The following is a 122,587-nucleotide window of genomic DNA, read 5'->3' on the forward strand; positions in this document are numbered from 1 at the left end:
TGGATCCTGCCGACTGAGGCAGTCACCTCACCTTGCCTCATGAGTGGGCTGGCCCTGGCAATACTTTTGACTGGGACCCTGGTTGATCCAAGGGGGTCTAGTGGTTTTGCTACTGCCAGTCCCAAGTTTCGCGATGCTTTCTGTGTCCAAAGTGGGAGGATTTTGTTGCATGCTTGAGAAACTTTTAAGAGTAGAAAAACTGTACAGGTACTAACTGCATGTTCCTTCTGTTCTCCCTCCTTCATTGTCCTGCGCTCATAAGCTAAACCTGCATTAAGTTACACATCAGTGATTAGGCATTAATGAGCTGCAGCGCAGTGTCTGAGCGCACCGGTGTGAATAATGTAAGAACTGTGTGTTCAGCTAAGTCACTGTGGGCGAGGTCACCAGTTCTTGGGTCACAAAGCTCACTTAACTGAATCCCACACAATGGCATGGCCTCCAGCAGTTTCATCTGCTCCTTTGTTGAGCCTCTGATATCAGCGCAGATTATTAACCTTATACGCCGCAAGTTTGTTTAGTGCCATTACTTTCCCAATTCTAACCGGAATTACGCTCAGCACATTTTAAAAACGGGAGCACTGCTAAAATCTAGAATGCTCAGGTATCTCTCACTTGCCTGTGTCCGTTTTGCAGCTGCAGCTTGATCTGGCAGCCGATGTCGTCAAACCTCCTCTTGTATCAAGATCACACAGGGAGAAACACAGTCCATGTAACCCACTTTTGCAGAGCAGTTTTTCAAAGTAACAGGCTGTGGTGGATCCCATCGATGCCGTCATTAAACACTTTAAAAAGAAACAAATAACAATTGGTGACCTGCAGTTTCTGTGGCAGATGGAAGCTCTTCATAAGCACCTGCTCCAATTTGTCTACTCCCACTCTAGCAGAGGGCTTGCCCCATTCCTAGTACTACACCCATGTGCTTTATTTCTTTTTGGCTACTGTTTCTTTTGACTATTTTATATATTTGTCTTTAACCATTTTTAGCAATAGTTTTTATGTTTTTATGCTGTGGTCTAAACCACTGAACCTAGGGCCTGCTGATCAGAAGGTCTGTGGTTTGAATCCCCACGACGGGGTGAACTCCCGTTGTTCAGTCCCTGCTCCTGCCAACCTAGCAGTTCGAAAGTACGTCAAAGTGCAGGTAGATTAATAGGTACCGCTCTGGCGGGAAGGTAAACGGTGTTTCCGTGCGCTGCTCTGGTTTCGCCAGAAGCGGCTTAGTCATGCTGGCCACATGACCTAGAAAAACTGTCTGTGGACAAACACCGGCTCCCTCAGCCAACAAAGAGAGATGAGCATCCCAACCCCAGTGTCGTTCGCGACTGGACCTATCTGTCAGGGGTCCTTTACCTTTACCTGCCCCTTAGATGTTTCCTTAACAGTCACATATAAATGCTGTTAAATAAATACACAAGGAAACCTCCTTGTGGTAATAAAAGTGCCAGAGCACTTGCAAAGCTAAGGAGGGTCTAATATGGTTTCAAATCCGATGGGGGACCACGTGTTGAGATTCCTGCATTGCAGGGGTTGGACTAGATGACCCTTGGGCACCTTCCAACTCTACGATTCTATGATAGAGATGTAGAACACATGGTTCTCATTCCTCCAGTGTATTTACTGTGCTTCAGAAATAGCACAGCTGACAGGAAGCTCCACAACATCAGTCAAGATAGCGACGCCAAGTCTCACCTTGAGTTTAAACAATACAGTGCAGCCCTTATCTGTTTAGGAGCTCAACCCCCAATCCAGGAATGGGGAAACCTGTGTGGCCCTCCAGATGTTGTTCAACTCCAACAAGCATGGTCAGTGGTCAGGGATGACGGAAGATTGAAGTCCGACAAAGAAAGCACCCAAAGTCAATGCCCATGAATTAGAATTTAGTGTGAACATCATGTCCCACACTTTATTTTGTGTGGATCCCCAGATCAGACTGAAAATGTGTGCTGTTAAGGACTCAGAAAGATGCTCTGAAATATGAGGGTCTGTTTTGAACTGTAACCCCCACAGCCTTTGAGCGGGATATCAGGAGGGGGGGACGGACCCAGACTTCTGCCCTCTTGGACTGGCCAAATACAATTTTGATGCTTGTAGCCGAAAATCCACATCTTTCCCACTAATTAAGATAGATTTTACCCCATCTGGACATTCTCTTGCTCAAGCTTTATTGAAATGAGGTGTTGTTGTGAGGCGTACATATCCCGTTCAAAACGACACAAAGACTTGGCTGCCTGAGGTGACTGGGCCACCACCACCACCTCCCCAATTCATATAGATGTCTGTGTGGAGAGAGATGCGGGAGGAAGGGAGAGGAAGAACAGCAGCGCTTGGCTCTCCTCCTGTTGGCTGCACTTTGCTCACACACCTTGGTTTATTTAATACTTAGCTTTCCAGAGTGCTTCCAAGTGCTCAGAGCACTTCACGTACCCTGGGCTAGATCCAAAGAGGCCCTAGCAAGAGTCAAGGTGCTTCTGCCTGCCTGGGGAGGGGTAACGTGACCTGCTATTTCCATTTGCAGCTCCCGCGCATCACCTCTCACAACATTCCCCTGAGTCCCCTGGGGCAGCACAGGGAGCTAGCTGTAGCATGGAGGAGGGAGCTGGGTAAAGTCCCATTCCGCAAGTGGAGTTATGTTCACTGTTTGCTGGATCAAAGCCGTCCCCTTGCTGCAATCCTTACAACAGTTTTGGAAGGAAGGTGGGCGTTATTATCAGCACATTGCACAAGGGAAGATGTGGCTAAGTGGGGCTTGCATAATTCAGGGCAAAGGTGAGGCTCAAATGGGGGGCTTCATTGATCCATAACTGAGTCACTCCCTCCCCACCGCCACACACAATTCTACACCAGCTCACTATTTAGATATTATTTGTTTAGTTGCTGCCTTTGTAGATGCCCTTCCAGGCAAAGAAGTTTACACTAACAATGTACAATTCAAGTCTTAAAAAATAAATCTAAGTTCCAATATGCCAAAAGTCTAACCAAACAGCAGAAAGCCTAAGCCAATCAAACGGAACGACAGCATAAGCCAAGTAACAAAGCTTTGAAAATCTAATTGCTGAGGGAACGGTGAAAAAGAGGGGAGAGTGTGTGTCTGCTGAATCTCCAGTGGAACAGAGCTTTAAGGAACAGAAAAAGACTAAAGCCACAATCTATGGTACCCAGAAAAAAGGACTTGGTTGGCAGATCTTAAGGCCTGCTGAGGCTCATACAAGATAAGATGCTTCCTGAAATAGGCAAGACTGGGCTTTAAAGATGAAGGCCAAAACCTTGAATTGAACGCAGGAGGAGCCTGGCAGCCAATAAAGATGTTTCAAAATAGTGGTTGTGTGTTTACAATGCCTTCAGCCCTTTAGCAGACAGGTTCTGAACCAGCTGAAGCTTCTGAACTGTCTTCAAGAGCAGTCACAGCAGAATCTCTAAGCCATGGAAGTCATCAATACAAGAATGACCATAGATGCCTCAGGGGAAGCCTTCCACAGGTTGCAGGCTACATCAGTCCCAGTATAGACAATGGTCAGGGGCAATGGAGCTGTGGTCCAACAACATCTGGAGGGCTATATCGCACTGACTGTATCAGAGCTAGAACCTAACCTAGCAACAGGAACAACTGGACTATTATCCAATGGTGATGGAAAGAACTCCAGACCACAGTGGTTACATGAGCATCTTGGAACTATGCTGAGCCCAGAAGTGCTTCCCAATTGTGAACATGATCCCTAAAGGACAAATGCAAAGCCATGAACCCTGAATAGCTCAGTTGGTTACAGCATGGTCTGATAATGCCAAGGTTGCAGGTTCAATTCCCATATTCCTGCATTGCAGGGGGTTGGACTAGATGATCCTCAAGGTCCCATCCAAATCTACAATTCTATGATTCTATGAAGAGAAGATTATTTCCGCAACCAACCTGTTTACTGAGCCTACCACCACCATCTCTGTATTGACTCTTGTCTGGGTTGAACTATTTATTCATCCTCATCTGGACCACCACTGACCAAGTACTCATTAAGGGTGGCAAAAGCCCCACCTCAACATGATGAAAAGGAGAAATAGAGCTGAGTGACATCAGCATTTTGATGCTACTGGACTCCAAATCTCTGAACAACTTCACCCAGTAGTACAATGTAGATGTTAAAAAGCCTGGGAGATTATTTCGTCTTTTTTGTGGTAAACCACTTTGAGATTTTCTCTACAGTCAAGCAATATAATATATCTCACAAAATAAATAAATAGAATCCCATGGAATCCTATGGAGGAACAAGAGTTTCTTAGACGCAACATCCAGAATACAGTGGTACCTGGAGTTAAGTACTTAATTCATTCCAGAGGTCCGTTCTTAACCTGAAACTGTTCTTAACCTGAAGCACCACTTTAGCTGGTTGGGCCTCCCGCTGCCGCCGCGTGCCTGAGCACGATTTCTGTTCTCATCCTGAAACAAAGTTCTTAACCCGAGGTAATATTTCTGGGTTAGTGGAGTCTGTAACCTGAAGCATATGTAACCTGAAGCGTATGTAATTCAAGGTACCACTGTATGTATGTCCGGAAGCAATGGAACAATCACAATACATGATCTCCAGACACTCAACAATACTCTCTTGCTAGTTCCTGAGCCCTCAACTTGCACTGGCAACTCTTGAAAGTGACCAGGTGTGATGGCCTGGGAATCCGATTCAGAGGCGGAACCGGAGGAACCCCAGCCTGCACAAGAGTCCCCGCCTCCAGGGCCGGCTGAGCTGGGGCGGGGCCTTGGATCTGAAGCACCTGCACCTGTGCCGGATCCTCAGGAGCAGGCACCAGGTGATTCCACTCTAGCTCCGGAGGTGATTAAGGACACAGTGCCTACAGGTGCGCCTCTCCCGGCCCTGCCAGAGGAAGGTGAGTCTCCCCCTGGGTCCAGTAACTCCCCAGCTTCTCCTGAACTGCAGAGGCTTAGGGCAGAGGCGGAGGGAACTAGTTTCTCCCAGGAGGAGTGCTCACCTTAAGGCCAGGAGAGGCAAGTCTCCTGGGGGCCAGGTCCGCCCCTGGCCTCAGAGAAGATAAAGGCCAGTCAGCCCGGTCCCAGGTTGTGGGAGCAACGTCGTTGAGTACCTGCTCCTGCCCGGACCCAGACCTGACCCTCCAGTGTTCCTGTCCCCGCCCGGCTTCCTGCTTCAGACCTCGCCCCGCTCCTTGTGAACTGTTTCCAGGCTAGTGACCCAGGACCGAACTTTGACTACGCCAATGGTAACCTTCCCCCGGGACCAGCACACCAGGACCCGCCCAGAAGAATTCAAGAAAAGTGCTGTGTTAATACTTTAAGAGAGCACAGAACTTCTTTGTTCCATGTGACTAACTGGACTGTTGCAGAGAAACAAGAGACATAAATAAGTCTTCCTTCAAATCTTGCTCACTTCTTTCTGACAACAGATACAGCTATCTTCCCAAGCATGTATTACTTTCAACTTTTGATTCAACTTTTGAAAGGTCGGCTTCAGCTCCTCCTGAGGCATCTAATCATAGCCTGCATTTTTAATCAAAGCTTATATTTTAAAATTCCTGTATATTAAAATGAGCTTAAAGATTTTCAAATGTTAAATGCCAGGCAGAAGACCAGCTGCCTAAGAACCTTGGCAAGATGTTTATCCTCCTGGACAAGGGGGCCCCCTGATTTATAGCAGAAAACAATTCTCAAAGTCGTAAAAAGGGAATTACAGGCTGAGAGCCAAGATTACACTGACCCTACATATTACAGAAGATAAAAAAAGCAGAGAAAAACATAATTAAGAGTGGGTAAATAGTAAAATAAAACCATGTGCCTCCCATTAAACTTGAGCCATATTTTCCTAAGGTTAAAAGGCCAAGAGCATCTGGCTGGCAGAAAGGGAGGGAGTATTTTGGGAAGTCTTTTTCTAAAGTTGTTTCTTTCTTAAACTGAGATCCTTTTAAGATTTCTTTTCCTTTTAAAAGGTTATTTATGTTATGTATTAAATATATTGGCTTAAATGTAATTATGCAAAGGAATTAGAAGCTAAGAAATGTTAAATCCTTATGCTAGATTCTTATTTCATATAGTTGGAAGAGACCACAGGGGCCATCAGCCCAGCCCCCCCTGCCAAGCAGGAAACATCATTAGAGCACACATATGGTTGTCAGGCCTTTGTTTAAAGACCTCCAAAAGAAGGAGATCTTTCAATGATGATGTGAACTCAAGATCCTTGACATCTGTTTAAGATAAAAATTTAAGATTAACCATCTGTTTTGGAGGGCAATAGGGCAAGGAGGGTAAGAGGTGAGCTGGTAATTAAGGTTCCTTGTTGAGACAAATGTAAGATATATGACTACTTATTTGTCATTTATAGGTAGAAGAATATATAGCTTTTTGTTTCCCATAAAAGGCAAAAAGGAAATGGGTGTATCTTTTGTGATTGGTTCTAGCAAACAGCCAATAGGAATTTCAATCAGACTGATTGGACAGAGGCAGCCACAGGAAGAGCAAGGGGGCTGGATTAAGGAAATATAAGTGCTGGCCATAACGGCAGGAGGCCAGGCCAGAGCTTGGTAACCATATACCACTGTGCCTCTCATTTATTTGTCTGACAAATAAATTATTATTTTAATTTCTCTATTGCTGCGTTGAATATTTCATTCCAGCTAAGCGTTAACCACAAGCAGGGTGCTACACTCCCACATTCAAACCTTTTGCAAAAAAATGGGATATATTTATGATTCCTGGTTCCTAGTTCCTTACTTGCATGAAAGGTCAAAACACAGTTCAACCAGAAAAGATTGGAAGTTTATATGTCCAGGAAGCAACTTCAGCAATGTACAGGGTTTTACCCTCTTAGCAAAATGTTCCATACACCTGAACTCTTGTTTTCACAACACAAAATGCAATACACTGCTAGCTATTCCTGCCGTAGGGAGTATTTCTGAGCTAAGGCATCAACAATCTTCTATTATCTGATTGGGTAAATTTCTACAAATAAACACCCACATTTTTGCAAGATGATACGTGGGTTAGTAACCTGTAGGTGGAGAAATGATTGAAACTTGGACAAAGGCTCAGCTGTGTCTTTATTTTTCCCCCCTCCAGCTTTTTACTTTACAGTTTGAGGGCACAACACATATTCACTACAGTACCATGAATTACACCTCCATTTAGGATTATTAGAGCAACATTGGACACTGATGAATGTAAGATACTTTCAATTTTATTCAGGTATCAGGAAATAAACTGTGCTCTGCAAGTCAGAACACACAATTTCTTTGGCTCACAATTGCTCAGTCAATGGAAGAAACTATAGGTTTCTGGGGAGTGGGGGGGGGGTGAGGTGCCTCCCTCTGCTTACACTGTGTGACAATAATCATGGAAACTTTCCTTGGGAATGACAACTAATATGTTGAGCTATCCTTATTCATCATTGCAACAGCCTTTGAAATGTCCTGAACCTCTCCCAGGACTGGGCTCAAAATTGGGGCAATTTGCAGCTCAAAATGTGCTGCTTGTATGCAAATGTTTACTCAAACGTTTTAAAGTTAAAACTGTGTGCTCATATCTCCCTTCCCTGATCCCTTTCCCTTCATCTTTAAGCAGTTCTCCCTGCTGAAAAGTTTTCTGCGTCTTTCCTTTCTTTAGGCTCAACACACTTTCCAAGTGTTGCCCACATTTTCCTGTCTGTGTCTGCTGCTCTCCATTTTGGTTTTTCCCGCTTCCACCATGGCTGCTCTCTTTCCCTTCTTGACATCCCTCTTCTTCTTTTTGTCTGCCTCTGTTCATCTTTCTCACAGCTCTCCTCTGTGCTCCTTGCTGCTGTCTCTCGCTTTCCCCTGTCTCCTTGGTTTCTTTTCAGTCACCTTCGCTGGAATGTTGGCAGCAACCTTTCTCTCCCCCAGCCCACCCCACCCTCCCATGCCTGAAAACAAAGAAACTAAATAAATTAAATATCTCAAAAAGCCTGTTGGCTGGCGAATTCTGCTTCTGAAGGCTCTGCATTCTGAAAGTCTTTCTTCTCCCTGTAGTCAGTGAATAGTTATGCTCTCTAGCCACCCCACCCCTCCAGACCTTGTGAGTGATGGATTACACTGCAGTAAAGGCTGGGAGCACTGCAGAAAGAAAAGGCTGGAGAGGGGAGGAGCAGAAGAAAAGACTGTCAGCATCAGGGTGGGAAGGAGAGGGATGAATGTGTGTGTGTGTGTGCGCGCGCGTGCATGAGCGCATGTGTGCAGACGGCGCCATTCTATCTTTGGCTGGGTAGATGGAACTAGGCATTGTGACAGGGAGCCAAAAGACAGGCTCTTGCCACTGACTGCTGTATCTAAAGCAAAGGTGCAGCGAACAGAAGCACACAGGAAGAAAAGAACAGCAGCAAGAGCACTTTTGCCAGAGAGGCACATCTCAGAACATAGGATACGGCTTGGAATGCAGAACTACTGTGTTTCCTTTGTGGTATGACCCATGCTCCACAACTGCACACTTCTTTGCACCAGCTAATGCAAAACAGCCTGTGCTGGTGATGTGAAAATGTGCAAAGAGTTGAGATGTGTGCAATAAGGATATGTGACAATATGACCTTCAGGTCAGAACTGGCAATGCTGGCTGAGTGGGGTGCAGCTTAAATGCTCCAGGAATGGTGCAGTGGGAAGGTCTAACGGTACTGGGAACACTGTGTGAGCCAGAACAAGAAGATACCATCCCTGACCGGCTAGCTCCAAGACATGCAGTGAAACTTTTGGAATTAGGTGCCTCAGAACATGTGCATCATAGCAAAGTGAAAAAGCAGGGAGCACTCTATGGTGCATTTTGGAATATTTTAAAATTTGAAAAAAATCTATTTGAAAAAAAAATAGATTGTTTGCACAAAGGACTCTCTTCAATTCTGTGTCCCATGCTTCATTTTATCTTCCCTCTCTCCCTCTATTTCTGCTCTGAATTCCATTTATTCTTCTCACCATCCCCCACAGCTTCCCCCTCATCTCGATTCCTTTTTGCCTCTTTTAAAAGCTGTCACTTCCTTTCCTTTCCTTCCATGCTTCTTCCTATTCCATCATCATTAGGAATCCTCTCTCTCTCTCCCATTGTCTCCTCCAGCCCCTCATTTGTTTCACCTATGCTGTTTCTCCATTCTCACATTTAGTGCAGGAAAACCAAGTGCATTCTAAGCAATCTTTCATTGTGATCAGTTCTGATTCAGGCAGGCAATAGTAACGAGGACTTGTAACTGACTGTGGCAGCCTTTTTTCTCATTCTCAGATAGGGTACTTCCCAAAAGGAGGAAGCAAGCAATGCGGATGGGAGGAAAGAAAGTGGAGGAGGGGAAAGGGAGTGTTTGCTGTTTGTGCAATCAGCTTTCAGGAAGAGTCCCCACCCTGCAACTGCTACCCTCACTATCTCCTCCTCCCCTGCTGCTACTGAAGCCTCCCTTGCAAGCTTGGCTTAGGTTCCCTTCCCGCCATTCCCTTCTTTCCCCATCTGCATCCTTCCTCCTAGCATCACAATGTATCAGAGGCAGCTGCCATCTACACACTGACCTACTTCTCCCTTCAAAGCATATCCTCCTCCTCCTCCTCCTCCTCTGCTTCCAGCAATTGCAGTGTCTGAAATAGAAAGAAGGTGGGGAGAGAGCAATTATCGGTTCATATCCTCAGTAAGCACAACATTCACCCTTTATGTAAGGCTACCCCACAGAGGAAATGGGTTATCAGGAGAGACCTTCCCCCACATTGCTTTTGAACATATGTGGTTATATTTACAGCCAGTACAGAACTATATGGTTAAAGGATGAAGCTGGAGAAAAAATTGAGGGAAAGGATAACTTTCCCACAATGAGACCAATCACTTCACCACTTTTACTATTTCAAAGCACAGGCACACAGGGTGTTGTAAGAACAAGGATATAAATAGAGGCTTTTAAAATTGGTTAATAAAGGCATACAGATTGCAGGGCAAATGGTGAAACATTCTTGAAAGGCACACGTTTTTCATGCCAACACAGGACACTCAAATGAAAATTCAGATCTGGCCAGCCCTGCTATTTGCTGAAGGATGTCTGGCAATCTGGCAGGAGTGAGATTTAAGAAAGGATGGAATGCAGGAAGAGTAGAGTGAATTAGCCATGGATAGACAGAGGTAGAAAGAAAAAGAACAGCACAATGGCTCTACACTTCATATAACAGACATAATTTCTGCAGACACAGTTTCACAGGTCTTTTACACAGACAGCATATACAGCACAGTTAACATTTCACGCTATAGTAGATAACAAAACTGCATTTTTAAAAAGACACTAATGCTTGGGTTGAGCCATAGCTATGCAAGGGGAGGGGCTAGCCAGGTTTTTTTGCCCTGTGACACCTCCAGAGGGGCACCACTGAGGCTCCCAACCTGTGTGGGTGTGTATGCAAATGTGCCTGGGGGTGTGTGCCAAACTGGGTCTTTGAGCTGGGTGATATAACGCTTAGTTTTGCCCCTGGCTTGGGAGCCCCATTCCAATCTCAAGATATTGGCATGTGTACATAGATGTTTAAAAATGCAGGTATACTACACACACTTGGTTTTTGCTGCAAGGAGTACCTGCAGCAGTTATGTCTGACACGTGGAGTCCAGAGCCACAAAGGAGAACAAAAGTGGGAAGGAGAACAGTCAAGACCAAGAAGAGGAAGATGGGATAATTACCAATGCATTCCTTCCACCTTGTTACTACTACACCTGAAAAATACATTTTCTTGCATTAACTAAGACGCGCACAGTTCCAAACAAAGAAGTGCAGTTTTGGCCTCAGACTGGTACAGGGTAAAAGGCTTAAGCTTTATTTTCCCATGATATTCTGCCTCCTGTTTGATATGGCACGCATAAACAGAAACAACACCAATGGCCTTCCTGCCCTTCCCTATTTTTCTCTCTTCTCTGGGTCTTCTCCTCAGGATGTGAGATGAGGTTTTACATTTCAGACTTGGTCCCATTGAGGCTTTTGGTCAGACTTCACTTCTCCTAATCCAATCAGCCCTTAAAAGCTATGGACAAACTTCAGGGGAGCACCTTCTGATATTTGTAGATGCCATTTTTGGATTGTTCCCATTTGTTCTCCATTAGTGGATACTATCTAATCTTAAATATTGATCAAATGACTTCAGAACAAAAGTGTACCTCCGTGTTTTGTTTGTGGCGACAAACCCATTTTTAATGAATGAATGAATGACTGAATGAATCTTTTGCTCTATTAGCATTCATTGGTTCTACAAACTGCTTTCCAGCCTGGATCTCACTCATCTAACAATTGTATGAAGGAAGCCATCAATAGCCCCATTTTGCAGTGAGAGTAACATACACAATCATTTCAATCGTGGCCAGGCAGTAACCACCACATAACGGAGCAGAGAACTATTAACACTGCCTTATAAAGTGATAGGTGAGGACTACATGACCCATGTGGTCCCTTCCAGTTCTATGGCTCTTCAGTTCTAGGTTTCTATGAATATGGCGGGACATGGGTGGCGCTGTGCCACAGAGCCTAGAACTTGCCGATTGGAAGGTTGGCGGTTCAAATCCCCGCGACACAGTGAGCTCCCATTGCTCGGTCCCTGCTCCTGCCAACCTAGCAGTTCAAAAGCACGTCAAAGTGCAAGTAGATAAATAGGTACTGCTCCGGTGGGAAGGTAAACGGCGTTTCCGTGCTCTGCTCTGGTTCACCAGAAGTGGCTTAGTCATGCTGGCCACATGACCCAGAAGCTGTACGCCGGCTCCCTCGGCCAATAAAATGAGATGAGCGCCGCAACCCCAGGGTCGGTCATGACTGGACCTAATGGCCAGGGGTCCCTTTACTATGAATATGGCAGGTGGTGCTTCCCTCCCATTGCTCCACCTCCATCCTCAGGCAAAGCTTTGCACACCAACTTAAAGGCGGCAGCCTCAGAAGGCATAATGGAAGGGTCAGTAAAAGAGATGGGGTTGCAACACTGCTCCAGACCTCCCAGCCTCCTTATGGAGATTCTGCGGCATGCCGGATCTTGGTGGTTCACAGGAGCGAATGTCAGAGTAGGACCTGGGAGAAAACAGGATTCAAATCCTCCCCAGCCAGCCATGAAGCTCCCTGGGTGAGCTTGGCTCAGTCACTGTCTCAGCCAGCCTAGCCTACCTCACATGGTTTTTGTGGGGATAAAATGGGGAGATGGAGAACCCTGCTTGCCACCTTGAGCTCCTTGCTAGATTATAAATGTGACAATTAAAATTCTAATTAATTAATGTGCGCCAACTTAATCTGGGAGAGCAAGCTCCGCTGAGATTTACTTAGACGTGTAGGGCTGCGGTGTTAGGAAGGGAATAAAAGTAATCGATTTTGGTCCAGCTGCACCCCTTTCTCCACTTCCCCTTGGTTCAATCCCGCAAGCAGAAGCGACGGCCGCAGCATCCTTTGGATAGGAAGGGACGGCCCCGGGGAAGGAGAAGCGTTCAGGCGCGTTCCTGTCCTTCTGAGGAGGTGGAGTCGCGGCCGCCGCCGCCCCTTTGCTGCTGCTGCTGCTTTCTGCTTCTGCTTCGGCCGGTTCTAGCCGGCTTGCACCAGAAGATGGCAAGGCGGCGCCGCAAAGCTGCAAAAGTCGCTGCCTGTGCTCCTCCAGCTGGCGCGCGAGGAAGGCAGGAAAGGGGAGGAGGCGGCGGCGCGCAAGCGGCTGCAGGCCCCGCGAACGCGCGCGCCACGTCCCCCACCCACCTCCCTGGGACGCAGAGCGCTCCCCCCCCCCCATTCTTCCCACTGATCGCCCCAGGAAAGAGGTCTTGCTGCGTTCTTGGACTCTTCGGCGGCCTGGCGCGAGGGAAGCATCTTGCCAGCCAACGCCCAGGTTTCCCAGGCTGGGCCTGGGTGCAGTCTTGGAAGAAGGCGCTCCGCTCGTCTTCCAGCCCCAGAAAGGCAGCGGACGCGCTTCTCACGCGCTTGGCTGAAATACGCATGCAGGCAGAGCCATCCACAAACACACACACACACGCGCGCGCGCGCAAATGGGGAGGGAAGCTGCAGCCTCGTAAGAGGCGAATGTGCTGCTGCAGGACATCTCCTTAGTAAGCAGGCAACAGACTCCGTGTGCCACGTGCAAAAAGCCGCTGCAAAGAACGGAGCTGCGGCGCGCTCCCCACGTCTGGTTTTCTGATCTGGCATCCGTTCAGGGCTAGTGTGCGTACTTCTCCTTGCGCCAGGTCCTCTGGAAATCGATACTCGGAGGACTAGCTCTCCAAAGGCCCTTGAATAAATGATCAGGGTCCGGCTTGCTGCTAAGGCAGGCAGAATACCAGGATCGGCGTCGGTGACACTAAAACAGTCCACTTTAGGAAGCTGAGTGCTGTACCGTTTTCTCTCTGCTGCAGTTTTTGCCTCCTTGGGATCAGCAGGAGCTGTGCAAGAGTGCTGGCACAATGGTGCGGGTCTTAGTCGCTTCAGCGGCATTGGACAGGAGAACCTCTGAGTGGGAATTATTCCATGTAGTAGTTTGCCTTAATGGTGCCTAAAGTCTGCCATCTGAGAGGGATGTTTCATGGCAGGGCTGCCCTTGCAAGGTCTGGGCGGGGTATAAATAATAAATTATTATTATTATTATTATTATAACTGATAGGCACTGGGCTGGATAATGCAGGGGTGGCTCCAAATGGGTTTGTGAATAGCAGGAATGTTACACGGTGTTTGCAGACCCAAATATGTCAGTATTTTTTCCCATCGCATCTCTGCCACAGTTGTACCTCACCTTTTCCCATTTTCTCTCTAAAGCTCATTTTATTTTATTTATAATCAAATGAAAATCTAGGCAGATTGTGTGATCATACAGTAGTCCCCCAGCAAAATTCCAGTTAATTTCCACAGATCTGCATTGCCTCCTTGCACTTTTTTAAGGTATGTTCTGATCTCAGAAACCACTGATCTATTGTACACTATAATTGTACAGCTATTAATCACACGTGGCAATACTACATGCATGCTTTTCTTTGGACAAAGGAACATAATATTAAGGGCCCAATCCTATACTTCAGCTACATGGGCTGGGGGGCTATTGAATATGGTGATTGCCTCCCTACACTGGCAGCATGTGAGATATGCCACCACCGTGTGAGAGCCACTAATATGACTGCACAGATATGCTGGGGTATGTTGCTCTGGTATAACAGTCAAAATGGAGATGAGACATGGGCGAGACGGGGAAGAAACAGGCTCTCATCAAATCCTATATGCCAGTTTGCTGCTGCAATTGTTTCTCGTGTCTCTCCTGCCTTGCTATATGTCAATACTATATTGTCCCCAACAGCTTCATTTAGATGTTAAAGCCTTGGGGAAAAGACTCTATTCTATGGCACCCTACAATATAACTGTCAGGGGACAGTGGAACAATTATCCAATGTTACCTACCCCCAGGGACGCAGGGACGCTGTGGCCCTAGTGTCCCTAGGGACGCAGGTGGCGCTGTGGGTTAAAGCCTCAGCGCCTAGGACTTGCCAATCGAAAGGTCGGCGGTTCGAATCCCTGCGGCGGGGTGCGCTCCCGCTGCTCGGTCCCAGCGCCTGCCAACCTAGCAGTTCGAAAGCACCTCCGGGTGCAAGTAGATAAATAGGGACCGCTTACCAGCGGGAAGGTAAACGGCGTTTCCGTGTGCGGCTCTGGCTCGCCAGAGCAGCGATGTCACGCTGGCCACGTGACCCGGAAGTGTCTCCGGACAGCGCTGGCCCCTGGCCTCTTAAGTGAGATGGGCGCACAACCCCAGAGTCTGTCAAGACTGGCCCGTACGGGCAGGGGTACCTTTACCCTTTACCTTTACCTTTACCTACCCCCAGGCCAGTGCAAAGGGGGGCGGGCAGCCAGGTACACTTGCCCCAGCAATCACAGAAGTAGGCCTGCCACTATAATGTTCCCTTCTAGCAATGTCACCCAAACATATCCTGGTCAGTCCCAATCACTCACACGCTCACCAACCTTCCCGCTGGAAGAATCACACCAGTGTTCATGCATCCCTTATACTCTCATACAAACTACCCTCATGCATCCACATGTACCGTCATCACACTAGCTATCATGGGGGAAAATGACTTGCTGATAAACACCTTACAATATTCTAGCTATAAGGATAACATATAATAATGAGTTCTAGCACTCATCCCTTCCCTACTTCGTCAGGAGTCACAAACAATCCTCCCTATCTCTCACTCATAGCATCTGCCACAAATTGGTAGATAATTACTGGCAATTGGACTCAATCAAATGCAGCTACTTAGACCAGCTTGGTGCCCCCCAGATGTTTTTGACTACAATTCCCATCAGCCCCAGCCAGCAGGGCTCTGCAAGCTGTGAAATAAAGGTTTGAACTTTCAAGAAAAGTGACTGCCTTTCAAATGTTGATGAAAGTCAGGGCATGTTTTTAAAGGGGGATGCCACAACTATGTTGTTATTATTTTTTTATGATTTTGAAGATCTATGCCTCTATTCAAAAAAAGCTTCCCCAAGATGGCACATAGTCATTATAAAATATATTAAAATAACATAATTGTCTTAAATTGTAAAACAGCAGTATAAAATGCTTCACACCAGGAGAAAAGACACATTATTTAAATCTGTTGATTTAAATACACCATTAATGAATACAGCAGTAGGAAATATGTCTGACAGGGAAGTTCTTGCTTGAGTTCAAAGGGAAAGGGATAGAATACATGCATCTGCAATATACATTTAGAAAGCATGCATTTGCCTAAAAGATGGATAGAGACAACTGTTCGCTTTTTTAACAGTTAAAAGAAGGCTTCAGAATCAATACACGCCATGCCTAGTGACCCTAGGATGATGTCTGTATCTGCATTCCAACATTTTTTGATAATGTGGAACAGTGATGAAATTGCTTTTCTCCACCCCCTGAAAGTCAGCCAAGAATGTCAGCTGCCTGTAGGCCCATCCATATTCTCACATGACTAAAGACATTTATTCAGACAAGAGACTTTGCATTATGCTTTTGAAATTTATTTGTCAATCCTTGAATCACAATTCAGTATGAAATAGTACTGAATGATTCAAAGAACCAATTGAGTAGTTGACACAAACACTTCTCAAGAAATCAAATGACCAGAACTTACAAGTACAAATTTCTTATATTCGAATCAAAGAGTGAGTTCAAAGTCTAAATAGTACCATCTTTGTGTAAAGCCACCATTCAAGAAACCTAGAGTTGTATCCAACTAAGTTTTACTTAGAACAGACCCTTTGAAATTAATAGACCTACCTTAGCCATGCTAATTCATTTCCGTTCATTTTACTCTGAATAAAACTTTGTGGAATACCACCCCAGGACTCAATTTGTATATTTGGGCAAATGCTTCATCACCCTCATGCCTGAGATGTAAAGAAAAAATGAAGCATATTAAATTACTAAACAAAGAAAAGGGTGGGGAGGAACATTAACATGTCAAACACAAGCAGAAGTGCCTCACAACTGCTAATGCAGGGATATGACCCTAGTCTAGAGGAAGTTGGATTCCAACTCTGCTTGCATCTTCTATGTTGTAGTTTGGAAGTACCGGTACTTTCCCCCACATGGTATACCAGATTTAATTATTCTTTAGATACAGCAGATAATTTTTTTTAATACTCTTAACGTGCTTTTGTCTTCAATTATGTTGTTGTTCGCCACCTTGGTGACTTCTTGTTTAAAAGTTGTGTATAAATTGAAAAATAACCAGACTTATCCAGGATGTCTCTGCAACTTTTGAGCTGGAATATAAATGGCTGTAACATTCCGGAAAAAAGAAGGAAAATTTTTCATATATTGAAAAAGGAACAATTGGACATTATTTGCTTACAAGAAACACATGTGACTAGGCTCCACCGGAAAGTACTAATAAATAAAAGACTTGGTCAGGAATTTATATCTTCAGACAAAGTAAAGAAGAGAGGCGTGGTGATATATGCAAAAGAGAGCCTGTCACCTAAATTCTTATTTAAAGATGAATATGGAAGAATTTTGGCAATCGAAATACAACATCAAGGAGAAAAGATTCTGATATTAGGAATTTATGCACCAAATGAAGGGAAGTCGGAATTTTTCAAGAAGTTGCATGAGACTATGCTGGAACATCTGGATTATGACAACATCATCATGATGGGAGACATGAACGGGGTCGTATCAACAAACATGGATAAGTCACAAAGCCAGAATGTTACTAAAGATGGCAGACTACCAAAGACCTTTTTTGAACTGACTGACAATATGGACTGGATTGACATTTGGAGAACGAAGAATCCCTTGGGAAAAGAAGGAACATTCTTCTCTGAAGCTCAGCTGACTTGGACAAGAATCGACCAAATATGGATAACTAGAGGTCTGGCACCGAAGGTCAGAAAGGTGGAAATCTGCCCAAAAACCTGCTCCGACCATAACGCACTGAAAATGGATATGATACTATTACCAACTGGTTCCTTTAGATGGAAGATGAATGACAATCTGTTCAGAGATCAGGAGATTACTAAGAAGGCCCAGAAAGCATTGAAGGATTACTTTGAGATAAATATGAACACTGCGGTGGAAAAAAGAATTATTTGGGATGCAAGCAAAGCTGTGATGAGGGGGTTCTTGATACAACAGAATGCGGCAAGGAAGAGGATACAAAATGACAGAAAAGATAAGATTTTGGAGAAAATAAAAGAATTGGAGAAGAAGTTAAGATCAAACCCGAAGTCTCTGCCGATCTTGAGAGAAATCAAACTCTATCAAGCACAGTATTCTAAACTGATAAATCAGGAAATAGAGTGGAAGATTAAATTAATGAAACAAAAAACTTTTGAATCGGCAAACAAATGTGGGAAACTGCTAGCTTGGCAGTTGAAGAAGAGACAAAAATTGAATACAGTTACAAATTTGGAAATTGAAGGAAGAAACATTCAGAACCCCACGGAGATTAGAAAGTGTTTCCAGAAATATTTCAAAAAATTATATACTCAAGGGCCGCAGAATGAGGACGAGATAAAACAATTTTTGGAGAAAAATGGACTTAAAAGGCTGTCACAAGAAAATAGATCTCTCCTGAACAGTAAAATAACATGTCAAGAAATTGAACAAGCCATTCAAAACATGAAACCGGGCAAATCTCCAGGGCCAGACGGGCTAACCTCCAAGTATTATAAGATATTAAAAGACCATTTGATTCAACCACTGATGGAGGTTAGCAATGAAATTATGGAGGGGAGGAGGGCGCCGGAATCGTGGAAGGAAGCTTTCATCACATTGATACCAAAATCGGAAGCTGAAAAGACGCAACTTAAGAACTACCGTCCCATCTCCCTTTTAAATGTGGATTACAAAATTTTTGCAGATGTTTTGGCAAGTAGATTTAAAAAAGTTCTAAATGAAGTAATTCATAAAGACCAGGCAGGCTTTCTCCCAGGTAGACACATGTTTGCTAATACAAGGAACATTATTGACATTTTGGAACTTTTGCAAACTGATATAAATACAAAAGCAGTGTTAATCTTTATAGATGCGGAGAAGGCCTTTGATAATATCTCTTGGAAATTTATGAAGGGAAATTTAAAAGAAATGGGAGTGGGTCGGGGTTTTGAGAATGGGATTGATGCAATATATTCAGAACAAAAGGCTAAATTGATAGTAAACAATGTGGTTACTGAAGAGTTTAAAATTGAAAAAGGAACACGACAAGGCTGCCAGATTTCCCCTTTGTTATTTATATCAATTCTGGAGGTGCTCTTGAATATGATTAGAGGGGACCGGTTGGTGGAAGGGATTCAGGTCGGAGCGAAACAATATAAACTTAAAGCTTTTGCAGATGACCTAGTTTTGACCCTGCAGGAGCCAGAATCTAGTACAAAAAGAGTATTACAACTGATCCAAGATTTTGGTCGGGTGGCAGGATTTAAACTAAATAAACAGAAAACTAAGGTGTTGGGGAAAAATCTGACAGATGTAGAGTCGGAACAGTTTCAGAGAGAAACGGAACTAACTGTGGTTAAAAAAGTAAAGTACCTAGGGGTAAACATAACAGCAAAAAATCTGAGTCTATTTAAGGATAATTACGAAAAATGTTGGTCTGAAATTAAGAGAGATTTGGATAGTTGGACAAAATTGAAGCTTTCTCTGTTAGGCCGAATTGCCGCTGTTAAGATGAATGTATTGCCAAAGATGTTGTTTTTGTTTCAAACATTGCAGATTGTGGACAAGACAGAGTGTTTCCGGAAGTGGCAGAGAGATATATCTAGATTTGTCTGGCAGGGCAAAAAGCCCAGAATTAAGTTTAAGATACTAACTGATGCGAAAGAAAGAGGGGGCTTTGCCCTGCCGGACTTAAAGTTGTATTATGAAGCCGCAGCTTTTTGCTGGCTAAAAGACTGGCTACTTCTCGAAGACACTGACGTATTGGATTTGGAAGGGTTTAACAATGCTTTTGGTTGGCATGCATATCTATGGTATGATAAGGTTAAGATCAATAAGGTCTTCAAGAACCATATTGTCAGGAAAGCAGTTTTTAATGTCTGGACAAAATACAAAGACTTACTGGAAAACAAAACTCCGAGGTGGCTTTCACCTCTGGAAGCTAAGGCCCGAAAAAGACCCAATATGGAGGCCAAATGGCCAAAATATTGGGAAATATTAGAAAAAGATGGAGACAATTGGAAATTGCAGAGTTTGGAGAAAATGAAGGATAAAGTGCGAGATTGGTTACACTACGCTCAGATTAAAGAAGTTTTTAAAAATGACAAAAAGCTAGGGTTCCAGGTGGAGAAATCGAAGTTGGAAACAGAACTGTTAGAGCCTAAGACTAAGGTATTATCAAGAATGTATAACTTGCTGCTGAAATGGAATACACAAGACGAAATGGTTAAATCGGTTATGATAAAGTGGGCTCAGGATATTGGGCATAATATTATGTTTGAGGACTGGGAAAGGTTGTGGACCACTGGGCTGAACTTCACTGCATGTAATGCTCTGAAGGAAAATGTAATGAAAATGATATACAGATGGTACATGACCCCAGTTAAACTTGCCAAAATATACCATTTGTCTGATAATAAATGTTGGAAATGTAAAGAACATGAAGGAACATTCTTTCACCTCTGGTGGACTTGCCCTAGAGTGAAGGCCTTCTGGGAAATGATATATAATGAGTTGAAAAAGGTATTTAAGTACACCTTCACTAAGAAACCAGAGGCCTTCCTTCTGGGCATTGTCGGCCAGAAGGTGTTAAAGAAGGACCGAACATTTTTTATGTATGCAACAACGGCAGCAAGGATACTCATCGCCAAGAGCTGGAAAACTCAAGATCTACCCACGCTGGAAGAGTGGCAGATGCAGCTGATGGACTATATGCAACTGGCCGAGATGACTGGCAGAATCCGAGACCTGGGAGAAGAGAGGGTTGAAGAAGACTGGAAGAAATTCAAGATTTATCTACAAAAGTATTGTAATTTGGTTGAAGGCTAAGAAGGATGCTAGATCATAAATAATTGCCTACCACTGAATTAGATTTGAAACTGACGATAAGTGAGATTGAGGGAAATATAAAATTTGTGGAGAATAGATCAAATTAATTGAACAAAATTTAAGAATATAAACAAGATGATAAATTGCTGGGAAAAATTTATAACGATGTAAGTGGGAGTGGGAGACGTGAGGGAGTCCAAAGAAGTTCTGAAAAATGTGTTATGATTCATGTTATATTGTTTATTATTTTTGCATTTTGTATTTTAAAAAAAAATCCTAATAAATATTTATAAAAAAAAAAAAAAGTTGTGTATAAATTGTTTTAATAAATGAACCATCCTGAACCTTATTTTTTCCTCAGAACCTAACTCACCTTGCTCTGGGTTGGGGAAAAAGATTTTAAGAGCGCAGCCTAAGTCCTGCTGTTGAAATGTCCATATACAGTGCACTCTTTTTTCTTTCTCATGCTTTCTCTCAGAAGGGAACCAGTAAAAAAAAATTTCCTTCTTCTGACATGGTTCATAGGTGCTTTTTTCAGGAAAAGGTGTCTGCCTCATCCCCATACATGCTCATGGCTCATTCAGCCATGGAGGGTATGCCTGCCATTATGGAGGGTCACAATAAGCCCTTTTCTTCCTTTTGAATGGCATATGGGCACTGTAGACTGCCAGCCTAAACTGAAAGTGGTAATGCCTGGAGTTGTTTCAACCAGAGTTCTGCAAATTGCATCAGATATAGACATTTTTCTTCCTGCTCCAGTTCCATAGCTGAAGGGAAGGTCCGATAGCTACAGGTGCCACCACTACTCAGGCTAGAGAAAGTTCTTCCCCTTGTTATTTTAGAAGCAGAATCCATTCTAGGGGTATGTCCAGAAGTCAGGTTACATTTTTCTGCCTCCCCTATCTTTCCAAAGGCAATCCTGGGGGCAAAGTGCTTTTCCTATTGCTGTGTTCTGTGTTGATTGCCCCTTAAGAGAGAATGGTTCTTCCATTAACCTCTAGGCCCCAGCCCTGCAAATCTAGGGAGCTGCTCTCCTTTCCATTGGTTCTTTTGCTAGGGCTTCCTCCATTGATGGTAAGGGTTCTAATAATACTTTTGAAGAAGAATAGTGCACAGGGGCAAATCAGATTCTTTTTGGTCTGGTATGTTCTGGACACCTTTCAGTTAAATGTTTCAGAAACTCTTCCAGCACCCACCAAACCAGTTGGAATGGACCTACCTTTTCCTACTCTGTTTGTCTCAGGTTCCTTGGTTCTTTTCCTGGTGTGTGAATTTGCCATCAGAAAATAAAGAATGGGCTGAACCCTTTGGGTGGGGTAAACCATCCCTTTCTTGTTCAAGAAATTATATTACCCAATGGTGTTTTAACAAGTGTTGTGTGAAGAGATGGTTTAGTGGCTCCCTTAACTCCTAAAGCTCCATTAATTTGGATGAGATAATGTGGGGCTGACACGAACCCCTTGACATGTTGAAAGAATGTATTAAAGGGATTGTGGGACCCTCCCTGTTGCCATGCTCTCCTAATATCTGCATGTTCAAATTACATCAGAAGTTCTACTTGTGTACATGAGTAGAAGTTTTGATGTAACTTTGAATGTGTGGTCACCAGAAGAATGTGAGGGTGGTGTGGAGGCATGGCTTTCCCATGTGGCCTCATGCCCTCTTCCCATCTCCTCTAAATACATTGAGGGGTTGTGTGAAGCCCCAGATTGCAGAGTATACCTTGCATAGGAGAGCTGAGGCTTTAGCCCTAGCCTTTGAGCCTCCTCGGCTTCTTCATACTTGCCAGGGCTGCCCTCATATCAGCAAATGAGATTAGCCTCACCAGCAGTCTTTTTCACAGATGCTTTCCTAGATGCTTTGCAAACAGAAACCCACTCAAACAAGAGAGAGGCTGTCTATGTGTGCCTCCTAAAAAAGGGACCAGAAACCCTCCACTTTGAAACATTCCTTTCATCCCTCTTTTCTTCCCAGAATAGATGTGACAACAACAGGCTCAAATGGCATTCTTCCAAGTCAAAAGGCAGCTCCATATATTCTTAACCCTTTGGTAACAAGCCCTCTCTTCCTCACGACTAGAGGGATGCCAGCCTTAACTCCTTCCTTTTAGTGGCAAACTTCAGGCCTTTACAGACACCTGGAGGACCATCAGTTCATTAAGGAAGATGTTACAAATGCTTCATAAATGCTCTTTCCTTGGATACTTTCATATTTTGTTGGATTGGGTCATTCTATCCCCTGTCTGCAGCATGGAAGAACACAAGTTGAAATGTGTGCAGCAGAGGGCAACCAAGATGATGAAGGGTCTGGAAACAAAGCCTGATGAGGGAATGGTTGAGGGAACTGGGTATGTTCAGCGCAGAGAAGAAAAGATTGAGAGGTGATATGATACCCATCTTCAAATATCTGAAGGGCTGTCACAGGAAAGATGGAGCAAGCTTGTTTTCTGCTGCTCCAGAGGGTAGGATCTGAGCCAATGGCTTCACATTACAAGAAAGGAGATTCTGACTAAACATTAGGAAGAACTTTCTGATGGTAAGAACTGTTTGACATTGGAACAGGCTACTTCAGAAGGTGATGGACTTTCCTTCATAGGAGGTTTTTAAACAGAGGCTGGATATCCATCTGTGGGGGATTCTTCAGTTGTGATTCCTGCATTGCAGGAGGTTGGGCTAGATGACACTTGTATCCCTGATCCAGCTCTACAATTGTATGATTCTATTGCCTCCACATTCACGTTCACCCTTGTCATTGAACTTTCTAGGATTCGCTTGAAGGAACAACCAGTTCCAGTTTGGAGCCCTTTCCTTCAGTATCTTTTCCAGCCTCTGAAGCATCTGAGAACCCTGACTGCTCATCCATTTTACATAGATTATTTTTATTAGTGTCCCTTCCTTCCGCCAAGGAATCGGAACATCCACCTTACCTCAGCTGAGGTGTCTCAGCATCCTAGTAAACAAAACCTGTCCAATAGATCCAGCATCCAGGAGTTCCCCTCAATACATGTCTGAACAGTGTTTCTCTTTCAGAAGAGAGGATTTTGACCCCTTCAGAATAAGTTACCCAGTTCATCTTCAATCCCTCATCAGACTGCTAGGCAAGATGATTTGCATCATGGTTAGTCTCTTCAAAAACCTTTCTGTTACCCTTCTACGATGAGACCCTATCTTTCTTAAATCCTTCCCTAAGCGGTTCACAAGAGCTAGCACTTCAAGCAAGTCATCAATTCCTGCACTGTTCCATCAGCCTAGAGACTAGTGCCGGATTTACATATAAGTTAAACAAGCTCTAGCTTAGGGCCCCACTCTCTTGGAGGCCCCCCCAAAATTTAAAGGATGTACATTTCCAAAATATAAGACAAAAACAAATAAAATAAAACTTACATACAGCAACAGTGTTTTGTGTTGTGTAGGTTTCTATGATGTAAGTAATGGGCCCTGCCTGCTAGCCTGCTCCCTGAAATATCACATAAAAAGGGCCCCATTACCTTCAGTAGCTTAGGGCTGCATCAAACCTAAATCTGGCTCTGCTAGAAACTGTGGTAATAACTGGTGTCAACCAGTCTAGCTGAGCCATGCAAGCTGAGCAATGTTTAAGGGACATGGTGGCAGAAGGAGACCTCTTGCAGCATAAGCCTCTTTGAACTTTGGGTGAGTCAACTTCCATTGAAAGCCTTTCCTAAATGACACAGTCCCAGAGATATCCTTGTTCACCCAGACAGCATATGTACTAAGTCTTATGTCAACAGACAAGCAGGAATGAGTTTTCCACAACTCCTCAAAGAGGTGATCTGTTCGCTTCCTTGAGCAGAAACTTATTACTTCCCCGGTAACCCATAATCTGAGGAGAGGGCTTCTGGAAGACTTTTCAGGAGGTCTGGTTCTTATTTCCAGAACAATCAAGAGAATTAGGAATCAGAAGACACATATCATCTTTATTGCCCCTCATTTCCTACAGGTTTCAGACTCTCAATCCATGATCTCTTCTGGAAATTCTGTATTGCTGCATGACATGCCTCCTCCTACAACTGCCTGGAGGTTGAAAGGCAGACTCTTGTAGCCCCGAGCTGCCATCCCAGAGTAATTTCCACTCTTTTAGTCTCATGCAAATCTCCCACCTCTGTACCAATAATACTTTGGTTTCTACCCCCTTATACATGATTTCAAAATAAACTTAACAGAATAGAAGGGCCTTTTAAAAGGCTGTGACAAGTCAGACACAGCAGCCCTTGGAGCTTCCAGGCCTTCATATAAATTTCTTGAAAAGATGGATTTCTGCTGTTTCCAGCATAACTGCAAGTTCTGGAGGACATCCCATTTCTTCTAATACCTGCAAACTTCCTATCTGATATCTCCACCTCCAGTTCGCTGTATGCCTTCTTGGAGTCTAAATATGGCTTTCAAAGTTCCTCCTTGGAGCTTTTTAAACCCCTTGAAGCTGCTTCCCTTAATTTACTCACCCTCAAAACAAACTTGCTACTGACCGTAAACCTCAGCACACTGGGTTTTTTAGATCTGGGCCTTTTCTCTAGAACTTGAACTATGTATTCCATTCAGGTCGGAGTGAAGCAATATAAACTTAAAGCTTTTGCAGATGACCTAGTTTTGACCCTGCAGGAGCCAGAATCTAGTACAAAAAGAGTATTACAACTGATCCAAGATTTTGGTCGGGTGGCGGGATTTAAACTAAATAAACAGAAAACTAAGGTGTTGGGGAAAAATCTGACAGATGTAGAGTCGGAACAGTTTCAGAGAGAAACAGAACTAACTGTGGTTAAAAAAGTAAAGTACCTAGGAGTAAACATAACAGCAAAAAATCTGAGTCTATTTAAGGATAACTATGAAAAATGTTGGTTTGAAATTAAGAGAGACTTGGATAGTTGGACAAAATTGAAGCTTTCTTTGTTAGGCCGAATTGCTGCTGTTAAGATGAATGTATTGCCAAGAATGTTGTTTTTGTTTCAAACATTGCAGATTGTGGACAAAACAGAGTGCTTCCGGAAGTGGCAGAGAGATATATCTAAATTTGTCTGGCAGGGCAAAAAGCCCAGAATTAAGTTTAAGATACTAACTGATGCGAAAGAAAGAGGGGGCTTTGCCCTGCCGGACCTAAAGTTGTACTATGAAGCCGCAGCCTTCTGCTGGCTAAAAGACTGGCTACTTCTCGAAGACACTGACGTATTGGATTTGGAAGGGTTTAACAATGCTTTTGGTTGGCATGCATATCTATGGTATGATAAGGTTAAGATCAATAAGGTCTTTAAGAACCATATTGTCAGGAAAGCAGTTTTTAATGTCTGGACAAAATACAAAGACTTACTGGAAAACAAAACTCCGAGGTGGCTTTCACCTCTGGAAGCTAAGGCCCGAAAGAGACTCAATATGGAGGCCAAATGGCCAAAATATTGGGAAATATTAGAAAAAGACGGAGACAATTGGAAATTGCAGAGTTTGGAGAAAATGAAAGATAAAGTGCGAGACTGGTTACATTACGCTCAGATTAAAGAAGTTTTCAAAAATGACAAAAAGGTAGGGTTCCAGGTGGAGAAATCGAAGTTGGAAACAGAATTGTTAGAACCAAAAACTAAGGTATTATCAAGAATGTATAACTTGCTGCTGAAATGGAATACACAAGACGAAATGGTTAAATCGGTTATGATAAAGTGGGCTCAGGATATTGGGTATAATATTATGTTTGAGGATTGGGAAAGGTTGTGGACCACTGGGCTGAACTTCACTGCATGTAATGCTTTGAAGGAAAATGTAATGAAAATGATATATAGATGGTACATGACCCCAGTTAAACTTGCCAAAATATACAATTTGTCTGACAATAAATGTTGGAAATGTAAAGAACACGAAGGAACATTCTTTCACCTCTGGTGGACCTGTCCTAGAGTGAAGGCCTTCTGGGAAATGATATATAATGAGTTGAAAAAGGTATTTAAGTATACCTTCACTAAGAAACCAGAGGCCTTCCTTCTGGGCATTGTCGGCCAGAAGGTGTTAAAGAAGGACAGAACATTTTTTATGTATGCAACAACGGCAGCAAGGATACTCATCGCTAAGAGCTGGAAAACTCAAGATCTACCCACACTGGAAGAGTGGCAGATGCAGCTGATGGACTATATGCAACTGGCCGAGATGACTGGCAGAATCCGAGACCTGGGAGAAGAGAGGGTTGAAGAAGATTGGAAGAAATTCAAGATTTATTTACAAAAGTATTGTAATTTGGTTGAATGCTAAGAAGGATGCTAGATCATAAATAATTGCCTACCATTGAATTAGATTTGAATTTGATGATAAGTGAGATTGAGGGAAATATAAAATTTTTGAAGATTAGATTAAATTAACGGAACAAGATTCAAGAATATAAATAAGATGATAAATTGCTGGAAAAAAATTTATAATGATGTAAGTGGGAGTGGGAGACGCGAGGGAGTCCAAAGAAGTTCTGACAAATGTGTTATGATCCATGCTATATTGTTTATTATTTTTGCATTTTGTATTCAAAAAATTTCAATAAATATTTATAAAAAAAAAAAAATGAACTATGTATTCCCAAAATGACAAGAATTATCCTGTGTTATTACCCTCCAAGTTAACATTAATTTGACCTATCATGGAGCAGGGAATTGATCTTGCCATTCTTTAGCTCTTATCTCCCAAAGAACAAGCACCACGTTTCAGGAAAGAACCCCCCTGGATGATATGTTCAAAACAGCCTCTTGGGTCTCTGTAGACAGGCCACTACAGGACTGAAACATATGCCACTATTTAAGGCAGTTTCCTAAAGCAGGATCCATAACAACCTGTATATCCTAGGGCTCAGAATATGTGGGGGTATTTGGATACCAAGTTCTCCCTTCCAGGGATGTACAGTGGTACCTCGGTTTTTTAACGTCTCCGTTGACGAATGTTTTGGAACTCGAACGCCGTAAACCCAGAAGTAAATGCTTCGATTTTCGAACACGCCTTGGAAGTCAAACATGCCACATGGCTTTGATGTTGTGTTTTCCTTATTGAGACTTTCGTTTTGAGTTTTTGAATGTTTTGGAACTCGAACGGTCTTCTGGAACAGATTACATTCGAAAACCAAGGTATCACTGTACTACTTTTTAAAAATACCAGTCAGAAGTGTCTTCCTGCCCATGTGGGGAGAAAGTATTATTTTTACCCTGATGAACATTTATTCTCATGGGTAGGACATCCTGCCCATCTCTGCATTTACTCCAGTTACTATGAATCTTATATTTTCCAGATTTTGTTTGATTTTTTGGAGAGTGGGAATTATCTTGCTCTCTCTGTTCCAATTAATATGATCTGTTGGTTTCATTTCTTCCCATTCTATGGTGGTAGTTCTTCTTTCTAGCTCTTTCTATTGCAGATGCTTTTTCTTTAATTTGCTGTGTAATTGAGTATATGGTGAGCATTTCTCACCTTACAGGAAGTGACTTTTTAGCCCTGTTTTCACAGTCCCGGAGGCAGGACCTAACTGAATCCGGAATGTCCTCTGCCCCAAACCTGAATTCTCATCAGGTAAGAACTGCATTCCTCCACCATCCAAGACTTATCTCTGCTGTTTAACATTGTTGTAGAAGTATTGAATTGCATATGTCAGGAGTAGGCAACCTTTTTCTGACCAGTGGGGCAGATCTTAATCTCCTCACCCATGGTGGGACAAATCTGACAGGGCAGGGCGAGAGCACCTACCTGTCAGTCACCTGATGCCATAGTGATGTCAGGTGGTGCTATATTTTGAGGCCCTTGTTGTCACAACTTCAAAGTACTGTACAATGCAGGGCAGTTTTTTAAAGGTCTTTCAAACAGACCTGTGCTGTTCTTTGAACTTTGGGTTTTTGGAGGTTCAAAGAGCAATGCTGGGAGAGAGAAGTAGCTTCCAGTGTCCATCAGCTGTTGAGTAGAAGCAGGCCTTACTCTAGCAAAGGAATGATCTGGAGCTCACTTTAAGCTACTGATAGTTCCTTTTCAAAAATGTATTTATTAAACATTTATTAAACACTGAATTTTTATAAGTACATAGTTTCCTGATAAGTTCTTTTTGAAGCCCTGCCCTTATCCACCCCACACCTGACATCATGTGTAGAGACAGGTGTGTAGGGCAGGTGGATGTAACACCCCCAAAATGGCCCAGCAAGCCACATCTTGGATGACATGGGTACATGTGGGTGAAGAAAGTTCCATATAAATATTAAAGGTTGTGAAAATTACTTACATAAAATGAGTTTAAGTGGGAAGGTGGCTTTGAAGATGTGCGAGCATGAATTCCTGGAAGTTGCTCCATAGGGTTAAGAGAACTCATGTTAGGCAATGTGCGGCAAGCTGGGGGGCAGCAGCAATATTAGGCAGCAGCCCTAAACAATAGGTGGTTTCTACACTCATCTGTAATATGGAAATAACACTGGCTTGCTTCATAAGGTTGCTGTGTGTAGTGTGTTCATTTAGAAGAGTTCATCTTGCCTGTCTCCTAGGGATTCACCGCTAGCGTAGCATAAACCATACAAGGCACTCTGGCATGCCTTAAAATACTTGGTAAGTGATTTGATGACGTTTTGTGGCACTTCAGTTAAAAAATCAAGAGAATTTATGAGGTTCAGTGTCCTGAGTCCATGTTTTTGTGCTGTAGTGGTGCAGGGAACACACAGCCCACCTATTTTTGTGATGCAAACTGTGGGCAGGGATGTGATCTGATGACAATTTAGGTAGAATCCATGTGGATAGGTGGAGTGGATTGACATTTCTGCCTCATAGTGGTGCTGTTAAGCCCTGGATCTGTAACCGGCCCCCCCCCCCATTTCATGATGCCTTTTGGGGAAGCCTATACAGGAAAAAAACATGCCAATTCATGTATGTGTGCATGATCTCGCTTTTGCACCAGGATGGCTCTGCAATTTTCACAGTTCAGCTGATGAACGTTGATGCAAAGTGCAATTTAGCAGTTTTTTCGGGGGGGGGGGGCTGCCATGTAAAAACCACGTGCTGATTCTTGGTTTTGCGCCACGGCACCGGGTGTGGCAATTTTCCTGGCTGAGGGTGTAGCTTTGCCACCTGCAGTTTGATGGTGGAGGGCGGTGAGTGTCCCACCCCATGGAAAGATGCCGACAGTATTTTTAGGAACGTGACAGATCATTTCTCTCCTTCTTTTCAGCGTTATTCCACTCCTTTTTCCCTCAGAGCCCTCGCTGTGAGGCGTTCGCACCTCAGGGCAAGCGCGGGCTTACGTTTGCGCGTTTTCCTTTCACTCCAGAGGCCTACAAAGCGGGCGAATACGACGGAAAAAAAATTATTTTTGGCGGAGGAGGGGTTGGGATGCAGAACTGGCCACGAATTCTTGGGGTGCGTGGGGTTAAATATCTCCTCAGCTTCGCCGGGAACCATTACGCCGCGTCGGAGCCAGGAGAGGAGGAACGGCGGCGGCGGCGGCGGCGGCACTTCCCCCGGCTGCTTCCAGCTCACTTCCCCTTGTCTCTCCCTCACAACACGCAGCGCCCCCACCCCAAGTTTGTAACGATCCGAGCCACCTCAGAGGGCGGCAGCCCAGTTGGAGCGCGCGCTCGGCGGCGAGGGGAGGCGGGGCGCTCGCGCTCTCTCCGCGCGCCTTTCCCGCTCCTCGAGCCTGATTGGCTGCGAGGAAGGGGAGGGGGCTTCGAGACAACGGGCGCGCGAGGGAAAAGGGGCGGCGGCGGCGGCGGAGGCGCCCCTTCCCGCTCCCCCCACCCACCCTCCCTCTCACCGCGTACAGACTCGACGCCTTCCCTCGTTCCCCTCACGCCGCGGGCGCGCGCGCTGACGGCCGCGTCTTTCGGTTCCCCCCCTCCCCGCTTTTTCTCCCGTCCGCCTCCCTTTTAACCCTTTCCCTTTCTTCTCTTTAGGTCTGCCCGCTTTTTTTCCCCCACCGCCCGCTGCTCTTTTCCCCATCCGGCTCGTCGGTCGGTCAGTCGGGAAGGCAGAGCTCGGCCGTGAGGCGGTTTCTGAGGAGGCTCGCTCTGCAGAACAGCCTCTGGGGGCGGGCGAGCGAGCGAGCGAGCGGGCGGGAGCTGGGTGGGTGGGTGGGTTGCCTGCCTGCCTGCCTGCCTTTAAAGTCGAGGGGGGAGGGAGGCATTAATTGCTCGCTTCTAAACGAGGGCAAGTGGCCCCTCCCTCCTTCCCCCCTCCCCAACTTTCACGGTTTGGGTTGTGGACTCGCGGAAAGCTCCCCCCCCCAACAACCTCAAAGCGCGCGCGAGGAGGGCGGGGCAGATTCCGTCCACCCGTCTACGCCCCCCCCCCCTTTGTTTTCAGCCGTACTTCGCAATTTCTCCCAATTATTGATCATGATCACCGGAAATAATCGGGCAGGGTACTAAGGAGGGCGGGGAGGGGAGGGGGGAAAAACACCCCCACCCCCAATCTTTGTTCTTCGGATTCGCAAAGCGGTGGTTTAGCCCTCTTCGTTTTGCTGTAACTTCTCCCCTTCCCCCCTCTCCCACCCCACCCCCCCGTTTGAGCCCCCCCCTAGTTTATTTTTATTAACCCTCTTTCCCTAATAATCCAGGGAGGGGTCGGAAGACCGACGCATCTCTTTCTCTCTCTCCCCCCGACCCCCCAACCCTAAATCCAAAGTGCTGTTCACGGGAGGAGGAACAGGAGTCGGAAAGAAGCAACCAGGTTAGTCATTCGTGTAAAAGCCGTGCTGCCGACGTGATATTGGCTTCTGACTCATTTTTCTGTGTTCAAGATGGGGAACGCACGTGCATATTTTATTTTATAATTCTTTGTCTGAACGCAGGATGCTCCGGCGTTTGTGTCGACGTGCAAAAGCTACCGTGTGGGGAGTATAGTGTATTTTTGGCTTGTGTCATCTTAAAGCCCTTTCTGTTGGACCTTTAAAAAAAACATACCTGTTTTTTAAAGAACGAACGAACGGTAGCTTGGATAGAAAATACAATATCCCTGCAGACTTGTGTGCTAACGTCCGTTTTGTAGTAATTATTCTGCTTATTCCGTATACGCAAACTCTGTGCCTGAAACAATGACCTTTGCTTTTCTTGGGGGCTTAACAGTTTTACACATTAATTTGGCTTCACTTCGTTTCTGTATGACAGTAGTTCCGTTTAAGACGTGGGTGTTGAATGCAAGTTTTTACTAAAGCCAAGGCACAGATTTTGTCTTTTTAACTGTATCAAAAATGTAAAGCTCTGTTAGGCCAGTTTCTTTCCCCCTTTGAAGTTGCCTTAGGTTACACAGGGCTTTAGTAATTTGAGAATTTAACCATGAAGTTTGTCTTCTGTTGTACACCACTGTGTTAAGCTTTAAGTGTAGTAAACTAACCTGGATCTTTTCATTCTTTTTTTCCTAGATATTGCTGGTGCCAGGTGCAGCTTTTTAAGGGGCCCAGTTCTGAGGGAGCAGAAACACAAGAGGAGTTTACTGTACTTTGAATCCTCAGAATCTAAGATTCTTTTTTATCAACCTCCATTAGAGGGAGGAGGAATATAAAATCTGTCCCCCCACATTTCTTTACTCTTCAGAGCAGTAGTTAGGCATCACTCATTGGGGTACCAGGATAATACAGTTCACATGACAGCTTCTTTCTTATGGAGGCTCTGTGACCAAACCAAGCTTGAAGAGCTAAAAGGCACTGAGAGGACTTGATTACCTCCCTGGGGTGGGGTGGGGAGAAAGAGAGAAGGTCCCAAGAAAAGCCTCTTTGCATTGAAGGAAGATTGAAGCAACAGTCTCTGGATATTGCTGCTCTTCCCACCCCCAAGCGTTGGGTAAGTTACACTACCATTATTCACTTATTCATTCACTCTGTTCTGTTTCACTCCACCTCCACTCTACTATGTGGTGAAGAGACATGCCTCAATATGGTGAGCGTGGTGGTGGTGGGGAAGCAGGGATGACTGTGTGTTAGTGTAAAACATTGAAAAGAGGGTTTGTATCTCTTGCCTTGTGCATTACAAGTTTGGGGTTTATGTGCTGTTTATGTGGAAATAGCTGGCACCTGCAAAAAGGAATGCAGACTTAATGGGTGTGCAGAGACTTGTATCTCATAAGGGGATGACTTTTAGTATAATGGTACAAAAAAATAAGGATGAGTTGTACAAGTGAGTGGAAAAAAATCACACACACACACACACACCAAATGCACGGGAGGACACACAAAATGAGTTGGAAGATTAAGCAATGTTTTATGGTTCTGCAGTTGGACAAACACAATGGCTGAAACAGTCCTTTCTCTCCAGATTGGTGTCTTTTGCAAATAAAATAGGGATGCAGAGTAGTGGTGGTATTGATGTACGGATGCTTTCAAAGAAGTGTGTAGTTTATCACCTGGCTGCAGTGGCTGTTTCTATAATGGAGAGAGGATGAACAGCCAGAATATGCAGCTGTATGCAGGCTTCCCAGGTTGTGTTAACGCTTGCTCAATTTCAAATTGTGCTTCATTTTATGCTTTTAATACCTTGTGAGCCACTTTGGAAGGCATATTCCTGAAAGGAGCCTGTAATTAATGAAAGGAAAATCAAATATTTTTTATGTTCTAAGAACCAAAATTTGCTTATACAGATGATGGAGCAGAGTTTTCAACCAATGGGGTTTACAGTATCTGAGATGTGGTTTGGAATTGTATTTGTTTCATTGGGGTGATTCAGAGGCAATACCAAACCATGATTTGGCATTATATGAACAAGCCTGGCTGGGCCCTCAGGCATGTGGGCTTTGGTTTATTCTTCTGGATAAGCATAAATAATTTGCTGGTTTGGGATGAGGTGGCAAACTATGGGTTACCTCATACTAGGAAAGAAGGTTATAAATTGCTGTGCAGAAGGCACTGGAGATGGGAGGTGGAGTTTGTGAGCCTGAGGGACCAGCCAGACTCACGCACGTAATGCCAAGCCGTGTTTTGGTGTTATGTCTAAACCAACTCTTTACATGTAAGTTTTTACCTAAGTGTACTGAAATTCTGCACTTGTCCATTCTTCCTCTGGATCTTCTCATTTTGAAGTAGTATTTTAGCTAAATTATTTTTACATTTACACAACTGGGCTGTAATTTAAATGAATATGTTGTAAGGAACTTTAATTCCATTATGTGGCAATTGACCTTTTGGGTCCTGTCCACTGTCTGGTGGTTAGTGGGGATTCAATCAGGCTGACTTCTATTCCCAGCCATATAGGAAGGGTTGCTCCTGCCTAGGGGCCAAACTACATGTCACATTTGTCATGTAGTTGGTCCTTGAGTGCAAGCCTTTTCTTTTAGAAATTGCTAGTGTTCACCCCCATCCCAGATTGAGAATTTGACATTAAGGAGCTTTAACCCTGTGCTATGGTCATGGTACAGATTAGCTCACACCATCTTCAGATCAGGGCCCCAGTAGAGGTCAATGGACTAAATTCTTCTGAACTCATGGCAGGATCCTTGTCCAGATTGCCCCCTGCCCACACTGGCAATATGTGAAGGAAAAGTCTTGTACCCAAGACTTGAAAATCAAGTCTGGTTTGGCTTTAATCATCATAGTTCCTGAAGATTTTCCTGAAGAAAGTATGTATCATGGAATAAACAATTTAGCTTTTTAAAGTAATTTAAAAAATAATTTTCTAGTTTCACCCCAAGAAACAAAATCCAGTGCCAGAGATATTAAGGGGTAGGGCCACCCAGACAAGGGCTGTTCAGTCCTGCCATTGAATTCTATGGGATGTAGTAAACAATTTTGGACATAGTTGAATCGATGCGCTGCGATCAACAGAACTTGTTCCTCCCCCCCACTCCAGTGGTATCCTTGAGTGCATCACTTTACATGGGCCATAGTTCTATGGTAGAGCTCCTACTTTATGTACTGACTGTCCTAGGTTCAATCATTTGCATCTCCACAAATGCAGGTGATCAAAAAGATCTCTGCCAAAGGCCTCAGCACTTCTTCAGCAGCAGCTCCAAACCAAGTGTGTGTAACGGCTCGAGGCCCATCCCTGCTTTCGAGGACTAGGTAGACATAGGCAGATCTTACAGTCTCTGAATGCTCACTTTTGTATATGCTCCATTATTGGACTCCATATACTCCAGTTCCGCTGCTTAGAGACTTTAATTTGTATACCTACATAAATTGTTTCTCTTGCTTCCTCTCCCTATTAAATATCAGTTCTTACTGCTCCCATCCTCTTAAATTGTGCACTGGTTGTTTCCCTACTTACTTTCAGAAAGCCTGGGAGCTGGAGATACTGCACACTATTTAGGTGGACTCTGGTGTTCATACCTTCGTCAATCTCATTACTGTTTGAACCCAAGTTTCATAGTTCCCTCCACAAAAAGGGATTGCTGGTAGCAGTGCATTTTTCATAACAAAATGGGGTGCTGGTATTCATATATTGATAAATGTGCCGTGGGCGCCAGCACAAAATGGCTGCCATATGCAGCAAAAAAAGAATACTGTTGCAAAAAAAGCCCTTCTGGTAGAGAAATCAGGGGTTATGCTTAATTCACGCTTATAGGTGACTGGCTGTCATCCATTCCCATGGACACTCAAGGATAATATTGCAGCAGAGACAAAACCTCTCTACAAACCAAGACAGTTGGGCTGAATTTCATCCACAATACCCCATTGTAGTTACACAAAGTCTCTGCAGAGACCCATTGCCCCATCACCAGAGTCTCGTGTTCTTATGACTATGCAATGTATACTATGCCCATTGTGATGGATGTTGTGCACTAGTGTTGTACAGTAGTTTATATTGACTAATTCAGGATGCATTCTAGTGATAAAACACTCTTTCTTACTTTGATAATAATTGCTTGCAGTATACAAGACAGTATTAAAACATGTTTGTTTAAGCAAGCCTATCTAGACATGTAAGAAGTTAAATGTGTTTTAATCTGTTTTTTGTTGATTCTAGTTAGGTTTGTTTTACGTTTTTCTAAAACACCTGTTTTTAACTGTCTTTTATTGATATTTTTTGTAAACCACTTTGAGGTTTCGTTACAATCAAGTGGTTTACAAATTTTACAATCAAGTTTTATTTTACAAATTTTACAATCAAGTTTTATTTTACGAATTTACAAATTTTACAATCAAGGTTTACAATCAAGTGGTTTACAAATTTTGTTAAAGAATAAAATGCAATGAGGTTAGGTAAAGGCTACTGTAGATTATTGTTTTCTTAACAGGATATTCATGCCATTTTGCTTCCGCCTCAGTGGAAAGGAAAGATACAAAATATACATGGAAACTCACAAAAATAAATAAATTACTATATTCAGTTTAAGTAGATGCTTGTGAATCCTGGAACTGGGTCTGTCTCAAGTAGCAGGCAAAGAACTAATGCTGATTTTTCTCCTCACCCATCCCCCACTATTTTTCCACAGACAATTAAGGAATAGGTCACAATCACAAATCACATGCCTTAGATCTCATACCAAGTGGTGTACATTTTATAAATTGCCTTCAGGTCTAGTGGTGAAAAACATCTGGAAACATCTTACTCATTTTTGTTGCCTGGCATAGAAAATGAATACTTGATTTTGTTTTATTTGGTAAAAAAATTACAGCTTATGGCTGCTGCATGTTAAGGTTGAGAAACAATACTATGTGATTGAAAAATTGCTGCAAGACAGCTCCATATAAAATCTGTTTGGTTGCATTCTTGCTGCAAAATCTCATACTGCAGACAGAAGAAGTTAGGTCAGAACAATAGTTCCTGTGCATAGAGGGTGGTATATAAATTCAATAAATAATAATAATAACAGTTCCTTCTGTTCTTGTCAGTTAAAAGGAAACAGGAAAATGGGTTGATGGTCCACGGAGACTAGGTTCGCCAATGTTTGCACCATTGTTGTCTTAAAGCAGACCAGTTATATGGGTATAGGCTTGAAAATGTTTCTTGTATATAAAAAGCAGATTTGCAGGTCTCTAGCTACTCTTAAGATGGCCATTTTGATGTATTTAATGCTCACCTTATAAGGACTAGACTGCAAGAGATAACTGCCTTATCCAGTGCAGTCAAAATTCCACAATAGTGCTCTTAGTGGCTTGTGACAGCAATAAGCCAGGCTTTTTAGAGACCAGGTGACCATTTGTGTTGTGATCTTTTGATAGCGAACTGCTTTTTATGTTCACATTCAGCTTTGTACTCCAATCACGAGATCACAGCCTTAAACTCTTTAATCCAGAGAATACATAACACTCACAGACCTGAACTTTCAACAACTAATGTGACTTTGAATTTGTGCAGTACCTATGAAAAGGTCTGAAAAGTGGGAGTGGAGTCACTATTTAGCTAGTTGGATTATTATTGTGGAATAACTAATAACTAATTCTTCAGTAGGTGTCAATAGTGCGACCTAGGTGTGTATTAACCTCTGAAGACAACTTTGGGTTTGGTCCCCATACGTTTCTGCTAAACACATCAGTATAGTGAGCAGCATTTTTTGCATGAAGATTATATATGGGAAGTGTTGTATGCAAATGCAAGAAGGTATCTCTCCCAACTTTTTAATGTTTAAACCAGCTTAAACTCAACCAAGCAAGAACAGACCAGCCTTAAAACCTCCTGAGTCATCTTAACTACAGTTGCAGGAAAGTGTGGCAATATCAGCGTGAGGCATGGTGTCTGCAACTATGAGTGTATTTAAACAGACCCTTAAGGTGACACAAGTTTCTAGTGAAGGACAAATCAAGAGAGACTTTGTGAGTGACTTTATTCATTTTAAGTAGCTGAGGCTTGTAGTAGGGTGGGAGGCATGGCAAAATTAACTACACTTTGCTTCTACAGTGGAACCTCGTGTTACGTACTATCCCCCTTGTGAACACTGCGGGTTACGAGCTCCGCTAACCCGGAAGTAGATGCTCCCGGTTGCGGCCTTTGCCCCGTGATGCGAGCGGAAGTCGTGCGTCGGCAGCAGCAGGAGGTGCCATTAGTGAAAGCGTGCCTCATGTTATGAGCGGTTTCGGGTTACAAACGGACCTCTGGAATGGATTAAATTCGTAACCGGAGGTACCACTGTATTATTTAGTTAGAAATGAAACCACTTTGTGTTGAAAACTCATTATATATATATCAGAGGTGGGGACTGAATCTGGCCAGTGGTCCAGGTCATTATTTCCCCTCCCCATGCGGATGAAATTTAGTAAGGGGACAGAGCCATTCACACAGCAAACACTTTACATCACGGTGATGCCGGGTAACTTCTTATTACCTGCAGGGGCCTTCAAAAGCCCATGTAAAAGTGCTGTTTTTGCCCTGCATTTTTAATAGGGCTTTGTGCCTGGACACCCTTTTTATATTGAGCTGGGCTTTCATCTGCCCCATGCCTGGTGCCTCATATGACAACCGATGTAGGGCAACTGGACATGACTTGGCTGAAATGGTGAAGCTTGGTAGATCTAATTAGGTCCCAGGGCTGGCAGTCCCCCATCATATATTTTATCATCATAATGTTTATACCAAACTTGCAAGTTAGGCTATTTTTATTATTATCCCCTTTTAGTTCCTGTTTATTGCTTTCCTGGTTTGCCCAATAGTGCAGCAAGTGTGTTAGGCATACAGTGTGATCCATGATTGGGGAAACCCCTAGCCTGTGAGCTAAATAAGGTCAAGCAGGTGTCCTAATCTGGTGTGTGGAGTTGTTTCTCCCAAACCATCCTCCCCTGGCCGTAATACCATATACAATATCAGGTGGGAGGCAGGTGAAGGTGTGGCCCTCACTTGGAAGTTCATTTCCAAGTGCCTTCTATTAGGAACACACTTCAGAGGTGTAAAAAAATCCCGTGCATGTCAGCGGAGCACATGCAAGCCTGCTTTGCCTCTTTTTGTGAGGCATTTTGTCTTTATGATGTTTGGGGGATACTTCTGGGTTTCAACGTACAGTGGTACCTCGGGTTAAATACTTAATTCGTTCCAGAGGTCTGTTCTTAACCTGAAACTGTTCTTAACCTGAAGCACCACTTTAGCTAATGGGGCCTCCTGCTGCCGCTGCACCACCGGAGCATGATTTCTGTTCTCATCCTGAAGCAAAGTTCTTAACCCGAGGTACTATTCCTGGGTTAGCAGAGACTGTAACCTGAAGCGTATGTAACCTGAAGCGTATATAACCCGAGGTACCACTGTACGTGCACATTATTCAGACATGCCTAAATTAGTCATTAGCTATAATCTGACATTATTATCCACCTGTCAAACTTGGCCTGCAGGGTTTGGGCAGATAAAGATCTTGGCACACCAGAGAGAAAAGGCTTCCCACTGCCGGAGTAGTTCATTGTTGCCCCAGAAGATGGTTTGATGAGCTTTGGGGAGGTACTGGCACTGCACTGTTCAGTGGCTTGAATGAAGCAGTGGAGGAACAGGTGGGCAGACAAATAAGGAATAGAAACTCTGCCGTTATGAGCTGTTCTCAGCACACACTCACAAGAGATTTAGGATTTTTTGCTGGAGTCCGTGTGTGTGTTCATTATGAATATGTGTTCCTACCTGTAACTTCATGCCCAGCAAGAGGTTCGCACATCAGATGAATAAAGAAAGACTGGTTTATTGCATGAAATAAAAGGAGCATACATGAAATAAAAAAAGCCTCTGGCTGATGAACATCTTACACCCTTTTAAAATGTGTTTATGGGATGGGGGTTATTGGGTTTTTTGTTATTTTTTTATCAGGTATTTTGTGTTTTTATATTTTTATGTTGAGAACATCCTCGAGATCTACGAATAAAGGATGGCATACAAATTTAATAGTTATAATTATAATAATGGATGCTGCTTCGGGCAGCAAGGCGACATATAAGTGAGTAGCAAATCATACAGTACATACCCACCTTGATCTTAAAGAGTAAAAATAATCCCTAACCACACAAAAGCCTGAAGAATAGGCACAGCAATTTGCCACAAACTCACATTAAAAGTAGAGAGGAAAAGGGGAAGGTATCCCTAAGAGGAACCCAACTCAGGAATGAGAGATCTGTACCTTTTGCATGAGAGTTGAGCTCTCCCCATTGATTTACTGTACCAGCAAGGCTACAGCATCTCTCTCACTTGTTTCTTGGTCCATGGTCAGGTGATGCATGAAGCTGGTCCTTGAGAGTAAAGTCACAGTCCCATTAGAGCCTGTGAGCTACCCAGCAATTGCAAATCTGGAATTTTAAGTACAATTTTCTACCAATGCACCCTTATGGAGAGGGGAGGGGTCTTTCTGGATGAGTATTCCTTTGTACCATTGTTTACTTACTACAAGTTCCTGTCTGTCTATCATTTTGTTTACCTTACCCATTTTGAAATCTAAAGGTCATGATTCTCCTGCAAAACAACTGGTTATCTTGCATGTTTCCTCAACCATTTTTTCCTGTTTGCTTTTTATTAGTTTTCTTACTTGATGAACAAACACACACAGTAAAATAGTAAAATGACAAAAACAACCAAAATGGAATACACACACACACACACACACAACCATAAATCCATAAGTTCTTACATACGGATTTATGTCACCATATTCTTTAATCCCAATTCCTTTTGTTCTCTAATAGACTTTCGTCTGCCTCAACCCTGGTCTATTTTGTCTATTTGTTAAACTGCTCCTTTTATCCTTCCTTCATTTCCACAGTTTTCCACGTACCATACTTGTAATCCATGTTGTGATTTGTGAAAATTAAAGCAAATCCAGGTTTTGACTTGGGGGACACTGGTTTTTTTTAGATAATCTCTGTAAATTTCCCATTCCTTTGGGAATTTTTGATTAGGCTGTCTCCTAATCGCAACCGTCATTTTTGCTAGTTTGAGATAATCAAATAATTTATCCTTCCATTCCTTTTTTGTTGGTATGATTTCACTTTTCCAATTTCTAGCTATTAATATTCTTTCTGCCGTTGTTGCATATAAGAATATTCTCTTTTTTTCATTTGGGATATCTGAATCTAAAATGCCCCAAAGGAAAGCTTCTGATTTCTTTATAAAGGTTTGCCTAAACATTTTTTTTAGCTCCTCATATATAATATCCCAGAAGTTCTTAATTTTTTTGCAACCCCATCACATGTGAAACAGTGTCCCTTCTGCCTGTTTACACCTCCAGCAAGTATTAGATTTTGCATGCATGCGCAAACGGCGAAACCCGGAAGCAACCCTTTCCAGTACTTCCGGGTCTCCGCAAAACGTAACCTGAAAGAACATAACATGAGGTATGACTGTACCTTTGGTGGTGAGATGGAATTAATGAACTGATTTTTACATTAAGAATTAGGAGATCAGGATATGTACTCATGCCTTCCAGGTCATGTTTAAGATAAAGGTAGCTTATAATGGGGCTCTCTCTTTATATCCACAGAAAAAGTTCAGATTCACACCCATTGTTACACTTGCTGCTCCCCTATGCTACAGGAAACACGCGAGTGCACTATTACATGCTGGCATGTATGCAGCAAACACTCTTCGTGTGTGTGTGTGTGTGTGTGTGCGTGCGCGCGCGCGCACACACACACACACACACACACACACACACAGTAGCAGTAACTATGCATGAATGCATGCAGCAGGAGCACATATGTTATCCTCTTGTACACATGGGATGTTGCTCCCATTTGGCCTAATTTCATACAGGTGGAGGAGCCTGGAAAGGGCAAGGGGGAAGCAAAAATGGAAGGAGGAGCAGGAAGCCCTCTGGCAAGAAGAATCAGTCACTTTCTCTAGCATATTGTTAGGCAGGTAGGAAGGAAGAATGTGGGGTAAGCAGGGAGAAAGTGAGCTAACCTTGCCCCAATGTTGGCTCTGGCTTCTCCCACCATCAACATGCGACCCTTGATAGAGCAGGAACAGGGAACTTTTTTTTCTAACTATTGACATTCAGTACTATAGTCTGCCCAAGTCATTGCTGGGTCATTTTCTCTTGGAGAAACAGGTTTCACTTGGTCTCAGTCTGACATTCAGACATGTTGCATAATTTGCCCTTAGATCAGTTGACAGTGATTAAAATGAGCATCGAAACTTGTAACTTTAGGAATCCACAGTGGATTTGCAAACCAGTGAAAGCGACAGGCCTGCATTATATTTGATTTAAAAAAATACAACACATAATTTAAACATTCCAAATGAGGAATTGGTTGGCAGGGAGAGGAAATGTATGATCCTTGGACCTCAGTACAGAAACTCAGCCATTTTCTTTAGAACTTTCTTTGCCAAATTATACCTCTCATCAAGTTGAGTCTTCGTGTCAGATTTCATACCAATATGACAAACTGTATTTGATTTTTAAGATTTTTATTATAAAACCTAAGAGTGTTGAAAAGCCAGTACATCTTAAACTATAGGGCAACTTTCGCAGTTCTGTAATAAAACCCACTTTCAGGTTTCTGACTTTTGTCACACTCCAGCATGACCAAGAAAGGGTGCCTGTGGTGGGGCTGTACTGATAGGGGTACTGCTCATTCTTGTTGCCCCACTTTCTGTGTTGAAATGAAAATGTCTGACTGCCAGTCAGGTGTCCTTTCATTATATGGGCCCTTTCACCACCCTACCCCCACCTTAGTATTAGATCCTTGAGATATTTCATACTAGGTTTGGCATGTATGGTTTATGGAAATGATTAAATTCTCCTTAGGAACAGGGATCCTCCCTCTTCTCTTCTCCCTCCCTCTATGGTATGTGAGATTATCAGTGAAGGCATTTTTAGTAGTGTTACTATTCTTCCTGATGTTGCCATATTTTGCTGTAGAACTAAGTAAATATGTGTTGCTTGCCAATCTTAAAGCAACCAAACAGCCTAAGTAGGCCCTGGATCCTAAAAGGATACTGTCAAACATTATTTATATATGAAAAATAAGTGATTGATGAAACAGTTGTATCAAAGACAGTTTAGTTAAATGTTTCAGCTTTCATCTTCCTCAGTAACACAGTTGGGATTTCAAATAGATGCTGTAAGCCAAGGTGACAGTTTTAAGAACACTCAGGATGTAATCATTCTGAGCAGTGTGGCATGTGCAAAATTGAAGTCTAGATTGAAATGGATTGAGATTAAATTGATCACATGCATTACTCGTTGTATACAAATAAATAGTAGTAAATGAGAAAGATAGAAACCTTTTTGTGTGCTAAATTTCTTTCTTTAATTTTCTAGACATTCCTTTCAAAGGAGACCTGACGTCTGTGGGACTAGTTCAAGATGTGTAGTTCAGTTGCTCCCAGGCTCTGGTTTTTAACGGATCGTCGTATTAGGGAAGACTACCCTCAACAACAAATCCTGAGAGCACTCAAGGCCAAATGTTGTGAAGAGGACCTGGACTTCCGAGCTTTGGTGATGGATGAAGTGGTCCTGACCATTGAACAAGGAAACCTTGGTAAGAATAAAGGTTGTATGGAAAGGTGACAGTTGGGAGGACATGGTGTATCAAGCAAGTATGCCTCTGATTGCCACCTGCTGATAATTACAATTGTGAAGAGTGAGATGGCACTCAGGTCCTGTTTTCAGACCTCGTGGGGATCTGGTTGGCCACTGTGAGAACAAGATACAGTGGTACCTCGGGTTAAGTACTTAATTCGTTCCAGAGGTCCGTTCTTAACCTGAAACTGTTTTTAACCTGAAGCACCACGTTAGCTAATGGGGCCTCCTGCTGCTGCTGCGCCGCCAGAGTACGATTTCTGCTCTCATCCTGAAGCAAATTTCTTAACCCTATGTAATATTTATGGGTTAGTGGAGTCTGTAACCTGAAGCGTATGTAACCTGAAGTGTATGTAACCCGAGGTACCACTGTACTAGACTAGATGGGCCATTGGCCTGATCTTTCAGGCACTAATGCCTTTGCCTGTGAGTTGTTAAATTATAAATGCCAAAAAACAAAACTGAGAAAAGTTTGTTTCATTTCAAATTGTGTTGTCGTATTTTTCTGCCTGAGTGCTGTTTCAAGGCTGAGCGTCAACTCTTTAAAAATTAGTGGCTTAAGCACAGCCTCCTTTGCCAGTGCTTTGGGGGTTTAAGAGAGATTATTTGCCCCAATCTGCCATGTGTACAGTCAGGTTGTCAAGTGCTCTAGAGGCCCTCTGAGTACTGAGTGTTGGGTGGAAGCAGTCACGGAGATTAAAGCTTCACTCACTGCAAAGGCTTTGCATGTACTCCCTGATATTGCTACACATTAATTTTAAAATTGAGGCTGAGACATAGACTTCCATGGGACTCTACACCAGGGTGGATTGTGTCCCTTTTTCCACTGCTGCACCTGCAGAATTCTTAGTAGCAGATAAAAATTTGCTGGAACTAGATCATGCCACCATTGCCTACAGAGACTTTCACAGTACAAATAACTTAGGTTTCCAATTCTGTTCTGACTCCTGTGATTCTTATGGCAACATTTCCAAAGTCCATGGGCATGGCTCTACTCCAGCCCAATTGTTTTATGAGAAAGGATGAGGACTTTACTATGCAGACCTTCAGCTTGGATATGAACTTCAACTCTGACTTCTTTATACGTAACACAGCAGGGTTGGGCAGCCACAGGGGCCTCCCTGTCACTCCCACAGCATCATTATTTGTCTCACCTCTCCTCTACTACAGTTAGGCTTGCAAAAATCCTTCTGTTTGAGAAAATATGAGGTTTGGGGTTGTGGTTTTTTGCAAGCCTAATTGCCATAGGGCTAATCAGGAAGGGGGATTGCAGTTGATGAGGGAAGTGTTAAACTCCCTGCAAACCCTCTCCTCACTGAAAATGCCTTCCTTGCTGCAATTTGGGTTGGAAGAAGTAAGCTTAATTGTTTGTGGGTAGGTAGGTATGTAATTCAAACACAGTTTGTGCTTCACATGATGATGTCCTCCTTGCTGCACTTTGGAGATTTGGTGTCTTGTTTCTGTTACCCTGAGCTCTTGGAAGGGACATCAGGATCATCCCTGTACCCTTTTTCCTTCACCATGTTCCTGAAGAAATCAGGAAGATCATTCTCCCCAGAGGTGCCTAGGGCACCAACTGCTGTGAGCAACTTTGTCATCCACTGTTCCACACAGCTTTAAAATGGGAGTAGGCATCTACAAAATAATAAAATAGAAATATTGGAAAGAAGCTTCTATTACAGAACCACTTAGATACAAGCAGAGCTTATTTGCTAAAAATGGTTTTGTGGATGAAATGGCATAATTAGGGAGTGGCTTTGTAAAGATGGTGCCATTGTAGGACAATTGTAAATAAGAGGCGTTCATTTGATTCCTGCATTACAGGGGTTTGGACTAGATGACCCTTGGGTCCCTTCCAACTCTACGATTCTTTGTACAAAGTAAACAGGCCTTTGCTATGTGAACCTAGAGCTGAGCAGCTGCCCCTTTACAGCCGTTGAAGTTGCATGGCAAATTGTCACCACCTGGGGGTATTTCAAGTCAGTCACTGCAGTGAAGAATGTGCTTGTGGCAAGGTTGCTTAGACAGGGGAGGATAAAGGACAGCTGAAGAGGAAGAAGAATCTTGTGTGACAGGCTTGCCAGATTACAAAATGGATGCATGGCTAATGAATTGAACCTGGAGCTCTGGAATGAAGTGGAGAAGACAGTTGGGAGATGGTCTTGCATAATTGTATTCTCCATATAATCTCTACTGCCTAATCGGTTTTACTATCTTTTAAATGTATGTTGAAATTTAGAAAATATTAAATACACATGTATTTGTGGCTGTAGTGGCCAGGGATTGTTCCTGTGCTTGTCTCTTCTACAGGGAGATTTGATGTTTGTGCATGGAACTGCATTCAAAACTCCCATTGTTCTAGGCACATTTTGCAACAGGGAATTTGATTAGTGAGAGCAGTTTCTGAGCTTTGGGCACAGTGCTGCACCTAAAATTTCAGATTAAAACTGCCTCCCCACTTCCAGCTACTCTCTGAAGATTGGAGAAGGGACCGTCTTAAGAATATTAGTGGGGTGGGCAGGAGAAGGGCTAAACCATATGAAAAGTGATATAATATTTTAGCTGCAGTTCATTCATTTTCAGCTTTGTATTTTTATTATTAAAAAGTGCGCCTAGACATTTTGTTGTTGTACCCATAACCTAGGTTTAATGTGCCATTTAGCTCCTAGCTTTCATATCTCTGTTTCTAACACTGGCATGGAATGGTCACAGCTGTGGTGTGGCAGGAGGGCAGGCATTACAATTGATGCACCTTGGAGTAATTCAAGTCTGCTATGCAAGCAAAACAGGACAATTTCAGTTTTACTGTTAATATAGCAAAGAGTTTACCACCTCAAATCTTCTTATCGATGGAAGATCCAACATGGCGGCGAAGGTAGTTTCCGAGTAATTTCGCTTACCCCTATCAGAGTTTTTAAGTGGTTTTAAGCGGTTTTTATCCTCCCTTGTTTTTATCCGTGAGTTTTAATGATCTGCTGGCTGTGCTGGCTGTCTTTTAGTATCTTTTAGTATCCCGCTGCTTGTGTTATCTTTGTTTTCTTTTTATCTGGGTTGCTCTGACGCCCGGACTTGCCGCCACGGCTGCCGCCGCCTCCCTAACTGGGAGAGATAAGTGAAAGGTTCTCCTGGGCATAAATCCTCTGCCCTGTCGACCAGCTCTTTCCTTTAGCTTTTAGTTTATTGCATACTACGAAGTGAATTTTGCCCGACTGCTGGAACCGAGCTGTCTCGAAAATCCTAGGAACAAGGAAGAGGGGAAGGAAGAGGCTTGAACTAACTGCCTTACTGTGAGTAATTTTATGGCACCACTCTCCTGGAAGTGGTAGTATTCTTGTGAGGAAGACTAAAGGATTTAAGGAGCTCCCCAGCACAGTGCCCACGACGGTTCTCCTGCAAAATTGACTTATGGGTCATGGAAAACGTCCAAGAGACTCTGACGAGGCATTATCCTCTCCGAGGCCTAAGCAATTAAGAAAGGGTTCACCTAAAGGAGGGAGAGGCCCCGAGGAATGTACCTACTCAATAGCAACTCAAAATCGTTTCGATCCTCTAACTGCCCTTGAAACAACATCAGAAGATGAGGCCCCTGAGATGTTACAAATTGGAAACGCTAATGGTAACACAAATGGGGGTGGTCCCTATCCGAAGGAGGAGTTGGCAGCCGAATCGGACTGCACAGGATGCGAGCAACTCCATCTAATAATCAGAACTCTAAACTGTATATTTAAGAGAATTGACGGCCTATCCTCTCAGCTGCATAACCTTCAGCAAAAACTGGGTGACTAGCCGGCACAGATAGCCCAAGATGGGGCAGTAGATGTTCCATTGCGCCGGCAGAAAGCTCCACCAAACACTGATTGTATGAAGAACCGCAAATACAATCTCAACCCCGCACTGAATCACCAATCCCTGATTCTACATCCAAGGAAGATCTCCCTAACCTTCCGGGAAAGGGACCTAAGTTGGACAACGCTACATGGGTCTAAAGAGCACCTCAGATGGCTTCTAAAACTCGAGACATCACAAATAGATCTTTGTGCTGTGCTTCCCCTAGTCCGCCAGAACAGATATCAGAGAATAATGCTGGCTTTCCACTCTGCAAAAATCCCCTCTCTTATTATTCAGCAAAAAGTGTTTTTGAATAGTCTTGGCATTTTTCCAACGAGAGTTTTCATGGACTCCATAATTAGACCCCTCCTATCGGAGAGATCAATCAAGGAGACGGTACAACCTTCCCATCCTGAACCACAAAAGAGGGCTGAGCTGTACACCTCATGTCGGGGCCAGTCCCATAGTACCCCCACTCCTACAACTAAACACCATGATTGTGCCAGTAACTCTTTGACACCCCAGGAGGAAAGAGAGCTTATCGCCTCCTTTGGAGACTTACCAGCGATGGAACAACAAGAAATTATAAATAGGCTGGACTCACTTAAACTTCAGCTCGTAAGTATCGCCTGCAACGGAGTTACTATGAATAATACCCACTCTAACTTAGCGGTGCCATGCCCCATGGAGGTGGAAACAACAATCCCCCAATATCCAGCATATAAGGTGCCATCGGCATTGGATGGGAAGGTCTCACTGCTGGAGGCAGACTCTTCTCCCCTTCACACTGGTAACTCATCCCTGCTTTTAATAGACTTATCTGTTCCCTCTGAGATTAACCGATCAAAGAATGAATCTCAGGATAACACTCCCCTGGATAAATCGTCGCCCCTGCACCCCTCCATGCCGGACTTGGAATCAACATACATCGAAGACCATCCACGACCTGAGACAGTAGTGGCCACTCCAAGTCAGGCTTCTCCACCAAAAATCCAAAAACTACGTGAGGAAGACACTATAGTGTCGAGAGTCAACACAGAGTGGACTGAAGACCCAGCAGGACATATAAATCAAGTGATCACAAGTGTTTCGGTTAGATCCCCAAAGAGGACGGCTCCAGCGGACTTGGCAGGAGCCTCTTCAGAGCCTAGTTGGGCCCGACAGCTAAAATCGTCAAATATTATCTCTACCCACCAGGATGCTAACTCTTGTCTGCCCCCCCAAAATTCTGGCCCTTGCGACTTGATCGTGCCACAATCGGCTCGCACCAGGGCAAAAGACCCACCACAACCGGCGCGCACCAGAGCAAAAGACTCACCACACCAGGACGTCAACCCTCAGCAAAGGAAAATAACGGACTTCTTTAAGGGAGCGTCCTTGCTGCATAAGAGCTTCCCACAAGAATTTAAATGACGGTTAGCTGGACAACCCAAAAAAACACCAATATCGATCCTCTGTTGGAACATCGCTGGCTGGCGTAGGAAAAAAATGTGACCCAGAATTCCAGTCGTATATCAATTCGTTTCATATCATTCTATTGCAAGAAACTTGGGAGGAGGGTGAAATTGTTATAAACGGATTCGACCTTCTATCTCTTCCAGCTTGCCCCTCCCAGAAAGGAGGATGGCCGAAAGGTGGTCTAGTAATTGGTATCTCACTGAAGCTGCATTTCAAATTTTCATTAGTTTTGACTGCTCCCCCCTATGCTTTATCCGGGTTGATGTCGGGGGGGGGGGGGAAGTATCACTGCTAATCTCCAATGTCTACCTCCCGCCAGGGGGTTCGTCCCTTGAACTGCATGATAGATGGGAAATATTAGAAGATCATTTAGTATCATGCCGTGTTAAATATTCCAATAGCCAATCCTTAATTGGGGGTGACTTTAACGCACGCATAGCAGCAAATTGGGTCGATTTAACTAAAGCTAAATGGTGGTCTGCTCCATGCCTCGACAATTATGATTTGAGACATGCCATGAGGAGAACCTCAAAAGACTCTAAAGTAAACGAGGCGGGAGTACTTATTTACCAAATGGCTATTCGCTTAAACCTAGTACCCCTGAATGGTTGCTGCCCTCCCGATATACCGGGGGAGTATACCCACCTAGGCATAAAATCAAACAGTGTACTAGATTACCTTTTAGCCTCGAGTGATCTGATGCCGAAAGCTCTATCTTTTAAGATTGACAATATTCAGTTCAGTGACCACCTTCCACTTGCTGCTATGTTTGACCTAGACTGGCACGGGGACGAGTACAGTCATCCAACTCAATTAGACACTAACACAGAAAACCCGGTAGAGGGCATTAATACGGCATTACGAGTGAAGGGTATAAAGTGGTCTGTAACGCAGGCTCAAAAATATTCTCAATTTTTTCAGCAGGAGATCATACAAACCTATTCAGCCCTTGACATAACCTCATATGAACTCGATCAAACTATTAATCTATTTGCCAATCTGTTGAATGACCTCACGTCATTCTTTACTGTCCCAACCCACCAGGTAAATCGGGCCCACTCCAAGACAGGTGCACTGTGGTTTAACCGTAATTGCAAACAAGCCAAACAACATCTTTGTGCTATTTATAATGATTACAAATCCTCAGGGGCGACTATGCTTCCCAAGGAGTACTATCAGGCAAAATCAGCTTACAAATATGTGCAAAAAAAGGCCAAACAGGAATGGCAACTGAACCGCTGGCATGCACTTATAGCTGCCTCAAATACCCGTAACTCCCGAAAATTCTGGCTGTTGGTTAACAGAAAATCTAAAAGTTACCCACTAACCGTTATTCCTGCCCCAGTTTGGGAATCATTTCTAAGGAACTATTTTGCCTTACCAGACCTTAATATTAATACAATCGATGGATTCTATGAGCAGCTCCCTCTTTGGCCACCCACTGACCCGGAAGAAATCCACGGACTCATTTCCAATCTCAAAGTTGGTAAAGCCCCCGGTCCCGACCTAGTCCCGGCAGAAGCGATAAAACTTCATTCACACTGGTGGGCGAAAATCTTGGCCGTTACTTTTGATGCCGTAAACAACAGTGGGAAGGTTCCAAGAATTTGGAAGGATGCGATTATTATTCCAATTCATAAAAAGGGCTCGACAGATGACCCGGGAAACTACAGGAATATCAGTTTATTGTCAATAACTGGGAAAATATATGCACGGTTCTTGTTAACTAAGCTTACTAAGTGGGCCGAAGAGAACAACCTGATTGGGCCTGAACAGGCTGGTTTTAGACCGAATCAGTCAGCGGTTGATCATGTCTTAGTTTTATACCACCTTGCCCGGAAATATTCTGCCCCAAATAGAGGCCAACTTTGTGCGGCCTTTATTGATTTAAAGGCCGCTTTTGACAGCATCCCCAGGGGATTACTTTGGGGAAAACTAGCACGATGGGGAATAGACAAAAGACTTTTGTGGCTAATAACTAAATTGCATGACGGATCAGCCGCAAGGGTGAGAATCACTCCGGCCGGCGACCTCTCAAATTCAGTAACCATCAATAGAGGTGTCCGTCAAGGATGTATCCTTGCTCCGACCCTTTTTAATCTATTTATAAGTGATATGAGGGCGCCTCTGATAGATTCTCAAGAAACGATCCATGCCCCCCGCCTTGCCCAATATCGTTGCCCCCTTCTACTCTACGCAGACGACGCAGTGATCCTATCTTTCTCAAGAGTAGGCCTTAGGAGGGCACTGAAAATTTTTGATGCTTACTGCAAATCAAATTTTCTTACAATTAATCATGCCAAGTCCAAAGTTCTAATTTTCACCAAGAGTCGAAAAACCTATAATTGGAGAATAGACAGAAAAGCCATTGACCAAGTCTTTAAATTTCAATACTTGGGAGTCCTTCTCCAACACAACATGGGCTGGAAGGTCCATCTGGCATATGTATTAAATAGAGCTAAAGCCCTTTCCTTTGCGCTACTGCGTTTTTTCTTTTCAGATGGGGCTTTCCATATTCCATCAGTGTTAAAAGTTTTCAAGGCAAAGGTGATTGCAACAATAGCATATGCAATCCCAATATGGGGGTTCTTTGTTAATCTAACCCAATTGGAGGTAATCCAAAACCAGCTGCTAAGAAGGTTGCTAAAATTACCCAGGTGTGTAAGCAATACTGCTATACGTCTCGAACTAAATGTTACAGCTCTAGAAACCACATTATGGAAATGCATCCTCTGTTACTGCTTGGCATTATGGCATAAACTTCCAAATCTCCACTTGATACAGTGTCTCTGGAGAGACGACTTCCCTAGCCCTTGGGCAAAAATAATACATGGGAAACTTGTGTCCTTAGGACTATCTCCATCTGAACTACTAAAATTGGATTTAATTTCTGCCAAGAGAATTATAACTCACAAATTAGAGGAGATGGATTTACAATTTAATATTGCGACAGGTGGTGGCACCTGTTCGCCAATAAACCTTGGCTTAACACCACCAACGAAGCTTCCATCTTATTTAACTACCTTATCTGTGGTGATGCACAGGTATGCCTTTATAAAGGCTAGATTCAATGTTTTCCCATCAAATGTGTTGGGTAACAGACTCTCCAACGGACAGATCTCACTCCTCTGTGACTGTAAAAGTGGATCTATAGAATCGTTATATCATATAATCTTCTGTTGTCCTATACATTCGGCTTCACGGTCCAAGTTTCTGGCCCCATATTTATCGAGAATAGCTGACAGACCTCAGGAAGCCCAAATAATATACTTATTAAACGACGAAGACTCAAGTAGATCCCTTGCAGTCGCTAGATACCTGATTAATGTCTTATTTCATAAGAGGAGAAATGGATCACTGTATGACTCTGACAGCTTAGCCAAACTTAAGAACCATCAATAAGTGCCAGAACTAAGACGCATATCCCCCAAAATCTGAGGGATTTGAATTGCGGTTGACATAGAGGGAGCTTATTGTGTATAGTTTACTTAATTGAAGTAAAATTGGTTTTATAGGGGTGTTTTAACTTGGAACTGTTTAAATTGTATTGTTTATGGATAAATTTTGATGTATTGTTTTTAGATATGGGCCAATGGCCGTAATAAACCAATCAATCAAATCTTCTTGCAGCAGTATAGTATAGATGGTCCTACATGTTGTTATCTGGCCAACTTGTACAATCTCATACTAATTTTTTTGTCAGTAAAATACAGTAAAAGTAATCTGCCAAAGGTTTGTTTGAGAGAACAAGTTTGTATGTCTGACTCAAGTGAGTTTTATGAATGAGTAGAGAGTTGAATTTACATTTCCCTGGTCTAAGTCAAAACAGTCTATCTGTCAAACCAAACGTGACACTCTCAAGGCAGAGGCCAGAGCTTAGTGATTGAGTTTCCTGGTTCAGTCCCTGGCATCTTGCATTAAATTATCTCAGGAAGCAGAGCTATATGTTCAAATTTCTAGAGGTACTATTTGCATGTGAAAGCACTAAATTACAACAATGGAAACAGGTTTCCTACTCTAGCAACTCTGATTGTGTTCCTGCTCCATGCAGAAAACTCATTTTCAAAAATATCTTGATTTCACATCCACCCAGAAAGTCTAAGTTATTTTATGCAAGACAGCTGAATTCTATAATTTGCCAACTACTTTTGCTCTCAACCCTTGCATATATCTGCTTATATGAACTAGCTGAAGTGTCTTGATTGGGTGGGCCTATGGGGTGATAAATAATCTATATTTCATCAAGCTTGTCTGTAGCGCCATAACCTTCTTGAGCACCTTGCTCAAGAAGTGGGTATTTGCAGCTGCACAATATCTTCTGGATCCAGGGGAGGGCCTCTTAAGGTGGGGACACACACCGCAATCTCTTTCATGGTGACAGTTACGATTATCAGACCCTCTCCCTCAAAGATGCATTTTGATCTATTTCAATCCAGCTTTATTCCCGCTTTTGGCGCCAATATAGCTTTGGTTACTCCAATTGATGACTTGTATCAAGGGAGAGATGAGGGAGGTGCAACCCTATTAATCCTGCTCTTTCTCTCAGCAGCTTTTGATAATATTGACTATGGTCTTTTTCTGGAGTGACTCTGCAGGTTGTGGGTTGGGGCCTTGATAACACAGTGGTTTTGCTTCTGCCTTCTTGGTTATTTTCATAGAGTAGCAGTGGGTAATATTTGATTGACCCCATTGCTGGGTCCTTTGAAACATTGTAAGGCTCTATCCTGCCTCCCATGCTGTTTAACAACTATATGAAGTTGTTGGGGGCAGCTATTGGGGTTTTACAGGCCAGTGCCATCAGCATTCTGATAACACTAAGTTCTACCTCTCTATACCATCCAATCCATATGAAATTTGGTGTTGGTGTTGAACCAGTGCCTGGAGGCAATAATTTTATTGAATTTACCTTTTTTTAAAAAAGTAGTAGTGTTACTATTATTTACCATCTTGATTGTTTATGTGATTCTTTGATATTGTTTTGTTTTGATATAAATCACTTTGAGGTCATGATTTGACAAAAAGCTGTATGTAAGAATGCTAAATATTTATTTATTTAGCAGCTACCTACCTACCTCAGAGCACATCACCTCCAGTATTTCTGCAGCTATCATAAAATTATTTTATTATTTATCTTTGGGTGCAGTTCCTTTTAAATATTGTTAATGGGAATAATTTTGGGGATCCAAACACAGACTTTGAAGCTGAAATTAATAGTTTTTAATATTTGATTCCAAACAAATCTAGTTATAGGGGTAGGTAACCTGTGGCTCTCTAAATGTTGTTGGTATCCAGCACCCAGAATCCTTGATGCTGACTGAGGCTAATAGGAGTTGGCATCCACCATCTGGAGAGACAAAAGCTAGCAACTCCTCTGTTTCAGTATAAACACAGGACCACCAATAATGGTCAAAACACTTTTGTTTCCACACTTCCAGCAATAAATCGAGTTTTATTGATTGTTTAAATATTAATCTGTAAATTGCTTTGAGGTTTGTTTGTTTTACAATCAAGCAGTATATAAATTTTATGAAATAAATAAATTGTTGTATTTATTTTCATTGTGATAACATCTTAAATCAGTTTTCCTCTAGTGTAGAATCTATTCTATATTTATTAATTTCCCCCATAAATAATTCCATTATCCCCTGGAAATTTCTCTTGTGCCTTTTGTTGTCCACTTTTTCAAATATGCTGGGCAACTTGTTTTTTTACATACAACAGCAAGTGATATTTGAAAAGTGCTTTCTGTGGATTATGACAAAGATGCATTTAAAACATATTGACTCTTAGTTTTCGTATTACGTTACTTCTAATAAAGTCTGATTCATAAATACTTTTAATTGTGATCTTATTTCTCCCATTTTCTGTTGAAAGGATTTTATTTGTTCTTTTATCCAGTCTTTATATAAATAATAAAGGTGATTGTACTGGACAAAATACTTTCCTGTACAGGCAATGGCCGATTTAGGTGTGTCCAAATTTCTCGCAATCATGTGCACATGGCGTCAAACCTCGAAGTAACCCCTAAACATTATAAAGATTTCACAAAAAGGGGCAGGAGGCAGAGGGGGCTTACAAAGTTAAGGGAGCGATCCTGAGCACAAGAAACTAGTATAAATTACCTCAGCTTCTATTAAGCCAACATATAGTATGTCAGATCCAGAGTCCGTTCAGGATTCTTAGGTGGAGAGAAATGCTATCTAAGCTGGGCCCATTCTGGTGAAATGGGGAAAAAAACTACAGGAGAGCCAGCTTAGCCAGCATCAATCACCATGGGAACTGTGGCCTTCTGTTGATGCACAGAGAGTGTTTTTGGGCCCCATAATCAGATGCAAAGGAATTGTAAGGCTGCTCACATATAGCCCATGGGTAGCATCTTGGCAATCCCAAGCACAGGAATGCAAACAAACGAGATAAAGTGCACATGGTGTTCCCAGTAGTGCCTAGTGCAGAAGCCAGTCAACACATGACGTGTATTCAGTTACACCAATTTCCCAGCTACAGGTACCAACCAAGCAACACAACATGACCAGGGAAGGACCAGGTCACAGAGATCACCGTCACACCCTGCTCCTCATGGCACGCACACCTGGCAAACATCCACGCAGGCTATTGTAGGCCCCCACCCACCCAAAAACATTTATACGCAGGGAGATGTGACTGGGCAGTTACCAAAAGTACCCCAGAGCCAAAAGTACCCACAGCCAAAGGCACAGCAGAAGCCACAATAGGCCAGGAAGCACATGTGTACCTTGCAACAGGCTTGCAGGCAGGCGGGGGCTGGTGATAGGATCTTCCCTGAGGATAGGCAGCAGGTGCCGCCACCGCCTCCTCTTTGCCACAGCAAATGCTGTCTTCCCCCATCCCACTCAGGCAGCCACTGTAGCCGGCCTCTATACACACACACACACACTGTGCATCTGATCAGAAATGTGAGGGGCAATTCCTGAGTCCCCACAACAGCCATGTCCTGGCAGATACAGAAGACACTGACAGAAGATCTCCAGCTTACCACAGGTGGCAGCAACACCCCTATTCATAAGCTTTGAACACCATGTTCAGACTTCACCATTGCCTGTAACTGCATTGCCACCTCCCAGAGTGTGCATCACAGTTGAGGCCGTGGCAGCATCCTACCAAAGATCTCCAGCTTTGCAACACTCGTCTCTTGCCTGAGCCCACAGCACTGCCACTGTCGGAAGATGAGCCATCTGCCTGCCATAGCCCTGAAACCGAGCTCTTTACAAGAAGACTGGGAAGTAGGCAATGTTACACTGATCTCTAAAAAGGGATCGGACTTTCAAGGAAGGGACACGGGACTGAACGTCTTTTGTTGATAGGTTGCTGATGGAGATAATTGTATGGTGATTGATGGAAGCCAGGCATAAATCTTGGTTATTGAATTTGCTCTAGAGATAAGAATGAACAGGGGATTAACCTCTGATGCTATGAAAAAGCTGTTTTCTACGTATGGAGATGATGAAGAAGGAGAGTTTGGATTTGATATCCCGCCTTTCACTCCCTTTAAGGAGTCTCAAAGCGGCTAACATTCTCCTTTCCCTTCCTCCCCCACAACAAACACTCTGTGAGGTGAGTGGGGCTGAGAGACTACAAAGAAGTGTGACTGACCCAAGGTCACCCAGCAGCTGCATGTGGAGGAGCGGGGAAGCGAACCCCGTTCACCAGATTACGAGTCCACTGCTCTTAACCACTACACCACACCGGAGAAGTCGGCTCCTGGGAACCCCGATGGGGGTGAACAACATCAACATCTTGCCCAAAAGCCATGTTAAGAGCCTGGATGGGAACGGGATCCACAAAAGTATCCCTTTCTCTAATTATCTCTTCCTGCTGGGACTTGGGGTCAATTACCCCAGAGCTATGGAACTTTATTCCAACACATGATCGTGGCAGCAAGACTTTGATATGTGCAAAGATGGAAAGACTCATATTCACGAACAGTGGAAGGATGGTTGTTAACATTACTGGACTTAGCCAAGATGGCGAAACTGACACGTTTAATCAGAGAAAAAAGACTTCTAACACATTGGATTGAAAACCTCTTACAGATTTTTTGCACGATAAAATGAATTAATGGAATTTGGGCTTGAAGACTGAAGATAATGTTGGTTTATAGAAAGTGGTTTTGTTAGGTATAATACTGGAATGGATGAGTTGAATAATGTTTACAAATAGTTGATAGACTAATCAGAAGTTATTTATTTTTCTTTCCTTCTCCCGTTGTTTCTTCTCTTTTTCTTTTATCTCTCCCTCCCCCTTTTGTGTTTTGTGTTTTTATATAACTTTCTAAAATCAATTAGAAAAAATAATTTTGTGGGATCTCTTTGTTTCTGAATCTGAAACTAACTTATATTTGGCCTGCTTCAGTTACTAAAATGTATTTTCAGGACACAAAAGCCAAAAAGAATGGATTACAGCTAATGAGGAATTTTGCCATAGAACTCAATAGGGCATTGATTCAATTCAGTGCTGATTCCCAAGTTGGCCTTAGCCTGAGAGGTCTCATGTTTTTAATCATGGTGTTAAAATGACCACTTTGAAACAATACAAAGCCATGTAGCCCTTAGTGCACCCTCAGATTTTTATTTTTAGCACAGCAACATATTGCTGTAAACTCCAGTTTCTTGTGGCCTTGACCTTCCCTGCACAGCACTGGCTGTCAAGTGCTTTTAAACTATTCTTTAAGATTATTGCTGCTCTTTCATTCTGGAGGGCTTAAAAGTATTTCCAGAGTATTAGAAATACATATTTGTTAAAGAGTTAATGTGTGTCTAGAAGACTGATAGAGGGAAACTTCTCTTCCTCTTTTTTATAGCTCAAGAACTCAGGGCTATTTAATGAAGCTGATAGCGGGAGAATCAAGACAGACAAAAGGAAGTAATACTTCACTCGATGCATGTTAATTTAACATGCAACCCTGAAGAGAGACTGAAAATGCCCCATATTAGCTATTCAGTTGGGTTTCTACTCTCCTGCCTTTTTTAAAAAAAACCTCTCCTGTCACAGGTCAGACGCTAGATTCTGTGAGGCTCTGAAAGTAAGCAAATCTTTTGAATTGCAGGAAGTAAGAGGTCTATTCTCAACTGCTAAGCTGGATTCTTCTTTTGCCCCACCAAACTTTATCAAATCTGAGGTCAATTTGTAGGATTGTCTATCTATTTACCTACCAGGACTTCACCATAAGCAGCAACCTCCATCAGCACTGAGTTGGACAGGCTTCTTGGCAAGGCAGCTACAGTGATGGCTCATCACTCCAAAAGGGAGAATGTAATGCTAACGGCCAATAGCAAGATGAAGGTCTACCAGGCTTGTGTGTTGAGCACACTGCTTTCTGGTAGTGAGACGTGGGCAACTTACGCCCACCAGGAGCAACACCTCAGCGCTTTCCACATGAACTGCATCAGGAAGATTTTGGGTGTCACCTGGCAAGACAGACTCAAACAAAGATATGCTCTCCCAAGCCCACATTTCCATCATGTCTGCACTCCTGTCTCAGTAACATCAGGCAGCTAATTGCTTGGAGTTAATTGCATTGGCTGTACGTATAATTGCTTTTACAGAATTAAGGCCTAGCGTTTTACTCTCTACCTTTCTGGATGGCTGCTGTAAGAAATTACCTTTGGAACAGCATTTCTGTGTCTTTGTAAAATGGTTATAGATGACATTGTTCACCACATTACTCAATGTCCTCGGTAGAAAGATCCTTGTGAAAAATATCCGTCTTAGTTTAGCTGCTGGGATTTTTTTGTTACCTCAAGTAAGTTTGTGTGCTTTTTGCTGTGGGAAAATAAAAATTAAGTTACCATGTGTGTTTCTTTATTTGAGTTGGCTGCCAGGAAATTAAGAAACACATTTGTGACTCAACTCTGAATATCTTTTTTTTCTTTGTTATGGCTTAGAGCTAAACAAATAAAATTGTTTCTACAAACTGCAAACCAGCGTGTCTGGGAAACAGCTAGATAGAATTTGGAGGCACTAAATCTGAAAATTCTTATGTGGACAAAAGGTGTGGAAACACACAATCAATGACCTGCATATGTAGTAATGCCATAGTGTGGATGCAGCCTACAAAAGAAACAAAATTGATTAAAACGTTAAAAATATTTTAAAAATTCTAAATGTAAAAAATCAACAGCAGAGGAATTTTGTGCATATTGTCAATTTTAATCAAGTCTCTGTGTGGCTCGAAATGTAGCTTCTATCCTGTACCTCTGCTTATAGCAATGGTAGTCTGGTGATTGACAGCTGCTTCTAATAGACAAACTGAAATAAACGTTCATTTTTTCCAAAATGGCAGATTCTGTTTTTCATCTGGGGGAGTTGTCTTGTATTTTTAGAAATAGAAGCTAATCACTAGTGTATCTCAGAAGAGGTGACTCAATTTTACTGCTACTTCGACTATATTTCTGAAACTAACAAAAGGCAGTAACCTAAGTCGATTCATTTAAACGGATTAACCCTGACTAACTTCAGATTTATGCTGCAAATGTGACATTATGCTAAATTATCAGTGTTAACAGTTACATTTCTGAAATTCTGTGGAAGATGTAAGTGGCTTTTCCATTTCCTTTCAATGCAATATTGTGCAAATTTGCACAACCTTGATTGCGTAAAATAACTTGATATTGATGAGATGGCCAAACCAATGTTCAGACTGTTTACAGCAAAAACTAACAAGCACTTTGTCTGAATGCTGCTTAAACAAAGGGATCATTTTTTTCTGTGACTCTTTAGAGATGTAGTAGTGGTAGCTACTCCCCCCAATGCTTTTGAGGGTTTTTTCTGGGAGTTCATTTCACTGCAGTACATGCAGAGTTGAGAATGGTCTTGGAAATATTGCGGGTATTACTTGAGATTTAGGAGAGGATGCATGGCAGACTAGACACCCTTGATAACACCAGTCATCTTTCTTTCAAATTGGAACAATCCTCTAGCACGTGTAAGAGATCATGATAGGCTCCTTCATTGGAATCTAGTTTGTAAATACCCTGTTTTGGTTAGTGACAGTGCTTGAGAATTTGATCTGAAATTATGTGCATCTCTCTTTGTAACCACACTTCTTTACAAGCACAAGTCAGCTGCAATGCGGCAGTGCTCGCTTGCAGCTAATGAAGTGTGCTGCAGCAGTGTCTTGTCGTCTACTGCTCTTTCTATAAAATTATGAGGTCAGGATTGGGGAAGGGGAAGGGACAGCACAGCACAGCACATGAACTTGCTTAGTTTACTGCCTTCCGTAAATGTGGAGGTTGAAAAATGTCCAGTGGGGGCAGGGCAGGCAGCATCCTAAGCCGTGTACAGCTAAGGTTGCTAAGGCATTTTATACTCCAAGAGAACAGGAGAAACCAGAAGAAATTATTCCAGGTTGCTGGGGTGGGGGGGGAGAGAGCAATCATTGTGCATATAGCACCCCCTCTTGAGTACAAGCACGGCACTAAATTAAGGGAGCTTCCCAAATTTGTCCTGCCTGAGAGCAGGTAACAGGCTTAATTGGAGTGCCTAGTACAGTTTATAAAAAAATATACTGTACATTAAAAAACATTTTGTGTTTAGTTTTCTATTGCCTTTTCCTTAGCTCCAGGGAGCTTTGGGGGGGGGGAATCCCCCACAAGAAAAAGGAGAATGCCTTGCATGGCACCATTGTTATTTTTCCATTCCCCTATGACTGGAGGAAGCACTTGGAGGAGGTATAAGTTAAATTGCCAAGACTGATTTCTTCCTCTTTTCTCTCTCCCTCATTTCCTAGGAACAACCACAGGCTCCTCCCCATTGGGGAAGGTGTATTCCTGAGACAGGGACGCAGGTGGCGCTGTGGGTTAAAGCCTCAGCGCCTAGGACTTGCCGATCGAAAGGTCGGCGGTTCGAATCCCTGCGGCGGGGTGCGCTCCCGCTGCTCGGTCCCAGCTCCTGCCAACCTAGCAGTTCGAAAGCACCTCCGGGTGCAAGTAGATAAATAGGGACCGCTTACCAGCGGGAAGGTAAACGGCGTTTCCGTGTGCGGCTCTGGCTCGCCAGAGCAGCAATGTCACGCTGGCCACGTGACCCGGAAGTGTCTCCAGACAGCGCTGGCCCCTGGCCTCTTAAGTGAGATGGGCGCACAACCCCAGAGTCTGTCAAGACTGGCCCATACGGGCAGGGGTACCTTTACCTTTACCTATTCCTGAGACAGAAATCAAACATCAAATCAGCCTCGCTTTTCTCCCCACACTTCCACTAGGGCTTTGGAACACATAGTTCAAAATGGCAGATGTTCTTCTCTGTTGAGGGCAGAGAAGGAGAAGGCAGCTGGGATGGCTTTGTTTCCCTGTCACTTCATAACTTCACAGAACCTGTGGGTGCTGCCTTGTTGATGGGGCCCAGGGACTCTGTAGTGGCAATCACGCATGTGCAGTTCAATAGCTAACCTTTTGTTGGACTCAAAAAGTCAGGGATGAAGGGAGTTGTAGTTCCACAACTTTGGCAGGCCCACAGGTTAGCCATTCCTGGTCTAGGGGCTGAGGCATGTGTGTTAGCCCCAATGTTGTTGACCCACTTCTTTCTGAAATGATTCATATAATGTAAAGTTTGTGTCCCCTCTCTTTTTTTAATGGATTGTTCTTTACAGGGGATTTAAAGTCAAAATGGCCTCCCAGGCTAGCAATATTGTTTTCTTTCTCCCCTGCTGTCTTTAAAAAAAAATATTTTAAAAATCTGCCCCTTTTGTAAAGGAATCTGATCCAAAATAAGGCACAAACCAATTCTCAGTCATGCATGGAGTTATGTTGCGTTGCAGGTTGGTTTTGCTGCAAGACACTTAATATGACTGCCTCTCTGGAAACTCAAAAATAAAGACATCTGCTTACTGGCAGAAGATCATGGGGAAAGTGTTCCACCATTGTAAAAGTAGGGTGTGGTTTCTTGGCTGAAAAAAGCAGACTGAAAAGATGATAAACTTTTAAGTTAACAATTTGGAGTATTCTGGAGCATTAGTGATGGATCAGTAGTGTGTATCTGTGGCTAATTCCATCATTCTTGTCAAATGGATTATTAAAATGCTTTTGTTACCTAGAGCTGGCATTCTTTTATTTACTTTTTGTGGGAAGGGGAGGATTGGCCCTTGGTTTTCTTATCAGATTCTCATTCATTCCTTCATTTATTATTGCTGCAGGTCTTCGAGTCAACGGGGAACTCATCACTGCTTACCCACAGGTAGTGGTGGTGCGTGTGCCAACACCATGGGTCCAAAGTGACAGTGACATTACAGTTCTTCGCCATCTGGAGAAGATGGGCTGCCGGCTCATGAATCGTCCCCAAGCCATACTTAATTGTGTCAATAAGTTCTGGACTTTCCAGGAGCTAGCTGGCCATGGTGTGCCTCTTCCAGACACCTTTTCCTATGGTAAGCCACTTAGATTAAAATAATGCTATTGTCCATAGTGACCATAGTGACCTGGAGCAAGTGAGATCCTTACTAAAACTCTGAATGGTTTGGGGAAATTTGAATGAATCAAAAAAAGAATCAAAACTCTACAACTTGACTAGTGACAAATTGCCAAGTACAAATAAGAATAGAGTTGGGCCTCCTGTCCTTAAACAGGCATTAGTGTGTCCACTTCTGAAGAAGCTCCCTCTGGGCCTTGTGGTCTATAATAAGTACTGCCTGGTCATAAATACTCCATTCTTGGGTAAGGTGGTTGAGTGATAGCAGAACAGTTGCAGGAGCTCTGGAGGATTATCTGGATCTGTTTCAATCTGGATTCTGGCAGTTTTAGAACTGAATTGGTTGAACTGGTTCGAGAATGGAACCGGGAGAGTGTGACCCTGTATCTAGTTCTCTATGTGAGCGACTTGTGATACCGTTGACAATGGAATCCTTCTTGACCAACCATGGGGACACTGTTTTACTGTGGTTCTGCTCCTACCTGCAGGGATGTGTCCCGGGGGATAACATTGGGAGATGGGGTTTTGGCCCTGTGATCCTTGCACTGGAGGGCACTGTCTTGTCTCTAGTATTCTATATTGGAAGGCATTTTGGGGCAAAGTTTCATCAGTACACTGATGACATGCAGCTCTGTTTCTCCATAACACCTGAGTCAGGAGAGACTGCAATATCTCAGCCTCTGCCTGGGTGCAGTGGTGGATGGGGTGAAGACCAGTAAATGCATTTGAACACTGGGATTTTTAAATTTCAGCAGGTATTTTAAGTAAGTTTTTTATTTAATGGTTAATTTGAATTGATATCTAAGTGGTATGTAAACAAAATGAATGAATGAGGAATAGGCATGTTGGTTATTTTATTAATGCACTGCTGATAGGTACCGTTCCCCCACCACTTTTTTATCTTTTGTTGCTTTTACTTATGGAAGCTTAGCAACAGTATGTTCTTATAATGGTGACCATCCTAGAAACATTTTCTGCCTGGTAAATATGTAGCTAAACAAACTCCTATGCATTACATGATATTTTGTGGTCCTTGTTGAGGCATAGGGCTATTAATGGGGGTTAACAACACAAGTTACCTCAATGTTCATTCTGCTTTTTCACAGCCCCTCAGCAGGCCAGCTGCTGCTTTTCTAGGTCTGGGTAGTTAGGAGTTTAATGTTCAGGATGATAGATGTGTCCATCAGACTGTATTTAAGAATTCAGTCTGTGGAGGGCTAGAAATATGTTTTTCTTAGTGTGTATGCAAGGACCTGGACTCAGGCTTCTCTCTTCCCCTCAAGTGCCAGATGGTTAAAATGTAGGGCTGCCAAGAGAAGCAAGATGTCCTACAGCGCACGTATTCCTCTGAACAAGGAAAATGCAGAGCTGATTCTGGCTTGTTCTGCTAGCTTCTAATCAGGTTTTTAGTGCCTGTGCCTCTAAGCCTTGTTTTCCCATTTACTACCCTGCTGACACCTAATTTTCCTCCTTTGATTCCATAACTCTTCTGTTACAGGGAGAAGGACGCATTAATTGAAGGATGGGAGGCAGTTTGTCTTTTTTTAAAAAAAAATAATATTCAAATTTTGAAAATTACAAAAAGGAACAATAAAAAAGAAAAATAACAAAGACATAAAAAATACATACAATTAAAAACAACAACAAATCAGACCTTTACATAGCTTTCTTTCCTTTACTTATTTCCTTGACCACCTCACACCTCCCTTTTTTGTATTCTAATTCAATTAGATGTTTCAGCAAATCCTTTCCAGCTTTGTTTTTATCCTAATAATTTATCTTAATATACTGTAATTCTCGTCTTTCACCAATTAATAAATCAAGTTTAACCTAATCCTTTATATCATTTCTGCTAAAACCACATTACTTCATTCCAACAACCTTCTAACATTCCTTAATTTTGTAATGTTTCTGTAAATAAACTTTGAATTTCTTCCAATCTTCCTCCACCGACTCTTCTCCCTGGTCTCGGATTCTGCCAGTCATTTCCGCCAATTCCATATAGTCCATCACTTTCATCTGCCATTCTTCACGGGTGGGTAGATCTTGTGTCTTCGGGAGGCAGTTTGTCTTATATGAACCTCTGGCATAGGCCTCTTTGGTTATGTGTCAGGTGCTTCTCTGGCCTGTGAATGGCAAATGTAGCAGGGGTTTCTTGAGAACAGCTTCCTCACAGCCAGGGTGGGGAACTTCAGGCCCGGGATGAGTGTCAAATGTGGCTCTCCAAGCTTCTTTTTCTAGACGTCGGGACTATCTAGGGCTAGGCCCCTCATCATCCATACTGTGTGCCATCCTTGCATACTTTTGCCTCCCTGGAATGCGTTCCTGAACTGTGACAGGTCTTGCCTTGGTGAAGGACGGGTGGGGGGGGGGAACTGTGCAGGTAAACTTTTGACTTTCCTGTAGCATGAATCTAATCCACAGTACAAATCACTTTTGTTTGGCTCACTTTTTTGGCTCTGGCCTTGCTCACTACTTGGCGTGCAGCCCTTGGAAGTTTGCCCATGGGGAAATGTGGTCCCCAAGACTGAAAAAGGTTTCCCACACCCGTACTAAGCATTCAGTTTCTGGCCTGGAAAGGAGCTTGGCGCTTCAGAATACTCGTCTCTGGTTGCTTGATGAAAGAGGGAAATGAAGGGAGATAGTAGAACAAGGCTTGAAATGTTTGGTCTTCTTAGAAGGTTAGAGTTCATAAGATGGTAGCGATCTGTAGCATATTTTCAGCTGAAGAAAGAACAGGCTGTGATTTAATCCAGTAACTCAGGGCTGTTACTCACTGGATATTTTATGCGCAAGTACCTGAGTAAAGAATGCCTGGACTTTGCACCGTGTGTGATCATCACTTTTTACGGCAAGATGCATAGAATTGGTGGCGGCAAAAAATGTGTGCACAGGGAGAATTTCCAGGCTGGGGCCTACCACAGGAAGGGGTCTTTGTCATGGCCACCAGCTAAATAGACTTCACTGGCAGGTGCAGAAGCAGAGTCTCAGAGGCATCTCTTAATATCCAGGCAGGTTCATATGGATGTAGGCAGTCCTTTGAACAACTCTGCCCCAAATGACTTAGGACTCTTAAGGTCAGAACTAGCACTTTCAGTTGGACTGGGAGGTGTACCAATAACCAGTGTAACTGGTACAGAATTGAAGTTATGTGCTCCAGTCGCCTTGCTCCCACCAGAAACCAAGCAGCAACATTCCACACCATTTGGGATTTCCAGACCGATTTAAAGGTAGCCATATTTAAGGCACCACGTCTGAGGAGGCCGTATCCCTGATTACCACATGCCTAATTTCAAAGGGCAGGCAATCAGAAGAAGGGCCTCGGATGAAGAATGAAGGGTTGAAGCCAGTTTGTGTGGGAGAAGACCTTCCTTCAAGAAGCAAAGCCCCATGTAGGGTTTTGTAAAGAATGAGCAACACTTGAATTGTGTTCGGAAATGGAGTGGCAGCCAGTGCAGCTCTTGTAAGCTCTGATGAGATCTATAGCCAGTCCTAGTTAGTAACACAGCAGCTGTGTTGTGAGTTTACTTAAGTTTCTGGGAAATCACCAAAGGCAGCCCACATTGTATTGGTGCAGTCAAGCAGTTATTAGGGCATGGATCACTGTGGCCAAGCTGTATTTGTTGAGGAGCAGTTGCAGCTTGCATATCAGCCCTAGTTGGTACAAGACACTGCATGCTGTGGATATCATTTGCACTTCTAATGAAATCTGAATTGATCAGTGCCCTCAGGAAGCAAATTGATAATTGAAATTCTTTCAATAAAATATAAATACTAAAAATACAAAAAATAAGCAAATTGGATCTTTTGGGAGAAATTCATTCCCATGCAGAGCAGCTTGGACACTCCCTCACATGAGGCCTGTGATTGTTTCTACAGTACTATAATTGTAAACTTTTTAAAATTGAGGAAAGAAAAGGCATCAATGTTAAAATATGATGATGATCTGATATTAGAAAGTCACATTTTAACCAACATGTAAATTAATAGGAAATTCTATTCAGCATATGGCCAGAATAGATAACCTCTGTAAATTCTGATGTGAAAATGAACAATCTGGGTTCCAGGGTTGTCTTCTTAAATAATTGTGTTGGCGTTTGGAATATGCCTTTGCTAGAAATTGGCTGAACGCTTCACTGGCAACATGTACATATTTTTTCCTGTCCAGGTGGTCATGAAAATTTTGCCAAAATGATTGATGAAGCAGAAGTGTTGGAGTTCCCCATGGTTGTGAAGAACACACGTGGTCATAGAGGTGAGTGAGAATCTGTGCATAATTGCTATGGAGTGCTGAATGAGGATTGTGCTTTGTCTAAAGCTTCCTGGCTATTTCAGAAACTCTTTAAATATCCTAAACTCAGCCTTGACAAGAAGATGCAGATTTTTACAGTGATGTAGTAGTATCAACCCTTGCCTGAATAACAAACTGATGTACAGGCAATGACCAATTTAAGCATGTCCGAATGATGCGCGATCGGGCATAGCACCAAACCCAGAAGTAGCCCTAAACGTCAAAAAGACATTGTGGAAATGGGCAGAACAGGCAAATGAGGTTTGCCTAGACCTTCTAACTAAGGTGGTATACCTCTCTCAACATGTGGATAAGTAGAACACCAAGTGTTTTATTTAGCTACAAAATCACATAAGTGTATTTCTGCATGTTGAATCATTTTAATAAGAGGAACAAAAATCCTTACCTTTTCTCAGCTAGCGTAAAGTATAATTTATTGATAATTTTGGTGTTAGCATTTGAATTTAGAATTTAAACTCTGTTTAAGTGATTGATTTATATTAAGCTTATCGAACAACATTTGCAACAAAGCTTTTCTAGTTTCTGATTTTATTTATTTAGAGCATTTATAAACTGCTTAATATTTTTTAAAACTCTGCAATGTAATAAACAAACTGTATCATTGCAATAAAAATGCAACCTGAAGCCATTAAAACAAAGATTCAGGGTATCCCTTGAGGATAGCCTGGAGGTTAAGGTGGTCAATGACCCGTAGTCATGATGGCTGTATTTTACCTCTGTATCAGAGGCCTTATGCCTCTGAACACCAGTTGCTTCGGAAACACAAGTGGAGACTGTGTTGTTTCACTCATGTTGTGCTTGTGGCCTTCCTGTCAGCTTCTGGCTGGCCACTGTGAAAAGAGGATGCTGGTTTGATTCAGCAGGGTACTCAGATTATTTTCTAAAAATAAAATTACTGCATTTTGAGCAAGTATTTTAAGAAAATACTAAGACTAGAGCTATTGACTAGTAAGCAAAGATACAGTAGTTTACAAGGTGGAGGGGCGACCCCCTTCCCCCCCACCTCTCCCCCTCTTTCTTCCTAATGTAACCCTGATGTCTCAGCAAATGAAACTGACCTATGGAAAATGTAACTTGAAAAAAAGAGACATTGCGCATACCTGTGTAAACCAAGAAAACTTTAATAAAAAATACAAGGGGGAGGGGTGGCGGCGAACATTCTGCAGGACTAATAATAGTAATTGTGTTACTATCATATATGCAGGATCACCATACGGTCTGTTTCTAACAGTGGCCTGCTAAGTTGCATGTAATGTTAGCATGGTTTAATTAGGGTGCAATGTGCTCTTTGAAGCTAACCCTGAAGAACGCATAGCCTCCCAATAAGAAAGGTTTTGTGCATCTCTGAGAGAATGAGCTTTTTGCCAGTGAGGGGGAATGGAAACACTAGAGCAAGCAACATTTTCACAGGAAACCAACCCATGAACTTAGCAGTGATTTAGGAAATAATGGTTGAAGTCCTGTTTTTTGGTGGTGGCAGGGATGTGGAATTAAGGCTAAACCCTTGTTTTGGATATCTAGACAGTAACAATCGTGGAAGCAGCAAAAAGGGGTAGCTGGGTAGACAGGGCTAATATTTATGCTTTGTGGGGCAACTCTCTGACCACACAGTCAAAAGGAGCAGACAGAAGCAAGATATAATTACTTAAATCCTGTTCCCAGGCCTGCAGAACCAGCCATGTGCAATGGACTGAGGTGATTGCAGATGAAATTCTGGTGTGGAACACCACAGGCAAATGTTTGCTACACATAAATGCATGTGCACATGCACACCCACACATATCCCAGACAATTGTTCCAGAAAAAGCTTCAATGTATGTGAAATAAACACAGTGACAACTTAAAACAGCAGTAATTGGTGAGAAGTCGGTCTGGGCGATATCTGGCTTTCAACATTGTGATATATCATCAGCTGAACATTGTGATACACTGATAATATCATGATGTCTGAAATAAGGATGGAGCTGTGCAGAGGCACTGGCTGGCTTCACAGTTTTCCCCACATCGTGATTTTTGCATAGCAAACACACATCATGGTCCGCAATATATTGCCATGTCAAAAATTATGAAACTGATATGATATGGACTTTAAACCAGTTTTGGATGGTATATCAATTTAACGCCCAGCCCTAGTGAGGACACAGTGATCTAAGCATGGCTGAGTAAATCCACATCTGCAATGGGGCGTACCCAGATGAGTAGAAACAAACTTCTGTATTCCAGTCCAGCTATTTCATTCTGGGTTTTCCCTTTGAAATTCCTCTGTTGGACAATGCTTATGTTTTGTGTTTCTGTTATGTGGCCTCTTGCAGGAGAATAGCTGTTTGGGGCTTTGGGGGTTGTCTGAAAGAAAGAATTTGCCTGTAAGCAAAAGTCCAAGGCCTGTGGACACAGGATTGCATAAATACAGGGATGAAATATTTCCCTAAAGTAAACATTTTAAGCAAAAGTGATTTGCTTGCCTTATCAGTTGCTAAAAGGAATGACTTATCTTCATTTCACCAGGCTCTTGTGTGTTTCATGGCAAGTAGATAGTTTGAATAGGTCAGTTAAGGAAGAGGAAGGGCTGGAGATCAAGAATTGCACGGTGCAGTTATGGCTGTTTCAGAAGCAATGTATTGTGAAGCCTCACTGTACTGAGTGGTCCTAAGGGCTTAAGAAACTGACCGCTTGTGGGCAAGGCAGGAGCACAGATTTCTGTGAAGTGGGGCGTCACAGCTCCAGTTTCCTTTCCTGCCTTGTCGAGAGCAGTCAGCCTTTTGTTTGCTCCGCATCACCACTGCATCTGGGGCCTTAAGACTAGTTTAGGGGGCACTGCCACTTGAGGCAGCTTTCTGTATCAGTTTAGTTTTAGGCCTGGCTCAGGGTTCATTTTTCTAGGGATAATTTTTTTTATAGATTTTTTGTTGCATTCAGCTTACTGGTATAAACAACAAAAGAATATTTCCCATCTTAAATGATACTAAGAATTCTAATACTTCCCATGGATTTGCATTTGGCAAATAAATAATTTTTTATATTTTTCACTGTTGCACTAATTAGTAGCTACCAATTAATTGGGAGTGGTTCATTTTGGGTTCATCAGCTAATCATACACAGCACCTTGGAATCGGCTGTCATCTTTGGACTGTGATTGGTGCAGCCCTCTGTTTTATGTGTCTAGAGAACCCAAAACCTGTTGCAAAACGCTCTTGCAACCTAGTACTACTAGAATAGCACGGAATGGTACAGGCCAAGATTGAAGGATACTGGCAGACCTATACTGAGGGAGTTGAGAACTGGAATAAACGTTGGAAATTGTGAGTTTGCTTTAAGGTAATGTTTTGTTTTTCAAATTTCGCTATTTTTATAGCACTAAATGTGCAAAGCGCTTAACCAATTTTAATTTTATTCATACATGCACCAGTGCTGCCAGGATACTTTTTTGCAGCACTGAGATTAAGGATTATGTTTTTTATACCCTTTAAAAATATGCAGAAAATTCACTGATCTCCTCCCCCTTTCACCTTCTATACTGTTTTTATGCAGGTAAAGCTGTGTTTCTGGCAAGAGACAAGCACCATTTGGCAGACTTGAGCCATCTAATTCGTCATGAGGCCCCTTATCTATTCCAAAAATATGTCCAAGAATCCCATGGCAAAGATGTTCGTGTCATCGTAGTGGGAGGTCGTGTGGTGGGCACTATGCTGCGTTGCTCAACAGACGGTAGAATGCAGAGCAATTGCTCGCTTGGTAAGACTCGAAGTGTGCTTATTCTTGGGTGGAATTAGGGCCGGCAAAGGAGAGTTTAAAATCTAATTTAAGTGGCAGCCATTTCATGTGCAATTACAAATAATTAAGCTGTTACATTAAACATTAGATTTTGAAATTGGAGACTTGACCAACTTTTTCAAAAGACAAGATAATGGTATTTAGAATATTACGTAGTAGGCTTCCTTCAGTTTATATGTTTTATCTGGTCACAAATATAAAAGAATAGTGATGTGGTACGTGCCAACTTACTGCCAATGAACTGTGTGACTGGAAATAGGCTGTATTATCACTTATTTTATCTTGAAATGTTGTCTCCTTGGACCACTTTTATCTTTTCTGTGGCTGTTATATCCATGGTTACATATCTTGGGCTTTGATTATCCCACCAAGTTTTTAAATGCCTACTTTTATTTCATTCACTCCTTTTGCTTTACCTCTCATGGAGTGAGATCTTGAACCAAATGTGAGGGCACTATCATCTGCCTGTAAAGCTATATTAATCGTGAACCACTTTCAGAAGCAGTGTGGTTAAAAGCTGGTATTCAAATACTGTTAAGCAATTCTTTTTTAAAAAAATAGAATCTGTTTATCTCGCTCATCATCCCCTGCTGGATTGAAAAGTTTTTCTGTCACCTGTTTTCATAGAATTGTGGATTTGGAAGGGACACCAAGGGTCATCTAGTCCAAACACTTCCAATGCAGGAATATCAACTGAAACATCCATGACAGATGCCCATCCATTTATGCACTAGCTGTTGTGTTTTCTGTCATTCAGGTGGACTCCATCTTTTTGATACAGACTTCCCTAAATGTTCCCCCAAGACTTCAGTCTTATTCGTTATGGAGCCCCCGCATCTCTACCTGTTTGGTCCATGGGTTTTTTTTTTAAGATGTAGCCCCCAAATAGGTAGACCTTCAGTAGCCCCACCCCAAGATTTACCCTTCTCTCTTTTGCCAGGTGGCATAGGAATGATGTGCTCGCTGAGTGAACAAGGCAAGCAGCTGGCAATCCAGGTTTCCAACATCTTGGGGATGGATGTATGTGGCATCGACCTCCTCATGAAGGATGATGGCTCGTTCTACGTCTGCGAGGCCAATGCAAATGTAGGTTTCATTGCCTTTGACAAGGCTTGTAATCTAGATGTAGCTGGTATCATAGCGGACTATGCCGCTTCCCTTCTTCCCCCCGGTCGCTTGACACGACGCATGTCCTTGCTCTCTGTGGTATCCACGGCTAGCGAGACTAGCGAGCCAGAGCTGGGCCCTCCAGCTAGCGCCACTGTCGACAATATGAGCGCCAGCTCCAGCTCTGTCGACAGCGACCCTGAAACCACAGAGAGAGAGTTGCTCACCAAGCTCCCGGGGGGTATATTCAACATGAACCAGCTAATAGCCAATGAGATTAAGCTCCTGGTGGAGTGATGCCACATGTAAATAAATATGACCAACTTTCTTGTACATTTTTTTTAAAAAAACAACAACTACTTGTAGTGCTGTATATCGGAAGCAGCTTATGGAGGTGAAGGGAGGTTTTAGTCTGGGGATCAAGATCAAAACGCATGTTCTGTGAATGCTGCTTTTTTGCTACTTATTGATTTTGCAGAACATACGTTTAGTTGATATTTTTGACAGCCAATTTCCCTTTGGTCATGCCCAGTTAAGAACCTGCATTTGTGTGGGGGAGGGGGTTGGAACCTTTGCAACATTAGGGATGCCACTGTGATTTTTAAACTCATTGCAGAGCATGTGGGTTCATTGGGAAGTGATTCAGCTTGATTTGTGCTTTTGGAACTTAGAAGTTTTAATTCTCCAAAAGCATTTGTAAGCTATTGTCTGTAACCATCCCCTCACCTCATTAGCGCTCAGTCCTATTGGTTATTTTATACCCCTTGCTTTTTGTCCCATTAGGAGTTTATAGGTTAGGGCAGCCAATTTCTGTTTCATCCAAAGGTTCTAAATATCGGCATTTCCCATCTAACATCTGTAGGATCTGTGAGAATTTGCATCCCTGACAAACAGTCTGTAATGGCCTCAGAAGTCTGGCCCTTAAAGCAATTAAACAGGGTGCAGCATTTATTAGTTCAGCATGAGCTTTTGAACCAAACCTGTGACTTCTGCCATTTCAGTATTAACAGATGGGTTTATGTCCATACATTTATATTTAAAACAAACCACTTTCTTTCGGAGAAAGATTTTAGTATGTGTGGATTTTTAAGAAATTATTTTAATTCCTGGGGTGGGGGGAGAAGGTGTGTCTAAATTTCAGTCTTGTTCATTGATGGCAGAAGTGGCATGTTTTCTTTTGCGCAAAAGGCAAAGATAAACAGCACTGTTAACTTTTGGTGTACAAAATAATGTTTAATCCGATGTGAAAAAGAATAACACTAGTTGAAAACAAATGTGCATTGACTTGTATTTGTTAGTGTTTTAGTCCTTTTTGCAAGATATATGCTATGTTAATGTTTCGTTTTTAATACATGCTCGTCCAACACTTCCTTCTCCATGCCTGCATCTTTAACAGTGGCCAAACTTGAAAATACCCATACTGTTTAACATCACCACTATTTAACAAACAAAAACTAGACACCTTTTTTTTTAATCTGTTACCCTGAAAAATGTGGGAGGGGGTGTGGAGGAGGGTTGAAGTGGTTGCAAATTTCACAACCACCTTGGAGTAAACTTAACGTGTTACTACTATTGGTAACGTTTCTCTGTAGAACACATTAAAATCTAAAGTGACTTCCTTAAGAATAAATCTTGAAGAGAATTAAGCAGGTTTTGGGCAACAACATAGGACACTTTGCTAGTAAGGCCCAGCCAGAATGGGAATATGATTTAAGGCCACACTTCTGTGGATCTCAGGCCCCTATGTATGTGTCTGTATTTTGCTTTGTTTTGTCATTGGTTTTTTGTCTGTCCAGTTCGTCACTCTTTTTTCCAGAATGCCTGATGATCTCCTCTCCCAACCCCTACCCAATCCTGATACTTCTGGCTGTGCATTTTCTTATTAAATTTGATAAAAGAACCAAAACAGCAGCTTTGGGTCTGTTTTAATGGCCTCACCTTCCTCCTCCTCACCCATTTCTCACTCATTTATTTTCTTTGGGGTGTGTACAACATGGAAACAATATATACAGAATCCTATTACTTTTTATAAAAAACACCACATAGTAAATGTTTGCAACAGGAAGATGGTTTGTGGAAAGTTTTTGGAGGGTGGGCAGCTTATGTGTACAGTGCTGCTTTTATCTGGATGCCTCAAAGGAGCCTGGCCCCTCTGCCTTCTGAGGCTCTGAGCTTCATTCCTCTGGCCCATCCTCTCCACTTGGCTGTCTAACCTTCACTCGGATCTTAAATACACACCAGTTGAGGATTACTACGCAGAGAGGCGTCAGGCGGCAATAAACAGAAAAGTGTTAACCTGCTTTCATGGAGGTTTGGTCATGCCTTGTTTGTACATTTTTTTTGTTTTTTAAAATATGTACTCTTCTTTTTTGTAGAATTAAATATTATTTAAATCAAGTGGAAGGTTGACTGTTGACATTAGCTGATGAAGCAAATTGAGTGCCCAGGTTGGAACAAAAGATACAAAGGTTTTCATTTAAAAAACCCCAAACACCCAGCAACTCAGGCAAAGCCCAATCTTTGACAATTTTTTTCCTGGTTGGTGGTTCTTCAACCCTTTGCCAGCTACACGTGTCTTCTAAAATACAGGTTTCTCTGACAACCCAGTTGGGTAATCTTTTTCCTTATATGTGCTTTGAAACACTGAGCATATTTCAGGAATTTGAGCAAAGAATTATCCTTCTGTTATCTGATAGAACTTTACAAATCTCTGAATCACTCACTGAAAAGAAACAAAGTGAATCCAGGAAGGAACTGGTAACTCTTTGACAGTTCTGATAAGGGCTGCATTTAGTCTACGTTGCTTGAGCAAAACTGGTAGTGAGAAGTCTGATTTTCACACTCACGTGTCTTTGTTCCCCACCCCAAATTCCTAGACCCAGTTTACATCAGTATAAACACAGTGCAATGAAGCACACATTTCTTTCTAAAAAAGAACAACATACACACACAAACGAAACATGAAGAGTTTTTCAAGCTTTGATTTGTCTACTTGTCATGAGATGGTCATGGATGTATTGTGAGATGGAGGAAATTGTGGCTAATCTGTGGGAGAAGAAAAGTTGCACTAAAATCTCACAGGAAATTGTACTTAAAAAAAACAAGGGTTGTAGATTCATCCCCTACCCTGCCTATCGTAGCTCCACCAGGGAAATGTCATGGTAGAAGGTTTTTAAAACAACATACCTATCAGGTAAAGAAAATAAATCATGCTCTTACTAATCAGAGTGAAACTTCCACACAAGCTAATGCTACATGTCACACTTTTCTGAAGAATATTTACTTAAATACAGTAAGAGCACCAGCGTTGCTGATCATAGTTTGAAACTTTATGTTGAAATGAGCTCTTGGTAAGACAGAAGTCATAGTATCAGCATAGCCAATGACATAACACAAATGGAAGCAAAGTTGCTGGGATGTGTGGTGGTGGGTGGAGCTTGATGAATTCCATATGTTTTATTTGTATTTTTAATACGTTTGTACTTCTGTATAGCAATTTCTGCAGATAAAATGGTTACCTTCATACATTTTTGTATTGTGTAGAAATGCAGATTGTGTTTATAGCTTTGTATGTTTTCAGATCTTTAATGTCTTAATGTTTTGATAAATTTTATAAACCCTCCTCTCATTCTGGAACACTGTGATAGATCATCAGTAATAAATGATGGAAGGACAGCACACTCATGGACTACTTTTGTTCTTGTTGGGTTGCACTCACCTTTCAAACTGTGTGATCATGCTTCACTGACTTTGCCGGCAATGCCTCATGTGGATTATCTCCTAAGAAAAATGTTCTGGACCTGCGATGCTTATAAAAATTAAAAAGAACTCTACGAGAGGTGCTGCACCGGACTCTTACCAGAATCAACAAGTGGAATAAATCATTTAAACTTCTAAGAAGTCTCCCAGTTTAGAAAAGCAAAGCCCAAGTAGGTTAAATGTGTAAGGGCTTAAACATTGTAAGACGTATCAACATGTACAATTCTTTCTCATGGCTCACTCTTTTTGAGAAGGTTTATGAGCTATTTGGCTGGTGTGAGACTCACGACCCACTCCTGTTCTCTCTATGGAATTGTAGGTGCTCAGACAGGTAACCTCTGCTGCTACTGTCTCTTTTTATTTTTAATTTTTCTCTGTTCTAGGAATTCCTAAAATGCAAATTATTGTAGGATTAATAATGAAATGTTACCTTTTTCCTTTAGTTTTCTTTTACTTTTATTTTGAGTCTCCTGACCTTGGAGGGTGATTTTTGGGATGATCTGATGGTGGCTTGGACCATTGTTGGAAGTTTCCATACCCCCCTCTCATGTACCAGTTTTCAGTTGAATGTCTTTTATTTGATTAATGCACTGTCCATGTTTTAGGGTGGGAATTTGTAGTTCTTGGGGAACACTGTTCTGCTATGTAAACTTTTATATACATAGAATTCATTTTGCTGATGTTTCTAACAGTTCACACTTTCTTACTGTTCTTTGCAAAACTTTTCAGGAGCCAAAAAAGTCAAACAATCCAGAGAAAAACTTCCCTTCTCCCCTTTCTGATGGCAAGAGAAAGAGCTTGTGAAAAATCCTTGAGAATGTTCCTCCCTAAACTTTTCCCCCCTGTGGTAAAACAGTAAACGCAGCAGTTTGGTGGCATCCAGTACCGACCTGTTGGCAGGTAACTTTCAGCTCTTTTGATCATCCCATGTTTGCTAACATTGCTTTCCTTTCTTCTAACACCCTAGTTTTAATATTATTACTGTCCAGAAAGAATGAGGCTTAGGAAGCATGTTGAGTTCTTCTTGTTTTTGTTTTTTGCTTTTTTGCTAGAGCCATGTTTTAATAAACCTTTTCAGGATCCATGTGTTCAAGTAGGATCATGGCAAGGATGAGTTTAAACAACATGCACTGCTTCAGAAAGGAGTGGTGGGATGGTGTGTAATTCCATAAATTCTGCCATCTCCACCCTCCCATGTTCCTGTCTTGCTCTTCTCACTCCCTTCCCCCTCCCCCCATATACACTCTTGGCTTAAGTTTTTACAGGGCTTTGGTGCTTTCCAGGGGCACAATCAGCACAAAACTAATCGGCATCAATTAATAACAGGTATGAAAAACTAGCTGTACAAAGTTATATATAAAATTAATTTCTTATAGCAGGGCTGGGGGGGAGGAGGGTGGTTATCATCCTTTGTTAAGGCCATTTGAGGGTGACGTTTTCAGACATTTTTAGTATGTCCTGTTGAGGATGGTACTCATGTCAGTAATACTTGGTGATTCAAATGATCTCTTGATAACTTTGAAAACTATTTATTAACAGCCCGAAACTTGTATAGTGCTGCAACTGCAACGATATAGCCTATATTGAAGGTACTTTCTAATGAGGAAGAATATAATACTTCAGATAAACACTCTTAAAATCATTTTTTTAGTGTACAAGTTGGAAATAAGTCATTTTTCAGTGTTGCTGTATTTTAACATTTTGTGTGCACACCGCCTAAAGCAAAACATTTCTTTGCCAGTTTAACCCCATAACACGTTTTGAAATTTGTAGCTTGGGACATCTTTTAAGCAGCACTAGTGCAGGATTTGCCTTTTTATGTTTTAAGATTTCACAGTTGTTGCATATTGTTTTTACTGCTTCTCCTTTTCGCTTGGCATGGAAGGGTTACTCCTGAATATATTTTTGTCCTTTGATGGCTGAAAGAAATGGTTGTACCTTTTAGAGCTAGCTGAAGAGGGCACAATAATTTTGCAAACATTTTGACATATGCACCCTCTCTTGTGATTTTTGTTTTCTATGCAAACTGAGACAAAAAGTGCATGCGTGTGTACACACACACACACACACACACGCATGCATGCTGGTGAGGGGGCTGCTTTTGCAGTGTATTCCCTCCCCCTGTCGATTTGCAAACACCTGGCTAATTTAAAGGAGGTGGTTGAAAGCCTCTTTCGACTTGCAAACAGACTAAGGAAAAGTTCATGCTGCAGATTGCTTCCTTTAAATTGGCTGCGCCCTTGTGAACTGATATATTAAAGGAGGTAATCAGTTGTAGTCCCTTTGCTGAAAATAAAAGTATTCCCAATGGATTAGGAACACCTCAGGAAGCATTGTCCCTGCTCTGCCAGTATCATTCCTGGGAAGAGAGAGATCCAAGGGGGCAGGGAGAAGGATGAGAGTGGTGTTGAAGCAGTAGGAGTCTGTGGGAAGAGTGTTTGTGAACAGTGCCCAACAAAGGTTAAAACAAAGTGCTACTTTTTTCCCTTTGGGAGCCCAGGAAGGTGTTAACGTCTTCAGTAAAAGTTGTTTGGTTTTGTGATGTTCTATGTGGCTCAGGTCGTGTGTTTCAGATCTGTAGCTACTAATATGCTATAAGAAAGAATTAAATAGCCTTCTAGGTTCTACAGTACCTGGAAATTAGTTGAGCTCAACCCAACCGACAAAGCTACTGCACATCCCTTCCTACTGAAATATATGGAAGTCACATGGTAGCAGCGCCAGGTGGTATTTGCCTATCCTATTTTAATCTGTCCTTTATCCAGATAGTTCCATCTGTAGGGAGGCCTTCCAGAGCCTGTTACTGAGTATCGTCTGTCCAGAACTCTTTTTGAAGGGTGTGGGTGGATATGGGGGAAAGCTTGAAATAAGCTTTGGTGCCTTAAAAGGATCCCCATTGTATGATTTTTCTGCAAGCTGAACAAGAACTTCTTCTATATACCCTTGTGCTGCAACAGAGTAATAAAACTGGTAGGTGGCAGCAGAAGAAGGAACTTATTCAGATGGCACCCGTGAACTGAGAATGCTGCCATGTGTGGAGAGATGGATTCCAAAACATTAGCTGGTGTAACGTGCAAAGATGAGAGGCAGCTTCCCTGACTTGTCAATCTGCATGGTGAGTCTGACTCTTGGTCAATTCTTATCCACAATAATGGATCTTTACACTCCACATTTCTCCTTAATCTGGAATACTGACTAAAAGCCATTATGGAGGGCTGACAGACCTGTGTGTGCTTGTCTGGATTTCATGTTACACAGTACTTTAAGAGATTGTTGCTGACTAGTTTATCACAACCTTCCCCTAGGGCATCCATTTGCTCATGTTAAAAATATGCATCACTTTCTTCCAAAAAGTACTGCTAGATTGTATTTTTATCACTTCCATTTCAAAGGCATTTTCCATGTAGTATTTATACTTCTCATGTATTTCAAGGTGAAGGAAATGACTCTGTACAAATTTTGTTAAACAGAAATGGAATGTGAAATTTGACATTTGATCTCACTGTGGCCCAGATTTTCAGTTCCAAGGAATGTTCTGCATTAAAGAGCCATTGGCTCATACTTCATGTAGGCAATGCTGTGTGGAATGAGCAGTTAGAAATAGAACTCATTGGGGAAAATTGTCAGCAGCTGAGTGGAATGAGAAGCAAATATTTATGATCTCAAAACATATTACAGTAAGATTTCTTCAACTTTCATATTTTCCCTACAGACTTTTTCCAAAACTGCCCCTTGAAACTTCATATATTGGAAATCATTTGTAGCTGTACAAACAATTGCCATAAGAAATCTTTTACAACTATTTGCTTGCGATCATTACTGTGCCCATTAGATCACAGTTAACCTGGGAGTTAATGTGCCACAGATTTTAAACACAAGATAAACATTAATAATAAACCTATGAGACATTTCCACCAAATGTTCATGGTTTGCCATCTGAACAGCTTTGTGTAAGATAAGAAGAGTTAATGTGCAAGTGAATGACTGCTGTGATTGCAGGAATCACTAGAATCCATGCAGTACTGTTTGTGGGTAATAGGATTCTGTGGAAACAATTCATTGGTGCTGCCACATATGTGAACTTGTTCTTTGTTTGGTTAGACCAAGGTGCCCCTTGCTTCTCAATGATTTTTTGAGTGTCTGAAATATGACACTTCTGAGAAGCACAACATGAGTTTTGGGCTGCCTGTCTTATTTTTTTGGGGGGGGGGGGATTGCATGGAAACTGGATATGCTTACAAGACAGAACTTCAGTTAGAAAAAGCAAGGCAACCCTGAATGATATAATAATGCAACAAGTTACCTTTTCCCACCTACAGAGCACATAGTAGGGGTGGCTTAGAGGATCAGGTATCTTAAGCACCCTTTTTGCATTTGAAGGGACTTCCAAGAGATATGTATGTGACAGACTGACTTAGAGAAACAGTGGGGTGGATCAAGGCCTTTATTCACAGTGAAATGTGCAAAAGTCATGTTGGAGGTGCAGAGCGTGGGGAGGGGGAAATGCTGGAGCAGGAGGAAGCAGTGGAGCAGGTGGCAGCTGGACAACATTTGCTGATCTGTCTCAGGCAGTAAAACATCTTGAACAGGCCCTGGCTCCCCCCACCCCAATAATATTTACTTGAACTTGCTGAGTGATGGCCAAGAATTTGGGTTGAAGTGACCTTAGTATGTGGGTGTCATCCAACTCCCTCTAATCCAGATGTGGCAACCTCATTTCCAGTAATGGACTGGATGAGGGGTTATAAATTGAAGCTCAACCTGGATAAGCTGGAGGTGTGATTAGTGGGTGGGTAGGGGGCATTCAGTTTGTGCAAGATGGGATAGCACTCCCTCTTGAACTGGTTCACAGCTTGAGTGCAGGAAGCTCCTGCAGCCAATCAGAAGCCGCGCCTTGGTTTTCGAACAGTTTCAGGAGTCGAACAGACTCCCAGAACGGATTAAGTTCAAGAACCAAGGTACCACTGTATTGCAGAGTAGCAGGACTAGGAAAGAGTGATGTGGTCCTGGTTTTCTCCCAGTGCACCAACAACTGTAGTTTAAAGTGATGTGTGAACTGGACCATTGATTGTATGCCTCCTTAAGCTCATTTCTTATAAAAACTTGCTAAAACCAATGTAAATAATAAAATTAAATGCAGTAAAAGTAGTCATGCACTAGTCACCTGTGTCTAAGGAGTAATTCGATAACCTAGCATCCTTCCACCCAGGTCCTCTCTTTTTAATGTAGCTAAGGTGGCGCTGTGGGTTAAAGCCTTAGCGCCTAGGGCTTGCCGATCGAAAGGTCGGCGTTTCGAATCCCTGCGGCGGGGTGCGCTTCCGCTGCTCGGTCCCAGCGCCTGCCAACCTAGCAGTTCGAAAGCACCTCCGGGTGCAAGTAGATAAATAGGGACTGCTTACCAGCGGGAAGGTAAACGGCGTTTCCGTGTGCGGCTCTGGCTCGCCAGAGCAGCGATGTCACGCTGGCCACGTGACCCGGAAGTGTCTCCGGACAGCGCTGGCCCCTGGCCTCTTGAGTGAGATGGGCGCACAACCCCAGAGTCTGTCAAGACTGGCCCGTATGGGCAGGGGTACCTTTACCTTTACCTTTTAAAGAATGCTGATTTCAGTGCATACTGCAGACATGCCAGTAGTCTTTCCACCACACCTGCTTTTCCCAGCTGGCATACCTGATGAGTGTGTTCATGTCACTGGAGGGCCAGAGGAAGCAGCTGGGAGGAAAGCTTTGTAAGTGAAAAGGAGAGGAGCATTAGGAACCAGCACTGCCATCTTCCTCTGCTGCTGTGCCACTATTTAACAGAGACCCAAAGTGTCCACCCGTCCGCCCCCCGCCTGATATGTAGGTCTACATAAGTACTGCAGACCAATCTCTCAGTTGAGTACTTGTAATAAAATGTGATTTGTGCTTAAAAGGGGGAGTAGAAAAAAGCCAGAGACACTGCACTCTCATGCATTTTTTAAAAATATTTGAAATCATTGCTACAGAGTTAGAGATAAACAGCCAGATCCTTCACAGATTGAGTTAATATGCAGAATTCTTCCTCTCCCACCCCCATCTCCCTCTAGTTTCCAGAGCCCCTTTTATGTCCTGCCTGATTCAGCTTTCCTTCAGTGCCTTCATTTCTCCAACCCATGCTTCCCTTTGCTCTTCTTTTTCATGGTCCTGTACATAAGGGCTGTTGCTGTTGTTCACATCTGTCTGTCTTGATAGACAACAGAGTACACCTCTAGGGGGTGCAGCCAAACCGCTGCATTAGCAGTACTAAAGTGACCTCCCTGGGAAGCAAGCCTGGGCAGTGTGTATGGAGGTCCTGGGTTGCCCAGATGACAAGACCCCCATCTTGGCCTTGCTTGGCTGCAGGATTTGCAGGAAGGAGGCGTATCAAGCACCATCCAACCATCTTAGACACTCCATTCCAGATTTGTGTAGGGTTTGCTCCTTAGCTTGCTCTTCTCCTGAATATATCTCATGAGCCAACAGAGGTTTAGGATCAGAGTTTGCCTTTTCCTAGATTAGCTACCTTCCCAGGTTGACTAGTCCCATCTGTCCCTCACTTCCCTCTACAGCACGTGCGGAAACCGCCTTCTTGACCGATGGACCCACTCTTGGTCAATCCAGTGGAGCCTGTATTCGCATTCAGGGGAAGTACCTAACTCACCGAGGGTTTGAGACCCATCAGCTACTCTCACCTGGTTTAGTCAGCCAGTCGATGCTGTTCCTGGGATGTGGCCGCTGTCGCTCTGACAGCTTCTAGGAGCCACAGGTGAGAGCTGACTGCAGGGTGGGGACGAATGGTGGACGAACTACCCCAGAAGGAGCATGGCGTATCCCCCACCAGAGGCACTACTTCTCCACCAGCACCCTATACACGCCGCATAAAGGCTAGTAATGGTTTAAAGCCACACGAAGCTCATGGAAGCTCCAGGCACACTGCCTTCAGTTCTGTCATGGAAAAAAGATGTAATTTGAAATAACTTATGCAGCTTTTTTACACTGCCCTCCTTCGTGCCTCTAGGGCTCCCAAGACCTCAGCTACTTTCTTTACCAGGCACTCCTGTGTCTTCTCAAGATTCCTCCCTCTTGCTCCCTACAGCCTCATCAGTCCTTGGGCTCTGCGTGAAGCTATTCTTCCATCCAAATAGAAACTTTGAACAAAAGGTGACGTGACCATCTATGAGTCAAACTAGATGTGACAAGACAACCGTGTACGTGTGTGTTGTTCATATGCAGAACAGGGGGTTAGGCTGGATCTATTTTTGCATGAAAAGCAGTGTCAGTAAAGAGAATGAAACCCCTCTTGCCTTAGCTTGCTACATTCCAGTATTTCTAAAAATTCGCCGCTTCTCCTGCCCAGTCAAGCCCTATTAGCAAAGGAAGCTGAACTCTAGAGAAACTCTTGCTGCAGTGGAATGCAATAAGAGAAGGGAGGAGCTTAGTTTCACTCAAGTGCATTTTAAAAGAACACGTTCAAATTGCTTACTTTGTGCAACCTGCAGAGTTTATTCCACTTGTGTCCTAACAGTCTTGAGTTCTTGGGCTACTGGATTTTTAGTTTTGACTAAAGCAGACTTTCAATCATATGGTTAGTCTGCAGGTACTGGCAAATACTGCAAATTCATTTGATAAAGGAGCAAAGAGAATTGCTACGAAAGTGTTTTCCCCTTCCTTTCACATGAAGATTTCACACAGACTCACCTGTCCCTCAGAAAAGTGGGTAGCAGGAGCCCCACCAGCCTCTGACCCAGTGTTTGGAGGAATAAGCAAGATTACAGTTTGCTCTAGAAGGCCTTGGAGGCAAAACTGCTTCTCCACAAATTCCAGAACTGTTTTTGTTCCAAATGACATTTCCAGAGGCAAGCTTTGTAACTGCAGGAGAATAGAGTACTGTTGAGCTTGTGAAACTACTTATGCACTCCCCCCCCCCTTTCTATGCAATATTTTCACAGGACTCTGATGCTGGGTCAGCAGCCCCAGAGACTGCCACTATCTCGCCAGAGGACAGGTAATGCATGGCAGGGGGGTAATGGTAGCAACATGCTTGTTTGACCTGAGCTCATATTTTCTACTATACCTCTTTCTTCCCCAATAATGAAGAACCATCTTCAAGGCTAGTCAGTATCCTTGATGAGTCTCTGGTGGCTACCAACGACGAAGCCAACTACTCTGATGGTGGTTTTTGTGCTACTTGTCTCTCCATTCCCCCTCCCCAGCATTCCAGTTCCCTGGTTGGTTTTATATTACGGTGACCATTTCTCTCTTATTTCTGTAGGGTATATGAAGCATCAAGAGACCTTCCTTCCTTCTTTTTATGGGTTTTGTTCGTTGCCCTTTGTTTCTCCAGTTGTGAAGGGAATGGTGCAGGGTGGCATAAAGTCCAGAGACTGAAACAAAATGGCATCAGTGGGAATAACGTGTTCATCATATAATAGAAGATGCTCAATAAACTGCAATTAAAGAAAATTATGTGTATGTGGTTCTTCTGTAACTAATTGTGGTCATATCAGTTGGCTCCTCGGGCAAGTTGACCTCTAGGTTACTTTGATCAAACCTGCATCCCAGTGTTAGTACTATACATGTGTACGGATTCTGAATACATGCCAACAGTGCACAGCTGCCTTCTATGGAATCTAAGGGGATCTGCAAAGCTTCATGTCCTAATGGGAGTTTGTTAGATTATTAGAGTTTAGAGCATGGGGGTGGGGTTGAGCTTGGGTTTTTACTTCTCTCATTAACAGCACAGTTCATCCTGATTATTTAGAAATGATCAAGCCTTGGCATTGGAAGTTTTCCGCATGTCAAGAAACAAATAGTTTGTGCCTCATTCCACCTAGTCTTGCATACCAGTCAAGACATACAGAATCTGGTTTGGGGAGAGGATTGAAGGAGGAATCTGTATCACTTTAGCAAGTCATGTTTCTGTAGGCAGTCTTGCCTCGCAAAGCAGTATCCCTAGATCATTGCAATTACGCATTTATTTTTGGCTAAAGGCTTAAGGCCTTCAAAATTTTTGTTTCTGATGGAAAGTTGCCATAGCAACTATGACCATAAAATCATTCTGTACAAATATCCCACACGTTGACGGAATATAGGCTATCATGAATATCCATGACAGAGATATAGCCATGACCATTTTAAGTATTTCACTAGCTTGAGTATTTCAAATTTAGTAATACCTTTAGCAGTTTTGGCCAAATAATGAACTCTAAATATATCTGTTCAGATCCTTTTATCATGGACAAACACTAAATTGCCATCCTAGAAGAGTGGACAGCTAGTATGGTAGTGGACAACTGAAAGCCCCAAATTGCATCTCAAGAACAACTTCAGTAAAGCAATTAATATAAAATGCACAGAGTCCCCATGTTCTTGTTTCCCCTTACCAAGAGTATTGTACCCATCCTTGAGAGTGGTGGCACCTGAAATAAGCTACATGTGAAAGTCATGATAGCCTAGGGACAGCAACCCAACTTGAAAGTATTGTTTAGTGGCAACCAATGAATAGCTGAGTACCAGCAACTAAGATCTTGCAAAGGGAAGCGGTTCATCACAAAGTGGGTTGGGGTAAAATCTCACATAAGCCTGCCAATACATTTTAGGGAACAGTTCCTTTCGTCACTATGGCACTCTGGTGGAAAATGCTGTTTGTTAAAATTTCCTTTCTGAGCTATTAATAAAGCCAAGAGTTTTCTCAGTATGCTAAGAACATACAGAGAGCCTGCTGAAACAGACCAATGGCCCATCTACTCCAGCATTCAGTTTTTACCAGATACCTGTGGGAAGCTATCAAGCAGGCCTGTGTCTTGTCACATGAAACATACAATTTTGAGATTGTATGTTTGTTCGTTTGCCGTATAAAGGTTTATGGAGGCTGAAACCCTTCTAATTGTTAGTGCAATAGTGAGAATTGCTTTGGTGAAACTTAAAAAAGGATTTGTTACCTGCATTTCTGATGAAAACCCGAGCAAACATGGGATTCTGCCGCTGCATTTTATTCCTATCTTTGTATGTGGCCTTGCCCATTCTCAAATGCTAACAGGAAGAATGTTACAAAAATGTTTCTTGTATGCATGTCATTCCACCTAGTCCTGTAATCTAGAGTTTGTGGTATTGGAAAGCATATCTCTGACAGAAGAAAAGCCAAAATTAGACATTTAAAACACCATTGCCATGACCCGAGGAAGATTGGTGCTTCTGGAAGACGATAAGAGGTTGACCTCCTTCCTGTCTTTGATGCCCTGTTTTTTACTCAGTAGTTCAAATGCACAAAATCCCAGATACCACTCCTGCATCCTGCCAGAATAGTTCCCTGCATTTTGTTCTCTGCCTCCTTTTACTGTTTAGTTACTTTAAAAAAAAACAAAACACTTTACAACACAACATAGGACAAAACTATACACAGTATCTGGAATAACCTTTAAAAAACAAAAGCTGCATATTTCATTATAAAGTGTTCATTTTACAAAAATGAATAAAAGGAGATAAGTTTACAGTAAATTTGCTCCATAGTTGTATTTTTCATTTTTCTCACATGGTGAGTTTAAGTTCAAAATCCACCATTTGGTTTATCCATTAGCTGAAGGAGGGTGTAACTTGTATTCTCAGATATTATGCACAGAGAATCCTGTCTATTGTGACTATGAGGGGTGCTAATTCTTTGGTTTTGGTAATTTAGTTCATTCATGCAGTTCAAGTGTGTGTGTGTGTGTGTGTGTGTGTGTGTGTGTGTGTACAGTGTATCTAATGGAGCTGAATATCCTAGGATTGCTCTTTAAAATAATTTTTCCAATACCTTATGTGCCATAAAGCATTCCTGCCATTTTTGTTAAATTCTTTTTTTCATACTTACTCTTTATTGAAAATTTTCAGTGAGAAAGGGAAAGGGAAAATAAAAATAAAAAGAATACTTGAAATTGTGATACGGTACGGAGTATAGATATATAAGCAATACAGTTATTCCAACTACTGGGGGGGAAATGCTAGCAAGACATAATTTTTATAAATGCGTTTTTCTTAAATTCTTGTCCTTTTTAAAATTTCCAACACATTGGAAGTTAGGTGGGGATGAGTGAACCATATGAAATGGAGGCGTATTGATATATGTCATGTGGGAGAGTGTTTTTTTTTCTGTTGTAATTATTTTATATATATGGCTTGCCTGGATAAGTACTAGATAGAAGCACTCTACAACAGCCATATAACCCTGATAATACCATCTGTTCAGAAGTTCATTATTTATAGGGAAGGTTGAGATGTGGTAATGATGAAGTAAACAGATGGCTATATCAGAGGAAACAGTAGCACTTTCCCTCTTGTGATTGTGTCAAATTGTGTAAACCCACAATACATTGTAACATGCAAAAAGCTTCACTCCTGTGACATCAACATGTTTTACGTTTATTTAGCTCTATTGGTTGAAGGGGTCTTGGCAGTCAATGCACCTGTGTTACATCCAGGAGATTCCAGATCCAGATCCCATGTAGGGCTTGAAAATGCTCCTGCCTGACAACATTCAGACCATGACACAGTTAGCTAAAACCAGTATTAAGGGTAAAGGTAAAGGTACCCCTGCCCGTATGGGCCAGTCTTGACAGACTCTAGGGTTGTGCGCTCATCTCACTCTAGAGGCCGGGAGGCAGCGCAGTCCGCAGACTCTTCCGGGTCACGTGGCCAGTGTGACAAGCTGCATCTGCCGAGCCAGCACAGCACACGGAATGCCATTTACCTTCCTGCTGGTAAGCGGTCCCTATCTACTTGCACCTGGGGGTGCTTTCGAACTGCTAGGTTGGCAGGCGCTGGGACCGAACGACGGGAGCGCACCCCGCCGCGGGGATTCGAACCGCCGACCATGCGATCGGCAAGTCCTAGGCGCTGAGGTTTTACCCACAGCGCCACCAGGGTATGTATATACAAAGTAATGCCCAGAACAGATCATCCTTCAGCTAGCTGGCTCTCCTCCTCCAAACCCTTTCCCTGCATTTCCATTTTCCCTCCCATCTCATTCTTCTCATTCTTTGTCCTCCATTTTTCATCTTTCCAATTGCCAGTCTCACCACACACTCCAGCTGCTTCTCTGACTCCCAACTGTGGGATAACCAGCATCAGGCAACCAATATGCTTAATTGGTTAATACCATAAAGTAGGCTATCCTGCCAGGCTTAACCTAGGTCACTTCCCCTCACCTTGGGAGGAAATAGGTAAACAAGCTGATTGTCACAAACACACCCATCTATCTGATGAACTCGGTGTGTGGAAAACTGGTTGATCCAGCTTAGCTGCATGGCTCGCACAAGTCACTTTTGTGTTCTTATACCATTTAGGAATTTTCACTACATTCTAACTAAGCCACGTTTTACTGGTTGTGCAGTTATCTGAAGTCCACGAACCTGACCTTTGAAGAGTTTTTAAGTAAAGCGATTTTTATGCTGGGGGGAGAGGGAAACCTGAGAAAGTAAGTTTGTAAAAGACATTAAGGAACTCTTTTTCAAGAGCATATTTTAAAGGTCTAACCACCTATATTCCCATCCTGTACTTTGTTCCTTATTTTGTGATTTTAAATAACTGCTGGAGTTCTCATGCCAAAGGGTACTTGCCCCAAACCTGGCATCCAGGAATTCTTTCTATATAGTGTTCTGAATTAGGGAAGTTAAACTGGATGCAAGACCCCACTAATCACTGGAACCAGCAAGTGTTAAAATCTAAATCAAGCCAAGCTATCTTCCTGATGAGGTGATAGCCTAGCTGATGAACCATTAAGCAAGATTAAGGGATAGTGTGGGAGATGGCAAATACCACCCCTCAATTCAGGGCGGGGGAGAGCCAGGGTTGAGTGTTTGGGGGCAGGGATGTGACCTGGAAGGAAACAGCAAGTTGGAGAGAAAGAGAACAATTTTTGATGTTTGTTTGAATCCAAGGCTGTGGCTATGGGAGGACCAATACCCTTTGGGGTGTTAGCTGTGAACCCCTCAATCATAGTCTCTGGTTGTATATATTTGTGAATAAACCATATATCATAAAGATACCACAGTCTCCACTATTCCTCATTCCAAAGGAAATATGAACCCTAGGTAAGCACCTGGAATCTTGCACCCCTCAGAGTTTGGGTGGTGTGCATCAGTAAGTTCTGCACCAGCTCCAAACAACACTCCATCGCTTTCCTCTGCTCTCTGACATACCTCGGCTTATATCCTCTTATGCTTCCAGGACACTCTTTGGGGATTCCTCCTCACAGAGGATGGGATGGTCCTGAACAGATTGTACTGTGTATGCCCCTAAATCTTGTCAATCCTTTTCTTTTGGAGGGAATTTTGAAATCCCTCCATGTGATGTGTCATAAAACAACTGAAAGGGGCGTCTCACACACACAAACTCACACAGAAGTGATACTCCACACTGTCGCTGTGGAGAACAGGCTGGTGTTTGTGTCTGCCTATAAGATATGAAAAGAGCTATTTTGGCAGAATTGGAGCAAACCGGATGCTCCAGGGAAGCCCTACCTGGAGATGATGAGGATAGAACTTCTGCGTGGAAGGCAGGTGCTTTGCAACAAAGCCGTGGCCCTTAATCCACCTTTCCCATTGGCCACACCCACTTTTCTATGATTGGCTGCACAGAGAGCACAAAGAAGAACTCTTAATATCTTTCAAAATTCTTATCATTGCTGTTACAACGGCAACTTGTTATAATACGGTGATTTCCTTTCCTTTGTATTACACATTTTTGCAATGCTAACCCCTTGAAACTGACCAAACTGCGGGAGGCAGTGGAAGACAGGAGTGCCTGGCGTGCTCTGGTCCATGGGGTCATGAAGAGTCGGACACGACTAAACGACTAAACAACAAAACCACTTGAAGTGTTATGAAGGTGGCCTATAGATTCGTAGGATAAATTAAGCGAAAATAAATTGAACACATTTATATGGGTCTTGGATGGTTTTATTTCAGTTTTGACTAGTTTTCAAGATAATTAAATGACTGGTTGTGGTATGGGTGCATCATCTTGTAACATTTATGGGAATGAGATCCAGCTGATTTTCTTTCCAAATGGAAGGGTGTAACAACTTTGATTCACCTTTGCAGTCACACACAGTTCCAGGTTCAGGTGTCTTACTCATACATCTGCGCAAGAATCTGTGGAATAAAAGAGAGAAGCTCTCAGAGCAGAATGTGGAATTGGGACCAAGAATGCAAGTAAACACCAACCAGGGGCAATCAGGATCTACTTCATACCACTTATTTCCCCAACATAAACTACCTTGATCATCATTGCTAGAAAATTGTGATCCGTTTTGTTTAAAGAAAAAAGAAATTGCATCACTATTTATCTCAAATCTGGAAATAATAAGGCGTAAGAGAACCTCATATTACCAGATCTCTGAAGACAGATGATCTTGTCGACAGACAGATTTATTGACGCTGCAATCTCCTTGCATATTTCTATCACTTCCGTTGATGCTTCCTCTTCCCTGACTTCAGACCCCCAAAAAGTTGTCACATTGAGAAATAAGAGGGAGAAAAAAGAGATAGAACATACTTATTTTGGATCCCAGGCAACAAACGCATTTTGGAACTGAAGCACATAGTTAAAGGATGAAATCTGCCACAAAAGGGATGTGGATGGCTTCAAAAGGAAGTTTTTAATGGCTGATGTTTTATTGTGATTTTAATATTTGGTTGGGAGTCATGCAGAGTGACTGGGACAACCCAGTCAGATGGGCGGCATATAAATAATAAAATTATTAGATTATTATTATTTTCAAAAGGGGATAGGGGAATAGAACAGACACTATAAACAAAACATGCTGTGTGGCTTCCCAACATTGCAATGCAGATGCAGTGTATAATATCACATCAGTATACTTTGAAATATCTGCTGTGCTGGCTGAATAGCCTTTCAAAATATTCTGGACTCGTTTTGGCTTAGAAAGTCTTCAGAGGCATATGGTGGGAGAAGAGCTTCTTGTGTGTGCCTTCAGAGAGCCAATTTGTATAACACATTATGCTGCTGCAGATTCAGAGTGCTCTAAAGCCCTTCTGCAATGCAACGATGCCCAGGCCCCAAAGACTCAGTTTTCACTTTGCTCCTGCTCTCCTGTCTGTATCTGTACCTGCCATTCTCTAGCTGTATCCCGCTAGAGAAGACTTTATAAGACAAAGCACATCTGGCATGTATGACAACTACCACCCCCAGTTCCAAACATTCCCTTTTCAGGAAAGGTGCTCACGAGAACATTGGTCCTGTGGCTTCAGGCATACTAAGAGGAAACGAGTTATCTAGGCCCATTTCCGGTTGATTTTTGACCTGGGATTGGCACTGAAATGACTTCTCAGCACAATGGATGACTTATATTAGAGAAGAAGGAAAGAGGAGAGTGGGCCTGCTCCTGCTTCTTCGTGGTGCAGTGATTTTGGATACCATTGACTGGTACAGTGGCCTAGCGTGGGTTGCCAGCACCTGGGGCCTCGCAGACAGGAGGGAGGGAGGGAAACGGATGGAGTATGCATGCTAACGGTATCCATGTCATTTGCAGAGATAAGAGTCCTTGCATTGTCTGGAGAGGCCACATCCTGGTTTGCATGGAGAAGCTGTTGACAGTGGAGCCCAGCAACAGGAGCATGCTGCTGTATTGAAGCAGCAGAAAGTGTTGAAATTTTGTTTCTCCCAACAATTTTGCACCTGGGGCAACTGCCCCTGTCCCGCCTCCATGCTACACCAGTGCCATCATATTCTCCTGGACCAGCTCTGTGGTTGGGAAGGTAAACGTTACTTATTTTGAAAGAGGAGCTTTGGTGGAGATGATTTGGACTGGAAATGAAGAAACCTCATCTCTGCTTCAAATTGCACAACAGAGAGTGGAGGAAGGCTTTCAGAGGATCTAACACTCTTGTATATTTGCAGCTAAGGGAGCTGGGCATGTTTAGCCTGGAGAAGAGGAGGTTAAGGGGTGATATGATAGCCATGTTCAAATATATAAAAGGATGTCACATAGAGGAGGGAGAAAGGTTGTTTTCTGCTGCTCCACAGAAGTGGACACGGAGCAATGGTTCCGAACTACAAGAAAGAAGATTCCACCTAAACATTAGGAAGAACTTCCTGACAGTAAGAGCTGTTCGACATTGGAATTTGCTGCCAAGGAGTGTGGTGGAGTCTCCTCCCTTAGCTGTTCCTCATAAGGCATCGTTTCCAGGCCTTTGACCATTTTGGTCGCCCTCCTCTGGACACGTTCCAGTTTGTCAGTGTCCTTCTTGAACTGTGGTGCCCAGAACTGGACACAGTACTCCAGGTGTGGTCTGACCAGAGCAGAATACAGTGGCACTATTACTTCCCTTGACCTAGATGCCGCGTCACACTGTTGGCTCATGTCAAGTTTGTGGTCAACCAAGACTCCTAGATCCTTTTCACATGTACTGCTCTCAAGCCAGGTGTCACCCATCTTGTATTTGTGCCTCTCATTTTTTGTGTGGATCATCATTACATGCTGAAGGCTGAGGAGAACCTGATGTCAGTTTGCCTCCCTTCTTGTCGTCTGAATTGATCAAAAATACTTTCAGAGGTTTAGGAATGGGAAGTCCTTCACTGTGCAGAACTGGTTATGCTACTGTCCACCTCTTTTGCCCTGTGATGCCTGTGAGGCTTTGCTTTATAGTAATGAGCACATCATCTTACGTCAGAGATCATAAAGCCAAGATGTCATGACTCAACTGCAGGCCACCGGTCCTGGGCTTGGTGCGTATGATGCAATATGACACCGTATGGTGCAATCCGGAGTATGAAATGCAACGTTGCCAAATGAAATCATATACATAATGTGGACTGGGTCTTTTATACATGACCATCTTTGTATCTCCTCAACAGGAGCCGGTCAACAAATTTTATTATCATTATTGGGTTCAGCGCCTTGAAATTAGGAAAAGGGAGAGGCTGTTTTCATTTCAGAGGCATTTTGTGAATTGTGAAATTAAGGAAGTTCCATTACTTTCTAACTAAGTTTTACTGCCTGTGCAATTTTCTGAAGTCCATGAACCTGACCTTTGAAGAGTTTATAAGTAAATTACGTTTTATTTTCCAAACTTGTGGTCTCCTGGGGGAAGAAGGAAACTTTAGAAAGGTTTTTTTCTAATAGGGACATTTTGGAATTCACTGTAGAGAGCATATTTTAAAGGTCCAACAACCTATATTTCCATGCTTTACTTTGCTGCGCATTTTGTGATCTCGACTGGAGTTCTCTCACCAAAGAGTACTTGCCCCAAGCCTGGATCTCGGAATCCAGGAATTTTCCTTTTTATATAATGCTATGAATTTGGGGTGTACACATAATAGTTTCTTTCTCTTAAGGCCAACAGAAGAGAAAACAGTACCACTTATGTGATTAGAATACCATTTATGAATATATATCTGATCCAAATGATTCAAGTTTTCTTTCCAAATGGAATGGTTCACAATAGTGGTTGGTATTTGCAATGCAGGAGGCAGATTCCAGGATGATTCCTCTATCTCCATCCTCATGCAGATATCTTTCCCATGTTATTTTTGGCTTTCTGCATGGAATTGCAAAAGACAAGAGATCCCGTTATCACAGCAAGAAGTGGGGACCTTGACCCATGGAGAAAACCCACAAAGGTTGCAGATGTATTCCTCTGGACCCTGCTCCTGGTCATTTAACAAAAGCCTGATTTGCCGATGTTTTCAAATGATAATGTTCCTACTCTCCAGGCCATAGGTGACAACTGCCCTGGGACCTCTGGGCAGAGGGTAGTACATAAAATCCTTATAATCTTAATAATAATATCAGCAAATCAGCAGGAAGATGTCAGTGTCAGATTCAGTTGGATGCTGGAGGGGTCTCAGGTCTGAACTAGTTAAAATTATCATTGTTCATGGAGACTTCTGCCTGAGGCCTGGGGCTACCTTTGAAGGTGTCCCAAAAACTACAACTAATCCAGAATGTGGCAGCTAGGCTGGTGACTGGGAGTGGCCGCTGAGACCATATAACACTGGTCCTGAAAATCTTCATTGGCTCCCTGTATGTTTCCGAGCACAATTCAAAGTGTTGGTGCTGACCTTTAAAGCCCCTGGGACATGAGCCAGCCCCACCACTGCCTGCTCTCTGTTCCCCAGAGCTGGAGCATGAAGCTCCGCCACTGCCTTAGATGTGTCTACTCATGAGTAAACACCACTGAATTCAATAAAGCTTATGATCTGCCAGGTAAGTGTGCAGAGGACTAATTGTCTTACCTTTTCCATATCTTCTTATATACAGAGATCTGTGGATGAAAAGAAATGCTGTCAGTGAATGAGCAAGATGTGGGATTGGGTCCAGGGAACAGAACAAGTTAAGGATGATGATGATGATGATGATGATGATGATGATGATTTTGTTCCTTATGGGCCCTGCTCCATAGCCAACAATAGACTGGCTCTCAGATATCAGTAGGGTTTCTCTTTTTTAAAGGATCCATAATGCTTATCTACATGTGGAAAAAACCTTCTCTTGATAAAAGCTCAAGGGCTGCTTTTCTCCACATAAACCAACCTGGATCCTGCAATCATCATGTGTTTGTGGGAGAGATGGCTTATGGATGGGTTTTTTGTTATTTTTCTCCTTTTTATTATGTATTTTTTGTGTTTTTATATTGTATTTTTATACTGTGAACTGTCCCGAGATCTTCAAATTTAATAAATCCTAATAATGTAAGAAAGTACTTCCTGATGTTTAGTTGGAATCCCCTTTCTTGTAATTGGAATCCACTAGTTCAAAAGCTAGCCTCCAGAGCAGGAGAAATAATAATAATAATAATAATAATAATAATAATAATAATAATAAAATTATTTGTAACCTCGCCCATCTGGCTGGGTTTCCCCAGCCACTCTGAGTGGCTTCAACAAATACCAAAAATACACTAATATGTCATACATTAAAAACTTCCCTGAACAGGGAAGAAAAGAAGCTAGCTCCATCTTCTGTGTGACAGCCCAGGAGACATTTGAAGAGGACTGTCCCATCCTCTCTCTCAATCTCCTCTGCTCCAGGCTAAACACCACCCAATTCCCTCAACTGTTCCTTATCAGGCTTCATATCCAGATTCTAACAATACCTGGTGATCTCTAGAGTCCAAGCGGCTAGCATCATCATCACCATACCTTCAAACCAGGGCGGAGAAAATCTTAAGCATTAATTGCACTTACTATTTTCGGATACATAGGCAATTGCCTCTGGATCGAATTGCAAATCTGTGGCCAAAGTTTTAAATTTTTCTTTCACTTCATCTGACACAGTCTGTTCCCTGCCTTAAGACACAAACAAGGAGTTGGCATTGAGAATCAGCATCATAGTCCAGGAGGATAGATCATAGAATGGTACAGTTGGGGTCATCATGTGGGATGTAAACACAGGAGCAGTCGATGACAACATTCCTAGAGTGTACATGTTAGAACATGGAGAGGGATGTCTGTCTAGCAAGCAGGTAAACTTCCTGGGGACGGACTTCCTCCGCACGTGACCAGAGGTGGGTGTGGTCTCACCTGTGCAGGTAAATGATAAAAGCACAGGGCAGGCAGCCATATCTCTCTCTCTCATCTTCATCTTCTGAAGGAGCAATATGCCCTCTTGGCTCTCAGCCAAGAGAGGACAGTACTATCTTCCTATAAGATAGATTCTAAGTGTATGCAACCTTTTTAAAGCTGTCTGCCTTCTGGGATCATATTGTGAACAGAACGTGAGTAAACTCTTTTATACTTTTATAAAGACTGTGTCGTGTCTTGTATTTTAAGAGGGAACAAAAGGGGAAATTACCAGAGTAATTATTATAGAGGTTCTAGCGAACCTGTGCAGACATTACCGTTGCGAACTTAAAAGGGGAATATCATAAACTCTGGTGATATTTTGGGAACTTGTTAGCACAAGTTGGATGAGGAGAAAACAAGCATCTCCCTATTCCATGTGACAGTCCTTTCGATATTTGAATATGACTAGCATATATTCTCTCAGTCTCTTTTGCAAGCAAAGATAAACACTCCCTCAACCATTCCTCATATGGCTTCATTTGCATTTCTTTGATCATCTTGTTTGCCCTCCTCTGCACACATTCTAGCTTGTCAATATCCTCCTTAAATTGTGGCACCCAGAACTGGACACTGTATTCCAGGTGTGGTTGGACCAAGGCAGAATGGAGTGGTCCTGTGACTTCTTTGGATCTGGACACAATACTTCTGCTGATGCAGCTGAGATTTGCATTAGCTCTTTTTTGCTGCTGCATCACGCTGTTATGTATCTTAACAAATCCATCTTGCCTGACTCCTTACTTCCCTGCCCGCTTTTTAAAGAACAGCTTCAGAAGGAGGAGGTTTGAAATGAAAAACCAGAAGTGTAGGGTAAAGTTCCTTCTCCATTCTGAATTGTCCCATCCTGATCCAACCCTCAGGGACTTGTGAGGCACATTTGCACAGAGCATGTCAACCAGCGCTTTAAGCTCCCCTGCCTCGCAGGGTTGTCGTGGGGACAAAAAATTGAATTGCCAGTAGATTATGGCAAATTTGTTGTTGGTGTTTTATCGTGATGCTCAAAGTATTGTGACAAATCTAGCGGCGGGTTGGTGGTGGTGGGTGGATTACTCTATTGGCCATTAGTGGTGGTATTTACATATCCTTAGTCAAACTGGGAGGAAGGGTGAGATTTTCAAAAGCTGACAGGTGTGCCCAGTGTAGCCAAGGGCACCCAAAGAAGCTCCAGACATACCATAGAGCTGTAGCATGCCCATATGCTCCATTAGGAAGTGGATGATATGGTAAGTCTCATAATCTGTATCCACAATGTGTACTGTAGTCTTCTCATCTATTGAAATAAGAGCAACAAAGGATCCATTAACAGCCATGGGAGTCACTTACACAGATGCAAAAGAAAGGGCGTCCGTGTGTTGATGGAGATAATGGAGAAATCTATTAAACCTACCATCAGTATCAAATTCGGCTTGCTTTATAGGGTATAGAACAACTCTTCTACGCCGACAATCTCCATTTCTGGAAAGAAAGGCAGGGTTGTCAAGTTGCTTCCCCACCCAATCAGCACGCCCCCCCTCCCCCAATCTCTGCACAAGATTTCAAAGGGGTTCCAGGTGCTCAGCCAGGGCCATGGTTCCTCTGAGAATCAAGTTGTAGTGCCTTTAAGAAATATGGTTTCCTCTGTCCCAGCCAGAGAACAAATTTTCCTGTGACATCATCCCCATCAGCAGCTTGGAGTTGGCCAGTCCTGGAGTTCTGTGGGGCCCATTGCCCAGTTTCAGAAGAAGAGGGGGCAACGGGAAGCTGCCCAATAGACATTCAGAATCTCAGCTCATGTAATTGACTTTCGGGGATCAGGGATGCAGCTTAGGCTGGACCCCTGGGTGTACGACCTAGCCTCCCTGCTGAAAGAGGCAGGGGTAGGTAGGCAACAGGCCAAGCCTAGGACCCTTCCCTTTATACTGTGAAGGTAGATAATGATCATAGCAGTGGATGCAGACTTACTTAGGAACATCAATTTTGAGGACCAGTTCTCCATTCGTTTGGGGCTCCATTAAATAGCCATAGACTTCTCTCGTCTGTTTGTCATACTGTACTGTTGCAATAGGAAACCACTTACCAGTGAGCTACAAAGAAGAGGTTTGTTTGTGTGTTATTGAGAAAGACATTTTAATATATATTGTAGACTGGTAGCTAAAGTAGCATAGTGATCTCAGACTTTCCACTCTGGGCCCCTCTTTCAGAATGGAATTTTTTTCAAGCCACATCAAGTTGTTGTTGTTGTTGTTGTTGTTGTTGTTGTTGTTGTTGTTGTTGTTATTGATAAGAAATACATTTCAAAATGAAAAGAAGCAACTTCTAGCAGCTCTTGATTAATAACACAGAACACAACTACTTTATAAGTACAGTAGCACCTTGGTTCTCAAACTTAATCAGTTCCTGGAGTCTGTTTGCCTCCTGAAACCGTTTGAAAACCAAGGTGCGGCTTCTGATTGGCTGCAGGAGCTTCCTGCAGTCAAGCAGAAGCTGCATCAGATGTTCGGCTTCCGAAAAACGTTTGCAAACTGGAACACTTATTTCCAGGTTTGCAGCGTTCAGGAGCCAAAACGTATGAGTACCAAGGCGTTCGAGAACTAAGGTATGGCTGTATAAAACAATGCTATATACACATACTACACTGAAATGTTTAAATCTTTCTTTATTGGTCCTTGATTCTTCCTGCTAAATTTGCCATCCTCTCCTGCCACACCAGTGTGGTACAACACACCCTTGGAGAACCACTGGGTTAGGGCATGGGAGAGACCAGGATTCGAATTCCTGTTCGGCCATGAAGCTCACAGTCACTGCCTCTCGGCCCAATCTACCTCATAGGGTTGTTGTGGGGATTAAATGAGGAAGGGGAGAACCATGTACATCACCTTGCACTCCATGGAGAAACAGGTGGGTTATAAAGAGGGCACAGTCAGCTTGCAAAGTCTGTAAGCAGGTGAACATGGCTGTGCAAGCTCGATTATTGATAAATTTGTCACCATCCCTGGTTATAAGTGAAGGAGAAAAATGTTGCCGTTTACCTTCTTTAGTTTCAAGTCTGGCATCATCGGAATGGGTACAGGAACCTCGTACTTAGGAACTGCTGAGCAGGTGCCAGCAAACACAATAAGAATCAGCACACTGTTCATCCTTGCAAGGCTTTGCAGCAGTTCAGGAATGTCTGCGACTTCTGCAGAGACCTCGGTTCTTCAAGCAATGCCTGGATTTATATCCCTCTGCTTATGTCCCCAAATTTCATCTAAGCCAGTACAGTCCTGCAATTAAAAGAGGTCGTGGGGTGTTTGAGAGAGAGAACCAGGTGATTTTCAGAACTAATTGTTATCCGTGGTGAGTACATTTTCTAAAACCCTGGAACACTCTGCCCATCGATGCTTGTTCTGAAGGACTCCAAGGCCTGTGGCCTCCCCTGTTAGTTGTGGGTGGTGGTTTATGGTGAACTTCACCACCAACGGAGGCCTGGGCTATGATCAAAAGGAGCCGAGAGCCAGTTGTAACTAATGTTAGAATAAGGTTTGCACCTCCAGACCACATTCCTCACCTGGAACATCCCTGGGGCAGGTGTTGTGGGAACAAAGGAAATTCAACTTGCGTTGGCCTCTCCTTTTGGAGATAGCAGGGGTCCATCTGCTCCACACCCCCAGGACTAATCTTTTGTTGTTGAAATCATGTCTTGTTACGGGCATAAGACCCATCCAAGTTAAAATACAGTGCAGTGGTACCTTGTTTCTCAAACGCCCTGGTACTCAAACAACCTGGAAACCAAACACCGCAAACCCGGAAGTGTCCCAGTTTGCAAACTTTTTTCGGAAGGCAAACGTGCTCCATTTTGAGTGTCATGCTTCTGTTTTGAGTGCCACACTTCCATTTTGAGTGTTACGCTGAGGTCTGTCTGTCTTTGTTATTTATTTTGTGTTTTTGTTTTTGCGACTCTTTTTTTGTTTTTGTGACTGTGTAGAACGCAGTTCAGCTACTGATTGATTGATTGATTGATTGATTGATTGTGTGACTGCAGTACATTGTTTATTGCTTTCATTTTATGGATCAGTGGTCTCGTTAGATAGTAAAATCCATGTTAAACTGCTGTTTTAGGGCTTGTTTTTAAAAGTCTGGAATGGATTAATCCATTTTGCATTACTTTCTATGGGAAAGTGCGCCTTGGTTTTGGAACACTTTGCTTTTGGAATGGACTTCCAGAACAGATTAAGTTTGAGAACCAAGGTACCACTGTATGGAGTAAAAATGACAACACCTGAAACGATAGTGTTTTTCTAATTTTACTATTACAGTCAAGCCAGTTGATCTCTTACATGCAAGGCAATTAGGAAACAGCTAGATTCCTGCTCAGTGGTCCTCACAGTGCACCCTGAGTCATGTGGGGAAGGGGAGCGATGTGGAATTTAGGTTGGGCACATTACCAGTAGGACCATCAATCTGGTATGGTTAAGGAGGAAACTAACGACTCTCCAGTTGGTAGAGCATGAGACTCTTAATCTCAAATTAGCAAAAATATATAAATTTAAATCAAATACGTGTTGGAGATGTCAAGAGAAAGAAGGTTCTTTTTATCATATGTGGTGGTCTTGTAGTAAGGTTAAAGCTTATTGGGAAATGATATATAATGAATTGGAAAAGATGTTTAAAATAACGTTTGTAAAAAATGACAACAACCCAGAAGCTTTCCTTACAGGGACAGAACTACCTAAATTGTATAGAAATTTATTTCTGTATGCTACTACAGCAGCAAGAATGTGACTTGCCCCAAAGTGGAAAGAAGCAGAAGTCCCAGTAAAGGAAGAATGGATACAGAAACTCATGGAATATGCACAAATGGCAAAACTTACCGGAAAAATAAGAAATCAAGATAACAACCTTTTTATAAAAGAATGGAAATGGTTTATTGAATATTTCCAGATAAATTATAAACAGACAAAAATATTAGCGGGATTAATGTAATAACCTGCAATTTTATAAGAGTATGGATATGCAGAAGACAGAAAAAATGAATTTAAGGAACCACAGTAAGAGGGGGAAGGAAGTCAAATTTTGAAATGTTAAATTGATTGTAAAACTACCGGTAATGAAATGTCTAAATTTGAAAATATAAATAAAAAACTAAAAAAAGGAGACTCTTAATCTCAGGGTTATGGTTCTGAGCCCCATTTTGGGCAGGTTTCCTGCACTGCAGGGGTTGGACTAGATGACCCTTGCGGTCCCTTCCAGCTCTAAAACTCTGTGATTTTATGACTGTATGCTAAAATGAAGAACAGCCCCATATTAGCTACAAGGAGGGTTCTAGTATGCACAGTGAAAAATGGGTAGCGAAAGTCTTTCCAGGACTATGGTTGGACGAGAGATGTCAAGGTGCTGGACAGCAGGTGGCTGGGTAAACCATGAACAGCTAGGATGATGTATATTTGGCCATATAGGTATGCAACCCTGGAGGTTTGGCAGGGCAGAGGCCCATTCCTCTGGGTGGTCTTGTCTGAATTGCTCCCCTATCTCAGTCACCACTCCTGGCCAACATTTGTTATTGCTGCTGATCTGTGCACCAGTCAGGGTCAGTCTTCTTCTTCAAGCAGATCTGACAGACCATTTTTGTTTGTTTTCTGAGAGCAGTTGTTCCAGGCTTTCCAACAAGAACAACAAAAATGGTTCCCAGAGCAGTTTGCATACCATCAGTTAAGATAAGACAGCCCTGGTCCCTGCAGGCTTACATTCTAAAAAAAAGAACACAATGGGGCAGAAAAGTAGGGTAGCAATACTTTGGCACCAATTCTGAGGCCTTCTGCCTGGTTCCCTGTAATCTTGCTTTTCGCAATTAGGGAACCAGCAGAAGACCCTGAGAGGAAGACCTCAGCGTCCGGGCTGAACGATGGAGGTGGAGACGCTTCTTCAGGTATACTGAGCCAAAGCATTTAGGGCTTTAAAGGTCAGCACCAACACTTTGAATTGTGCTTGGAAAGGTACTGGGAACCAATGAAGATCCTTTATGACCGGTTTTATATAGTCTCGGCTGTCTCTCCCGGCCACCATTCTAGCTGCAGCATTCTGGATTAGTTGTAGTTTCCGGGTCACCTTCAAAGGTAGTCCCATGTTGAGAGCATTGCAGTAGTCCAAGCAGGAGATAACCATAGCATGTACCACTCTGGTGAAACAGTGTGCAGGCAGGTAGGACCTCAGCCAGCATACCAGGTGGAGCTGGTAGACAGTTCTGGACACAGAATTGACCTGAACTTCCATGGACAGCTGTGAGACCAAAATGACTCCCAGGCTGCACACCTGGTCCTTCAGGGGCACAGCTACCCCATTCAGGACCAGGGAGTCCCCCACACCCACACAACCCTGTCCCCCCAAAACAGTACTTCTTTCTTATCTTGTCAGGATTCAACCTCAATATGGCTTGGAGTAGGCTTGGGAGTCATGGGCACTGAATGTCACCTCCCTCAGTGATGACACCTGGGGCGGTCCACCCCCACCGCCCTCCTTCCTTCACCCCTGCCTGAGCTGACACAGCTGGTTTCAGAGGTGGTGTTGAGGACTGCTGGTTTTGAGGAAATTCAATAGCCATGGCTCAGAATTTCATGGCTGCCTCTTAAGATAGTTCAGAAATTTCAGCTGGTGCAGAATTTGGTGACTTGATTGCTCACCGGGGCAAGATGGTTGAGCATATTGTACCAATCCTGGCCCGACAGCACTGGCTGCCAATTATTTTCTGAGGCAGACAGCCCTGGTCCCTGCAGGCTTACAGTCTAAAAAAAATAATACAATGGACAAGAGGAAAGGTGCAGGGGCAGAAAAGGTAAAGTATTAATACTTTGGCACCAATTTTGAGGCCTTCTGCCTGGTTCCCTGTAATCTCACTTTTCGCAATTAGGGAACCAGCAGAAGTCCCTGAGAGGAGGACCTCAGCATCCGGGCTGAACGATGGAGTATACCGAGCCAAGGCATTTAGGGCTTTAAAGGTCAGCACGAACACTTTGAATTGTGCTCGGAAAGGTACTGGGAACCAATGAAGATCCTTTATGACCGGTTTTATATAGTCTCGGCTGTCCCTCCCGGCCACCAGTCTAGCTGCAGCATTCTGGATTAGTTGTAGTTTCCGGGTCACCTTCAAAGGTAGTCCCATGTCGAGAGCATTGCAGTAGTCCAAGTGGGAGATAACCAGAGCATGTACCACTTCTGGTGAAACAGTGTGCAGGCAGGTAGGACCTCAGCCAGCGTACCAGATGGAGCTGGTAGAGAGTTGTCCTGGACACAGAATTGACCTGAACTTCCATGGACAGCTGTGAGACCAAAATGACTCCTAGGCTGCACACCTGGTCCTTCAGGGGCACAGTTACCCCATTCAGGACCAGGGAGTCCCCCAAACCCACACACCCTCTGTCCTCCCAAAAGAGTACTTCTGTCTTATCTTGTCAGGATTCAACCTCAATATGGCTCGGGGTAGGCTTGGGAGTCATGGGTGGGTAGCTCACCCAATGTCACCTCCCTCAGTGTTGACACCTGGGGCGGCCAACCCCACCCCCGCCCTCTTTCCTTCACCCCTGCCTGAGCTGACACAGCTGGTTTTAGAGGTGGTGTTGAGGACTGCTGGTATTGAGCAACTTCAATATCCATGGCTCAGAATTTCATGACTACTTCTTAAGATAGTTCAGAAATTTCAGCTGGTGCAGAATTTGGTGACTTGAATTCTCACTGGGGCAAGATGGTTGAGCATATTGTACCAATCCTGGCCTGAATGCACTGGCTGCCAATTATTTTCTGAGGCAGACGTGCAGATCATCCTTACACGCTGAAGGCTGAGAAGAACTTGACTTCGGTTTGCCTCCCTTCTCGTCGTCTGAATTCATCAAAAATACAGTGGTACCTCTGGATGCGAACGGGATCCATTCCAGAGCCCCGTTCACATTCTGAAGAGAACTCAACCCGGTCTGCATGTGCACAGGTCGCAATTCGCCATTTCTGCGCATGACGTCATTTTGAGCGTCTGCGCATGTGCGAGTGGCAAAACCCAGAAGTAACACGTTCCATTACTTCCAGGTAGCCGCGGACCACAACCCGAAAATGCTCAACCTGAAGCAATTTTAACCCGAGGTATGACTATATTTTCAGAGGTTTGGGAATGGGCAGGGGCGGAGGAATGGGGCAGTGGGGGCGGAACACCCCGGGTGTCACTACTGGGGGGTGACAAAATGGCAGGCAGCACTCATTGTGGGGTCTGCAGCGCACCCAAGCCATGCGTCTCTCTTGGGAGTGATGGATTGGCTTGACTGCCCGCAGGTTCCTCACTTCCCCAAACAGTCCGCCATCTGCCTCCCCCTCAGCTGTAGATCGCTGACTGGGAGGAGGCAGGCAGGCTTCTCGGAGGCCCAGCGGAGCGTCCTGCCCTGGCTGGCCCCGCCCTGCCCTGTGGGTGACTGGCCCCACCACTGGGCGCAGGGCATGTACGCCGCCCCAGGTGCCCGATCGGCTTGCTCCGCCGCTGGGAATGGGAAGTCCTTCACTGTGCAGAACTGGTTATGCTACTGTACATTTCTTTCACCCTGTGATGCCTGCGAGGCTGTGCTTTACACTAATGAGTGCATCATCTTACGTCAGAGATAATAAAACCGGGATGTCATGACTCAACTGCAGGTCATTGGTCCTGGGGTTGGTGTGTATGATGCAATATGACACCGTATGGTGCAATCAGGAGTATGAAATGCAACGTTGCCAAATGAAATCATGTACACAATGTGGACTGGATATTTTAAAGGTCCAACAACCTATATTTCCATGCTTTACTTTGCTGCGCATTTTGTGATCTCGACTGGAGTTCTCTCACCAAAGAGTGCTTGCCCCAAGCCTGGACCTCAGAATTCAGGAATTTTCCTTTTTATATAGTGCTATGAATTTGGGGTGTACACCTAATAGTTTCTTTCTCTTAAGGCCAACAGAAGAGAAAACAGTACCACTTATGTGATTAGAATACCATTTATGAATATATATCTGATCCAAATGATTCAAGTTTTCTTTCCAAATGGAATGGTTAACAATAGTGGTTGATATTTGCAATGCAGGAGGCAGATTCCAGGATGATTCCTCTATCTCCATTCTCATGCAGACATCTTACCCATGTTCTTTTTGGCTTTCTGCATGGAATTGCAAAAGACAAGAGATCCCGTTATCACAGCAAGAAGTGGGGACCTTGGCCCATGGAGAAAACCCACAAAGGTTGCAGATGTTTTCTTCTGGTCCCTGCAGATGTTTTCAAATGATAATGTTCCTGTTCTCCAGGCCATAGGTGATAACCGCCCTGAGACCTCTGGGTAGAGGGTGGTATATAAAATCAATTAATAATAATAATATCAGCAAATCAGCAGGAAGGTGTCAATGTTGGAATCAGTTGGATGCTGGAGGGGTCTGTGCCGTCTTCCATTCCCCTGTAGAAGCACAAACAAGCATGCTGAGAGGTGATGATGAGCAAAGCCAGTGCTTTTTTCTGGGGGGGACACAGGGGTACGCAAACCCCTAAACATTTTGTGAATCTAAAGGGACAAGAAACTAAACATTTTAAGGAAGCACCAGGGCTCTGGCAGGATGCTGGGGCCTCCTCGGAATCCCAGGTGGTGTTTGGGAAGGTGGCAGGAGGGCTCTTGGACCTATCAGAGCATCATAATGCCTCCCTCCCTAAGCTGGGCAGAGGTTTCCTGGGCTTTGGGAAGGAGGCCCCAGGGGAAAATTTAGGGGACCAACCTTGTTCCCCTAATCCACTGCCCATACACCACTGCCAACATCATTTCGTATGAATCAAACACCCTTTCTTGGACACTCGCCAGGGTGGGGTGGGTGCTTTATCTCCCTGTCAGAGAACACGTTCTGCATATACAAGGTCCCAGGTCTAAACCAGCTAAAATTATCAGTGTTCATGGAGACTTCTGCCTGAGGCCTGGGTCTACCTTTGAAGGTGACCCGGAAATTACAACTAATCCAGAATGCGGCAGCTAGACAGGTGACTGGGAGTGGCCGCTGAGACCATATAACACCGGTCCTGAAATCAGTGGCGTAGCGTGGGTTGTCAGCACCCGGGGCAAGGCAAGTAATTTGCGCCCCCTAACCCTGGATTTGCGTCCCTAACCCTATCCCTAACCCTAACCCCCAGATGTTGCGCCCGGTGCGGCCGGCACCCCCTGCACCCCCCACGCTATGCCACTGCCTGAAATACCTACATTGGCTCCCAGTATGTTTCCGAGCACAATTCAAAGTGTTGGTGCTCACCTTTAAAGCCCTAAACAACCTCAGTCCAGTATACCTGAAGGAGTGTCTCCACCCCCATCGTTCAGCCCGGACACTGAGGTCCAGCACCGATGGCCTTCTGGCGGTTTCCTCACTGCGAGAAGTGAAGTTACAGGGAACCAGGCAGAAGGCCTTCTCAGTAGTGGTGCTCGCCCTGTGGAACGCCCTCCCATCAGATGTCAACTTTTAGAAGACATCTGAAGGCAGCCCTGTTTAGGGAACTTTCTAATGTCTGATGTTTTATCATGTTTTTAATATTGTGTTGGGAGCTGCCCAGAGTGGCTAGGGAGGCTGGCCAGATGGGCGGGGTATTATTATTATTATTATTATTATTATTATTATTATTATTATTACACATCTTGTATTTCAAGAATATTTAAAGCACGCTAAAGAATCCTGGGAACTGAGGTTTGTTCAGTGTGCATGGAGTTGTAGCTCTGAGAGGAGACCACAATTCCCAGGATCCTCTGGGGTGGGTTACACAGCTGGAATCTCCCCAAGGTAGGGGTATTGCCTTTTGGTTGTGACCTGAAACCCTTTTAAATGTGCTTTAAGGTATGGTGTCCTGTATATGACCCTGCAGAGCTGGAGTCAAATCAGAGTATAGTGCTTCTTCCTTGGGGACTCACAGCACAACCTTAGATGTGTCTACTCCTGAGTAAACACCACCGAATTCAATAAAGCTTATGACCTTCCAGGTAAGTGTGCAGAGGACTAATTATTGTACCTTTTTCGGATCTTCTTATTCACAGAGCTCTGTGGATGAAAAGAAATGCAGTTAATGAGTGAGCAAGATGTGGGATTGGGTCCAGGGCACAGAACAAGATCAGGATTATAATTATTTTGTTCCATAGCCAACAATAGACTGGCTGTCAGATATCAGTAGGGTTTCTCTTTTTTAAGGGATCCATAATGCTTATCTACATGTGGGGGAAACCTTCTCTAGGTAAAACTTCAAGGGCCGCTTTTCTCCATATGAACCAACCTGGATCCTACAATCATCATGTGAGGCCTTTCTTCATGTGCTTCTTCCACAAAAGGTCTGGAAGGTGGCAACACAAGAACAGACTTTTTCTGCAGTGGCTCCCCATTCTGTGGGCATTCTCCCCAGGGACGATCACCTGGAACCACCGTTATATCTATTTAGGCACTGGGCAAAAACGTTCCCCTTCAGCCAGGCCTTGGGCTGATGAACAGTCTATGTCCTTTTACATGTGTTTGTGGGAGGGATGGCTTATGGCAGGGGTCAGCAAGGTTTATCTTGCCTGGGCCGGATCAGTCCCATGGAGATCTCTCTGTGGGTTGGATTCTGCACGCACGTGAGTGGGCACACCCATGATTTTCAGCGTCGGCATCTGCGCAGATGTGATTTCCGGCATCTGCGCGTGCGCAGACGCGATTTACAGCACTGTGTAAGTGAGTCCCTGCGCTGCGCCGGTTTAGCGAGTGCGCAGCTTGGTTCGGGGGTGGCTCGTGGGCCGGTCAAACAACCTCCACGGGCTGCTTCTGGCCCATGGGCCTTAGGTTTCTGACCCCTGGCTTATGGGTTTGTTTTGTTATTGTTCTCCTTTTTATTATGTATTTTTATGTTTTTATATTGTATTTTTATACAGTGGTACCTTGGGTTAAGAACTTAATTCGTTCTAGAGGTCCATTCTTAACCTGAAACTGTTCTTAACCTGAAGCACCACTTTAGCTAATGCGGCCTCCCACTGCTGCCGTGTGATTTCTGTTCTCATCCTGAAGCAAAGTTCTTAACCCGAGGTACTATTTCTGGGTTAGTGGAGTCTGTAACCTGAAGCGTCTATAACCTTAGGTACCACTGTACTGCAAACTGTCCCGAGATCTTCCAATTTAATAAATCATAAAAATGTAAGAAAGTACTTCCTGATGTTTAGTTGGAACCCCCTGTCTTGTAATTGAAATCCACTGGTTCAGAAGCTAGCCTCCAGAGCAGGAGAAAACAAGCTAGCTCCATCTTCCATGTGACAGCCCAGGAGACATTTGAAGAGGACAATTCATCCTCTCTCAATCTCCTCTGCTCCAGGCTAAACACCACCCAATTCCCTCAACTGTTCCTTATCAGGGTTCATATCTAGATTCTAATAATACCTGGTGATCTCTAGAGTCCAAGTGGCTAGCATCACCATACCTTCAAACCAGGGCGGAGAAAATCTTAAGCATTAATTGCCCTTACCATTTTCCGATACATAGATGATTGCATCTGGATCGAATTGCATATCTTTGGCCAAAGTTATAAATTTTTCTTTCACTTCATCTGACACAGTCTGTTCCCTGCCTTAAGACACAAACAAGGAGTTGGCATTGAGAATCAGCATCATAGTGCAGGAGGATAGATCATAGAATGGTAGAGTTGGAGGCCATCCAACCTTTGCTTAAAAACTTCTAAGGAAGGAGAGTCCACAACCTCCTGAGGGAGTCCATTCCACTGTTGAACAGCTCTCACTGTCAGAAAATACCATATTTTTCGCTCTATAAGACGCACCAGACCACAAGATGCACCTAGTTTTTGGAGGAGGAAAACAAGAAAAAAAATATTCTGAATCTCAGAAGCCAGAACAGCAAGAGGGATAGCTGTGCATTGAAAGCAGCAATCCCTCTTGCTGTTCTGGCTTCTGGGATAGCTGTGCAGCCTGCATTCACTCCATAAGATTCACACACATTTCCCCTTACTTTTTAGGAGGGAAAAAGTGAGACTTATAGAGCGAAAAATATGGTACTTCAGGGTGTTTAGTCCAAATCTCTTTTCTTGTAACTTGAAGCCATTGTTTTTGAGAACTAACTCGCAGAGCAGGATAAAACAAGCGTGCTCCCTCTTCCATGTGACAGCCCTTAAGATATTTGAATATGACTATCATCTCTCAGTCTCCTCTTTACCAGGCTAAAGATACCTAGCTCCTTCAACCATTCCTCATAAGGCTTGGTTTTCAAACCCTTGATCACCTTGGTTGCCCTCCTCTGCACACATTCCAGCTTGTCAATATACTCCTTAAATTGTGGCACCCAGAACTGGACACTGTATTCCAGGTGTGGTTCCAGAATGGAGTGGTCCTGTGACTTCTTTGGATCTGGACACAAAACTTCTGCTGATGCAGCTAAGATTTGCATTAGCTCTTTTTTGCTGCTGCATCACGCTGTTAAGTATCTTAACAAATACCTCTTGCCTGATTCCTTCTCTTCCCCCTTTTTTAAAGAACAGCTTCAGAAGGAGGAGGTTTGAAATGAAAAACCAGAAGCCTGGGCAGTGTTACTTCTCCATTCTGAATTGTCCCATCCTGATGCAAACCTCAGGGGCTTGTGAGGCACATTTGCACAGAGCATGCCAACCAGCGCCTTAAGCTCCCCTGCCTCGCAGGGTTGTTGTGGGTACGAAAATTTGAATTGCCAGTAAAGGTAAAGGCACCCCTGACCATTAGGTCCAGTCACAGACGACTCTGGGGTTGCGACGCTCATCTCGTTTTAATGGCCTAAGGAGCCGTCGTGGCCAGCATGACTAAGCCGCTTCTGGCGAACCAGAGCAGCGCACAGAAATGCTGTTTACCTTCCCGCTGGAGCGGTACCTATTTATCTACTTGTGCTGCATGCTTTCGAACTGCTAGGTTGGCAGGAGCTGGGACTGAGCAACAGGAGCTCAGCCTGTCGCGGGGATTCGAACCACTGACCTTCTGATCGGCAAGCCGTAGGCTCTGTGGTTTAAATTGCCAGTAGATGGTGGCAAATTTGTTGTTGACATTTTATCAAGATGCTCAAAGTATTCTGACAAATCTAGTGGCGGGGGTGGGGAGTGGATTACTCTATTGGCAATTAGTGGTGGTATTTACATCTCCTTAGACAAACTGGGAGGAAGGGCAAGATTTCCAAAAGATGGGCACAATAGGTGTGCCCATCATAACCTACGACACCCAAACAAGCTCCCACGGGCCAGTCTCCAGACATACCAAAGAGCTGCAGCATGCCTGAATGCACTGATCTGAAGAGGATGGCATGGTAAGTCTCATAATCTGTATCCACGATGTGTACTATTGTCCACCCATCTATTGAAAAAGAGGCGCAAAAGATCCATTAATAGGCATGGGAGTCACTTCCACAGATGCAAAAGAAAGGTGTGTGGGGGGGGGTTTAGAGAAAGCACTTTTTCACTCAGCCCATAGTTAAACTATGGAACTCACTGCCCCAAGAGAGATTTGTGGAGGAGGAGAGGGCTATCAATGGCTCTGCCTCCACAGTTGGAGGAAGAAATGCTTCTGAATACCAGTTGCAGGAAACCACAGGAGGGGAGAGTTAATTAAGGAAACATTACTGCAGTTTGGAGACAGAGGAAATACCTACATTGGCTCCCAGTACGTTTCCAAGCACAATTCAAAGTGTTGGTGCTGACCTTTAAAGCCCTAAACGGCCTCAGTCCAGTATATCTGAAGGAGCATCTCCACCCCCATCGTTCAGCCCGGACACTGAGATCCAGCTCTGAGGGCCATCTGGCGGTTCCCTCACTGCGAGAAGTGGGGTTACCGAGAACCAGGCAGAGGGCCTTCTCGGTAGTGGCACCCGCCCTGTGGAACGCCCTCCCATCAGATGTCAAGGATATAATTAAGTATCTGACTTTTAGAAGGCATCTGAAGGCAGCCTTGTTTAGGGAAGTTTTTCATATTTTAATGTTGCCGCTTTTTTACTATTAATATTCTAATGGGAGCCGCCCAGAGTGGTTGGGGAAACCCGACCAGATGGACGGGATATACATAATTGAGAGAAGTCAAATATTCCATTCAGGCCCTTCCAGCTCTCAGGAGAAATCCATCTAACTCAATCCAGAAAGGAAGAGAAATCTGCTTCCATTTCTGGTAGCGAACTTGGCAAGTTGCTCTCCCAGGTTCGCTGGAGCTTGAGGGCGGTGTGTGTGTGTGTGGCTTGGATGGAGATAATGGTGGAGAAATCTATTAACACTTACCTACACTCTCGAATTCGGCCGGCTTTACAGGGCGTGCAACAACTGTTTTACTCAGACATTCTCCATCCCTGGAAAGAAAGGCAGGGTTGTGAAGTTGCTACCCCCCCCCCATTCAGCACGCCCCCCCCCCCAATCTCAGCACAAGATTTCAAAGGGGTTCCAGGTGCTCAGCCAGGGCCGTGTTTCCTCTGAAAATCATGCTGTATTGCCTTTAAGAAATATGGTTTAATTACACATATTTACACCCGATTTTAGCTTGAATGAACTTTATTACAGTCACAGACAGGATTTTTTGACCGATAATTGTTAGGGCAAATGAGGACAAGGAAACAGGCATAAAACATCCTAATAAAATACAAGATTAAACACAGGTAATGGATGGATAAAAAACTAATAATTAAAACAGATAAGAACTAAAAACCAACAAAGAAACACAGTTAAAACAACTGTAAGAGCATAAGAGCTAAAAGACTCGCAGATAAAACAACTATAAGAGGCTGCAGAGTAGAAGCCTCTTAAATAGAGTTTAGATGGAGTTAAAATGAGTTTAGATGGAGGAGTTGCAAATCTGACCACACCGTCATCTCAGGAGGAGTGTGATGGCCTGGGAATCCGATTCAGAGGCTGAACCGGAGGAATCCCAGCCTGCACAGGAGTCCCCGCCTCCAGGGCCGGCTGAACTGGGGCAGGGCCTTGATTCTGAAGCGCCTGCACCTGTGCCGGATCCTCAGGAGCAGGCACCAGGTGAATCCACTCTGGCTCCAGAGGTGGTTGAGGACTCAGTGCCTACAGGTGAGTCTCCCCCTGGGCCCAGTAACCCTTCAGCCTCTCCTGAACTGCAGAGGCTCAGGGCAGAGAGGCGAAGGGAACTGGTTTCTCCCAGGAGGAGTGCTCGCCTTAAGGCCAGGAGAGGCGGGTCTCCTGGGGGCCGGGACCGCCCCTGGCCTCAGAGAAGATAAAGGCCAGTCAGCCCGGTCCCAGGTTGCGGGAGCAACGTCGTTGATGAGCTGTTTCGGCCAGCATCCAGTCCTGTTTTCCCCAGAGTTCCTGTCCTTGCCTGGCTTCCCACTTGTGGACCCCACTTCGCCCGAGGAGGACTGTCTGCCAACCCTCAACTCAGGTCCTGGACCTCGCCCCACGGTAACCTCCCCCCCCCCGGACCAGCACAAGGAGGCTTGTTCCCCACAGTGGGGCAGCATTGGAATCCAAGGCATCCTCCCAGCCATCTCTAGGCCTCTGTCCCAGCCTGCCAAGATGGCCCCAACCTTTGCACTCCTTCCCCTTCCCAGCACCCCCCCCACAAAAGAACAAATTTCTCTGTGACATCATCCCCATTAGCAGCTTGGAGTTGGCCAGTCCTGGAGTTCTGGGGGGGGGGGCATTGCCCAGTTTCAGAAGAAGAGGGAGCAACGGGAAGCTGCCCAATAGACATTCAGAATCTCAGCTGATGTAACTGACTTTCGGGGACCAGGGATACAGCTAAGGCTGGACCTCAGACAAAATGACCGCTCCCCACATTAACTGGGGGGTGGCTTTTGTGTGGTTGGGCACAGTGCCCCCCCCCAGGACTACAGTGGTACCTCAGGTTACATACCCTTCAGGTTACATACGCTTCAGGTTACAGACTCCGCTAAACCAGAAATAGTGCTTCAAGTTAAGAACTTTGCTTCAGGATGAGAACAGAAGTTATGCTTCAGGATGAGAACAGAAGTTGTGCGGCGGCGGCGCAACAGCAGCAGGAGGTCCCATTAGTTAAAGTGGTGCTTCAGGTTAAGAACAGTTTCAGGTTAAGAACCGACCTCCGGAACAAATTAAGTACGTAACCAGAGGTACCACTGTACTAGACCCCCGGCAAGGTAGTTGGCTTCACCGCTCCCCCCCCCCCCAAGCTGGATACCTGGAGGTTCCCGCCTAGCCTCGTCAATCAGCCAATCCTGGCTGGGGGGGCACGTTGCCAAGGGAATTGCCCAGGTATAGTTAGGACCGCCCACACTCACAATAGAGGGTGTAACTTACCTGTTGGACCTCCTGAACTTAACCCACCCTGCCCTCCCTCAATTTATGCCTTCTTTCGCAGTTTAATCTTCTTCTTTACAGCTATGCAGGCGCTGCTGTGATCCTAGATGGTCACAGTTGAGGGACCGGGAAGGAATTCCCCTGCATTGGCAGGTTTCGCCTTCCCCGTAGCAAAACGTCACAACTTTGTATGCCTTGGGCGGAATCCTTTAGTCTATCTTCCCTCAATTGGGGGTGGAGGCGTGAAGCGCTGACCCACGCCCCCCCCGCACCGGATATTCTAGGGTTCCCCATTAAAGGAGTTATTTTGAGGGGAGGCACTGGCCATAGGCCAATGGGTTGTCAATGCTCTCCCCTACGACACAGCGAAATGGGGGGTGGGCTCTCTGCTTGAACAGACGTTCTCCAGAGTCAGCCCAATCGCCACACACTTTGGATAACCCTGATGTTCCCCAGATCCCCGGCTGGGGACTGGGAGGGATAAACGCCCAATGCCTAAGCCAAGGTCTTCCTACATCTGAGAATTTAATAAAATTGTAGCCAATTTTAATCCCATAACATGTTGTCAGGTGTCATTATTCCTCCTGGGGGGTGCCTGGGGCTAGGGGGGGGGTCTCTACCTGTCCAGGTAAAGTCCTGGGTATACGACCTAGCCTCCCTGCTGAAAGCCTCAGGACCCTTCCCCTTATTCTGTTCTGCGTGAGGGGAGATCATGATCACAGCAACGGAAGCAGACTTACCATGGATAATCAATTTTGAAGACCAGTCCTCCATCCTCTTGGGTCTCCATTGAATAACCAAAGGGTGGTCTCCTTTGTTTGTTATACTGTACCATTGCAATAGGATACCACTTACCGGTGAGCTACAAAGAAGATGTTTGTTTGTGTGTTACTGTTTTTGTGTTGTTGAGAAAGACATTTCTATATATATTGTAGGCTGGTAGCTAAAGTGGCGTAGTAGTCTCAGGCTTTCCACTCTGGGCCACACTTTCAGAATGAAAATTTGCTCAAGCCACATCAAGTTTTGTTTTTTTTAATTGATAAGAAATACATCGCAAAACAAAAAGAAGCAACTCCTAGCAGTGCTTGATTAATAACACAGAACACAACTGCTTTATAAGTACAGTAGCACCTTGGTTCTTGAACTTAATCCGTTCCTGGAGTCCGTTCGAGTCCCAAAACCGTTCGAAAACCAAGGTGCGGCTTCTGATGGGCTGCAGGAGGTTCCTGCAGTCAAGCGGAAGGTGCATCAGACGTTCGGCTTCCGAAAAACGTTCACAAACCGGAACACTTACTTCCGGGTTTGCAGCGTTCGGGAGCTAAAACCTATGAGTACCAAGGCGTTCGAGAACTAAGGTATGGCTGTATAAAACAATGCTACATACGAACATGGCTCGTTCCCAAAATATTCTTAGAGAAGTTAGGTGCCACCCCACACTCTGCCGAGCGGGTTCCAGGCACTCACCTAGGGTTTGTGCTCCTTAGGCGAGCTGAAGACACTGCGAAAATATGATTTATTCACATATTTACTTCTTCAGTCTGCATGGAGGGAGTCCAGATCTTATAGCATGGTCATTTCAAGAGGGGCTTGTGCCCCACAGGGGCGCAGCCCTAGAATCCAAGGCATCTCCCCAAGCCAGCCTTCCCAAGATGGATCCCACTCTTTCTTCTTCCTTCTTCTTCTTCCCAGAAAACCCTGCTAAAAACTCTCTTTCCCTGTCACCTCACACCCAGTTACCCTGGCAAACCCTTCAAACGCCCAGTCTCTGTTCACACCTCAGGGCAAGGCAGGAGGACATTGCTTTTGCATCTCCAATGACTCTCAATGGCCCTGATATGTTTCTTAATGGCCTTGGCTTGGCCAGGTCATTTTGCATAGGCTACCTCAGGAATCTCTTTATAGCTTGTAGTTCTCCCTTCACATCCCAAATAATCAAAATCCCACCATTTATTAATTTCTAGGGTTTGGGAGGGGTGTCCCCCAATCTATAACAATATAATTACAAACGAGCCTCTTACATATGTACCTTGCATATGTTTACAAACTCAATGAGAGGTGTGAGCTTGCATTTGTTTGGTAATCTCATTTTCATTAGGTGTAACATGAGACAAACAAACTCTTATCTCGTCAAGGCAAAGAAGCACTTCTCTTTTCTGAACTTTCGTATTTGTCAAGAGTTGAAAATGTCAATGTTTCTTAGTACAGAAAGTATTGATCTGATGTGTAGAGATCTTTCCTATTCTGATTAGTTCAAGAGGGTTCTAGAAGGTTCCTTCTCTTTGTGAAAGAAACCGGCAGAAGGTTTTTGTTTGGCTTATTCCTTCAGAGAAGCTGAGTACAGCTGGTTGAAACTGGTTCTGTTATCCTTTTGTCAAGATAATACTGACAATAATAGTAAGACCAGGAGGAGCCTGTGCTTCACTCACTTTCTCTTTTCTATCTCTTTAGTACAGTATGGTGTTCTGTATGCTGTCATGTTAAGGTTTAGACTTATAATTATAAGTTAGTAAGTTTTATTTTAAGTGCTGCAACTGGATTTTTTTAAATGGACTGTGCCAATCCTGAATGTTCTGGATTTGTGACTGTTATGCTTATTTTCCTTCAGCATCAGTAAAGCTCTGCTGGATGAAGTACGATTGCCTCTGGTCTATTTTTTGGAAACTTTGCTATGTTTTTAAGTGTTTTCCTCCTCCGGTGCTGGTGCAACAGAAAAAATATATTTTGGAGATCTATAGGGTAGCCAAAACTCTTGAAGAGAGGTGTGGATATTGTTTTTGGTTTTATATTCTCTCTCTCTCTCTCTCTCTCTCCCTCCCCCCCCCCCTCACACACACACTACACTGAAATGTTTAAATCTTTCTTTATTGGTCCTTGATTCTTCCTGCTAAACTTGCCATCCTCTCCTGCCACACCAGTGTAGCACAACACAGCCTTGGAGAACCACTGGGTTAGGGCATGGGAGAGACCAGGATTCGAATTCCTGTTCGGCCATGAAGCTCACAGTCACTGCCTCTCAGCCCAATCTACCTCATAGGGTTGTTGTGGGGATTAAATGAGGAAGGGGAGAACCATGTGCATCACCTTGTGCTCCGTGGAGAAACAGGTGGGTTATAAAGAGGGCACAGTCAGCTTGCAAAGTCTGTAAGCAGGTGAACAAGGCTGTGCAAGCTCAATTATTGCTAAATTTGTCACCATCCCTAGTTATAAGTGAAGGAGAAAAATGTTGCCGTTACCTTCTTTAGATCCAAGTCTGGCATCACCGGAATGGGTACAGGAATCTTGTACTTAGAAAATGCTGAGCAGGTGCCAGCAAACACAATAAGAATCAGCACACTGTTCATCCTTGCAAGGCTTTGCAGCAGTTCAGGAACGTTTGAGACTTCTGCAGAGACCTTGGCGATGTCTGGATTTATATCCCTCTGCTTATGTCCCCAAATTTCATCTAAGCCAGTACAGCCCTGCCATTAAAAGAGGTTGTGGGGTGAGAGAGAGAACCAGGCGATTTTCAGAACTAATTGTTATCCGTGGTGAGTACATTTTCTAAAAACCTGGGAACACTCTGCCCATCAATGCTTGTTCTGAAGGACTCCAAGGCCTGTGGCCTCCCCTGTTAGTTGTGGGTGGTGGTTTAAGGTGAACTTCACCACCAACGGAGGCCTGGGCTATGATCAAAAGGAGCCGAGAGCCAGTTGTAACTAATGTTAGAATAAGGTTTGCATCTCCAGACCACATTCCTCACCTGGAACATCCCTGGAGGAGGCATTGTGGGAACAAAGGAAATTCAAATTGTGTTGGCCTTTCTATTGCCTTTCTTCCCCTCCCCCCCCCCCCCGCCTCTGCTGCTCCTTGTCCTCTTCATGGAGTAAAAATGGCCAACACCTGAAACGATAGTGTTTTTCTAATTTTACTATTAAAGTCAAGCAAGTTGATGTCTTACATGCAAGGCAATTAGGAAACAGCTAGATGCCTGCTCAGTGGTCCTCACAGTGCACCCTGAGTCATGTGGGGAAGGGGAGCGATGTGGAATTTAGATTAGGCACATTACCAGTGAGACCATCAAACTGGTAAGAGCCAGTTAAGGAGGAACCTAACGTCTTTCCAGTTGGTAGAGCATGAGACTCTTAATCTCAAATTGGCAAAAATGTATAAATTTAAATCAAATACATGTTGCAAATGTCAAGTGAAATAAGATTCTTTTTATCATATGTGGTGGTCTTGTAGTAAGGTTAAAGCTTACAGTGGGACCTCAGGTTAAGAACTTAATTCGTTCCGGAGGTCTGTTCTTAACCTGAAACTGTTCTTAACCTGAAGCACCACTTTAGCTAATGGGGCCTCCTCCTGCTGCCGTGCCGCCAGAGCACGATTTCTGTTCTCATCCTGAAGCAAAGTTCTTAACCCAAGGTACTATTTCTGGGTTAGCAGAGTCTGTAACCTGAAGTGTCTGTAAGATGAAGTGTATGTAACCCGAGGTACCACTGTATTGGGAAATGATATACAGTCATAACTGGTGTTGCGTCCGCTTCATGTTGCGTCTTTTCGTGTTACGTCCCACGGCAACCCGGTAGTACCAGAATGGGTTGCTTCTGGCTTTCACCACTCGTGCATGCACAGAAGCGCCAAATCGCACCTTGCGCCTGTGTAGATGCGGCGCTTCAAGTTGTGGGCTTTTCATGTTGCGGACGGGCCTCCGGAACGGATCCCGTCCATAAGATGAGGTACAACTGTATAATGAATTGCAAAAAGATGTTTAAACTAACGTCTGTAAAAAAAACAAGAACCCAAAAGCTTTCCTTATGTGAATTATAGAGAGAGAACTGCTTAAATTGTATAGAAATTTATTTCTGTATGCTACTACAGCAGCAAGAAAGTTACTTGCCCAAAAGTGGAAAGAGGCAGAAGTCCCAATAAAGGAAGAATGGATACAAAAACTCATGGAATATGCACAAATGGCAAAAATTACCAGAGGATTGAGAAATAAAGATAACAAACTTTTTATAAAAGAATGGAAATGGTTTATTGAATATTTACAGATAAATTATAAACAGATAAAAACATTAGCAAGATTAATATAACAACCTGCCATTTTATAAGGGTATATATCTATAGCTGATAAAGAAATGAGTAGGTTAAATGAATTTGGATATGCAGAAGACAGAAAAAATGAATTTAATGAACCGCATAAAGAGGGGGAAGGAAGTCAAAATTTGAAATCTTAAATTGAATAATACTTCGACACCAATTTTGTGACAGTTTTCTTATAATGTCCAGCTGGCATTATAAGTGCGTTCATGGGTTGGAGGTGCATGATGGAGGTGGTCTTTTGGCAAAACTGATGCTTCTTTTCTCTTCCACCAAGGCACTTGAGGAAGAGGAAACTTGATGGAGGTCGTCTGTCACAACAAGAGCCAGCCCACCCATAAGGCAATGCAAAGCGAGCGCCTCAGGCAGCCGGATCCAGATTGGCAGCAGATCCTGTGTCCACGGCAGCTGTCTACCAGTTCCATCTGGTACGCAGGCTGAGACCCTACCTGCCTGCATACTGTCTCACAGGGGTGGTGCATGCTCTAATTATCTCCCGCTTGGACTACTCACAGGGATGTCCAACAGGTTGATCATGATCTACTGGTAGTTCCCATGGAGGTTAAGGTAGATCCCAGTTTCTTGGGAGTTGGCCACCCCTGGACTATTGCAATGTGCTCTGTGTGGGGTTACCTTTGAAGGTGGCTTGGAAACGGCAATTAATCCAGAATGCTGCAGCTTGAGTGGTGACTGGGAGTGGTCGCCAAGATATAACACTGGTCCTAAAGGATCTATACTGGCTCCCAGTATGTTTCCGAGCATAATTCAAATTGTTGGCACTGATCTTTAAAGCCCTAAACAGCCTTGGCCCTGTATACCTAAAGGACTGTCTCCACCCCCATTGTTCTGTCTGGACACTGAGGTCCACTTCCAAGGGCCTTCTGCTGGTTCTGTCAGTGCGAGAAGCAAAGTTACAGGGAACCAGGCAGAGGGCCTTCTCAGTAGTGGCGCCCTCCTTGTGGAATGCCCTCCCATCAGATGTCAAGGACTATACAACTTTTAGAAGAAATCTATCTGAAGGCAGCCCTGTATCGGGAAGTTTTTAATGTTTGATGTTTTGTTATGCTTGTATATGTGTTGTGAGCTGCCCAGAGTGGCTGGGGCAACGCAGCCAGATGGGTGGGGTATAAAAAAATTAAATTAAATTATTATTATTATTATTATTATTATTATTATTATTATTATTATTATTATTATCCAGCCTCTAAGAAATGCATCACCTGCTGCTGCCACCATAGTAGTAGCAATGGCTCTGGCATGAAGAACAATAAGAACAATATTATAAAATAATTTTTCTTTGCCTTTGTTTGTGCATGTTCAGTAATAAATATGGATAAACTGTCAAACTCAAAAGAAACCCCCCCATTTCCCCCTCCCCATTCATTCTATGTGTACCCAAGAAATAACAAAAACCAAGTTATACAAAAATACATACGTACATTGCAAAAAGGGTCAACTGTGAGCAATTATGGCTTTTAAAGCGGCAGCTTCTACCAACCGCATGACTTCATACCGAAAACAAGGAAGGCCTGAAACATGAGAAAAGAGGCCCTGTGGAAGGGGAGGAAAGAGAGGAAGCAAATGCATTTTTCCAGCTGTTGGGCTTAGGAATTTCATGTTTGGGTGTGTAATAGCAGTCAGTAATCACCACCACCCCACAGACGTACATTGATCTGGAGGTTAAATCAGCAGATTTTGATATGGCCAGAGGTTTTCTGTGAAAATCTTTTGGCTACAGCTCAGCTTAGGAAACAGAACTTAATGGAATTCCAGGAAGTTTTATACACCTCTACTGAAGGCATGGATGCGGGTGGCGCTGTGGGTTAAACCACAGATGTTGTCTGGATTCCATCCTGTCCAGGGAACTAACCACGATGTAAGTCAATTTTGCCGGTGGCGCTGTGGGTTAAACCACAGAGCCTAGGACTTGCCGATCAGAAGGTCGGCGGTTCGAATCCCCGCGACAGGGTGAGCTCCTGTTGCTCGGTAACTGCTCCTGCCAACCTAGCAGTTCGAAAGCACGTCCAAGTGCAAGTAGACAAATAGGTACTGCTCCAGCGGGAAGGTAAACAGCATTTCCGTGCGTTGCTCTGGTTCACCGGAAGCGGCTTAGTCATGCTGGCCACATGACCCGGAAGCTGTACGCCGGCTCCCTCGGCCAATAAAGCGAGATGAGCGCCGCAACCCCAGAGTCGGTCACGACTGGACCTAATGGTTAGGGGTCCCTTTACCTTTACTGAAGGCACCTCAGAAACAGAGGTGTCACATGGACTCCAGTCCTAGCTCTACCTGACTAAACTCCTCTAACTGCCCATGTGGCCAGGTAGCCCTCTTCCCTGAAGACCTAGAGCGACTGGCTGAAGAAGACTTCTTCAGAGCCTCAGGACAAGGTGCAATCCGGTGACAGTAGCTTCACCACTACCCAAGTCAATGAGGGGGCTTTAAAAGAGGAGTAGACAAGTTCATGGCTCATAAGGCTATCAATGGTGGCCAGGTTCTACCACCGCAGTCTCTGAATGCCTGTTGCTGCAAACCACAGAAACTCTTGGGTCCTGTTTTCAGACTTTTCATGGCCATCTAGTTGGCCATTGTGAAAACAGGATGCTGGACTAGATGGGCCACTGGCCTGATCCAGCAGAGCTTTCCTTATGTCTTTGTGAGAGCTAAACAAACCAACTCCTGTGTTGCAAAATATGAGTCAGCAATATTAAAAGCGACATGATGGCCAGAAACAATAACAATGTGAAAAAAATTATGGAATAATTCAAAACATCAAAACTAAAAAATTGAAGTCTCTGAAAGTCCTTAAATGAATCACGGTGCCAGACTTTACCTGGCGGAGAGCAAGCTGTGAAGCTTTGTATAATCAGCAAATGTCCAATTCTGATGTCTAACTCTGCTGTGTTTCCGGATAACAACTACTGTTTCATTGAATTCTTCATCAGCCAATTAGTTCGACACTTGTAAGTGAACATGAGCACTGTTCCAGAGTATTTTTCATTATATCTATACAAAAAAAAAAGATTGGTTAATGAAGAAATTACATATCTTTTTACTTTCCAGTTTGAATTATACCATAAAGTTTTTCACATTGTTATTGTTTCTGGACACCGTGTTGCTTTATGAGAGATAAAACTGACCTATGTTGCAGGCCTCTCATTTCATGCTTTAACTGTGGGACTGAATTTTAAACGTTTCCCAACAAACAAACAAGGCAAGAAAAGCATTAGCCCAGACTTCTCCCTGACATGCTAGATTGTGGTTTTCTTTTCTTTTTTTAACGTGTAGGGAAAATATTATAAGGGAACCAAGTCAAATCTTTCCCAATTTGCAGTGTTAAACAACACAGATTAGGGATCAACATATCTGTCAGTTTCAGTTTCTCAGCTTTCCAGTCCCAGATTTTTTTGTTTGCTATATTTCTGCATCAGTTCTTACGATTTCCCTCCAAGCATTTTAGTGTGCATTTCTCCTAAGACAATTTTTTGCAGGCAATATTTCCTGACACAATGCATTTTTATATGTTATTTTCACTTACTACTAATAATAACAATAACAACAACAATATTTTTTATTTATTGTGTCCGGGTAGAACGATGGGGGTGGAGATGCTCCCTCAGGTATACTGGGCCGAGGGCTTTAAAGGCCTCACTTTGCTTTTTATACACATTTTCACCTGGTATATGTATTTTTGTAAACATTTTTTGGTAGAAGAACTGGTCTGAAAAAATTGGATAACTGACAGTTTGATACAGTGGTACCTCTGGATGCGAACAGGATCCATTCCGGAGCCTCGCTCGCATCCTGAAGCGAACATAACATGTGACTGTGCATCTGCACGTGTGCGGGTCGCGTTTCGCTGCTTCTGCGCATGTGTGTGACGTCATTTTGAGCGTCTGCGCATGTGTGAGCAGCAAAACCCAGAAGTAACACGTTCCATTACTTCTGGGTAGCCACGGAGCACAACCTGAAAACGCTTAACCTGAAGCGTATTCTTCCCGAGGTATGACTGTATTTCAGTCCGTTTGTTAAAATGCCCACCAAGCTGAATCTATCTCATGCCCCTTGTACAGACAGAGACCACATTGGGGTTTTCTGCTCTTCTGTTTGTGTCTAGTCTCATGGGAGTCATTTCTGAAATTCTTCACATTCCCTTTTTCCTATGTGACAGGAAGTCTTCCACGTAGCTGTAACTTAGCTGTTGTCCAGATAAACCAGTTGGTGAGAGCGAGGAGAGAGGTAGCGAACGGGTTTCACTCCACTGAGGCAATGCTAGCCAGTTCAACCAGCAGATGTGGTTATCAAACTATTGGCTTGGGGAGACCTGGAGCTTTGCAAATACTGTGAGGTGGGGTGACTGCTGTCCCATTTGAGAAGCAAACAGGCCAAATTGCTTCCATCTCCTCCTACCTTTCGGCACATCTCTGTGGGCAACCTTTCTAGGTTCCCTCAGGCAACAAAACAGGTTGTGGATGTGTTTCTTTGCTTCTCCAAAACTGGCAAATGGTCCTTGTTTTGTTTCCCCATGGATGAGTTTTGGTTTTGCTGCCTGAAGTAGCTGCTGCTGTCAATATGATCGTTTAAAGTGTAGATTTGTGTAAGTCTATCTAGAACTTGCTGATAATTCCCAGGAAGTGGAGTTTTCCAAGGCCCAACCCATATACCTGACACAATAATTCCATCAGCTCCACTAAGGGATAAGCACCACTAGGAATCCTCTTCCTCAAATGCCAGCTGGGAGCAGCCATTCTTTCAAGTCAAGGTCTGATTAAGTTGGGCAGGGGGCCCTGGTGTGGTTCCCAAAATAAGTTTGTCCCTGCTTCCCTCCTGCAAAAGGAGCAGGCAGGGTCTACACTCAGCGGCATGCTAAACTGCTGGGTGAAGTAGGGTTGCAATATATCCTGAATTTCCTGGACATATCCAGAATATTGTAGTTGGAAGCAGTGTCTGGGCGAAAATTGCAATAACGTCTGGGAAAATCTGAATGTATGGCGACCCATGTTGGCAGTATCATTTTTGGTGATTTCCAAAGACAATAGCTCAGAAACTTTTTCTTTTTTGGCAAAAAAAAAGCTCAACATGGTTTCTGTCTGGATTTTCACTATTTGAAATATTGCAACCTTAAGGTGAAGGGCCTCTCCCCTCCATTAAACCTTGCTGCAGACATGCTTAATGGGGGAGAACTCCATTACATGGCTGTTGTAAAGATTTGAAAAGTGCTATAAGATGGCTGCAAAAGGGAACTTAGCACATGTACAATGGACATCAAATTCAAGTTTCTTTAAGCAGATGGATGCATCTTTGTTTTATAAAAGGCTTGTGTTTTCTGCACTCCATTGCCCCCCAAAGAGGTACCGTTCCAAGGCATCAACCAATCTTAATCTGGTCTGATTATTGTGTGTTTTAGATCCCCAAACTCCCTGTAACACCCCCCCTAAAAAACCCCCCTGCTCCCATTTTCCACTGCTCTGCTCTGGAAATCAACTGCATTTCCATCCAAGGACATTCAAAACCCACATTCGGGGATGAGTTTAAATGGATGAATACTAGTCTATTCCTTTTCAACTGAACAACCAGATACCAGTTTCTGTCCTTGGGTGGTGGTGGAGTGGGTTGGCTTTAATTATTGATTTAATTTCATTATTATTATTTTCACTTTCCTTTTCTCATTTCTTTCATTTCATTTTTAATGGCAGCATTTTGTTACAAAGAAAATATGAGTGGGAATGCATAATTCAAGTTCCTTGCAGGAACGGAAATGTGTGAGTAAACACTACAGGAAATTCTTGGGATGCTTCCAGATTATGGCTTCATAGCGCATTAATCTGGATTTGTTTACAGGGAAAGTAGACAGAGCTGGCAACTTAATTAGTATTCCTTCTCATTTGTATGTGGGGAGATTACATGATGTTGCATTGGAGCAAATGTTATCTCACACTTCCAAGCGCATTTCCCCATCACGTTCCTTATTGTAACAAGTCCAGTTGTGGGTTGTGCAATACCTCCATATCAGCCTTAATTGCATGACCAGAATTTGCCGGCTTGTGATGGAACCCCATTCCAAAATAGCAACAGTCTAGAAGAGACCTCGGTCATGGAGAAGAAGATTGCTGAGAAAATGCAACACTATTTGGAACATATATGGAAGTTGCATTTTAATTCTGGTTCCAAGTACTGTACTTGCGAAATAGCAACATCTTAGCAGTGCTTTAGGGTTCTAGTGTGGAAGTAACTATACTCAAACCCTTATTACCAGGG

At 43.4% G+C, this 122,587-nt stretch overlaps 2 protein-coding genes and 4 long non-coding RNA genes across 8 annotated transcripts; 2 read left to right on the top strand and 4 right to left on the bottom strand.

Annotated features, from left to right (window-relative positions):
• Nucleotides 1–624: 624 nt before the first annotated feature.
• Nucleotides 625–30,041, bottom strand: LOC307206578. Its single transcript, XR_013834374.1, has 3 exons — nt 28,663–30,041; nt 9,508–9,573; nt 625–785 (listed from the first exon to the last, which is right to left on the bottom strand). It is a non-coding gene; the product is annotated as an uncharacterized lncRNA (long non-coding RNA).
• Nucleotides 30,042–30,936: 895 nt separating this feature from the next.
• On the top strand, nt 30,937–72,595 carry RIMKLB (ribosomal modification protein rimK like family member B). The gene is made up of 7 exons (XM_079959665.1): nt 30,937–31,094; nt 31,786–32,203; nt 42,516–42,735; nt 61,228–61,458; nt 65,668–65,754; nt 69,340–69,543; nt 70,523–72,595. The coding sequence occupies exons 3-7, from the start codon at nt 42,561–42,563 to the stop codon at nt 70,984–70,986; spliced, it is 1,161 nt and encodes a 386-aa protein (XP_079815791.1). The 5' UTR covers nt 30,937–31,094; nt 31,786–32,203; nt 42,516–42,560; the 3' UTR covers nt 70,987–72,595.
• Nucleotides 72,596–75,489: 2,894 nt separating this feature from the next.
• LOC307206642 lies at nt 75,490–76,615 on the bottom strand. The gene is made up of 2 exons (XR_013834449.1): nt 76,521–76,615; nt 75,490–76,474 (listed from the first exon to the last, which is right to left on the bottom strand). It is a non-coding gene; the product is annotated as an uncharacterized lncRNA (long non-coding RNA).
• Nucleotides 76,616–77,424: 809 nt separating this feature from the next.
• On the top strand, nt 77,425–82,908 carry LOC307206550. The gene is made up of 2 exons (XR_013834326.1): nt 77,425–77,563; nt 81,015–82,908. It is a non-coding gene; the product is annotated as an uncharacterized lncRNA (long non-coding RNA).
• A 5,449-nt stretch (nt 82,909–88,357) lies between these two features.
• Nucleotides 88,358–88,934, bottom strand: LOC307206572. The gene is made up of 2 exons (XR_013834365.1): nt 88,812–88,934; nt 88,358–88,574 (listed from the first exon to the last, which is right to left on the bottom strand). It is a non-coding gene; the product is annotated as an uncharacterized lncRNA (long non-coding RNA).
• A 2,871-nt stretch (nt 88,935–91,805) lies between these two features.
• Nucleotides 91,806–114,630, bottom strand: LOC307206512 (epididymal secretory protein 4-like). 3 transcript variants are annotated; one of them, XM_079959854.1, is made up of 7 exons: nt 114,484–114,630; nt 111,991–112,112; nt 109,235–109,302; nt 95,180–95,275; nt 93,631–93,732; nt 92,680–92,708; nt 91,806–91,982 (listed from the first exon to the last, which is right to left on the bottom strand). In XM_079959854.1, exons 1-6 carry the CDS (start codon nt 114,589–114,591, stop codon nt 92,695–92,697), a joined length of 510 nt encoding a protein of 169 aa, XP_079815980.1. In that variant the 5' UTR covers nt 114,592–114,630; the 3' UTR covers nt 91,806–91,982; nt 92,680–92,694. The 3 variants fall into 3 exon arrangements, with proteins under 3 accessions (XP_079815980.1, XP_079815979.1, XP_079815981.1); XM_079959853.1 differs by lacking the exons at nt 109,235–109,302; nt 111,991–112,112; nt 114,484–114,630 and adding exons at nt 95,393–95,460; nt 95,947–96,068; nt 97,014–97,254; XM_079959855.1 differs by lacking the exons at nt 91,806–91,982; nt 109,235–109,302; nt 111,991–112,112; nt 114,484–114,630 and adding exons at nt 92,037–92,094; nt 95,393–95,460; nt 95,947–96,068; nt 97,014–97,270.
• Nucleotides 114,631–122,587: the final 7,957 nt, after the last annotated feature.

Source organism: Podarcis cretensis, assembly GCF_951804945.1.
Source record: "Podarcis cretensis genome assembly, chromosome: 17".
Lineage (NCBI taxonomy): Eukaryota > Metazoa > Chordata > Lepidosauria > Squamata > Lacertidae > Podarcis > Podarcis cretensis.

What these genes read in the sequence shown, in the direction of transcription:
- LOC307206512 (XM_079959854.1), bottom strand. Translation starts at nt 114,591, where the DNA reads ATGAACAGTGTGCTGATTCTTATTGTGTTTGCTGGCACCTGCTCAGCA. An exon ending in GGCCGAATTCGAGAGTGTAG is followed by an intron (nt 95,276 to 109,234) that starts GTAAGTGTTAAT and finishes TTATTTCAATAG; the next exon opens with ATGAGAAGACTACAGTACAC. An exon ending in GGGCATGCTACAGCTCTATG is followed by an intron (nt 93,733 to 95,179) that starts GTATGTCTGGAG and finishes TTGTGTCTTAAG; the next exon opens with GCAGGGAACAGACTGTGTCA.
- RIMKLB (XM_079959665.1), top strand. Translation starts at nt 42,561, where the DNA reads ATGTGTAGTTCAGTTGCTCCCAGGCTCTGGTTTTTAACGGATCGTCGT. An exon ending in TCCAGACACCTTTTCCTATG is followed by an intron (nt 61,459 to 65,667) that starts GTAAGCCACTTA and finishes TTTCCTGTCCAG; the next exon opens with GTGGTCATGAAAATTTTGCC. An exon ending in GCAGAGCAATTGCTCGCTTG is followed by an intron (nt 69,544 to 70,522) that starts GTAAGACTCGAA and finishes CTCTTTTGCCAG; the next exon opens with GTGGCATAGGAATGATGTGC.